The 141,626-nt window shown below is 43.2% G+C and overlaps 5 protein-coding genes across 15 annotated transcripts; 3 read left to right on the forward strand and 2 right to left on the reverse strand.

Moving 5' to 3' along the window:
- Window positions 1–774: 774 nt before the first annotated feature.
- MFSD5 (major facilitator superfamily domain containing 5) lies at window positions 775–4,931 on the reverse strand. Of its 2 annotated transcripts, none has more exons than XM_052000870.1 (2): window positions 4,830–4,931; window positions 775–4,028 (listed from the first exon to the last, which is right to left on the reverse strand). In XM_052000870.1, the coding sequence occupies exon 2, from the start codon at window positions 4,008–4,010 to the stop codon at window positions 2,658–2,660; it is 1,353 nt and encodes a 450-aa protein (XP_051856830.1). In that variant the 5' UTR covers window positions 4,011–4,028; window positions 4,830–4,931; the 3' UTR covers window positions 775–2,657. The 2 variants fall into 2 exon arrangements, with proteins under 2 accessions (XP_051856830.1, XP_051856831.1); XM_052000871.1 differs by lacking the exon at window positions 4,830–4,931 and adding an exon at window positions 4,471–4,564.
- A 13,530-nt stretch (window positions 4,932–18,461) lies between these two features.
- Window positions 18,462–41,570, forward strand: RARG (retinoic acid receptor gamma). 5 transcript variants are annotated; one of them, XM_052000252.1, is made up of 11 exons: window positions 18,462–18,716; window positions 19,505–19,570; window positions 22,241–22,572; window positions 33,253–33,387; window positions 35,170–35,318; window positions 35,683–35,824; window positions 36,505–36,665; window positions 37,032–37,208; window positions 38,163–38,367; window positions 38,659–38,817; window positions 40,177–41,570. In XM_052000252.1, exons 3-11 carry the CDS (start codon window positions 22,386–22,388, stop codon window positions 40,374–40,376), a joined length of 1,515 nt encoding a protein of 504 aa, XP_051856212.1. In that variant the 5' UTR covers window positions 18,462–18,716; window positions 19,505–19,570; window positions 22,241–22,385; the 3' UTR covers window positions 40,377–41,570. The 5 variants fall into 5 exon arrangements, with proteins under 5 accessions (XP_051856212.1, XP_051856214.1, XP_051856216.1 ...); XM_052000254.1 differs by having other exon boundaries at window positions 19,508–19,570; XM_052000256.1 differs by lacking the exon at window positions 33,253–33,387 and having other exon boundaries at window positions 18,463–18,716.
- A 1,408-nt stretch (window positions 41,571–42,978) lies between these two features.
- On the forward strand, window positions 42,979–64,834 carry ITGB7 (integrin subunit beta 7). 3 transcript variants are annotated; one of them, XM_051963623.1, is made up of 15 exons: window positions 42,979–43,043; window positions 45,142–45,360; window positions 45,636–45,837; window positions 45,989–46,159; window positions 50,085–50,326; window positions 50,639–50,797; window positions 51,811–51,906; window positions 52,021–52,110; window positions 53,388–53,531; window positions 53,778–53,971; window positions 62,752–62,975; window positions 63,072–63,288; window positions 63,420–63,628; window positions 63,735–63,895; window positions 64,287–64,834. In XM_051963623.1, the coding sequence occupies exons 2-15, from the start codon at window positions 45,145–45,147 to the stop codon at window positions 64,359–64,361; spliced, it is 2,400 nt and encodes a 799-aa protein (XP_051819583.1). In that variant the 5' UTR covers window positions 42,979–43,043; window positions 45,142–45,144; the 3' UTR covers window positions 64,362–64,834. The 3 variants fall into 3 exon arrangements, with proteins under 3 accessions (XP_051819583.1, XP_051819584.1, XP_051819582.1); XM_051963624.1 differs by lacking the exon at window positions 42,979–43,043 and adding an exon at window positions 43,394–44,336 and having other exon boundaries at window positions 64,290–64,834; XM_051963622.1 differs by lacking the exon at window positions 42,979–43,043 and adding an exon at window positions 43,407–44,336.
- Window positions 64,835–65,135: 301 nt separating this feature from the next.
- On the reverse strand, window positions 65,136–84,737 carry ZNF740 (zinc finger protein 740). 2 transcript variants are annotated; one of them, XM_051963626.1, is made up of 7 exons: window positions 84,363–84,737; window positions 81,379–81,705; window positions 70,838–70,987; window positions 70,338–70,424; window positions 69,296–69,419; window positions 68,752–68,870; window positions 65,136–68,266 (listed from the first exon to the last, which is right to left on the reverse strand). In XM_051963626.1, the coding sequence occupies exons 2-7, from the start codon at window positions 81,385–81,387 to the stop codon at window positions 68,177–68,179; spliced, it is 579 nt and encodes a 192-aa protein (XP_051819586.1). In that variant the 5' UTR covers window positions 81,388–81,705; window positions 84,363–84,737; the 3' UTR covers window positions 65,136–68,176. The 2 variants fall into 2 exon arrangements, with proteins under 2 accessions (XP_051819586.1, XP_051819585.1); XM_051963625.1 differs by lacking the exon at window positions 84,363–84,737 and adding an exon at window positions 81,832–83,265.
- Window positions 84,738–110,873: 26,136 nt separating this feature from the next.
- CSAD (cysteine sulfinic acid decarboxylase) lies at window positions 110,874–124,859 on the forward strand. Of its 3 annotated transcripts, XM_052000699.1 has the most exons (14): window positions 110,876–111,030; window positions 111,566–111,692; window positions 111,783–111,873; window positions 112,360–112,466; window positions 112,762–112,877; window positions 113,097–113,176; window positions 113,848–113,902; window positions 114,536–114,652; window positions 114,758–114,822; window positions 116,606–116,687; window positions 117,223–117,422; window positions 118,351–118,402; window positions 118,521–118,610; window positions 122,333–124,859. In XM_052000699.1, exons 1-14 carry the CDS (start codon window positions 110,902–110,904, stop codon window positions 122,504–122,506), a joined length of 1,485 nt encoding a protein of 494 aa, XP_051856659.1. In that variant the 5' UTR covers window positions 110,876–110,901; the 3' UTR covers window positions 122,507–124,859. The 3 variants fall into 3 exon arrangements, 2 of the variants coding, with proteins under 2 accessions (XP_051856659.1, XP_051856660.1); XR_007954220.1 differs by lacking the exon at window positions 118,351–118,402 and having other exon boundaries at window positions 110,874–111,030; window positions 122,333–122,431; XM_052000700.1 differs by lacking the exons at window positions 110,876–111,030; window positions 111,566–111,692 and adding an exon at window positions 112,097–112,255 and having other exon boundaries at window positions 111,788–111,873.
- The last annotated feature ends 16,767 nt before the right edge of the window (window positions 124,860–141,626 follow it).

Here is a 141,626-nt window from a genome sequence, read left to right on the forward strand (position 1 = left end):
TAGGATAACTCTCTTAAATCATTATTCTGGACTTGAAGTCAGGGGTCCTTCTAGCCCATTTCCTCTTAATCCAGGTCTGTTTCATAGTAGAGAAAAAGGACAAGGTACCAATCTATTGTGGTATATTCTGATTTAGCATCAGAGAGACTCATTATTACTTGGCTCTCTCCTGAGCAAATAGGGTTGGGGGGCAAGTGTTCCCTCCTGCTCTAAGGGAAGACCATTAGCCCCCAGCCCCACCCTCTGGAAGTCCTACATTCCTTTGACACCATCTGATGCTATCTCTATTCACAAGCTAAGACTTGCAGGACTGGAAGCCTGGAATGCCATGGATCTCCTTGTCTAGGCAGTAGACTGGTACCTAGGAATAGTCTAGTCTTCCATTTCCAGGAAATTTAGCTCTCTTACTCACCCAACCCCCTATTCCCCAGTCTCTAAAAAAGCACACAGGCAGAAGACCCTCCAGCTACCTTCCCCTCTCCCCACTCCCTAGGAGGCCAGCTCAATCCCCACCCTCGCTTTGGTGGGAGAGTAGCTTCTAGCAGATAAGATCACAGGTGGGGCAGGGAGTGGCTCCACTGGGACTTGAAGAGCTGGCATTCCCACCACTGCCTTCCTGGTGGCTCACTCAGGATGGGTGGGGAAGAGTCAGGTACAGACAGGAGGACACTCCTCCTCTTAGCCTCCATTCAAAGTCTTTTTATTCTGATCACAAACTGGGATGAACTGGGTAAATGAAGCAACTCCTTGAAGGGGGCCACAAAGTTGGCAGGGTTCAATCAATCAATCAATCCATATTTATTAAGCACCTACAAAGAGCCAGGCACTGGGCTAAGAACTGTAGATACTGAAAAAGGCAAAAGACAATCCCTACCCTCAAGGAGCTTACAATCTTAAGGGAGATAACATGTAAACAAATATTTACAATGCAAGCTGTATGCAGGATAAATGGGAAATAATTAAAAGAAGCCTGAAGAATAGAGGAATCAAGGATTAAAAATGATGTATTTAGGAGGGTTGGGAGAGACTTCTTATGGAAAGTGAGATTTAAAAGTCAGTGATCAGACAAGAAGAGGGCTGGCCTCTTGGATGTATATGGGGAAGATGACAATTTCATTAGAAAGGACAGTTTGTCATAGTGGCCTACTGTTAAAATTGTTTGCCTCTACTTCCATTCTCTCTTCTAAATACTTTGCAATCTGGTTCTCTCAACTGAAACTGTTCTCCCTCAATGTTATCAAAGATCTCTTAATTGCCGAATCTAATAGTCTCTTCTCAAATCTTATTCTTCTTGACCTCTGTGAAGCTTTGCCACCCATGACTGCCCTCTTCTATATACTATGTTCTAGAGAGATCAGACCAATTTATAGCTCCCAAAATATTCACTGTCCATTTTGATCACTTTTGCTAATTTACTTGAGATCAAATCTCAGTTATTTAAATTTGCATTTATTTTATCACTTTTCACCCAGACTATTATATTAGTCTTCCTGCTTCAAGTCTTTCTCTACTCCAATCCCTTCACCAATTGCAAAAAAAATTTTCCTAAATTGAAGATTTGATCATGTCATTCCTGTACTCAATAAACTGTATTGGATAAATCAGAATAGGATAAAATAAAAACTGACATTGAAAGCCCTTCACCCCTTCCTACCTTTCTGGTCTTATATATGTTTGTTCCCCTCTACAAGGTCTCCTGTTCGGCCATACTTGACTATTTGGGATCCTTCAAATGCTCCCTCTCTTATTTCTGTGCTTTTCTTCGTACTAGCTGTCCCCCAACCACAGAAAGCTCTTCCTTCTCTCCTCTACCTCTTGAAATCTCTAAGTCAGTTCATTCTGCAAGGAGCCTTTTCCGATCCCCTCAGTCACTAATGCCCTTCATTCCCAAACTACCTGTTTATTCTGTATGGGCTTTATAAACATCCATTGTCTCCTTTGTTTCACTTTTGCCTCTGCATCTCTCATACATAACACAGTGCCTAGCACATAGTAAGAGTTTAATCAATGCTTAATAACTGAATTGCCAGGTTTTTAATAGTACAATAGAGCTCCCAGTCTCAGAACAACATTGCCTAGTTAGTCTAGGCTGGGCATTTATCTAGCTTTGCCTTGATCCCCTATCTACAGCAACACAGGGCATGGGGGCTTGACCTGATAGCCAGGGAGATTAACTTAAAGCAGATGGAGAGGTGAAGGACCCAGGGCTATTCCGGACCCCACTGATTTGTTCCTTTCAGATCATTAAGCAGTGTTTCTCCCCTTCAGCTCCTAAGGAGATTCTTCTACCTTCCCCATCTCTGATTATGTACTATCATAGCCATGCCTCCTTCAAGAAAAGTCTATACTTATTAACCACTATTTAGGTTGGACCAACTAGAAGGGAGGGTAAGAAAAATCAAATCAACATTCAACTCAAAGAGTTTATTTTAAAACAGGTTCTTTTGTCTTGATGAGAAGTAACATGGAGACCCTTTTCAGCACCTTGATTTTCAAGTCCATTTCACCCCTCTGCTCTTCCCTGCCTAGAGCACTTGGCAGGGGAAGTGGTCCCAATACAACCCACGTGGCCAAGAAGATGACAATTCAGGGGCAAAAAAAATACGTACACCTCGTGCGAGTGGGATTCAAGAGTTCAGGTTGTGGCCAGGTCTGGGTCAGAGCTCAGGGGCATAGGGCTCCCCAGCAGGCGGGGGCACCCTCAGCTCGGCATCGTGCCTCACAACGGTGAAGAGCCCCACCACAGCCAGCAGGGCCATGACCATGACGGCCGAGCAGATGCTGAACATGTTCCGAGTGCCTGTTTTTCTGTCACTGTCATGGAGAACAAGGAGCCCTAAGCAGGCCAGCAGGTGCAAGGGGACCCGGAACCAATTAAGCACTCCAGCCTGTTCCATCTCAGGGATTACTTTTCTTCGCAGGAAGCTCATACTAGGAAAGTACAAACCACAGGCCAACTCTATGAGCAGGAAGGCAACAAATGACTCCACTGGGCTCTCTTGGCCTGGACTAGTGGAAAAAGTCAACATGAAGAGGGAGAAGACAACGATGAGGACAGCAAGGGAGAGCAGATGCATGGGCTGGAGGTGGTACCTCTTGGAGGTCGCTATTCTATAGAGGGAAGAGCCTAGCAGACTGGCGGACATGAAACTGGAGAAGACGATGCCCAGGGGGGCTCCGTGGGGATCTAGGACAGGGGTCCAGAGGAAGATAAAGATGAACACAACACTTTCAAACAGGGCTTGGATGGTACCTAGCAGCAGCACCCGTCGGTCTGACAGGAGGCAGCGAAGACCCCCTCCACAGGTCCTCAAGAATGCTCGCTGCCGGTCATAGTTCTCTCCCCAGTTACACAGGGCCAAGATGCCAGCCAGAGCTAGGAGGGGGATGGCAGCCACAAAAGGAGCCACGGGCCCGAGCCCTAGCCAGCTGGCCACCACCTCAGCTGCCACGCCAGCGACCACGGCCAGCGCATGGTTCCAGAAAGCGGCCCGGGCAAAGGTGGCGGGGATCCACTCGGGAGGAAAATCATGACGCGCGACATGTTCATGGATGTACCACGACTCAAAAGCTGAAAAGAGCAGGGCTGTAGACAGCCCCCCTAAAGCTCGGCCCACGAGTAGTATGAAGTAGTCCTGGGAGAGCTTGGTCATGCAGCAAAGCGAGTAGGTGAGGGAGAAGAGCACGCAAGACTTCTTTCTGCCCAGCCAGTCCACAAGGGAGGAGGCCACCAGGCCAAAAAGGACGGTGGAGGCCAAGCCGCAGACATAAAGGATGGCGATCTGGCCCTCCAAGAAGTGGTAATGTTGGTAGAGCTTATACAGATAAGGAGCCTGCAACCAGTCCGCGGCCAGGGCCAGGAAATAGACCTGGTAGAAGTCTAGCTGGAAACGCAGGAAAGAAGGGTTGCAGCAGGCCCTGCTGAGGGGTTTGGCCCTGCATCCTGACAGCTCCAGCCCCAGGCAGGCTGCCAGCAGGAGGGCCAAGGCGAGGTAGGCCGTCACCAGCATGGCGGGCCCCGGGCTGACCTGGGGGAGAAGAAAGAAGGTGAGCACAAGGGACGCCGGGTTCGGAGCCACTGCCCGGCTGGCACTGCCAGAGCCTGGGTGGCTAACCAGCAGGCAGCTCCACACCCTGTCCTGACAGCTCTCCCTTCCGTCTCCAGGAGTCTGGACAGGAGGAAAGTCAGGTGGCGACACCTGGAGCCCAAGCATCTGCGGCACCCCCCGACCCTGGCCTTTGGGGGCCCGAGGCACCTAGGCTGCTGCTTCTCCCCACGTGCCCCCCGCCTCGCCAGCCTGGCCTCCCCACACTCCCACCCCATTCCGGGCTCTCCTCCGGGGTCCCCATCTCCAGCTTCCCTCCTTCGCCTCCCCCGCCCTGCCCCCCACGCGCGCGTGTCCCCTCCATGCCGGTCTCGCTCTTCCCGGGGCACTCCCGGGCTCCTCCTGCTCTCCCCCCGGCTCTTACCTGCTGCCCCGGTCTGCGGGGACGCTCCGGTCGCGTCCGGCTCCCGCCCGCCCCACTCTGGCTTCAGCTGAAGCCCCCGCCCCTCGCTCCGCTTCCGGGATCCCGGCTGGCCTGAGGCCGCCGTGGGCCCCGCCATGACAGCCCTGTCACGTGAAGAGGTCCCAGTTCCCCGGAGGGAGGGGCGGCGGACGAGGGAGGAGACGGGGCGGGGCCTCCTCTCCTCTCCTCCCTCCCTTCCCCATCCCCCTCTCTCCGCTCTCTTCCCTCCGGTTTCCTTCCTGCCTCCGGAGCTTCGGGTTCCTACCCCTGGCACGCACCAGGGCACCCGACCTGGCAGGGCAGGAGCAGCCTGGGCTCACCTCTGTCGGACCGGGCGGTTCCGTGTGCTCGCTTCGGGCCCCAAGGTGGACTGGCCGGCGCGCTGCATCCTCGAGTCAGGAGACCTGGGTGGGAGAAAGCCCGGGCAGCCGTCACCGCCTCCTCCTTCCCCACCCCTTTTCCCTCCTCCTCTTCCTTCTCCTTCCTTCCCTTTTCCCTCCTTCTTCCTGTTCCTTTTCCCTTCTTTTCCTCTCTTCTCCCCTGCTCTTTCCTCTTCTCTTTTTCCATCTTCCTCTCCCCTCCCCCTTCCTCTTGCTTGACTCCTCTTTCCCCTCCCCTTTCCCCACTTTTCTGCTCCCTCTCTTTCCCTTCCTTCTCCTCCCTTTTTCTTCTCCTCCCTTTTTTGCCTTCCTCCTGCTCTGGTTTCTTTCCTTTCCCCTTCTTCTTCCTCTCCCCCCCCCTTTTCTCCATTCCCTTTCCTCCCCTTCCTCTCCCTTTTTCCTTCTTTTCCTTCTCTTTCCCCACCTTTCTCCCCTCTCCCCTATCTCTTCCTCCTCACTTCTCTCTTTCCTCTCTCCTTTCTTTGCCTTCCTCCTCCTCTTGCTCTTTTCCCTTTCCCTCTCACCTTTCGGCCCCTTTTTCTTCCCCAGCTCTTCCTCCCCATCCTTGCACTTGCCCCTTCCTCCTCCTGTTTCTCTTTCAGTCTCCCCCTCTCCCCTTCCCTTCAGTTACCTGCATGAAGATAACCCTTTAAACTTTGCAAAGTGCTTTACCTTTACCTTCGATCCAGGACAGAATGCAGAGGCTAGAATACTGGTGCTGGACTTGAAGGTAGAATAGCTGTGTGATCCTGGGCAAATTGCTCCCAACCTCAGTGTCCTCCTCTGTAAAATGGGAATAATAGCAACTGCCTCGTAAGGCTGTTTTGAGGATCAGGTGTTAAATAATAATTGTTGGCTCTTATATATGGCTAACTTCCAAAGGCCCCACAATTCTGGGAGGTAGATGCAGCTGACACCCTCAAAATCCTATGCAGTCCGGACTTCTTACCAGATCCACAAAAAAATAGCTGAGAGCTAGCATTTATATTGTGCCTTAAGGTTTGCAAATTTCATTTTTCTCACCAGCCTGGGATGTTCATTACTGTTTGCAGCTGAATTTGAATAAGGGTCTTTCTTAGCCCAGCCATTCTACACACTCCAACACCTAGGTTTTGCCTGTATAGCCATAGCCTTGGGAGAATGAGGACCTTTCCACTATCTGGACCTCAGTTTCCTTGTGTGTAAATGAGGATTTAGGCTTAGAAGAGCTCTAAATGAACTCTGAAAATCGTGATATAGAATAGCAGTGAGAGGGAACAGCTTCTAACAGGAAATATAGCAATAATTCTAAGGTCCCCTGGCCTTTAGACTGCTATTATTCTAACAATCTATCAATGATTCTAAAGTCTTGTGATCTTAAAATAGTCCTACAAACATTGCTGACTATGAGATACATTATCTGCTGGTCTGGGATAACCGAATTCTTGAGCCCACTCCTCAATTCTACTTCTGGGCCATAAAATTAGCATATCAATGACATGAATTACAGGATAAATATGTTTCCCTAGCTCCAGTTTCTTTGCTTCAATTGGTGTTACAATTCAATAAACTTTGCGCTTTGACTTGGAGATGGGTTTAAGACTACAGATTCTTTTAAGATTCCCCAGGACACCAGTCTGCAGCCCCCAGCCTTTTTAAGGTTCCTTCTGTACCACAATAGCACCCGAAAGGGCTGCTTTTAATCTCTTCCCTAAGGTGAGAAGAATACAAGACCATGCTGGGCCTGCCTGCAATTCATGAATTTCAGGGAGGGGTTTATATGAATTGAATGGCGTTGGGAAGGGACATTAGAGATCCACTAATACACCCTTTTTCTAATTTTGCCTAAATTGAAGTTCTGGTGAAAGAACAGTACCTTGGATTCAAATCTCATTTCATACTATCTGCGTGACTTTAGATACACTGTTTACATTCCCTCTCTAAAATGAAGGGATTGGGATCAGACTGTCTCTAAGGCTATGTAATCTTATGATTCTAAGCGAGTTGCCCAAAGTCAACTTGGAATTTGAATTGAGCTATGCTAACTAAATCCACAGTGCCTGCCCTGCCCCCTTTCACGTGTACCACAGTATTATGCCACAATTGGAAAAAGCAATGGTCCAGGCTTGTGAATGGAATGGAACCATTCTTGCCTTTATAATCCAATCATGTATACTACGATTCCTTTTGAACGGACTTCTAATTTAGTGCTGAAGCTGCATATGGGGAGCCTGGGGGAAGAGGGTAAGTTTTTGGGAAAAAAACCCACAACACTAGACCAGGTGTCAGGAGAGACCCCCTCTTTATTGTACCCTACCCTATCAGTAAATCACATAATCCACCTCAACCTCAGTTTTCTCATCTATAAAATAGGAGCAATATGACATATCTTATATACCAACTGAAATAGTGCCTTAAAACACTTTGCAAACCATAACACTTTATCTTAAATATTTCCGTGGGATTTCCCTAATACAACAGTAAAAATTAGAATTTCTATCCCAAGGCGCTATACATCAAATCTACTGTCTTACTGGTCTTTTCTTCATTTGGATTGACCTCCCCTTGACTCAATGAAACTTTTCTTTCTCACCTTCCCTCCATTAAAAATTTTTTAAAACCTTTCTTTTGAGCTATTTTCTTCATTATGAAATCATGCTGTGAATGTTTTATTCTTTATTTTGGATAGTGTAATAAACTACCTGTTAAGAGGACAAAATCACCTCTGTCATAATTATAAGGGCAACTAGGTGGCGCAGTGGATGGAGCACTGGGCAGGAAGAGCGCTGTTCAAATATAACCTCAAATACTTAGCTGTGTGATCCTGAGCAAGTCATTTAACCCTGTTTGTCTCAGGTTTCTCATTTATAAAATGAGCTAGAGTTGGAATGGCAAACCAATATCTTTGGCAAGAAAACCCCAACTGAGGCCACAAAAACTTAGACACTATTGAACAAAATAAATTGTTATCTGTATTTTTAAAAAATTATTATTATTGACCCATTCAGAACGAAACCATTTCTTGGGAATCTTGCTGGCTTCTTAAAGCTGTGATTGAACCATAGTTAGGAAGAAATCCCAGTGTTTTACAAATTAACTAGCTTAATCAAAGGGATCTGGAGGGAATAAAACCCTGAGAATCTCACACTTCCAAATTAACCTCACCATGACCATTATTCATCTCTTTGTTATGTATCTGAGTTAAAAAAAAAAAAAAAAAAAGTTCTGTTCCTTTGTGACATTCCCGGAACTTCTTTCTTGCATCTCCATAAAGAGGGGCTTTCTCTCTCAACCATTCAGAATTTCTTTTCTACATCTCAATAAAGAGGGACTTTCTCATCCTTTGGGGGTCTTTATCCTTTGCTGAGATGACTGGAGTGATTCACTTTAGTTTATGAGTCACTGTTAATAAACTGTTATATTGCCTAGAAAAAAAACGTGTTCCACCTCGTAGAGAATAAGAACTTGGAAGAAGACTCAGGTGTCCTGGCTCCTCAGCTAAGACACGAATTCTGGTAACTGTTTTGACCATTCCTCTTTCCTCTCTTCAGTGGAAGATTTCAGTTGTGAGCATGGCACAAACAGATGAGACCTGAGGGTACTGGTAGAATGGGAGACAATCATGATATCCAAGTGAGATGCTGGACCCAAGGAGAAATAGAAAAGGGTAAAGACAGAGATAAAAGATGGATGTAGGATTATAGAGATAAACAAAAAATCAGAAGGGAAAATAGAAAGAGGAATGGAAGTAAATCAAAATTGCAAATGAAAGTTGATTGTTAGATAGAAATCAGTTTACCCAGAGACTGACTTTTATAGTGGCAGATATATGGAAAATGGAGTTTTGCACTGAGAATGCAGTTCTTACATCTAGGGGAGGGGGTGGGGGGAGGAAGGAGGGGAAAAATTGGAACAAAAGGTTTGGCAATTGTCAATGCTGTAAAATTACCCATACATATAACTTGTAAAAAAAAAAAAAAACTATTTAAAAAAAGAGAGAGAGAATGCAGTTCTTAGTGGACAGAAGATCCTGGCAGCAAAGAGTTTAGTTGATGGACCCTTATTATATTGGTTGTCTTAGTGGGAGCTTGGATAACCAGAGCAGATCAGAACCAGTGGGGGCTGGGAGAGCCCAAGTTGGCTTAGACCCAGTGGGAGCTGGGACAAGCCAGGGTCTCCTATTGGAATTCAAAGGGATGCTTTTTGACCAGGAGAGTTTTTGTGGCCTCAGTTGGGGTTTTCTTGCCAAAGATATTGGTTTGCCATTCCAACTCTAGCTCATTTTATAAATGAGAAACCTGAGACAAATAGGGTTAAATGACTTGCTCAGAATCACACAGCTAAGTATTTGAGGTTATATTTGAACTGCGCTCTTCCTGCCTCCTGGGGAGGATATGCCTCAGCCAGGAGGGGCTGGGAATGTGAAAGGAATCACAGATCAATAGGAAATAGTTTGTTAAAGGGAACCCGGTTCATTAGGATCGAGGATTCTTATCTATTGATTAGAGAATACACGATCTTAACTCTAACTTCTTTAGGGGAAGGTGTCTTATTTTCCCCTAGGACCAAGACTACGATTAGAGACAGGTGATTGGAAGCAAGAAAATTGGGGAAAATGAGGTGAAAAGGAGTGTTGCAAATCTGAGTCAAGTGGGCTCTCCTCTACTGGACTTTCACCCCCGGCTTAGGCCCGCTGGGCAAGAACATCACTTATGAGATTACCCAGAGTGGGAGGGAAGAGACTAAGGAATTGAGGTCATGGAATTTGTGAGATCCCCCGAGATACCTAAATACAGAAGTATCTAGATTAATATTAAGGATGCAAACCTTAGCCCTCCTCTGTTAGCTTCCCCCTTCTAGAATGTAAACTCCTTGGGAGCAGGAACTATGGAATGAGGAGTGGAGAGTCATGTCTTGTAACTTCTGTAATATCTCATTAATGGGGAGGGACTTGTGTTTCAGGATAGAAAATAAAATGCTGCCTTTGGAGTTTCAAAGGTGTGTCTACTCATCTAGCACCCATTCTTGCAAAAATATAAAATAAATTTTTCCTGCATTAAAAAAAGGAAGATGCAAAGATAGTGGTAGACACATAGAACACCACAGACAAGTGAATCTTAGGAAAGGGAGTGAGAACTAATGGGAGGGGGTTGAAGATCACTGTGTAAGCCTCTTTTTCCAGGCCAGGTCTAGACAAAGAGAATCAGGATTCTAGGCCCTTTTTGAGGGCTCTCGAAGATATGGGTAGGAGTAAGAGTGGGGTGATTCCCATCCTCCAACTTGCTTAAATGAAAAAGTTTCTCTTACCTGTATTGACTGAAGAGAAGACTCTTCAATGAGAGTCATAAGGAAGATTCTCACCCCAAAACTTGTACTGTTGAGAAAGCTCATTCACTTAAGGAAAAAGAATGTTTCAAGTCCCAGGAAGTTGCAGATGATAAAGTTCTCATGACAATGAGAATGAGGATGGGGTCCGCTCTTCCACTGAGACTAACATCAGAAGGGACAAATCTCTCACTCCCAGGAACCCATAGTAGTTCCCAGGTAGTTCCCAGTGTCCCTCTGTCTCTCCATGTGGGAGCTGTTGCCTAGACCATCCTAGGTTGAGGGGATTCCAGGAAAGGAGCCTTAAGGAGACAGAAGCAGCAGTAGCACTGGGAAAAATTTGGGGACAAAGTCCACCAGGAAACAAAAGCTAACCTAAGCCATTGAACAACGACCCCCAGAGGACTGGGGACCCTTGTAACAACAGCCACAGAAGCTAGGAGGGGGATTGGGACCCGGAGTATAACAGCTGTTGCTGTTGCCATAGCAACAATGGGAGTAAGGACAGGTTCCCTGGCCTTTGGAGGAGGGACAAGTGGGGCCAGAGGTGGTATGGAAACAGGTAGAAAGGTGACTGGGGCAGGGAGGATGGGGACAGGCAGGGCAAAGACTGCAGGGGTCAGAGCAAGTGAAGGGTGAACAAGCAGGGCAGGGAATGTGGGAACAGGCTACAGATACACAGGCACAGGATGGGCAAGGAAGATGGGGGCAGGCAGGACAGAGGCAGGTAGGACAGGAAGGGCAGGGACAGAGAGAGAGAGAGAAGGGAGAACAAGGACAATTAGGAGGAGGACAATAGTTACAGGGATAGGAAGAAGGGACACAATGAGCAGGAGAAGTGGGGTTCTGTTTGGGGAGAGCCTTCTTGCCCTGAGGCCCCAAGCGCAGGCCCAGAGAGAAGTCCATCCAGCAGTAAAAGCAGCAGAATGGGGGTCCTGCATGGGGAGGGGAGTGACAGCTGAAGAGAAGGATGGGAAAGGATTAGTCCTAAACCATGCTGAGCTGAGCTGATCCTGAGTGAAATAACTCCACCCATCTCTTCATCCCCAACTAGTCCTTCCCTCTGACCCCTAATCTATCTCTAAGGTTAATCTTGCTTCTCGCTCCCATTTCATCCCTGACTCTAGACAGATGGAAGTTGCAGAAGGAGCCTGGATAGAGAAAAGCTAAGCACTCGTTCCCCACAAAATCCTCAGACACCTGGGGTTCCTGTAAGAACACCCCTTCAGATTCCCTTCCTTTCTACTACAAGGCTTGGGATAGATAGGGTTACTAATATGGGACTCCCTTGGTGACTTTGAGAAGGAGCTAAGTTTGAAAGGGAAAATTGAGAATTGGAAAGTGGATGCCCATAGATATGTTGGAGATTGAGGAAGACCTCATTAAAGGCAAAAAAGGTTCAGGGAATGGGGGGAAGGGGAAAGGGGAGCAAGATGGCCGAGCTCTGGGAGTTTCCATAGTGGGGAAGTCCCAGGGTGTGGGGGTGAAGGCTTTAAGATGGCCTCACCCAGCACTCTGGCCTTGAGGGATTTAGGGCATAGGGAAGAAAATGGGTCAAAGCCATGTTGGAAGTTAACCCCATTCTTCCCACGGCTTTCTCAAATTCTACAGCAATGGAGTTAGCAGAAAGCCTATTTTAGGATGAAGCATGTTATAATGAGAAAATCACTGGAGCAGGAGTTAAAAGACTTGAGATCAAGTATTGCCACCTAATTCTTAAGATCTTGAATAATACTTTGTTGCATGACCTTAGGCAAGCTACTGCTTTGGCCCATAAGGGAGGTAGGGGCTAGATAATCTCTATGGTCTCTTCCATTTCTAACATTTTGGAGCATTTAGTAATTCCCCCTGAAAAACTCTTCAACTAAGCACCCTAATGTTCTGAAACTGAAGGTACTGCTCTCTGGTGGAGAGATAGACTGATATTCACTCCACCCCCCACTTCTCCCTTGGTTTCCAAACTTCCTTACTTGTGGAGGAAAGAAGGAAAAGAAATAAGCAAAGGCAGTGAGGTGGTACAGTGGCTAGGGCACCAGTCCTGAAGTCAGGAGGCCCTGAGTTCAAATATGATCTCAGACATTTAACACGTCCTAGTTTGTGTGACCCTGGGCAAGTGACTTAACCCCAATTGACTCAGAAAAAAAAAGAAAGAAAGAAAAAAAGAAAAGAAAAGAAAAGAAATAAGGATTTATTTAGTACCTACTATGCACCAGGCACTTTGTTGAGTGATTTTTTACAAATCTCTTATTTGATCTCACAACTCTTCAAGGTAGGTATGATGAGGTTTAGAGTGGTCTAGAGATTAGTGGCTATAAGAGAGTTATTAAGAATCCCCTTTAAATCGGCAGCAGATTTTAGGAGTGAAAGAATTCACCCATTCCCAAATTATTAGTTGCAAAATGAAAGTTTATTGTTTAGACAGAAATCAGTTTACCCAGAGACTGACTTCTATAGTGGCAGATCTATGGAAAATGAAGTTTTGCACTGAGAATGCAGTTCTCAGTGGATAGAAAGTCCTGGCAGCAAAGGGAGCTGCCAAGGTCCATCTGCAAAGACTTTAGTTGATGGAAGTTTATTATATTGGGGTATCTTAGTGGGGGTTGGGAAGCCCGAGTAGATCAGAACCAGTGGGACTGGGCAGCCCAAGCAAGTCAGAATCGGGGCTGGGACAAGCCCGGATCTCCTATTGGAATTCAAAAGGATGCTTTTTGACCAGGATTTGTAAATCAAAGGCTCTGGCATCCTGGAAAGACAACTTGTCTAGGGAGGATATGCTTCAGCCAGGAAGAGCTGGGAATCTGAAAGGAATCACAGATCAATGGGAAATAGTTTCTTAAAGGGACCCCAACCCGCTTCAAGTACTGTGTGGAGTAATGGAGACCTCTGCAATCCAGATTAAGAAATGTTTCAGTCGACTATGGGGGACTTGAACCTTTTCTCCTACTGAAGAAGGGCTTAGATGTGATTAGCAGAAGATACACACATACTCAAGAGGACATCTAAAACACAAACTTTCTTTATTTTATTTTATAATAACTTTATATTGACAGAATCCATGCCAGGGTAATTTTTTTTTTTTACAATATTATCCCTTGCACTCGCTTCTGTTCCGATTTTCCTCCTCCCTCCCTCCACCCCTTCCCCTAGATGGCAATCAGTCCTATATATATTAGATATGTTGCAGTATATCCTAGATACAATATATGTTTGCAGAACCAAACAGTTCTCTTGTTGTACAGGGAGAATTGGATTCAGAAGGTAAAAATAACCCGGGAAGAAAAACAAAAATGCAAACAGTTCACATTCGTTTCCCAGTGTTCTTTCTTTGGGTGTAGCTGCTTCTGTCCATCATTTATCAATTGAAACTCGGGTCTCTTTGTCAAAGAAATCCACTTCCATCAGAATACATCCTCATACAATATTGTTGTCGAAGTGTATAATGATCTCCTGGTTCTGCTCATTTCACTTAGCATTAGTTCATATAAGTCTCTCCAGTCCTCTCTGTATTCATCCTGCTGGTCATTTCTTACAGAATAATAATATTCCATAACATTCATATACCACAATTTACCCAGCCATTCTCCAATTGATGGGCATCCATTCAATTTCCAGCTTCTAGCCACTACAAACAGGGCTGCTACAAACATTTTGGCACATACAGGTCCCTTTTCCTTCTTTAGTATTTCTTTGGGGTATAAGCCCCATAGTAGCACTGCTGGATCAAAGGGTATGCACAGTTTGATAACTTTTTGGGCATAATTCCAGATTGCTCTCCAGAATGGTTGGATTCATTCACAACTCCACCAACAATGCATCAGTGTCTCAGTTTTTTCGCATCCCCTCCAACATTCATCATTATTTTTTCCTGTCATCTTAGCCAATCTGACAGGTGTGTAGTGATATCTCAGAGTTGTCTTAATTTGCATTTCTCTGATCAATAGTGATTTGGAACACTCTTTCATATGAATGGAAATAGTTTCCATTTCATCATCTGAAAATTGTCTGTAAAACACAAACTTTCAAAGAGTCATAAATTGTTAAAGACAAGGCTGTGCACCTTCACTGAAGGTGCAGCGTCTAAAAGACAGGTTGGGACTCGTCTAATTTTAGGTGAGGCAGGCTGTGAGAGAAGAGAAGACTTCTTAACAGGAGCTCCAGGTGGACAGGAGATGACCTGACCCAGAATGGGCTTGCAGGCTGGGAGTTAGTGACCCTGTGGATTAATTTTCTTCTAGGGGACTTCATAGTTTTCCCTTCTGAACCCCTATTTTCCTTTTCTGTGTCTCTAGAAGTGGAGATCAGGAAGAAAAGGTTTATACCACGACAAGATCAAGGACAGGACCCAGGCATCCAAGTCTCCCAACCTCTTGCTCTGGCCACCAGAGGGTGCTCACTACCCCCTTTGGAGATGAAATTCAGACATGGGGAACTCAGAATAAGTAGCTACCCCCCTCCACCAGATATGAAGGATCCTTCCTGAGGTCAAGGCCAGCTGTCCCTATGGTAACCAGATGAAGAAAGATGCTCTAAGGATAGTATGGGAAGGAATCTGGGGTGGAGGAACTGGGCCAACAAATATTCAAAGCACCTACTATGTGCTAGGTACCACCAGACTAAGTGCTAAGGATACAAAGAAAGCCACAGGACAATTCCTGGTTTCAAGAAGTCTGGTGAATTTTGAAGGGAGTAAAAGTGACTAAGTGATGTGATCACAAGGTATCCCGAGGGATTGTGACTTTTCTCCTCTCATATACATTTCCCTTCTGATTGTGGGGAGAACTGGCATGAAGATCAGCAAACTGGCAAAGTGATTAAATAGGGGGAGTAAGTCTGACACGGCCTTGGTCCTTAGAGGAGTCCAGGGAGGTTGGGCTATGTTGTACAAAACATGTTTTCCTCTATCACTTCCCTGGTGTTCTCTTCCCTATGGGCATTCCTGTGCCCTAATGATTCCCTCAGAGGCCCTGGCACAGTTCCAGCCTTATGTGCATCTCCCCATTCCCCCAAGCTGTCAACTGCCTTCTTCTCTACCAAGGGAGCACTGAAAAGGTCCTGAATGGAGGGTGTTTCAGTAATACCAGTCAAATGGTTGAGGAACTGAGGTGTTCTTGGGGGAGTGAGGGGATAGTACTCTAAGGAGTCTCAAGCACATTGTTTCCCTGGTGGACATTTATTTTCCCTTTCTCTCAAGCTTCCCAGCCCAACCCCTTTCTCCTTTTATTCTCTGTCCAAGTTCTGGGGTTCCCTTTTTTGTCCTTGAGATAAAAGGCACATTTTTTGCTTATATGCTAAAGGAAAATTTCAAGAGTTGAACACCTAGACTCTGGCCCTTTCTCTGCATCACAGAATGGGAGCTGCTTAATTCTGGGGAGCAGGAGTAGAAAGCTAAACTGAGGGAGCAGGAGGAGTCCCCATGACGTCTTTATAGCAGACTTGCATCATTAGCCAAGGAGTTTACTATGACTTCATGTTAAAAAGGGTAGCCTGAAAGGAGTGTTGGAGGAAGACAGAAAGGGAAAGGGAGGCAGAGAACTGTCCCTTATTAACTCTCTGCTGAATAACCGAGCTGGTGGACCAGGAATTCTGGCTTCCAGTCTCCTGGGACCTGGTGAAAGGCAGTTCTAAGTTTTGTGCCTCATTTCCCTCTTCCCCCTCTTCCCCCCCTCCCCACCCAGCTCCGTCTCTTCCAACCCCCAACTGGTTGTTTGCTTTGACTCCAGGCCAGCGCTACACAGACCCCCGTTGTTGGGCACTCCCGGGCAGAGTGGGAGTGGTACGTGTGTATGTATCCCTAGAGAAGGAGTTTAGATAGGGCAGGGTTTTTTAAGTCAGGGGCCTCTCCGACTGATTAGGGATGGAGGGGACCCTTAGGAAGTAATTAAATCTAGAAAGTCCGAATGGTGACACACACTCTCTTACTGCCTCTCCCTCGCCTTTATTTTATTTTTTCAAATTCGAAGTTATTTCACATTTTGGCAAGAATGGGTGCTTGGTTAGCAGACACCTTCCTCCTCTCCTTTTGCTTGCTCCCTTCCCCGCCCCCACCCCAGTCGTTTGTCCCTTTCCTTGCTCTCCATCGTGGTCTTCCCCATCCTGCTCCCCTCCTCTTGGAACAAGGCTTATTCTGCCCCAAAATTCCTCCTGGTAAAGAGAAAGGAGGGCTTGTGGCTCTCCGGTGGTGAGCTGGCCCGAAGGTGATGCCTAGGGAGGGGATCCTGGGATGTGGTGCCTGGGTTTGTGTGGGGATGCCCGGGAAAAGGAGGGGAGAGGTAACGGTGTCCCCGCCCGACTCAGAACAGGAGACTCATTCACTGCAAACCAAGTACAGATGTGCCAGGGAAGCGGATCTAGACCGCTTTTCCAAACCGCAGCTGGGTCCCGCCCTTCTGTTCTCCGCCTCCCCCTCCCCAAACTGTGCCGGACAGAAAGAGTTAATTGTGTAGAGAATTCCCTCTCCCCCAACGCCACACACGGGGGCTCCAGCATCTCCTAGCCAGGACGCCTGGGTCCAACTCCCCGCCAGGACTCCCGAGTCCAGCTCCCCGCCAGGACTCCCGAGTCCAACTCCCCGCCAGGACTCCCGAGTCCAACTTCTCTGACAGCCCCTCCCCGCTCCAGCGTGGCTCCCAGAGTAACCGAGTAATGTCAACAGCAGCCGTGGCCGCTCCGGGGACTGGGCCCCAGAAGTACTGCTTCCTAGCTCCTCCCCGCCCCGTGGACCGAGAGAAGACCTAGTTAGCCCAGCTTCTCTGGGGACGGAGAATGAGTCCCTTTCCTTCGCGTTACTTCAACCTTCACTAGCAACCCAAGGACCGAGAATCCAGGAGTGGATCCGAAATGGAAAATGTAATGGTACCCGGGAGTCCTAGTCCCCGGCTCTCCAAAGTCTCCTACCGAGCACATATAGGACCCTAGAGAGTAATTAGTGGAAGAGGGAATAAATTCCTTTGGGCAGCGTCCCCCAGTCCAGTCTCCACAACCATCCAGAGGAGCCTTCCCTTTCCCATCCCGCCGCCTCTTTTCTTAGCGCTCCCCCTTCAAGAGGTGGGTGATTGGAGAGAGGGAACCCGGGGCGGGGCCTAAGCTCCCAGAATCCCACCCCTCCCTTAGGCTCCTCCCCCTATGTTTTCCCCGTACCTTCCCCTTCCCCCAAATCCAACAACTGGGTCTGAAATGGGGCAAACGTCCTTTGTCATACTGCTGGAAATTTCGTGTGTAGTTGTGATGGCGTTAGACACAGACACACTCACAAATGCCACCAGACGGTGACAGACACACCCACCTCCAGTCAGTAACATTTATGGAGCACACAGTGTGTGCCGACTCACACACACGGAGACACAACGCTCTCGGGCTCTGGCCCGGCTTTCTCACACCCAGCACTCCTCCTCCATCCCACCCACCAGCCCAGTACCCTGGCGCTTCCCGTGACCTCCGCCCCCACTTCTTTCTCTCTTTCCAGGCCCAACATTGGGGGGGGGGGGAATGGAACACAAGGGACCCAGACACTGCGTCTTATGAGAGGACAGGAAAGGGGTCTTCATACTGAGCCTCCAATATCCCCATCAGTCAAACCAGTTTGCTCTAAAGTCAAAAGATCTGACCGGGACGTTTGTTTGCCTGTGGTCTTCCCCCATTAGATTATAAGCTCCTTGAGGACAGGGACTGTCTTTTGCCTCTTTTTGTATAACCAGCTCTTAGAACACTGCCCGGTACACAGTAGGTGCTTAAGAAATGTTTATTGAACTGAATGGAATTGAAAAAGGGCAGGAATTCTGAAGTAGTTGAAGACGCCACTCCCCCAATGTTTGAGAGTGAGTAGTAGCCACCCCCCACACACATCAGGGACACACAGTGAGCCAAAGAGTCGGCAGGGTGGATAACCGGACAGTGATCGGCCGAGCTAAGCTACCCCCGCTGCACCCCACTCCCCAACATCGGAGGAATAGGATAAAGCAAAACTGGGAGAGGGGGCTGGCACCCTGGCACCCCAGACTCTGACCTCTTCTGCCCCCAAGCCATGCCTATTCTCCCCGAGACCGAGCAACAAAGGCCAAGCTAAAGGGAGGGGCAGAGACAGGCGTCCCCGGCTGCCCCGCCCCCCCTTCTCCCTCAACCCCCCCTCTTCTCCCCAGCCTCAGGGCACCAGGGAGGGAGCCGGGCCCGGGCAGCCGTCCTGGGAGGGAGGAGCGAGAGCAGGAGGGGGAGAGGGGGGCAGGGCAAGGAAGGGAGGGAGGTGAGGGGGGAGGGAGGGAGGGAGAAAAAGAAAGAAAATATTTTCCGTGTCCCCGCCTGCGGAGTCAGTGTGCGGTTTGGGAGAAAATGTGTCGGATATTTTGGGGCGGTCACGTGGGCGGGCAGGCTCCAAGAGGCCCCAGGACAGTCCTAGTTTAGAGCCCGTGAGCCCCCCCAAGGGTCCCCCCCGTGACCGCGAACCCCTATTCTAGCGCCTGCCCATCACCAAGACCGTTCAATTCTGGGACCTCCGGCCTTCGAGGATTCCCTTTCCCCCTCCCCTTCCAGGTGAGTCAGAAGGAAAAGGGGGCTGGGATGCTTGGGTCCTACGGTGGGAAGAGGGGATCACCTCGGGGAGCAGTGGTCTGGGAAGGCTGCCTTTTGGGTGCTTGAGGGAGAAAGTTCTTCTGGTTTCTGGGGGCTCCAATCGACCCAGGAGGGCATCTCAGTGCCCTGAGACGGTGAACTTTGGGGTGAGAGGAGAATCTGTGGGGTTGGGGAATTTTCATGGTGAGGAAAGCTTTATCTCATCCTCTCCCAGAGCTTGGAGCTTCTGAGGCCACCGGTAGAACTTGGGACAGATTTTTAGCTTTTCCCTTTCCCCAGGGGGTCCTGGAGGCAGGGAGTTATTTGGAAGCGGGATTGTATGGAGAAGGATCCTGGGCTTTGTTCTCTCCCCCTAAAAACCGGGGAAGAGACTACTGAGCTGCAGCCCTGGAGCAGCTAGGGAAATCATTTTGGTCCGGGAGGTTCCCTCCCCTTTGACACTAGATGAAGGGATATGAAAAGCAGAGATTTAAACGACTAAAGGGCTTCCTGAAGGGGGGTGGGAGTTGGTGGGAAGTGGGGGAGCTTGGGTATTAAGGGATCAGGACCCCTAGGTCTCCCCGCTTCCATCAGAGGGTCTAAGCTTGTGCTCCCCTTTCCCCTCTCCCCACTGGCTAGGTCAGAAGTTTCCTCTGGGTCACTGGCTGCAAGCCCAGGTGAGACAGAGGAAGGCTGGAAGACTGAGGTAAAGGACCCCCAAGCCCTATTCCTCCAGCCCTACTTACTGACTTTGGCTTCTTTCTTCCCAGCAGTCACAGCCTAGTTTCCTCAGCTTTGCCCAGTATGTAGGAGGGAGTGTTTCAGGCAGCCAGAGGGTAAGTGTGTGCTGTCTGTCTGAATTGGGAGGAGGATCAGGGGCTAAGAATGGGATAAAGAGGGGGAGGTCAGAAAATCGGGATGGGTCTGATGTCTGGGGAAGCTGGAGTCTCACTTCCCGAGCCCAGGCTTGCCTTTCTTCAGCCATGGACTAACTTCTGGGGAGATGACGTGGGACCTCTGGAGGTGAGAACCCCTTCTCACCTGTGCCCACATTTCAGAGGGCAGTGTTAGGGAAGTGGGTAGCTTGTGCCTCCCCCCCTTCTGGAGAAGGGAGTGGGGATATCCTCCCCAACAACACCCCTTCCCCCATTCATACACCATAGCTCAGGGCCCTGGTAGGGAGCGGTGGGCACGCCCCCTTCTACCCCAACCCTGGCACATTCCCCCCTGGCTCAGAAAGCCACCTAACTGGCACCTCCAGTTTCCCCCCTGCCCCACCCTGCCCGTGCCCTCCGATGCCCACACACATTCCACTGGCATTGCCTGCCTTCTCCCCTGGGCACTACCCTTTCCTGGGGCCAATTTAGTGTAGGGAAGACACCTGGGGATAGGGGCGGGTGGGGATCTAGGGGTCTGGGCTTCTCTGAGTTTGGCACAGGGCCAAAGGAAACACCCCTATGCCCTCTGCAGCAGCCAGGGGGCCTAGGCAGGAGGCCTAAGGATGCCTGAATTCTTCCACTGGGATTGTGGATGGGGTCATGGAAAAAGGTGGTCGTGTTTATTCAGGGGGGGCAAAGAAGGGGGGAGCAGTCACAAGAGCCTCTTTGTTCCACCAGCTTAGCTGGACTGGGCAGAGAGACATGCCCCCCTTTCCATCCACCCTCCATCCCTGCCCACGCCCACCCCCCCTTAGTTATAAGAGAAGCTGCTTTGTAAAGCAGCCCACCCCTCAACTGGGCCCACTCTCTGGGGTGGGATATTGGAGGAGTAGAGGGGTGAGAAACATTTCTTTCCAGACAGCTCCCTAGGGAAACCCAGGTGTCTCATAACCAACTCAATGCTTCTCTTTACTCCTTGTACCACCCCTTTCTTCCAAATTCAAAGTTCCCCCAATCTACCCTGAGCTTGAGCTTCCCATCTACAACGAACGAAACTCCAGAGATGAGACACAGGCCTTTCCTAACCCTGTCCCCCAGTCCCATTTCATTCTCTAGGGAAATGAGAGTAGGTGGCTCCTGTTCATCCACAACTCCATTCCCTGGGGAGATCCAAGTCTTTGAGCATCAGTTTCTGGATTTCTGTCTTCCTGTCCCCCATTCCAGGGGTCCCTTCTCTTTAGACTCCAGTCGAGAATCTTAAAATAGAAACCAATGTAGGAGAGACCTTGGACATCCTGGGCTAGGGCCAGGGAAGGGTAAAGTGGGGAAAGCCTCTTGCTTCTCAACCTTGGCATCAAAGGGGTTAATACAGTTGGAATGTGGCCCAGCCTGTTGGGCTGTGGCCCAGGGGCCTCTGGGAGCCAGGACTCCTGGCTCCACCTGGGATAAGGACTCCAAGAAGAAGGGGAAACTAAGAAAGATGGGGCCCCGAGGTTGGAAGGTCAGACTTTTTGGGATATGGGTGTAGTGCAAGGTAAATGTGGTAGGGGGTGATTCTTGACCAAGGTTGAGGACCAGAATGGAAAGATACATCATGAGGGGCTGGAGACCCTGACAAATGGAAGACACAGACAGATAGGTACACACTGAAGCAGAGGTAGAAGGTAGGTAAACTAAGGGCTGTAAAATACATGCCCAAAGATGAGAGTTGGTAAGAGAAGCAAATAGAAAATGATAAATATAAAGATCATCATGATCCCATGAATAGAAGCTAAAATAAAAAGGGAGAGATAAAGAAACCCTTTCCACCTCTGTCCTTTCTTTCTGCATTCTCTCCATCCTCTTCCCCCCGAGAGTTCTAGGAGGGGATACCCTGGGCCCAATGCAGAGGCCTCCCATCCCCAAACCCAGCTGCCATAATGCAGACTGGAATCAGAATGAGCCGGAGGTGCAGGAAGAGAGACGGAGCCTGGGAGGCAGAAATGGAAGCAAAGGGGGAAGGAAGGAAGGAAGGAGATGAAAGGAGGCATTGAGGGGAAAGGGAGAGAGAGATCTGGGAAGAAGATGAGAGATGGGAAGGAAGTTGAGGAATTTGGAGGAGAAGGGAAAAAGGAGAGAATTAAAAGAAGGGGGGGGGATTGGGAGAATCAGAATTTCAGAAAAGGGGATTTGGGTAAGTGTGCCAGAAGAGTAGCTGGGGAGGATTTGAGTGTGAAATGTACACAGATTAATAAAGAGATAAGGAACACAAAGGGGTCTGAGAAACTGAGACAGGTCAGGCTACAAAATAGAGATAGAAACTTATCCTCCCCCTTTGTTATCCCAAACTCCTATGTCCTGGGGCTTGACCCTTCACCTCCCTCCTCCCCCTTCCCCTCACCTCTTTCACCTACTTAAGACAGACAATAGCCCCGGGGCCTCAGTCTGTTCTTCCCGGGAGTGGATCTGGAGGGTTTCTCTAAGGCCCAGCACAAGTACCCTTCTGTGTTTCCCCTAAATTTCCAAGGGCCCTTTATTAGCGGCTGCAGATCGAAGGTCGCTGCCTTAGGAGTGAGGCACAAGAGGGGTGTCTGCTTTCTAAAGGTGACCCCCCCTTCATCTGACGGTTTTTCTTTTTTTCCCCTCCAGGACCCTTGGAACCCTGGTGGTTGGGCTGGACGGGGTGGGCACGGAGCCTCCCGGGCCTAGGCGTCGGGCATGGGCGGGGGGTGTAGCTGAGGGTCCCCCCCGCCCATTGCAGACCCTAGAAGGCTCAGCCACCCATGCCACCGCCATGGCTGCCAACAAGGATCGTCTGTTTGTCCCCAGTGCCCTGGCACCTGGGGCTGGTTTCCCTGGGACGACAAGCTTCCCCTTCGCCTTCTCCGGGGGACTCCGGGGATCCCCCCCCTTTGAGATGCTGAGTCCCGGCTTCCGGGGCCTGGGCCAGCCTGATCTTCCCAAGGAGATGGCCTCTCTGTGTGAGTCTCGGGGACTGTGAGGGAGGGGGGGGGGAGACCACCGGGGGCGGGGTGGGGTGGGGTTAGAGGAAGGCTCTCCCATATAGACTGACTCTTAGACGGAGCGGGAGATAGTCAGCAAGGCTCTTGGGCCCCCAGGTGGGAGAATTAATTCTGAGAGCCCGGGCTACTGGAAAACTGTTCTGATGGAGTCTTTGTTGGGGAGTGGGGGGAGGCAGTGATGCAGATCTGGGCCATGTGGAAGTAGTTAAAATGAAGAGGGCTTTTGCATGCAAATAATGTTGGGGAAAGCAGAAGAGGAAGAACTGGGGGGGGGGTTTAGAGACTGTTGTCTGGAACCTGAGAATTCTAGTTATTTGTCGCCGAATAATAATACCTGACACGTTTCTATGCTAAATGAAGGTTTGCAAATTGTTCTCTCTCATTCGCTCCTCCCAAAGTGCTCGCTTGGTAGGTACTGTTATTACTGCCATTTTACAGATGAGGGAAATTGAGGTTTGTGGACTTGCCCCTAGCTAGTGTCTGGGTGGACAAGGAACCCACATGTTCCTGTCTTCAGGGCTAGCATCCTATCACCATAAAGTCTGGGAGTCCTGGGAGGCCGAGGAGTCTAGGAAGCCAGTCTGGGGAGTGGTAGTCATTTTCTGGGTGAGTGGGTGCAGTCTGTTTCAGAAGAGTCCCCAAAGCCAAAATAGAAAGGAGGAGATCCGGCTTGAGACTCTGAAGGTGCATGAGTTGAGAGTTCCCAGCAAGGGGGTGTAGGCAGCCCTCCTATAGGGGAGAACCTTATATCTTAAACAGGGGAGGTGGGGCCCCCGAGAGGGGGGTGGGGCCCTAAGATTATCTTCCCTCCCTTCTTTGTGCATCTGGTGCCCCTCCCCTCCTCTGGGGCCTGGCACAGGACCTGTGCACATGCAGATCCCAACATGCCCCCCTACCCTACCCACTTCGAATGAAATCCCTGGGTGCTGACAGGCCCAGGTCCTCCCCCATTCCCCCCACTGACCCCAAACACACACACTCTTCCTGCAGGGCATCCTGCCCCTTCTCCCTGGGGCTTCTTCCTCTCACCAGCCCTGTGCCAGGGGTCCGAGGGGCTGGGTCAGAGGGGGATGGAGTTGTAGAGAGGAAGCCTGAGCAGGGAAGGTGAGAGGGAGGCCCCCAACCCAAACCAGAAAGGCGAGAGAGAAGCAGAGAAACAAAGACGGGGACTAGGGCAGAGATAGTCGGGGGGCCTTGGTAGAGAAATGGAGTGGGAGCGGGGGGCACAGAGGGGAGGCTGATATTTGAGGAGGGGCCACTGAGAGGAGCGTGTATGTGTGTGTGGTGGGGGGAAGGAGGGAAGGGGGTGACTAGGCTGGGCTGGCAACTGTACTGGAAAGAGTGAGCTCATCTGGAGACAGACTGTGTGTGTGTGAGAGTGAGTGTGTGCCCATGGGTAGTTACATGCGTGTGTGTGCACACATATATATCCATACGGACTGTTCATACACAGAAGGACAGGCAAGGGTGGAGGGTGACAGCCTGGGAGGCTGCGGGAGAGCCAGTGGCTGTGTATGGCTCCCAATGGATTTGCTGTAGCCAGTCGTGGTCAGTGGGCTGAAAATATGGGGGAAAGATGGGGATGGCATGCAGGTGCATGGGGAGAAAGTCTCTTCTTTCTCTAAGAGCGGCCGCCCTCCCTGTGTTCCTGCTCTATCTAAACAAGTTTTTAGGGCTCTGGATTGTGAAGAGCAAGACCCCTGCCCTGTCACCATATTATTGCAAAATCACGAGGACTTTGAACCCCATTCTTCTTTGAATAAGGTGTCTGTGTCTTAGGAGAAGCAGTTGTGGATCTTGAAAGCTAGAAAATGAACTTTCTGGTAGAGAGGAGTGGGATGACATAGAAAAATAAGGGGGACAGCTACTTGTGAGGGGGGAGATTCTAGAGCAGAGATTGTTATGGACCCTCCGGACAGCCTGGTGAAGTCTACAGACTATTTAAAATGAAGTTTTAAAATATAGAAATATTAAAATAAAAATGTAAATATTAAATATGTAAAAAAAGAAACCATTATATCTAAATAGTTACCAAAGTATGTTAAATAATGTATAAATGTATAAAATAAAATAGATGGTATTATAAAAGAAAACCATTACATCAAAAATAGTTTTCAAAATATATTAAGAAAAAAATAGATTCTGAATCTTTTTTTAGGGAGACAGTCCAGAGACCTGAGAGCTAGGAATCCTGGAGTTACAACTCAAGTCACAGTCCATGACCCTCTGACCCAGTCTCTACTCCTAATACTGTTAAAAATCATTCGAGGCAGGTTAAGGTTGGACAAAGGGTCAGGGACCAGCCATGGCTCCCTTTCCAAGGCTGCCTTAAAGGCAGTGGCAGAGAAGTAGGCTCTGGAGGAGGAACAGGAATTAGGACTGAGATCTGGGGAGGATTGGGGAGGGTTGGGGAGGGTGCGGCTGCTGGGGACAGGCCTGGGCAGAGCTGTGGTGGTTGGGGGTGGGAAAGCCTGGGCCTCAGACTTGGGTGGGGGAGATGCATGGGAAAGCTGGTGGTGGGAGCAGGGGGAAACAAAAGGAGAGAATAAGAACCATGTGCTGTCCCAGGGGAGCTCTGGTTAGTGGCAAGGGTTCCCTCTTCTCTTTAGACCCTAAATCTTTTAACCTCCCCTCATTTCCTTCCATATTTTTACCCCACAAAGCAATCTCTGGCTTCTCTTTTCTCTATTCCAAGTCCTTTTGAGTGAAAAAGATAAGAGATTGTTGTGGAAGAGTCAATGAAGAGCATTATCTTAGAGCTGCCCAGGTGTGAGCGAATTCATACTTTTTTAGAAATTCACTATAGGCCCCTAGCCCCTTTTGTAATCCCCTTTTTAGTACTTGAGGTTCTGCTGTATTTGCTAGGGACCCACCCTCACGTTTAAATGGATGAGATGAGTATAAGGGAGCCAAGCTGGGGGGAGATTGGGGGAGCATGTGCTAAGCTGAGCAAGTAGAGGCTTGTGTGCAAGTAAAGGCGGGGAGGGCTTCGTGTATATGTGTGTCTCCACAGACAATGTATTTTGCTTTGAGAATCTAGGGGGTCTTTCTTTTTTGTCTGAGGGTGAGTGAATTTCTGAATATTGAGACTGTATCAATATTGCACTCATGCTAACCCAGAGCAGGGAGCAGTGGTGGGCAAGGTTCTCCAAAGGTCTTTTCTCCTGTGGGGGCTGGGGAGTCTCAGAATTTCATGTAGGGATGAGTAGAATCTAGGGGGTCTTTCTTTTTTGTCTGAGGTGAGTGAATTTCTGAATATTGAGACTGTATCAATATTGCACTCATGCTAACCCGCCAGGGAGTAGTGGTGGGCAAGGTTCTCCAAAGGTCTTTTCTCCTGTTGGAGCTGGGGAAAGAGTCAGAATTTCATGTAGGGATGAGTAGAATCGAGGGGGTCTTTCCTTTTTGTCCGAGGTGAGTGAATTTCTGAATATTGAGACTGTATCATTATTGCACTCATGCTAACCCAGAGCAGGGAGCAGTGGTGGGCAAGGTTCTCCAAAGGTCTCTTCTCCTGTGGGGGCTGGGGAAAGAGTCTCAGAATTTCATGTAGGGATGAGTAGAATCGAGGGGGTCTTTCTTTTTTGTCTGAGGGTGAGTGAATTTCTGAATATTGAGATTGTATCATTATTGCACTCATGCTAACCCGCCAGGGAGTAGTGGTGGGCAAGGTTCTCCAAAGGGGGCCGGGGGAAGCTGAGGACTTAGATTCTCCGGATTTCATCTAGGGATGGATAGATGTCCTGCCTGGCTCTTCGGGGTCAGGTGAAAGGACACATAGAAACACACAGAAAATAGATGGGAGAAATTAATGAGATGAGAAGCAATCAGAGGGATGGGTAGAGGAACATAAACAAAGGGAAATCCTGAGGCAGAGAGACAACCAGGAAGATACAGTCAGGACAGACAGAGACACAAATAGAGAGGCAGAGAGTGAACAGGCGGGTGAGGGCACTGGGCAGGCGGCCTCAAGGAAAAAACCCCAGACTACCGCCTCCTTTCCTTCCCTCCCCTTCCCTGCTCTCTCTCCTCCGGCTCCAGCTCCAGGCCGACACAAACGGGGCTTTGATTGCAACAGGAAACCTCTCCGGCGGGGGGAGCTGGGCAAGCCGCCTCCTTTGGGGCCCAGTCTGCACCCCCCTGCCTCTCCCTGGCCCCCCTCTATCCAATCCTTACGATGGAAGGCCCCTATCCCGGTCCAAGGCTCCCCACCCCTTAGTCCCACCTACCCGAGCTCCGGAGACCCCTCCCATTGCCCTGGGCCATCCTTCCATCAGGGGCTGCTCCCAAACCCAGGTCTTCTTCCCTGAGGCCGTCCCTGCTTTGCCCTGTAAACCCCCCACCCCCCACAATAGATTGGAAAGGAGAAACAGTTGATGGGGGTGAGGAATACAGTTGTCTCCCCCCTTTCCTCTTGCCTGCATGTCAGCTAGAATCTATCTGTGCCAGGGGTGGTGTTGGGGGAAGGGTAACAATGAGGGTAAGACCATTCAAGACCCATAGAATTTAGGGCCTGGATGGTCACTTTCCTTAGTGGGGGGGAGGAGATGCCCTGTTTCCCCTTCCGTGAGTGTTGTATTTGTGCCATTGAGTGGCTTGTGGAGAGGAGGGGGCATAAGAAGAGGGGTGAGTCAGGCAGTGTGCCCCCATCCCCCCCCAGGCTGGTGGAGAACATCTGGTTTTCATGAAATGCTAGAAGAGTAATGGGCCTAATTGCTGCAATAAGGGCAGGGGGAACATTGGGGTAAGGAGGGAGTTGAGCGGCTCTACCCCCCCCTCCCTGTCACACCTTTCCCCAAGGCTGTGGGGGGGCGGGGTGTGAGGCTGATGGGAGAGGTTAGGCAGGGTGCCCTAATGCTCCTCCCCTCCTGGGACCCCCTTTCTTAGGAAGGCAGGGAAAGAACTCCAAAAGGGTGATGTGGAATGGGGAGCATCTGGTGTTGGGAAGAGGGGGGCTGGTGAGGGTTTAGGGCTTTCTGGAACCCTCCTCCCCCACTCCTCTTGTGCCCTCCTCCCAGTCCCCCTCCCTGTGGCCTGGCCACTTCTGGTTCTAATTACCAACCAGGCGGGCCTGACTTAATTGGGACCTTTCAGGAGAGGAAGGGTGGAGGGGGAAGGGTGGGGGGGCTGACAGCCTGCGTTGAAGAACTGGGATCCCTTTATGCCTTCTACCTGGGTTTGGGGGAGTTGGTGTCAATCCCATTTTGGTCCCCACATATAAATTTCTTTTATAAGAGTATTCATTTGACTGCTGTGACTCTAGTCCCGTTCCAAACTCTGCCTCTGGCTCAATTCCCCTATTTGTTAGGATGCCCCCCCCTTCAGGAATAGAGGGTTAGGAAATTGAGGGGAGAGCTTACCCTAGACCCTTCCGCATTACACTGACAACCCTCTAATCCAGTCAGCCCCCTCGGCATTTTCTGATCTACCTTCCCTGTCCCCTCAATACCTACATCTCTGCCCCTTATTTGCCTATCTAACCCCCGAACCCCACTTCTGGATCCCCTTTCCAGCCCTCACCTTCCAGCATACTGTGGCACCCCATGCTTTGCCTTATCTGTCTAACCAATCCTGCCCCCAATATTTGTCCCCTCAAGTCCCTTGTACCCCTGAACTACCCTCCCCCCCAATTGCATCAGAGATTCTTAGAAAAGCGGCGCCCCGCCCCGCCCTGCCGCCGCCGCCGCCGCCGCTGCCTAGGCTGGGGGGGAGGGCCGGCAGCGTGCGTGCGTGCGTGCGTGTGTGTGTGTGTGTGTGTGTGTGTTGGGGGGGCGGGCCAGGACGGGCGGCGCTCCCACTCCCTCCCCAGCTCCCCGTGTGAGCCAGGCTGACCGAGCCGGCTGGGCAGGCCGAGCGGCCGGGCAGCGGGCGGGGCACTGGGGATGGATGGGTGGGGGAGGGACAAGGGGGGGGCGGTTTCCGGGAGTAGCAGCCGCTGGCGCTGTCCCGGGGCCATTCCCCCCCCCCCCTCGACTCCGCCCGGGCAAACTCTTGACGTGGACCAGCTTCCCTCTACCCTCTCTGCCCCGGCCCCCAGGCCCCCCTCCCCCGCAGCTCCTAGTTTCTCCTCTCTAGTCCCGGGCCCCCAGCAGCTCCTGGGCTCCCTTCGGTCCCGGGTCTCCCCATATCCCTACACCGAAAGGGTGACTGATGCTGGGAGGAGGGGGAAGGAAGCAGTGGGGGTCACCGCAAAGGGGGCTGCCTGTGTACGTGGGTTGCAAGCCTACGTGCTGGAAGGAGGGCTCTGAAAACTTTCGAGGGGGCATTTATGATCCTGGGGACAGATAGTGTCTTCAGGAATTCATGATCCTGGGGACAGGTGATGATTCTTGGGGGTAGGGAGCGTTTGATGATCCTGATGGACATTTGAGTCTGGCTAAAATTAGGGCTCCTGAGGGGCATTTGATGTTCCTGAAAGGCAGTTTATTCTGGGAGGGGCGGCAGTTATTGATTCAGGGAAATACAATGATGTTAGGGGGTTGTTGGCAATACTGGGGGCAACTGGTTATCCTAGGGGGGCATTTGATCATCCTTGCGGAGCATCTGGTCATCTTAGAGGAGTATTTGGAGGAAGTTTATTCTGGGGGGTAGTAAATCTGGGTTGGGCACTTGGAAATCCCTGAGAGGCACTTATGTTGGAGGAGCAATTATGAAGCTTTCCAGGGGTGCTGTCAGGGCCCCTAAAAGCGGGGGATTGAAAGCCGGGAGGGCGGTGGGAGTCACCAGCGGGCAGGAGCCGAGTGGGTGGGTTGGGGGAGTAGGACTGGAGGCGTTAAGCAAACGTTCAGGGACCCCGAAGCTTGGAAGAGGGTGCCCCGAGGCTGCCTTGCTCATGGGGGGTGGGGGGCCGGAGAAGGACGCTTGCCGGCAGGGCCGGCGGCCGGCTGGGCGGGGCTGGGCGGGGCCGGGTCAGGGGGAGGTGAGCGCGCCCGGCCGCCAGCCCTAAGGGGGGTTCCCGGAGAGTTCACGTTGGGCGCGCGCTTCGGCCCCGGGACAAGGAGTTGGGGGGGAGGGCGGCAAGGAGAAGAGGCGGAGCTAGAGGAGGAGGCCGAGCCCGAGCCGCAGGAATGTGCCGCGAGCGAGCGCGGAGCGGGAGCGCGCTAAGGGGGTGGAGTCTCCAGAACAAGCGCGGGGGGAGGGGGGTGAGGGAGAGCGAAGGGGGAGGGGAGCAAGTTTGGGACCCGGAGCAGTGCGCGTTGGGGGCGGGAGGACTCTTCTATTCCTGCTCTGCTCTAACTTTAGGCCTAGGATTCTTTCTTTCCTTGGGTTGCTAGAAAGAAAAGTGTGGCTGTTGGAGAAGGGGAAGACTCCGTATGCCCCCTCACTTTTCTTGCCTCCGCCTCCACTCTAAGCACGCGCGTGGGTGCAAATTACGGGCTTCCGTACAGTGCACTGGGATTTAAGGGGTGTCCTAGCACGCGTGTATATTTGCATATGCGTGCGGGCATGTGCGTGCATTGTTGACTATGAGCATATGCGTGAGTTTGAAGATGTGTGCATACATAGATCAATGCCTCCATGCACGCGCGCTCGTGAGAGCGTGTCTCTGAGTATATATGTCTCTGTGTGCGCGCTTGACTCTTCATTCGGCTCCAGCTCGGTGCCCGGCCCCCTCCGCTCTCCAAGCCCCACCCCCCTCCACCCCTCCGGGCTTCGCTTTTACAAAAGGTCTCCCCAGTGAGAGCAGCTTCGGCGCCCGCCCGGAGTGAGCGGGACCGCAGCTGCCGCGGCTTCCAGCCCCGCCCGTCCCCCTCCCCCTACTGGGGATCACCCCCCCCACACCCATCCACGCCTCCCCCCCATGCTGCCCGGCGACCGGCACTAGCACTCCCCCGCCTCCCTCCAGTAGCGGGGCGCTGCCGGGGGAGGAGGGGGATTGCCCGCGGGTCCCCAGCGCCCAGCCTTCCCCTCCACCTCCTCCACACCCTCCACCCCGGGCCGCGATGTACGATTGCATGGAAGCGTTTGCCGGGAGCCCCAGACGGCTGTACGGGGCAGTGGGGCCCGGGGCTGGCTTGCTGCGCAAAGCCACCGGCAGCCCCTGCTTCGCCGGACTTGAGTCCTTTGCTTGGTCGCAGTCCGCCAGTCTACAATGTAGGTACCATCTGGGACCGAGACGTGGGTGCAGGAAAGAGGTGGATATTGGTCCTTTAAATGTTGGGTTTATTTTGGGGGAGGGAGGAGAGGGTGGACGTAAAATAGACGACTTGACGAGGGCCCTTTAAATCCTTGGATGTTGGGGGGGTGCTGGCCCTTTAAATGCGGGGGCCCCGGAGATTTCTTTGGAGGTGTGCGGTTGGTGGATAGTAGGTGATTTCCATAGTGGGTGTATAGCTGGAGTGTGTGGTTAGCGTCACTTGAGGTTTCTGGGGTGGGGGGGAGTCCCTGGTGTTTATTTGTGTAGATTTTACAAACCAGTCGCCCCTGCCCCCTGGAGAACCCGGGAACTCCGCTCTGCCCGGGAGTGTCTAAAGTTTTAAGGTCCTCAGTGGACTTTGTGTCCGAGCAGTTGACGCTGGAAATGGGGGTGACAGTTATTTTCCGCGGGCGTGTTTGTGCCTCGGAGGGATGTGCGGTTGCTGCGGCTCGGGGTGTCTGGGTGACTTTACCCCGCGTCCGCGCGTCCCCCTGCGGACCGCCTCCGGTGGCCCTGGGTGTGTAGGGTGTGCAGTTCGCCTGGGTGGATGTTTGTGGCATGAGTCTGACGGAGTGTGTGACCCGCGGTGGATGAGGGGGTGGGTGGTTTTGGAAAGTGATATGTGTGAGAGTGCATCCTGTCCCCCTCCCCTGCATGTTGTGTAGTGCGGAGAGGGGGGAGGGGGCCGCGCCTGCTCCCTCCCGCGGTTTCGGGAGGAAGGACCCTGCACGGGTCGGGTGGGGTGCTGGGATGATGGGCATAGGGAGGGCAGTTTCCCTCTGGGTCTTTTCCATATACAAGTTTGAAGGAAGCAGAGTCAGAAATTAGAATGTGTGTGTTGGGGGTGGGAAGGAAGGCTGGTCAGGGAGAGGGGAAATTTCTTCCTCAGTGGGGCCCCAAAATATCTATCCTGCCCTCCTCTGGTGAGGGGTGGGATAGAGAAGTCCTGGCTGGGGAGGGAAGACTGGGGCCCTGGAGTCCCCTTCTCCAGAGCAGTAATAAAAAGCCGGGACTGGGAGGCAGTAAAAATGAAGTCCAGATGAGAGGCAGCTTTGAAGAGTGGGCTGCAGAGCCTGGAGGAGGGGGTGGGCCCATTGGAAGGGGGGGCAGGGAGAGCCCGAGGTGGTGACCTGCCTCCCCCCCCCCAGTCGCTATTCACAGTTTCCACCGGGCAGGAGCCCCCTCAGGGACTGGGGGTGAGGGTGGTTGGGGATAGGGAATGGTGAGGATGGGGGCAGGAAGAGAGAAGGGAAAAGGGCAGGGCGGACTGGGGGCGCTGTGGGAGTGTGTGAGCCCGGTCACCGAGCCCAGAGCCCCCGCCAACGCTCCTCACTCCTTGGCACTCAGCAGTGCTGTTTACAAGTTCAGCCGTTTTTGGTTCCAGAGCAGAACAGCTCAGATCTAATGACTCGACTGAGGGGGTTGGGGGGTAGGGGTGGAAATTAGGGGAATTAAATGGGGAAGGATGAGGGGTCTTGGCATTTCAGGGACGGACAGGGGGAGGAGGACGGAGGTCCCAACCCTTCCTGGATTCCCAGCTTCCCCATCCCTGCCTGGGCGAAGGGGATGGATGTACTTTGAGGCTGGGGTGGGGAGGTGAGGAGGGATATTCCAGGAACTGGAGTTTTGTGGGGCTAGGTAGGGCCTTTCTGCCATTTCGAGCAGGCACCAAACTGCCTCTTGGGATTGACTGACCACTTCCTCTCTTTGCCATTGCCACTGGGAGGGGGGGTACTGGGACGTTGCTGTTTACCCCTGGCAGCCCGAGGTCTCTGGCAGTGGGTGCCAGGGAGCTAAGGAGGGCCAAGGAAAGCTGGTTGGACAGCTAGGAAAAAGCCTGAGTAAAAATGTGTTCCAGGACTTACTGGGTCTTTGGAGGGTACTGGTTGGATGGCTTAGGAATGGGTGTGTGTTTTGTTCCTGTGCCACTGTGTTGTTGGGTGTTTGGGCTGTGTTCTGAGGCTCTTTGTGGGGCTGAGGGGGGGGTATGAGGAGAGAGAGTGTGTGTGTGTGTTTGAGAGAGAGACAACACATACAGAGAGACAGAGAGACTGGGAGGAGGTTGTGGGTCTGCTCCAGAGCCTAGGGCTTCAGAGTGCCCTGGGCCTCGCAGCTGGGAGCATTTACAGCGGGTTATAAAGAGTTTGTTTGAAGCTCTCTACTGGCTGGCCAGGAATTTCCTCAATTTCAGCAATTTGGACTTTAAAAGGAGAAAAACCCAGAGCCCACCACCTCCTCTTTCCCAAAAGAGCCCCCCCTCCCCATTCTGCCCCAGCCAAGCATGTTGTGCCTAGGGGCCCCCAGTTGGGGACAGGGCCGGGTCCAACAGTGGTCAGGGTCTCTGGAGCAACTTCCCCTCTCCAGACGGGGTTCTGAAATCACTAGCTTGTACTTTAGGCTTTGGAGATTGGGGTGGTGGGGTGGGGAGTAAGGGGGGGGCTGTACGAGGGTGCCTGGGCAGGGGTGATGACATCACCCAAAGTAGAAAAACTGCCCCCTAGGCCTGTCTCCTCGAACCCCCCTGCTTTGTGGATTGGCTGGCACTGCCCCGTGCCGGCTTGGCCCCACCCGGGGCCCTTTCGCAAGAGAGGAAATGAGGCAGCTCTCTGAGGGCAAGGAAGGCGTCAATGCCCGAGGTGAGCACCCACCCTTGTTCGTTGCCCAGTGGGCACGTTCATCCAGACTAAAGTGTGGTGGGGGAAAAACGGGTCTGGGGAAAGGAAAGAAGTGGGCAGTTCTTTTCTCTGCAGGATTCTTAGGAGCAGCCCCAACCCCCAGACCTCAGTTTTGAATAGAATTCACACATCCTACTTCTCCCCATCTGAATTCTTATGTAAAAAGGGGGGGGGTCAGGCCTCCCTGCCCCCATCCCACCCTCAAGGTGGGCGGCGCCAGACTGTAACCCAGTAATCTGGCTCTTGGATGTTCTTTCCATGCTTACCCTTTGTTGGATTAGAGATCAATCCTAGGTAGGCCCCACTGGGCTGGGGAGAATATTCAGAGAACTGATGCATTGTGGAGTCCTTCCTTCTGCAGAAGCAGCATTTTGGGAAACTCTTGTTCTAAGAGAGAGACCCCCTCCCCCCTCAGATGGGCCTGACTTACCTAATGCTTGAGAACGGGGACCCACACACAGAGCTGCAGTCTTGTCTCCGCTCAGATTAATTACTAAGGCATTAAGCGAAGTGGGTTTGCCCCCCTTTGGGAGCTGTGTTGGGTGTTTTGGAGTTCAGCAGCTTTGTAATATAATCAGGAATGGAGACAAACTGTTCAAAGTCCCTCATTACCCTTCCTTGCATGCTGCTGCATGCCTTCCCAGGCATGTATGCCCCACAGACTCCCAAACATGCTTCTGCATACATGCCCCCCTTGTCTCTCCCCTCCCTGGGCCCCACTTGCAGAGTCCCACCTTTTCTGTCTTCTCCTCCTTAAAACTCGAGTCCCTGCAGTAGAACAGTGTCTAGAGTCCAGGTGCATGGCCATGCTTGGTGGGGACTGAAGGAGACTGCATTTATTGTCTCCCTGTGTGTTGTGGAGCCAGCCTTTTCCTTTACTTGGGCCTCAGTTTCCTCATCTGTAAAGTAGTAGCATTTTTGAGTTTATATTGCAACTGAGAAATTAAGAAATCGGGTAGCAGGATTTTTCAGTTTATTTTGCTATGATGAGGTGATTTTGGGGGGGAGAGGGATGGAGCCAGGAGCTCAGCCTGGGCCCTTGAGTTCCGTTTGCCCAGGATGACCTCTCTGTCTCTCTTAACCCCAGAGAGATTTAGGGCAAAGACACTGAGAAATTAAGGAATAGGGGCATGTTATTAAAGCATTTCCTGAGGGGAAAAGGGTAACTTCCTACCCTATTATGTTTTGGAAAAAAGGAGGCCCAGCATTCCAGGCTCTCTATGACTCCAGCTCCCCATTTACCCATTGCTCTCCGGCCCCAAGGAGAGGCCCATTGTGAGAGATGGGTATGCACGAATCCTGGGTGGGGGAGAAGGTCGGAGAGCCTCGGTGAGTCTCAAAGTTTGACTCCCAGAACCCCGCTTTTTTGGTTGACTCCTAGAACATTCCGCTTTTTAGATAATCCTGTCCAAATGGATTACTTACTTATTTTTACAGATGAGGAAACTGAGGGGTTAACCTCCTGGGGTGTTTGAGTGAGTTTATATTGGGGGGGGTTAGGCTTTGTTTTTGAAGAGCCGAAGGTGAGGCTGGCTGTTGGGGGGTGGGCGTTTGTATGCATGTGGGGAAATGGGAGGAGGGGGCCTGTTTACAGTAAAGTTGTATATGTGTCAGGGGAGGGGGTCTGAACTTTGTTAACTGGAAGATGGATTGCATGGCTGTTATTGTCGGCTTGTTGCTGCTAGAGAGGGTGTTGTGGGGAGGCTGCCTCGGTTAATTCCACGTTGCTCCTTCCTCTCCCAGCTGTAGAGACCCAGAGCACAAGCTCCGAGGAAATGGTGCCCAGCTCACCCTCACCCCCGCCGCCACCCCGGGTCTATAAGCCTTGCTTCGTCTGCAATGACAAGTCCTCTGGCTATCACTATGGGGTCAGCTCCTGTGAGGGTTGCAAGGTGTGTGGTAGGAAAGCCTAGGCCCACTGGGCCGGAGGCCCCTCCGAGGTCTGATGGAAACAGTGGGGGACACGATTAAGGGGGTCGGGCAGCCAAGCATTTAGTGAGCACCTACTGTGTGCATGGGCTGTACTAAGTGCTGAGGAGACAAAAAAAGGCAGAAGGGGCTTGGGGGTGAGGTCAGAGGGGAAATCTGGGAAGGGGTCGGGCAAAGAGGTGTTTGGGAATGATACACTCTGTTCTAGGCGGGGGTTGGGAGAAAAGGGGAGAGGCTCTGGGTGGGTCACAGTGATTGTGGGAGCCTGCGGCTCTAGAAGGGTTGTCTTGATTCCCCCCCCCAGAACACTTCTTTTTCCTCCATCAGGGCTTCTTTCGACGAAGCATCCAGAAGAACATGGTCTACACTTGTCACCGAGATAAGAATTGCATCATCAACAAGGTGACCCGAAACAGGTGCCAGTACTGCCGACTGCAGAAGTGTTTTGAAGTTGGGATGTCCAAGGAAGGTAGGCCCCCTGCCTGCTTCCGCGTTTCCCCTTCCAGGACCCCTCTTGGACTCTTTCAGCATATCTCTGGGATTTGCCTCTGAAGCCTCGCTCCCTTTTACCCCACTTTTGTAGGACTTCCCATCCTTATTAACCAATGAAGGCTACTCCGGAGGACCCCCACCCACCCATTCTCAGCCCTCTCCCTTCCCCCAGTTGAGACCATTTCATGGGCCTTAACCCTTTGGTTTCCCACAAATAGGAATGGAGATTAAGGATCGAATGCCCCCGGGAAAAGCTGCTGCATCCTAGCCCAGGCTTTAGAACAGATTTGGGGTGCTGGCTCCCTCCCCTCCCCCACCATTGTGCTGCCAGGGCTATAAGTGGATATCCTGCCGGCCTTGTATCCTGCCACCCCCACCCCCACCCCCCTCGCTGGCTCCCTCGGTAGCTCCCGCAGGGTGACAGGAAGGGCAGGATGGAGTCCTGCTGCCTGGAGAGAGAGGGAGCGGGACTCCAGGCCCCGGGCCCGGGAAGGGATACTGTGAGACACTGAAGGTGGGGAAGTAAAGGGGACTGGGAGGTGGGTGCTGGGAGGAGGTCGGAACCACTTTAAGACACGGGAGAAAGGGCAGGGTTTGGACCTGGGCGCCCTGACCTCCCTCCGTGTACTTCTCTCCGGCCCGCTGCTTTGCCCCAAGCTGTCCGGAATGACCGAAACAAGAAGAAGAAAGAAGTTAAGGAAGAGGGTCCTCCTGACAGCTATGAGCTGAGTCCCCAGCTGGAAGAACTTATTGCTAAGGTCAGCAAGGCCCATCAAGAGACCTTCCCCTCCTTGTGCCAGCTGGGCAAGTACACAACGGTGAGTGGGCGCGGCGAGACCCCGGAGTGGGCACTGGAGAAGGGGCCCAGAGTGCTGAGAAGGAAGGGGAGCTGTGAAGTCAGCTGGAGAGTTTGGGAAGAAGATAACACGGAAGTGGGGTCCTGGGGGGCCTCTTTAAGGAGGAGAATAGTCGGTCGCACAATAGAGGCAGTTGGAGTTAAGTGACTAGCGAGCAAGCGTCTGAGCCTGGGTTTGAACTGAGGTCCTCCTAACTTCAGGAACGTTATTGTGTCTGCTGTCCCTCAACGAACATTTAAGCACCTACTGTGGGCCATGCTGGAAGAGGAATTGGAGAGTAGGTCACAACGACCCTTGACCCTGTAACTCCCCAATTCTCATCCCTAGAACTCGAGTGCAGATCACCGGGTACAGCTAGACCTGGGCCTGTGGGACAAATTCAGTGAGCTGGCCACCAAGTGTATCATCAAGATTGTGGAATTTGCCAAGCGGCTACCGGGGTTCACCGGACTCAGCATCGCTGACCAGATCACCCTCCTCAAGGCAGCCTGCTTGGACATCCTGGTGAGAGCGGGGGAGCCCTGTTAGCCCCTCGGATCATACCTATATTCTGTCTTCCCTTAGCTCCCCTCCCCCACCTTCTCAAAACTCCCTACATCTCAAGAACGTTTCATATCCTAGAAATTACTTTCCCGTGGGGAGATCCTGAATCTGCGCCCAGCCCCAAAATCCCATCTTATCTGAAGCCTGTGTCCTCCTTCCTTAGCTCAAGGCTCCTAAGAGTCTTTTGTTGGAATTTTTGGGGTCTCTTTTCCAACATTCCCTGGGACTTTTCCTGTCACTGTCGGCCTAAGCAGGCCACTATGTGTGGGTTGGGGGCAGGAGAATTCTGGTCTCTGTGATCCTCGGTTTCAGTGAAATAATACTAATACCCCGCAACCTATCTCACCTAAAAGTAACCTTCAGAGTGCTTTATATACTGTGTTCTGATTGAATCCTTGAACTCAGGTTTCTGAACTCTCCTCACTGCCTTCCCACTGTTTAGACTGACCCCAAGGATATTTTCTTTCCTGTTCTAGCACCTTGAAACCCAATACTGTCAGAATCCTTTGAAAGGTCATCCCTTTCCCCAGGACTGATTACTGACCAACAGCAAGTCTTTTCACCTCAGGCCTTCTTTGAAATGACTTTCTGTCTTCTGTCCTTCCTCTCATACCTTCCTTCTCTTCCTCCATAATTATCCCACTCTTGGGACATACTCTGGAAGTTGGTATGTTGTTTGGGGTGCATCCGTGTCTCCTGACCGACCCTCCCCCCTGCCCTTTGCCCCGTTCTGGAAGGCAGGCCTCCGGGAGCCCTTGTGACTTTTGACAGGTCGCAGATTGTTCCCATTCCTGCTGTTCCTGAGCCCCACCCCCAGCTCCAGGTCCCCTCCTTGTGCACCATGTAGAGCCACCCCCATTCTCCCCCCGACCCCTCCCCAGCTTGTCTCCTTCCTCACTCCTCCCCTCCCCCCAGATGCTTCGGATCTGCACCCGATACACCCCGGAACAGGACACCATGACTTTTTCCGACGGGCTGACCCTAAATCGGACGCAGATGCACAACGCTGGCTTCGGGCCTCTCACGGACTTGGTCTTTGCCTTTGCTGGGCAGCTGCTGCCTCTCGAGATGGATGACACGGAGACGGGGCTGCTCAGCGCCATTTGCCTCATCTGTGGAGGTACTCCCTGTCCCTGGTATCTCCGCACCCTCCCCTTCGCCGTTTTCTTCCTGATTCTCCAGTCTGTCCAGACCCTGTGGCTCCAGTTTTTCTTTAAAACAGCTGCTTCTGGCCGAGACTGCCTTAGTCCTTTTCTTCTTATCTCTCTCAGGCTGGGTGGCTGAGTGGGGACAATCTGGGAAATTGCTGGGTTTGCTCTAGGAGGCCCCCTAGCGGGAGCCCCTTCTTTGTGTCCCCATTCCTGCGGCTTTTCTCCCATCCCCTCCTGCAATCTCGCCTCTTCCTCCCCAGACCGAATGGACCTGGAGGAACCAGAGAAAGTGGACAAATTGCAAGAACCACTCTTGGAGGCTCTGCGGTTGTATGCCAGGCGTCGCCGGCCCAGCCAGCCCTACATGTTCCCAAGAATGCTCATGAAGATCACTGACCTTCGAGGCATCAGTACCAAGGGTCAGCCCGGAAGGGGGAGGGTGCGATAACTAGGGGAGAGGACCTGGGTCCTACATACCCAGCCTGGGACTCTGCCCTTGGTGGGGGGAGCAGTGGGAGAGAAGGAACTCCAGAGGAGGCCTGAAGTGCCCAGGTTAATGGAGGGCGGGAATGGTCCAGACTTCAGACACATCCTAGCTGTGTGATCCTGGGTAAATAAATCACTTAGCTTTTTGCCTGCCTCAATTTACTCATCCACAAAATGGGCATTATCATCGCACTTGCCTTCCAGGGTCATCATAAGGATCAAATGAGATAACATTTGTAAAGTCTGTTGCAAACCTTAGAGTACTATATAAATGCTAGCTGCTATTACAGGTATAATAAAAACTCACTTTAAACAAAAATTGTTGCTCATAAGCAACCCTGTAAAGGAGGTGATAGAAGTATTGTCCCATTTTGCAGAAGAGAAAACTGAGTCTCAAAAGTTGTGACTTACCTAAGGTTACATATGTATGTAGTACATGTTAATGCTTGCATTTGATCCCAGATCTTATTCCTGAGAGATTTTTTTTCCCACTTATATACCCCACTGCCTGAGCACAGCTGGGTTGACTTTTCTCATCAATGTTATTATGGATCCCTGTGGATCAAAGTTATGACTGGGGACAGTTTCTTTGGAAAGGCTTCCAGGAAGAAGGAAATAGGCATTTATTAAGTACCTACTGTGTGCTTTATAAGTATTCTTATATCGAATCCTCACAACAATCCTGGAAAGTAGGGGTGAATCCCTGTGGATCAAGGTTATGACTGGGGACAGTTTCTTTGGAAAGGGTACCACCAGGAAGGAGATAGGCATTTATTAAGTACCTACTGTGTGCCAAAACCTAGCTAGGTGCTTTACAATTATTCTCTTATTGAATCTTTACAATTCTGGAAGGTAGGGGCTGTTAACCCCCCCCCCTTTTTTTTAATAGCTTTTTATTGACAGAACCCATGCCAGGGTAATTTTTTACAGCGTTATCCCTTGCACTCGCTTCTGTTCCGATTTTTCCCCTCCTTCCCTCCACCCCCTCCCCCAGATGGCAAGCAGTTCTTTACATGTGTTAAACCCATTTTACAGTTGAGAAAACCAAGATGAAAAGATTTGCTCAGGATGACACTGCTAGTCAGTGTTTGAGCCTGAACTCCAGGCCCAGTGTTCCAGCCCCATCTCCTGCCAGGTGCTTAGATCTCGGGGAATAATTAGGACCACTAGGGACCAAAAGGAAGGAGCAAGAAGGCAAGGTTAAGAAGAGATAGGACTGGGTAGAAGAGGTTGGGAAATAACCAGTTTGAAAGCTTAGAGATCATTTGTTCCATGGGCATTCCTCTTCACAGGAGCCGAACGCGCCATCACCTTAAAAATGGAGATCCCAGGCCCAATGCCCCCTCTGATCCGGGAGATGCTGGAGAACCCCGAAATGTTTGAGGACGACTCCTCGCAAGCTGGGCCCCGACCGGAGCCTCCCAGCGAGGATGAGGGAGTGGGGGGTGGGGGCGATGGGGACCTCAGCCCCCAACCTGACCCAGACCCCTGATCGCCCCCCGTGGTGGCGGCGATGCTGAGGGCTGATCAGACGCTGGGTAGCAGACTGACCATCCCCACCAGTGACTGGGAGAGGACCTTATTGCCCTCTCTTGACTCCCGTTCCCCAAACCAGCACCAGTTCAAGCTCCTTGTTTTTGCCAAAGTTTCTTGGGCTACATGTCCATCCCTTACCCTCACCAAGTCCTAACTGGGCTTCCTCCCCACACTTTTCTGGTTGGGACCTGATTCCTGCGCCTCTCTCCCCACCTTAGGGAGATAGCGGGAGGGGTGAGATGGGGTCTCAGCTGTGAATCTGGGAGCTCTCTCTTGGACATCGAGATCCCTCAGTTCCCAGCGGGGAGAAGGGGGCGAATATTTGTTGGTGCTGAGTAGGTGAGGACCTTGTCTCCCACACCCCGCCTCCCCTGCCAGGTGCTTAGACCTCCAGGAATAATTAGAAACACTAGAGACCAAAGGGAGGAGCAGGGGGGCTGGGCCAGCCGCCTCCACCCCCTTGTGCCTGCTGTGCAATGCCCCCTGCCTGACACACGCTGCCCTCTGCCTCCCTGTGTGCCAGGCTCCGGGGAGGGGGCCGCTGAGCTCCCCCAGGCCTGTGGGGGCAGCGAAGGGGAGCAGATGCAGGCCCGTTCTGCACCTCTTTGTTGATGGCTCCAGCTCGTACTCCCCCTGTCCCCATGCTTCCCCCACAAAAAGGGGAAGTGCCCTCCGTTAAGAATCCCCCAGTCCTATCATGTGCCTTGGGTGTCCCCCGCCCCCCATCTCAGCCATCGGGGCGGAACCCTTCTACACTACAGAGGGGCCTGGGGAGCCCCTCCCACTCCACCCCTAGTGCCTTCCCCCCACAGTACCCCAGAGCAGCTCAGCCCAGGGAGGGGAGGGCTGCTTAGCTGATCCCTTCCCTCCCCAGAGGAAGCCTCTTATTTATTTATTAGCTTTTGTTTACACCCTGGAATTACCCCCCATCCCCCTGGGGGTTCTGGGGGTGGAGCCCAGGGCCCCTTCTGATTCCCAACCCTTGGTTTGTATTTAGCTGCCAAATAAAATTCCCACTGGCCCCCCTTTTTCTCTGGGGGGGCTGGGTGCTGTCCCCTCCCCCCCTTTGTTTACATCCCCCTTCCCTCCCGCTGTATCGCATATTGCTGAGTTTTCTATTTTTGCAAAATAAAGTGATGGAAACTCATGAGATCTGACTCTGTGGTGGTGGTGGGGCTGGGACTGGAAGGAGGCTGCTGAAGATTGGCCTGAGGGCGAAGTGAGACTGGCAGGTGTTCTTTCCCTTCCCCCCCTTTTCCCACTCCGGGGCTTTACCCACCCACTTTCCTGAGAGGCTGGTGAGAATACTGCTGGAGGGAGGAGATCCAGAAACCCGATTGGGAATTTTGGGAAAGGGGAAGAATTGGTGTGTGTGGATCAGGTGAATCTCCCCCGTCCTACCTGGATCTATACCTCCCATGGCCACTAGGGGGTAGCTGCACGTTCTCTTCCTCCAAATGGTTCTTAGCAGAAAACAGGTGGGTGTCGGGACCGAGCCTCGAACAAGATTATCCCTCCAGGAAGCTGCAGAGCTTGGATTAGATCTCCCGATTTCCTCGATCACCTTCCTTACTCCTTCCAAACCCACATACTCCCCACCTGAGAGCCTCTAATTTAGAATCTGTCTGATTTCCTGGATTGAATTGGGGGTGAGGGGTTGACTAGCCACTTCTCAGGTCAGTGCTGGGAGTGGGGATCTAGGGGAGACGAGACCACAGATGGGAAATTAACTATCAGGAGAGAAGGAATTCTGGAGATGACTGGGATGGATACTGGGGGATATCCTTACAAGGGTAGATAATTAGGGAGCAGGGATGTTACCATGGGCCCCATAACTTCTTCAAATAAAAACTTATTTTCCTTCCAGGCTTTCCTTGCTAGTCCTTGCACCTATAGGGGAAGGGAAGGAATCATACCAACACATTTCCCATCCCTAATATTTGCCTCATTGTCCCTAGTTCTTGGATATTGATTTCTACCTCCAACAACAAACAAAACATTTCTACCTCAAACAAAAAAGAATTTAGTTTTTATTTTCGGGGAAAGGGGAGGATGGATTTGAACTCAGATCCTAAATTTAGCTGCCCCTGTGAGATTTCTCTTGATCTTGAATCCTGCTTGACTGTGTACCTAAGGTCAAATTTGACATCCTCATTCAATCTATACTCCTTAGGTACAGATCTTTTCTCTCGTTTTATTCCTCCATCATTGACCTTTCTGATCTCCAGTCTCTACAGCCCTCTTCAGTTTCTACCTCCCTTTATCTTCCATTATGTCCTTTCTAGTTTTATTTTAGATTTTTCCATTTACTTTATTCCATCCCTCCATTCTTCCATCTGCCATCCTCCTCACCTTTTTTACAATAACTCCCAACCAATATTATCCCCCACTTTCTCCTGGGCTTTGCCCCCCTTTTTTCTGTCCTTCCTCCATGGGTTCTCTCTCCTCTGCTATCTTTTAGCTATCTTCCCTTCCCCCCATCCTGCTCACATAAAAACATCTCTCCCCCCCCCCCCAGAAGTTCCCCCTCCAACTCTGGGTGTGTCACTTCCTCCCCAGTAGGCCCCTAGGCAGATGTAAATAGCACAAAGGCAGATACAGCAAGAGGAAGAGCTCTGCACCTGTGAGTAACTGGAGAACCCAATCCCTCTACCTGTAACTCCCTTCCAAGTTCAGACTCTGTCCTCCATAACTATCTCTAACCTAATGAGGCTGGACATCTAGGCTCCCCCGACTATCCAGCATGAAGACTTCTGAGTCCCAAGGCTAGGAAGGAGTGAGAGAGTCTTAGGTTTTAAGTTGACTAACTCATTTCTTGCTACTGAGGGGACGCTTAAACTCTGGCCTTCTAACTACATGTACCCTTTCTGATTTTATTTTCTCTAAGCAAGGAAGTGGGGTGGATAGAGGAAAGGCAGGGAGGAGAGAAAAGAGATAAGGGAAAAGCTTTTCTTTAGCAACCCAAAATTAACTTGCAATTCTTCCTGGGTCCCCAACTTAGCGCTTCTTATTGCTAATAGCTCAAACTCCTATTCTCTAAGGAAAGGAGGCCAAAAGGCATTGGTACCATCATTTCCTAGAATTTCCTCCAAGGTACTAGTCCAATATGATTATGAATGGGGATGTCAGTACTAAATCAGGATCCTGGAGTTAGTACCCACAGAAATCAGAGAAATGGGAAGATATTAGAAGAGAAAGAAAGGAAGACTGAGAGGCATGAAAACAAGAAAAGAAAGCACAAGGAAGAGAGGGGAAGTATATAGAGAGAAATGGGCTGAGCTAATTAGGATGGGAAAAAGACATAATTTGAACTCTGATATCAAGAGTTAAGATTATGAGGAAGGACAAAGAGAAAGGAGCAGTAGAAGGAAGAAAGGAAGAGGTAGGGTTGGTGGAAAGAATGTATTATTACAGAAAGAGACAGAAATGGAAAAGGTGACTTGGAGTAAAAAGAACTGAAGGAAAAAGAGATGAGAGGCAGAGTTGGGTGAAAGAGGAATTGGGGGACAAAACTAAGTGGAAAATCCTTGACCTTCCAAGAGAAGATTAGTGTAAGTAACTGGATGAGGATTACAAATTGTCTCTAAATTTGTCCCACAAAGTTAGGGGTTCTAAAAGGGTGGAGGCCCCTAGCTTTGTAGGAAATGAGTCAGAACCAGGAGAGGTGCTTTCATTTCTCCCCCCACAAACACAAACATCAACCACATAGAATTGAGGTTAGACTGAAGCTGAAATCTAGAGGTTGGGGAAGAAGAGAAAAGGGACATCTCTTTCTGCTTCTCTCTCACCCCTGCCCCATACTCCTGGGCTGTAATTACCTTTGGAAGACTCCTGCACCAATATCTGGTTTGCATTTTTTACAGCAAGACTCTACCTGGTCCTCCAGAAACCAAAACAGTTACCATCTTGCTTTCAGGTCAGATAACCTTAATCTTAGAATCTCCTCTGAGATGGGAGAAAACATCTTCCTACAAACTTTAATCTTTTTCTTCTCCCACCTGAGATCCTTAGAAAGTCTAACCTTGATTTTCAGGCTGTATTCAGTCCTCAGAAGTATTCCCTTCTCTTTTTTTCTTCCAGGCTCTCCCATCTGCCTTCCCCTGTCCCTACCACTAATGTTCTCTTCCCTAATTTCTCTACTTGCTTCCCCCCCCCCATTACTCCTCAAATCACTGAATGTCATAGCTGGAAAGGGATCTTTCACATTAACCCCATCCCCTCATTTTCTATTAGATCATAAGTGGCTAAGTTTGGAAAAGGGTAATTTTCTAGCTTTTCGGGGCTCTGTATACAATGGGTGCTTATTAAATATTTGGCTTATCGATTGATTTGCAATGAGACTAGTAAGGTCCAGAGTAGCAAATTTGCACAATTTCTCACAGACTCCTAATCTAAGGCCCTTTCCCACATTTCCTCCACGAATGCAGAGCTGACTTTTAATTCTCTTACTTTTCTGAAGATGAAAAAGTAATCTAGTCTGACTTTACTGAATAGTTTTGAGTTCAGGTCCTGGTTTCCTTCTCCTTGGAGAACCTGAGGCTGATGTGTGTGACCCTGACCCCTCCTCCCCCAGTCTTGGATAACGACTCACTTTTTATAGGGGGAAGTGAAACTCTCGGGTGTGGAGTTTGAACGGGAGACCACAGGCTAGGCTTAAAGGTTGAGAACAATTGTTTGACCTCCTGAGCCCCTTCAGTCTTTTCACCTGCTTTCTATTGCAGGATATGAGAGCTGGAACTTTTGCAATATTCCTAGGGCTCCTGCTGGCTTTGGGCAGTGGCCAGAGGGAGCCAGATACTGGGGTCCTATCTACAGATGAGAGCCTGGAGAGAGAAGATACAGATCTCCGCCCTAGGACACCCTCTGGGTTCTGTCAGTCAGTTTCCTCCTGCAAGGAATGCATCCTTTCCCACCCCAGATGTGCCTGGTGCAAGCTGCTGGTGAGGGGCCTTTGGGGCCGTGAGACGGGGGCGGGGGAGAGAGGCGGACAGAGAGACACCCATCTTTCCTTTTTTGCGCGGCACCCTAAGTTATCCACAGGAAGTAGGACCTGGACCGCCGGGAGCTGTATTCTGAAGGAAGCAGCTGGCCCTGGAGAGAGAGCTGCTAGGCTTCAGAGGGTGCCCCGGAGGGAGATGGAGGGATGCCGAGGGAGCGGGGTCCGGGCGGCTAGCACTGCGGGTGGGCCCCCGACGGATCTCCTCCCGGCCCACAGAACTTCACCGCCGCGGGGGAGAAGGAGGGGAGGCGGTGCGCCCCGCGAGAGGAGCTGCTGGCCCGGGGCTGCCCGTCCGAGGAGCTGGAGGAGCCCCGAGGGCAGCAGGAGGTGCTACAAGATGAGCCCCTCAGCCAGGGCGCCCAGGGCGACCGCACCACGCAGCTGGCCCCGCAGAGGGTTCGGGTGAAGCTGCGGCTGGGTGAGCCGGGGGGCCGAGGAGGAAGGGGGGGCTGGGCAGCGTGGCCCGCAGGTCCTGGGAAGGGATGACGACTTTTCCCTCCCCCGCCCCTCCCCTACCTCTCCCTTACCCCTCCCCCCTCTCCCCGGTCCGGCGGGGACCCCGCCCACAGGCGAGACCCAGCGGCTCCAGGTACGCTTCCGTCGCGTGGAGGGCTATCCGGTGGACCTGTACTACCTCATGGACCTGAGCTACTCCATGAAAGACGACCTGGAGCGCGTGCGCCAGCTGGGGCACGCGCTCCTGGTCCAGCTGCGGGGGGTCACCAGCTCGGTGCGCATCGGTGAGTGTCTCAGCGGCCCGGCCCGGCCCCCAGAGACCCACGTGTCCGAAGACCCCTCCCCTTTACAGCAGTATTTTATTTTTTCAATTAATGTAAAAACAGTTTTCGACATTAATTTTTGTAAGATTTTGAGTTTCAAATTTTTTCTCCTTCCTTCCCTTATCTCCATCCTCCCAAAGACTTAAGTAAGCAATCCGACATAGGTTGTACGAGTAGAAATCAGACTCTCCCTTTTACCATATACACCTGGATGCTAGAATGGTACAGGTCTGAGCCCTCTCCCAAAATATTCCAGCTCACTGCCAAAGTAGGGCAGGGACTTTGCAGGTAGCTTTGTTCTTTTTGTTTTGGTTTGTTTTAAAATTATTAATAAGCATTCATTTATTTTTATAATAATATTATTTTAAATTATTTATTCATTCATTTTATTTATTTTTATTATTATAAATTATTATTTATTTTATTTTAAAATATTATTTACAATATATTTTATGTTTTTCAAAATACATGCAAAGAGAGTTTTCAACATTTACCCTTGCAAAACGTTGTGTTCCAAATTTTTCTCCCTCCTTCTTCACCTGGCCACTTCCCTTGACAGCAAACAATCTAATATAGGTTAAACATATGCAATTCTTCTTTCTTTATTCCTTTTTATTTATTTTTTTTTAACACACATTGCTTTATGAATCATGTTAGGAAAGAAAATCAGAACAAAAGGGAAAAACCAAGGGAGAGATTTAAAAAAAAAACGGAAAAAAGAAATGAACATAGCATGTATTGATTTATATTCAGTCTCCTTAGTACTTTTTCTGGGTGCAGATGGCATTTTCTATCCAAAGTCAATGGGAATTGCTTTAGAGCAATTGATCACTGAGTAGAACCAATTTTTTTATAGTTGTTATTGTTGTTATTGAGTACAATGTATTTCTGATTATGCTTGTTCACTCAACATCAATTCATGTAAATTTTTCCAGGCCTTTCTAAAATCAGCCTGTTTATCATTTTTAATAGAACATTTTAAATAGAATTTAATATTTCCATTACCTTCATATACCACAACTTGTTCAGCCATTCCCCAATTGTTGGGCATCTACTAATTTTCCAATTCTTTGCTGCTACAAACATTTTTGATGTGTAATTCTTCTTTTTTTAAATATAGCTTTTTATTTATTTATTTATTTATATGCATGGGTAATTTTTCAGCATTGACAGTTGCAAATCCTTTTGTTCCAACTTTTTCCCTCCTTCCCCCCACCCCCTCCCCCAGATGGCAGGTTGACCAATACATGTTAAATATGTTAAAATATAAGTTAAATACAATATATGTATACATGTCCAAACAGTTATTTTGCTGTATAAAAAGAGACGGACTTTGAAGTAGTGTACAGTTAGCCTGTGAAGGAACTAAAAAATGCAGGCGGACAAAAATAGAGGGATTAGGAATTCTATGTAATGGTTCCTAGTCATCTCCCAGAATTCTTTTGCTGGATGAAGCTGGTTCAATTCATTACTGCTCTGTTGGAACTGATTTGGTTCATCTCATTATTGAAGAGGGCCAGATCTATCAGAATTGATCATCATATAGTATTGTTGTTGAAGTATATAATGATCTCCTGGCCCTGCTCATTTCACGCAGCATCAATTCACATAGGTTTCTCCAAGCCTCTCTGTATTCATCCTCCTGGTCATTTCTTACAGAACAATAATATTTCATAACATTCTTATACTACAATTTACCCAGCCATTCTCCAATTGATGGGCATCCATTCGTTTTCCAGTTTCTGGCCACTACAAAGAGGGCTGCCACAAACATTTTGGCACATACAGGTCCCTTTTCCTTCTTTAAGATCTCTTTGGGATATAAGCCCAGTAGTAACACTGCTGGGTCAAAGATGTGCAATTCTTCTAAAAATATTTCCATATTTATCATGTAGAAGAAAAAAATCAGATCAAAAAAGGAAAAAAAAAACCTAGCAAACAAAAAACAACATCAAAAAAGGTGAAAATACTATGCTGTAATCCCCATTCAGTCTCAGTCCTCTCTGGATGCAGATGGTTGTATCCATCACAAGTCTATTGGAATTGCCTTGAATCATCTCATTGTTGAAAAGAGTACATCACAGTTGATTTATCACATAATCTTTTTGCAGTGTACAATGTTCTTTTGGTTCTATTCACTTCACTTAGCATCCAGTTCATGTAAGTCTTTTCAGGCCTTTCTAAAATCAGCCTTGGAGGTAGCTTTGTACAAGACTCACTGTGACCTTCCACCTCAGCCCTAAGCTGAGCTCCACAGTCAGAGCCCTGGTCTCTTTTCTATTCTTTAAACTAGTAGTAGTTTTCCAAATATGATCCAGAGAATCCTGAAACCCTTTCAGAGGGGCTAAAGATTCAAAATTAATTTTTATTTCTGATATGGTAAATGTCTCTAAATATAACCTACATAAACAAAAATTCTTTGAACAGATCCTCGATATTTTTTTTTAAATAATATTTTATGGAGGGGGAGAGGCAGCTATTTGGTACAGTGGATAGAGCACCAGCTCTGAAGTCAGGAAAGCCCTGAGTTCAGATGTGATTCAGGTATTTAATACTTTGTTATTGTGTGACCCTGAGGGAGTCACTTAACCCCAATTGACTCAGCCAAAAAAAATATTAATAATAAAAAAATTTTATTACATCTTAAACAATTTAAACATTTTTTATCATTGGTTAATTTGATTTATTTTTAAAAATTTGATTTACCTTAACTTTTGTAAGTTTAATAGTTTTTAATAGTATAAAGATACTGAGAACAAAAGTTTGAGAACCATTATTAAACAACTTCCATCCCCAAACTCTCTCTCCATGGCCCACTTTCTTCCTTTTAGACCTACTTCCCTAGTCATTTTTTCCCCTTTCTCAAATCTTGTTTATTCCTCAATTTTTATGAATTTCTGACCTTTACAACTTTCTAATTACTTCCTACCCCCTTAGGATCCTCCAATTACCCATTTTATTCATTCCATCCCAAAGTCTGTTCTACAGATTTTGCTCTTAATTCTTTTCCCCCAATATTTGATGCACCTAGTATCTATCCACTATATTCAACTATGTGAAAATCAGAAAGGAAGAGATTTGTTCTAAATGGATATTGTAAAGACAGTTTTATGCCTGATTTGTGGGAGAAAGTTCTTAACAATTCTAATTGTCCAGTTCAAACCAGTTCAGTGATGAAGAAAGCCATATACACCCAGAGAGAGGGCTGTGGGAACTGAGTGTGAACCACAACATAGTATTTTCACGCTTTCTGTTGATGTTTACTTGCATTTTGTTTTCCTTCTCAGGTTTTTTTTGTATAAATATGTATACATATGTTGGATTTAATATATATTTTAACATATTTAACATATGTTGGACTACCTGCCATTTAGGGGGAGGGGGTGGGAGGAAGGAGGGGAAAAGTTGGAACAGAAGGTTTTGCAAGGGTCAGTGCTGAAAAATTATCCATGCATATGTTTTGTAAATGAAAAAGCTTTAATTAAAAAAAAACAATTATAATTGTCTAAAAGTAGAATGGCTTGCCTCAGGAGATAAATGGAGTCCCCTTCCTATCAGTAAGTAGGAATTAGGTGGTGTAATGGAAAGAGCATCAGACCGGGAGTTCAGAGGACCTGAGTCCACCTGCGTGACCCTAAGCAAATCACAGCTCCCTAAAAATGGGAGTTAAATGATAACTTGTCTGGGTATTTAGGTAGATTATCGTTTAACTCCCATCCCTGACACACTGACAAGCCCTTTTTAGTACTGAGATTCTGTGGTTCTGAATGTATCAACTAAAATTTGCCACCCTTATAGTAGTAGGTCTGAATCCCCTTCTTCCAAAGGAGCGACTGTCTCCTCTCCCCTCCATTTCCTAGAGATTCTTTTCTTCTCACTGTTCCAGGCTTTGGATCCTTCGTGGACAAGACAGTATTGCCTTTTGTGAACACGATACCTTCCAAGCTTCAGCATCCATGCCCCTCACGCCTAGAAAAATGCCAGCCACCCTTTAGTTTCAGACACGTGCTGCCCCTCACCGATAACGCCTCTGCCTTTGAGTATAAGGTGGAGCAGCAGAGTGTGTCGGGGAACCTCGACTCACCTGAAGGGGGTTTTGATGCCATCTTGCAGGCTGCCCTCTGCCAGGTGTGTATGTGTGTGTGTGTTGTGAGGGAGAAAAAGGACATGCTGGAAATTGAGGGGAACTAGGGCTTGGGGAGGGGTACTCAAACCTAAAAAGACAAATTGTGAACAATTCACAGAGCCTAGAGGACCACAGGGATGCTGGGGAGAATTTCATGAATAAAGGTTGAGGGGGTTTGGAGGGAAAAAAGGAAACCATAAAGGACAAATGGATCTCTGAAAGAGTCTCAAATTTCAGTAGCTGCCAGAGTGGTGGCCAGTGGCAGGAGATATCTAATTTCCCCCTCATCTCATTATCACACTCTTGTACCCCAGGAGCAGATTGGCTGGAGAAACGTATCCCGGCTGCTGGTATTTACGTCAGATGACATATTCCACACGGCAGGGGATGGAAAGTTGGGTGGTATCTTCATGCCCAGTGATGGACACTGCCACCTGGATGCTAATGGTTTCTATAGCCGAAGCCGAGATTTTGTAAGAGCCCCTTTTCTTCCTTCACACCTTAAGCCCTACCTCTTTTAAAAAAATTTTATTGAAGCTTTTTATTTTCAAAACATATGCAAGGATAATTTTTCACCATTGACTCTTACAAAACCTTGTGTTCCAATTTCTCTCCCCTTCTCCTTCCTCCCCTAGATGACAAGTAATTCAATATTAAACATGATAAAAATATATGTAAATTCAAGATAAGTATACATATTTATACAACTATCTTGCTGCACAAGGAAAATCAGATTGAAAAGGAAAAAAAAATGAGAAAGAAAATAAAATTCAAGCAAACAACAACAAAAGAAGTGAAAATGCTTTGTTGTGATCCACACTCAGTTCCCACAGTTCTCTCTCTGGATGTAGATAAGCCCCAACTTTTTCACCATCTATAGCCCCTTTCAGCCAGGTCCCTTTCATTCTCTGCCTCTCTGTTTCCTGGAACTACCTAGCCACAGGTCAGTCTTCCCCTCCTAGAATAGTAAATCTTCATCTGGGGTCTTTGAATTAAAAAAAAAATGATCTCTATATTTCAGTAGAATTAGTTTTCTTTAAAATCCCATGTGTTTTATTTTATAAATTTAAAAACATTTTTTCTGAGAAGGAATTCATAAATTTTACCAGACACTGACAAAAGGGGTTCAGGACACCCAGAATGGAGGTGACCATGGGTTTATGGGAATAACCTGGTTCCTTTTCCTTTTTTAAAAAATAAGTTTTACAGAACACATTATTTGTATTTTTAAATTTTATTTTATTTTTAATTTATGGAATAAAACAAGCATTTTCATAACATTGTATAATTTTTAAAAAGATGATTGCCTATGGAACTGAAAATCTATTAGGTACAACTTGTTATTCCTTTTTAAAGATATAAGAAACTAATCATGTAAATTTATTTTTTCATTCCCTCTCCCCTACTCCTATGGCTATCATTAGACATACATATGTGTATGTGTATATATGTATATGTAAAATTATTCAATCTTTCTGTTCCTCAGGACTACCCTTCTGTGGGTCAAGTAGCCCATGCTCTATCTGCTGCCAACATCCAGCCCATCTTTGCTGTAACTAGTCCTGCATTGCCAGTCTACAAGGTGAAGCTTTTCTTGACCCCATACTCTTATATCCTCCATTTCCATCCTTCCACTCTTCTCAGCTTCTCTCCCCCTTCCTTTAAAATCTCTCTAATGATTCCTGTCATTCCTTAGGAGTTGAGTAAGCTGATCCCTAAGTCAGCTGTGGGGGAGCTGAGTGAGGACTCCAGTAATGTTGTACAGCTCATCATGGATGCATACAATGTAAGGCTGGAACCCACGTCAGGGGGTGGGGAGAAGAACACAGGGACTGGATGAGCAAAGAAGATGCATGGGGGTGAGGATGGGGATGGAGAAGGGCACCATTCAAGGACCTTGAGGAATATCAAAGAGGAAGAAATCTTTTCTTGAATTCATATAACATTATTGAACCATAATCACTCACTTCATTCCTTTGCCCCTATTACATACAAAATACATAGACAAATAAGATATAGTCCTTAATCTCTAACAATTTACAGTCCAATAGAGCAAATCTAATTTAATTTGCTTATATTTTTTAAAAAAGTATTTAAAAAAATTTTCCCAATTAAACATAAAAACAACTTTTTTTTAGTTATACATGTTCACTTTTTTTTTTTTTTACATATTTCCTTATGAATCTTTATATCTTTTAGTATTTCTATTGTGTGGCGACACACAAAATACATAGACAAGCTATAGTCCTTAATCTCTAACAATTTACAGTCCAGTAGAGCAAATCTAATTTAATTTGCTTATATCTTAAAAGTATTTTAAAAATTTTCCCCAGTTAAACATAAAAACACATCTTTTTTTGGTTATACGTGTGCATTTATTTATTTATTTTTTTTTACATATTTCCTTATGAATCTGCTTATATCTTTTAGTATTTCTATTGTGTAGCAATTCTTTCCCCCAACAAGACTTGTCGGAAAGGACTTCTTTAAAGGTCATCTTCTAGACCAGGAATCAGCAAACTACCCCCGAGGGCCAACCCACACCCTGTTTTCATGCCCCATGATCTAAGAATGGTCTTGATGTGTTTAAATAGGAAAAAAAAAAAAGATTTAAAAATAAATAAAATCTTCTTAGCTTATGGATGGTACAAAAACAGTAAAAGGGCTGTGGATTGTAGAGAACCCCTGATTTCCAGCTCAATCCCCTTGTTTTACAATTGGGAACTTGAAGTCCAGGGGTAGCCAAACTCGTATGAGGAATAGTAGCATCAGTCTCCGGAGCTCTAGACCACTGATTTTTGATTTACACTGTCTTATTTCTTAATTCTGTGAGGGCAGGGACATTGTATTCAAATTCTCTTGTTTTGTAGAACTAATAGAGTTCTGCATGGAGCTTAATACATTTTTATTTTCTTGTGTTGAATAAAAAGGGATTCATAAAATGGGTAAGGAGGTTAGGAACTGGCTGTTGGACTAGTGGGAGTTTTATGTGGGGTCAGGATGAGGGGGAGGAAGGAGAGGTTCATCTCCACGTTGTGATTCTCAATCCTCTCCTCTCTCCAGAGGCTGTCTTCCACTGTGACTCTGGAGCACTCACCACCTCCTCCTGGGATCCACATTTCTTATGAGTCCCAGTGTGGTAATTCTGAGATAAGGGAAGGCAAAGATGATCAAGGCCAATGTAGTCAAGTCCGAATTAACCAAACGGTAAGATGGGAGCAGGGGTGGGAAATAGAACAATGTGGGTTTGGGGGATAAAGGGATAAATGTCAGGAATGGAGGAAAAACAGGGACCCTGCTCCTTGTACTGGGGGGCTTTACTGCATTACTATATAAGAGTGATTTGAGATTTTGGAGGCTATTTATATGTGTGTGTGCGTGTAAAATTTTCAGACCTTCGTGCTCTTCCCTCCCACTTGAATTTTCTGTTCTGACCTTGTCTCCTTCCACCAGGTGAGTTTCTGGGTAAATATCCATGCTACTAGCTGCCTCCCCACACCCCATCTCCTGAAGCTCCGGGTTCTTGGATTCTCCGAGGAGCTGAGCGTGGAGCTGCACACCTTGTGTGACTGTAACTGCGGTGATGTACAGTTACAAGCCCCCCATTGCAGCCATGGCCAAGGCGACCTCCAGTGTGGAGTCTGCAGGTGAGACATTGCCCCTCCCCTCCAGTCATTCCTGCCCTCTTAGAACTGCCTCTGTCCAGACTTTTCTCCCATAATTCATCCAGGAGCTCTTTTCTCACAGATAATGCCTGAATTCTATCCTTGATACTCTCAGCATTCCAGGATTCTCCTCCTGATCTTCTCCTGTTCCTCAGATTGTTTACCTTGTCCCCTTCTGTACCCTGAGAAACTACCAAGGTCTTAGTTTACCATTATTCCTTTTTGGTAAGGTTGGGAAATAGAAGGGTGAGAGGAAGGAGCTGGGGAGCATTGAATGAAAAGGAGCTGGACCTGAAGCAATACTGAGGGGAGAAGAGTAGAAACTAGAGAAACATCGAGGGGTAGAAATTGGGATTGAAGCTGAGGAGGGGTAAAGTGGGGGGGAAGGAATCCCAGAATTGGAAGAAAATTCAGAGGTTGCCTAGTTCAGTCTGTATCCAAACAGGGATCCATTTTATAGCATCCCTGACCGATGATAGAGAACCCACTATCTCGACTAAGACAGATTATACTATTTATGGGAGGTAGCTCTTGAATTGTTACAAAACATTTGAGTTTTATTTTTTCTCAATAATATTTTATTTTTTCCAAATACATATAAAAGATAGTTTTCAACATCCATTTTAAAATTTTATTTATTTATATTAAAGGTTTTTAATTTTTAAAAGATAAGCATGGATAATTTTTCAACATTAACCTTTGCAAAACTTTGTATTCCAATTTCTCCCTTTCCCCCTTCTCCTCCCCTAGATAGCAATCAATCCAATATATGTTAAACATGGTAAGAATATATGTTAAATTCAACATATGCATACACATTTATTTATTTTTTCTTTTCTTTTTTTATTATAGCTTTTTATTGACAGAATATATGCATGGTTGAATGTTGAAATGTTGAAAAATATTGACCCTTGCAAAAACACTTCTGATCCAACTTTTCTTTTCCTTCACTCCTCCCCTTACCTAGATAGTAGGCAGTCTCAAACATGTTAAACATGTTAAAGTATACATTATACTTAAATACAATATATGTATACATATTCTCTTGTTGCACAAGACAAATTGGATTTAGAAAGGTAATGATAACCTGGGAAGAAAAACAAAAATATGCATTCATATTTATACAATTATCTTGCTGCACAAGAAAAAATAAATCAAAAAGGAAAAACATGAGAAAGAAAATAAAATGCAAGCAAATAACAAAAAAAGTGGAAATGCTATGTGTGATCCACACTTAGTTCCTACTTAGTTCTCTCTGGGTGTAGATGGCTCTCTTCATCACAAGATCATTGGAACTGGTCTGAATCATTTCATTTCAACATTCATATTTTTAAGATTTTGTGTCCCTGATTTTTTCTTCTTCCCTACTTCATCTCCCACCTCCCCAAGGTGGCAAGCAATCTGATATAGGTTATAACCTATATCATGTATAATATTTTAAAACATATTTCCACATTTGTCATGTGCAAGAAAAATCAGACCAAAAAGGAAAAAAAACACAACAAAGAAAACACAAACAAAATATTATATGTTGTGATCCACATTCAGTCTCCATAATCCTCTTTCTGGATGCAGATGGTATTTTCCAAGTCTCTTGGAATTGTCTTGAATCACTACATGGTGATCATCATATAATCTTGTTATGTGTACAATGTTCTCTTGGTTCTGTTCACTTTACTTAGATTATAAGTCTTTTCAGACCTTTCTGAAATAAGCCTGTTCATCATTTCTTATAGAACAATAATATTTCGTTACATTAATATACCATAACTTATTCAGCCATTCCCCAACAGAAGAACATCCATTGACTTTTATTTTGAGCTAAAATACTCTAGCATCTGGTATGAAGTATTGATCATGTGCCCCTTTAAATTATTTTCTCCCAGTTTATTTATTTATTTAAAATACAAATTGCTTTATGAATCATGTTGGGAGAGAAAAATAAAAGCAAAAGGTTAGAAAAGCCACGGGAGAGATAAAAAAAATTACAGAAAAAAGAAGTGATAGTAGCATGTGTTGATTTACATTCAGTCTCCTTAATTCTTTTTCTGGATGTAGATGGCATTTTCCGTGCAGTCCATTGGGATTGCTTTGGATCACTGAACCAAATCTTTCATAGTTGATCATGGCACATTCTTGCTGTTATTGTGTACAATGTATTTCTGATTCTGTTTGTTTCGCTCAGCATCAGTTCATATAAATCTTTCCAGGCTTTTCTAAAATCAGTTTGTTCATTTTTTTATCAAACAGTATAGAACATTACCTTCACATACCACAACTTGTTCAGTCATTCCCCAGCTGATGAACATCTACTCATTTTCCAGTTCTTTGCTATCACATAAAGAGCTACTACAAACATTTTTGTACATGTAGGTCCTTTTCTCTCCTTTATCATTTCCTTGGGATACAGACCCATAATGTGTCCCCCTAAATTCTTTTCTTTCCAGACTGATCATGTTTGGTTTCTTTAATCAGTCCTTCTGTGGGCTCCACTACCCTTGACATTCTGGCTGTTCTCCAGTTTATGGAAGTCCTTCCTGAAAGGGGGGTAACTATATTGAACACAAGTAGAGAATACTGGATTTGCCTTCAGGATGGTCTAGCAAAGTGACAGAAGGCAACTTAATTTCCCCGAGTTTTAGTTTTCTCATCAGTGTAATGGGGATAAGGTCAAATAAGCTTCAAATGCTAGTTTAATATGAATTATGATTATATGCCAGATATGATCTGACGAGGATAGAGTACATCTAACTCTTTCTTTGCTTTTCTGGATGCAGCCTAAGATCATATTACCTGTTTTGGTGTCCTTGTCATGCTCTGGGTGCATATCAAGTTTGTTATCCACTAAAACCTTCAGATCTTTTTTGTATTTTTCATATTGTCTAATCTTATCCCCCTTGTCCTATATTTATGCAATTGATTTTTTGGAATTGTAATGTAGGACTTTATATTAATACCTATTGTATCATATTTTAATAGAATCATCCTGTTTAGCTGTCACCATATCTTTGAAAGCCTGACTTTAAGTTCTAAATTGTCAGCTATTCATTTGAACTTGCTGTTGTCTAAACATTTTTAGTGTATTTTATTTTATTCCCTCCAATTACATTTTAAAAGTTTTTGACATTTGTTTTTAAAATTTTTTGAGTTCCAAATTCTCTCTTTCCCTCATTTTCCTTCCTCATTGAGAAAACAAGCAATTTGATATGTTATTACATGTACAGTCATGCAAAACATATTTCCATGTTAGTCATGTTGCAAAAGAAAACATAGACCAAAAAATCCCAAGAAGAATAAGAAAAGAAAAGATATGATTTGATCTGCATTCAGATGCTATCATTTCTTTCTCTGGAGATGGCTAGTATTTTTTTTTCATAAGTCTTTCAGAATTGTCTCATCATTGTATTGCTGAGAATAGCTAAGTCATTCACAGTTGATCATCATATAGTTACTATGCTGTACACTGTTACTGTATACAATATTCTCCTGGTTTTGATCATTTCACTTTGCCTCAGTTCATTTAAGTTTTTTTTTTTTTTTTTCTGAAAGCATCCGGCTCATCAAGCCTCTCTCCCACTTAATAATATTTTATTTTTTCCAATTACATGTAGAGATAGTTTTCAACTTTTATTTTTGTAAGATTTTTGTCTTCCAATTTTTTTTTTCTTCCTCCTCAAGACAGCAAGCAATCTGACATGTTATATATGTGCAATAATGCTAAACATATTTCCACGTTAGTCATGCTGTGAAAGAAGAATCAGAACAAAAGGGAAAAACCATGAGGAAGAAAAAAACAAAAACCAAAAAAAGTTAAAATAGTATGCTTTGCTCGATATTCAGACTCCATAGTTCTTCCTCTGGATGTGATGGCATTTTCTATCAGCAGTCTTTTGGAACTGTCTTGGATCATTGTATTTCTAAGAAGAGCCAACTAAGTCTGTCATAGTTAATTGGCACTTAATGTTGTTGTTACTGTGTACGATGTTCTGGTTCTGTTCACCTCACTCAGCATCAGTTCACATGAGTCTTTCCAGTTTTTTTCCAAAGTCATCCTGCTCATCAGTTCTGATAACACAATAGAATTCTATTACATGTTCAGCCATTTCCCAATTGATAGGCATTCCCTCAGTTTCCAATTCTTTGCCACCACAAAAAGAGCTACTATAGTATGGATCACAACATAGCATTTTCACTCTTTTTGTTGTTGCCTGCTTGCATTTTGTTTTATTTCTCCTTTTCTTCCTTATTGATTTGATTTTTCTTGTACAGCAAGATAACTGTATAAATATATATATATACATATACTTTAACATATTTAACATATATTGGATTACTTGCTATCTAGGGGAGGGGAAGGAGGAAATTTGGAATACAAGGTTTTGCAAGGGTCAGTGTTGAAAAATTATCCATGTATATGTGTGTTGTTTTTTTTTTAATGTTCATTTGGTGTTAAGTGACTTGACCAGGTCACACAGCATGCATATGTTTTGGAAATTAAAAAAAGAGCTGCTTTAAACAGTTTTTTGCACATGTGGGTCTTTTACCCCTTTTTTAATGATCTCTGGGATTCAGATCTAGTTATGGTATTCCTGGATCAAAGAAGTTGATAGCCCTTTGGTAATAGTTCCAAATTGCTCTACAGAATGGTTGAATCAGTACACAACTTTCGTGTCTCAGTTTTCTCATATACCCCCCAAAATTTATCATTTTCCTTTTTTGCCATATTATTCAATCTAATAGGTGTGGAATGATAGCTCTGATTTGTTTTAAGTTGCATTTCCCTAAGCAATTATGATTTAGAGCATATTTTCCCTATGATTATAGATCATTTTGGTTATTTTTCTGAAAACTATCTGTTCATATATTTATCAGTTTATTTCTATAAATTTGACTCCGTTTTCTATTTATTTGAGAAATGAATTCTTTATTAAATTTGCTGTAGAATTTTTTCATAGTTATGATTACCAAATATGTATTTCTCCCTCTCCTATTTTTCCTGTTTATTCTCTTCTTTCTCTTTTCACTTTGTCCCTCCTCAAAAGTCCCTCCCTTCTTCAGTGCTTAACTCTTTTTCTCTTATCTCTTTCCTGTAGGGTAAGATAGTATTCTATACCCAACTGAGTATCCATGTTATTCCCCCTTTTAAGCCACTCTGATGAGAATAAGATTCACTTGCTGTGCTGCATCTTCCCCATCTTCCCCTCCACTGTAAAAACTCTTTCAATCTTCTTTTATGTCAGATAATTTACCTCATTCTATCTTTCCCTTTTACCTTTTCTCAGTGCATTCCTCTTTGTCACCTCCTAATTTTATTTTTTTTAGATAATCAATGCCATAACATTCAACTCATAAGAACTAGGTTGTTGATTTCAAGAGTGGTGGTTCTATTTTGAGGAAAGATAACTTACAGAAAAGGCATGAAATTTGTTCCATTTCACATTTATTTGTTGTCTTGTGTCCTATTTTACTTATAAATGCTCCTGGCTGATTTGGTAAAGTTGGGTCTCATGCCAAGCTTTCTGGAGGTTTGTTTCATGTTTAATAAGTTGCTCAGAATCTTCCATTATCTTCTTCTATAACGTTTGACAAATGTCCCCTAAAACAGGGCTTCTTAAACTTTTTCCACTTGTAACCCCTTTTCACCTGAGAAATTTTTATTTTTACTAGAGGTATATAGGTATATAAAATAAGTATACAAATCAAACATTTACTAATAATAAATCATAATTTCACAACTCCCACATTCAGTTAGAAGACCACATGGGGTTGCAAACCACAGTATAAGAAAGTGGGCCCTAAAACACTGTTGCCTTTGGCAATACACTCCTTGATAAGGAGAAGAATTTTTGCTGAATGAGTTGACTTTTTTGGTACTTTTGGTCTCCTCATTGTGTGGCTATAATTATTAAACTTTTCTAATAGTTTGTTTTTAAATAGATCAGGTTGGAGGTGCTGTAATTGCTTAGAATGATTTATCATTTTAATTCTCTCCTCTAATTTGGAGTTGTTTTGGCTTTTTTTTTTTTTTTCACCAAACAGCTGATTTTGGTATAAATGCATTTTGATAACCAATCATATCCAACATCTCCATCCCACCACCTCATGATATGTAAGTTTGAGGTTTCTACCAGCCTTTTTTTTATGACTGAATCCCAAACCATAATTTCTGCCATACTTTTCACCATCCATTCCTTGCTGTCCACCTTTGTACTGAATCACCAAATTTCAATATTGTATTAACTTAGTTGGGAGGCTTTCAGGACTTTTATAGAATTTTTTTTTCAGTTATTTATTACAACAGATGTTGGCATATAATTTAAAATTCTCTTCTAGTCTGTTTATATTTATCATAAAAACTGAGAGGTAAGGTGATTCTTACCTTGAATGAATCTTGAAATTCTGCATCTTTTTGAGCACACTGAAAAATCTTTGCTTGCCTTTTAAACAAGAACCTGTGAAATATTCTTTCATTGAGCTACAAATTCCCTTTGTCTTCTGGTTTCATTTATAAAGCGAATGTCAGTATGGATTAAGCCACTTTTTAGGTGGGACAGTGGATAGTTCTGGAGTCAGGAAAACCTGAGTTTAAATGTGACCTCAGACACTTACTAGTTGTTGCAACCTGGAAAAAGCATTTAACTTTAACTATACAGATGGGGATAACAATACCATTTACCTCTTAAGATTGTTGTGGGGATCAAGTGAGATTATATTTGTAAAAAGCACTTCACACAGTGCTCAGTACACAGCAGTTACTTAATAAAGTTTATTTCATTCTAACTGCTGGTCATTGGACAAAATATCACTGTTAGAAAGACAGTATTTAAGGTAATGTTATAGATGGTCTAAAAAACAATGTGACTCTTAGGATCTTCTGGCCTGCCTAACAGCATCTGACACATGGTAGGTGTTAATAAACATTTGTTGATTGATTGAAATAGTCAAGTTCACTGTGAGATTGGGCTGCACAGGACTGTATTTTTTTCCTTACCTATTTCAGGATCACCATGGCCAAAGAATTCATAATTTAATGGTCCAACCTGCTGGTGATGAGACTCTGGATTTTGTTAGTCTTCAGACAACAGTACCATATTTGAAGCCTTTTGCACTTGATAGAACCTGCCAAATTGTTCACTTTTTTGAGAATCCACATTTCACATCATAACAAATGATTTCAGTAAAATTTTTATATGTTTTTAAAACTTAATTTGGTCCCTGAGTACCTTTCCTATGCAACCACATTAGACTCTTTAAACAGTGTCTCTTTTTTATAGGAATTTTTCATTTTTTTTTAGAATTTCATTCTTTTGTGCTTCCCATTTACTCTTTAGAATTTTAAGCCCTAATATCCAACTTAATTTTCATTTTGACTTTTTGAAGTTTGTTTTCAATAAATCAAAAGCTGATATTAGACTTTGCCCAACTAATTTTCTTTCATAAATATTTAAGATAAGAACCCTTCTAAAGTTCTTATATTTAATTCAGTAATCAGTTCCTCTTTATTGATCAGAATCAAGCCACAAAGAACAATTCCCCTAGTCACTTTTTTTTTTTTTTATTAGAGAGAGAAGACATATAGAGAGAGTAAGGGAGAGAGAGAGAGAGAGAGAAAGAGAGACTGAGAGTGAGAGAGACAGAGAGAGAGAGAAAAAGAGAGACCGAGAGTGAGAGAGACAGAGACAGAGAGAGAGAGACAGAGAGACAGAGAGAGAAAAAGAGAGACCGAGAGTGAGAGAGACAGAGAGACAGAGAGACAGAGAGAGAGAGACAGAGAGAGAAAAAGAGAGAGACAAAGAGAGATACCGAGAGTGAGACAGAGAGAGAGACAGAGAGACAGAGAGAGAAAAAGAGAGAGACAAAGAGAGAAAAAGAGAGACACACACACAGAGAGACAGAGAGAGACAGAGAGAAAAGGAGAGACACAGAGAGAGAGACAAAGAGAGACAGAGAAACAGAGAGAGACAGAGAAAGAGACAGAGAGAGAAAGAGACAAAGAGAAAGAGAGAGTGAGAGAGACAGAGAGAGAGAAAGAGAGACACACAACACACACAGAGACTGAGAGAGACAGAGAGAAAGAGAGAGAGAGGGAGAGAGCACGAGTGTTCCAGCAGATTCTGGATGGGCAGAAGGTTCCTGTCATTCTTTTCTCATACTTTTGTACCAGGCTTGTGACCTGTTTCCCAATTCCTCCTCTATTTCCTCCTTTTGGCTAGTTGATCAATAGTTTACTTATACAACAATATTGCTTCTCTGGATCTTTTCAATGATTCTCACTCAAATTTCCCCTCTCGGTCACGAGAGTGTATCTTGTAAATACTGCTGCTTCTAACATATTGTTTCAGTTGAGTACAAATAGACTCCTTCTAAAGCCATATTTGAGTTCTGAGTTTCCTGTCACCAAAGTTCAGTGATAGCCATAAAAGTGAATGCACTGTATCATGTTAATTCACTTTGAATATTATGTGTACCTTGGATAGAAACCTGAGACCATAGTTTTTGTCACTGAATCTTTTCTTGGATAATATTCCATGAAATCTTCTCACCATTATACACCTCTGGTATCTGGATTGGTGATATACGTTGGTTTTCTCCCTCTCCCATTTTCATTGTAAGTCTTCCTTGATTAGAAAGGTACACGGAAGGAAGAATAGGAGGGCCTGGAGGATGCTGAGGGAGAAGGCTGCGGGTTAAGGTCCATAAAGGAGGATGAGCAGTCCCTCCAAACCCTTTTCTCTTGCTCTGTCCTCCCATCCCTCCCCCAGCTGTGCTCCAGGCCGCGTGGGTCGCCTGTGTGAGTGTTCCGAGGCCGAGTTGTCGTCCCCGGATTTGGAGACTGGCTGCCGAGCGCCCAACGGGACGGGGCCCCTTTGCAGCGGGAAGGGTCAGTGCTGGTGCGGCCGGTGCAGCTGCAACGGGCAGAGCTCTGGGGACCTCTGCGAGTGTGACAACGCCAGCTGTGAGCGGCACGAAGGCATCCTCTGTGCAGGTGACTGCTGGCTCTAGGAGACACTGGCTGAGCGGGATGGCCCGGGGACCCCCCGGGAGTCTCCGTCTCTGCCCGTTTCCCTTTCTCCCACTGCAGGCTTTGGCCAGTGCCGCTGCGGGGTCTGCCACTGCGACGCCAACCACACGGGCCAAGCCTGTGAGTGCAGCAAGGAGACGAGCAGGTGCGAAAGCCCGCGCGGGCTCTGCAATGGGCACGGCTCTTGTCACTGTAACCAGTGCCAGTGCCTGGAGGGTTACTACGGTGCCACGTGTGATCAGTGCCCAGGCTGCAAGACAGCGTGTGAGAAGCACAGGTGAAGAGGATGGGTGCCAGGGTATTGCTTTCATAAGGGCAAACCCTTAACCAGTGCACACAACTGAGGGCGTTTGGGGAGAAGGGATTCCTGGGGAGTGCAGCGAGTAATTCTTGGCTTCGGTGGGACAGGGACTGTGCTGAGTGTGGGGCCTTCAAGACGGGGCCCCTGGCCAACAACTGCAGTCTGGCCTGTGCCCATGCCAACGTCACAGTGGGCCCAATGTCCGTGCCAGATGACAGTTGGTGCAAGGAGAGGAGTGTGGACAACCAGCTGCTCTTCTTTGTGGTGGAAAGCGAGGCTGAGGGCAAGGTTGTGCTGAGGGTGAAACCTCGAGAGAGTGAGTACAGGTGGAACTGCTATGGGGGGCCTTGGGGAAGGGGGGGCGAATCTTGGGTGTGGGCAGAGCCGAGGCACCCTCTGGAAGCCAATCTTCCCCTTTTCAGGAGGAGCAGACCACACCCAGGCCATTGTGCTGGGCTGTACAGGGGGCATCGTGGCAGTGGGGTTGCTGCTTGTCCTGGCCTATCGACTCACCGTGGAAATCTATGACCGGAGAGAGTACAATCGCTTTGAAAAGGAAAGGAAGCAACTTAACTGGAACCAGGTGAGGAGCTACTCTTGTTCCCTCTGCTACCCTTTTCCTATTTCCTGCCCCCAGAGCTCTCCCCTTCTCTGGGTCACTTTGTAACTCATTGGTCCCCGCAGGAGCAAGGAAACCTCCACAGCCAACCTTAGCTGCTCCCTCACTGCTTCACATCCCTCACTCTGGCTGCTTGCTTACAGCATCCCTCTCACCAGCCCCACAACCTGGGGCCCATCCCATAGTTCTTTCTGTCTTGTCCCACTTCTGTCCCTTTTCACTCCAATTTGTCATGTGTCGGCATCCACAGCAGTCTCAGTTTCATGAGAACCTTAGGACTAGGGAAGACAGAATCAGCCTCCCTTACTAGTTTTTGCCATTCTCATCCCATTGCTATCTTCTCATTTGTACCTAGAAGGACAACCCTCTCTATAGAAGTGCTGTCACTACCACCATCAATCCTCGATTCCAGAACGAGAACCTGCAATAAGGAGCCATGCACAGACAGAAGCTCATCCTTTCACACAACAGCAACAGGGCCCCTCTTAAACCTGACTCGGGGGTCTTCTCAGGACTCGCTTCCCATCCTTGTTCCCCATGCAATGGCCAAGCTGAGGGGTTTCCTAGTCAGAGCTCTCTACCACCTCATCCCTTTGTCCATTTCCTACCCCAAAAATCTGCTTTTAAAAAAAGTGCAAGGGGGAGAGCAGCTAGATGGCAACAGTGGACAGCTGAAGTTAGGATGAGTTCAAATTCAGTCTCAGACATTTACTAGCTGTTTGATTCTAGGTAAGTCACTTAATCCCAATTGCCTCACCAAAAAAAAAACCCCAAAACAACAAAAACCAAAGTTAAAAAAAAAAAAAGTGCAGGGCAGAAACCCTCACTCACCCCACAAAGGCCAGGGCACTTTCTCTACCCAAAAAGAGTCCTTCTCAAATTAAAACTATTGTACTGAAGCCACCAGAGGGTTATCCTAAGTAATCAGCTGCTTTTGCCTGATTCTAGAGTGCAGGTTTCTTGTTTAGATGGTTGTTTATATTCAGGACCTTTGGAGATCTTCCCCTTCTTAAGTATACCACCTATTGTTCCCTGGACAGCTCCTCTGTAGCAAAGGGCAGCATTGTGAACCGCGAGACATAGGTAGGCAAGGAATGATAGGGTGAAAAATGGAGCTGCAGCGAGGATGCCAAATTTTCCTTCCCCAAATTGTGGTGAAGAAAGCAACCTAAAATGGAACCCTCCCCAACAAAGGCAGACAATATAGAAAAACCCCCATTTTATTTAAATATTCTAAATATGTCACAAAGGAACATACACTGCACTTTGAATGGTAAAAAGATACAAGTTTATAACATCTTATAAAAACTACCATTTAAAATTTCTTGTCCATCTGTTACTCCCTTCCCACCCCCCAATAGCAAAATAAGTGTATTAAAAAAAAGGGGGGAAGGGTGAGAGGGTGAAGGGGATGATGAAAATAAAAGCTCCAAGGCCTGTGTAGGATGGTGGGAAGGACTTAGGAACAGGGGGCCAGGGAGACTACCACCCCTCTGGCTACCAAGCCTAGGGGCATTATCAGTAGCTAAACAGCCACAGTGGGCTGGTGAGGGGGTTTCAATGACCCTCCAATGCCAGGGTGGACAAAAAAGGAAGGGCAAAAGCTGGAGGAGATATAGGTATTGGATAAATGCTACATTGGTGTAGCAACTCCCCTATAAACTGGCTCATCTTCCCTTCCTCCCAGCTGTAGTGTCTGCAGCACCAAGGAGGATGGGAAGGATTCAATCCAGGAGTCCTTGAAATCTACTGTGGTTTCTTCCACTAGGTGAGGCTCCTAGGCCTGGCCGGATAGGTGTGCAGCACCCCTTCCTCTCAAGTCTTAGCACCCATCGCAACAGAATTAGCCACAGGCTTCCCCCTATATGCCAGTGATGGCTGTGAGCTGGCCTGGCCTGGTCCCTTATTACACTCATTAGCTCCCTCCCATTCCTTCAGCTGCTCTGGCAAAAGCTGAAGAAGCAGTCTGACTTAGAATAATCAGCACATGACCTATTCACATGATTTCCCACTCTTTACCCCTCCCCCCCATAAAAACCCCCTGATTCCCCCCCAAAAAAATTAGTCTTGCAAGGGGGTGGGAAGAAGCCTTCCCGGTTTTTAAGAGCTGTTTGTGGTTATCTTTCTAAATCCAGCTTTGCTTTTCCTAAGACTCCTTATTGTTGACATTCAAGGAAATCCTAGACCCAGCAACCAGGATTCACCTCCCAAACACCCAGAAAGCTGGCTGAAATTCATTAAGAGTCCCCCTCCAGGGATCATTCACTGCTCAGGGGAGGAAGAATGCATAGAATTCAGACCAAGGGAAATGGGTGTGAAAATAAAACTGGGAGGACTGAGCAAAATCTCAGTTCCTGTCAAGTGCAGAATCCAAGAGCCAAGGATCCCTTTCTGACTTCATTGAGTATTCCCCTTTCAGACAAGCAGGATTGCTTCCTTCTCCCTCTGGCCCCTACTGCCTGTCAATAGGGAATGGCCACAAGTGTGCTGCCCCAGCCCTGCTCTCATTTAGTCCTGCCTCCTACTATCCTACCCTACTCACAAGACACAGGTAACTGACCCAACTTTCCCAGTTTAAGATGGGAGATGGGGAGAGACACTGCCCCACCTTCCCCAAAAAATCCCTTACATCTTTTGCTTTAGAGGAAGGAGTGATTTCTTTCCAAAGTAACATTGTTCAAGAAATCCTAGCTCTCACTCAACTCAGGCCAGAAATACCAGAGTCCTCAGTTTGTTAAATAACAAAATCCTCAATATACAAATCCCCTGAAATCACATAGATGCTAATCAGTTTCCCAAGAACCCTTTGGGTTTGGGACAGAAGAGGCGCCATTACCATCTATTCTGAGACATCCACATAGGTGCTGCACACAGATAAACATAACAGATCAGACCTTGGGGCATGAAACAAGTGAACCTAGAGTACTGAGCAAAGTAAAGTCCACATTAGCTCCATCAGTCATTACAACCAGCTTCCTGTGCTCCCTCCCACATTCAGGGCTATGGAGAAGAGCCTCTCATTCTTTCCTTTATGAGGAACCAACCATCTTCATTTCAATACAGTGATAGGACTTGGGTGGGTAGGTACAGGGGAAAGCTGTTCCCCTCCCCCCTTCAGGAGTAAGATAAGAGGCAGACTCCAGTTTCATTTACTTCTTCAGCAGGTTGTGACCCAACTCAATTGACACAGAGCAGCTAGTTGAACTCCTTAGAGGGCACAGTGCTGATTTGCTTTTTGGCACCCAGAACTTCCAACCCATCCACTTTTATTTGGACATCAGTGGCAATGGGGGAAGGCAATCAGAAAATTAGGCTACATGGAAGCCACCTTCAAGATTTAGGATCCCTAAGAAGAGGGAGGGGGTGATCCCCAGGCCTCCTTCCATAGCTTCCTCCGAAAGGCACTTGAGCCAGCCCCATTAAGTATTTGTGTCACACAAACTGCTTTAACATACATGGGCACAACTCTTGCTACTCCACTGGGGAAAAGGAGGTATCTATCCACTCTTGCTTGTATCCAACTGCCCCTGCCTTCCAGGGACCTTTCCACAGCCCATGGTAAGCTCAGCTGCCGGCCATCTCTGCTCCTCACCTGCCTCAGAGAAGGTGAGGTACAGGGCATGTAAACGCTGAAGGCAAAATGCAACCAGAATGCCATTTGTGGGGGATGAGCAGGACAATCACGGTCCCTGCTTTGCCCTGGGGTACCATGCCTTCATGTTATCTATGTCCACAGTTCATCTGGTGAAATCACTTTTGGATTAAATATATATATGCATACATACATACACATATGCATATATATGTATACACACAAACATACACACAAATGTACATATATACGTCTCTGTATACATATACATACACACACATTCACACACACTGCTTCCCAGTCTTCACTCCCAGGTGGAGTTCATGGCTGTGTGATCCACTGTTCTGTCTTGGTCCTGTATCTTGAGTCCCTTTCCATGGCTTAATCAAGGGTTCAGAGATTGGTCAACCCTCCCAGGAATTGGTGGAGAAAGCCCTCCAGCCACCAAAATCTCAGATTATTTACAGGGCTGTGGCTCTGGTGCCCTGTCCCCTGATGTAGGTTAGGTCTCTGACTCTCCTGCTCCCCTCCTCCGTGAAGAGAAGAAAGAAGAGGCATGTGGAGGTGTGGGAGGTGGTGGCACCATCAGAACCAGAGGGGGCAGCATCTTCAGCAAGCTCTTCTGATCCTTCCCACCACCCTGGGCCCCAGGCCTAGAGGGAAAACTGCCCATCAAGGGTTTTGGAGTGACACCCTTGGCACATCCGTTTGTGTCTGAGCAAACGATCTGTCCGGGAAAAGCTCTGGGAAGAGAAAAAAGGAGAAGGTAAGCTCCTAAGAAGACAATGAAGGACCAAGCTAGTGGGCTCTCTTTTTCAGACCCAGTCCCCTTCCCTTATTCTGTCCTGACCTGACCCCTAAGGTTTGCCTTTAGATGGCACAGCACTTGTTCCTATGCTGTCTAAATTCAGGGCTCTAAATCTCTTACCACACTAGGAGATGCTCAATAATATGCTCCTTCAGACTCCCTCGGTACCCTCCCGAAAGATCTCCCGTAAGACCAGTCAAAAGGATGATGGATACCACAACAATAGACACTATCCCACACTGGTCAGGAAGAGCCAATTTAGCTCACCCTGAGATGCTAACTCCAGGGCAGGTGAGGGAGCTGGGGATATTAGCTTTTGATAACAAGCAGGAGCTCTGCATGGACCTCAATCCTGAGAAAGGGTAGTGGATACTGATGGCAAAGAGGAGCAAGATGAGTGTGGAGAAATCAGCGCAGTACCTGCTGACATCGTTCACACTGGTAGGGTTTCTCCCCACTGTGCACACGTTTGTGGCGCTCCAGATGGTACTTCTGAATGAATCGCATATCACACACATCACATTCAAATGGCTTCTCCCCTAAGCATGGCAGGGAAAAGATGAACAAGGAAAAATCAATATGGTAGACACTCTTATCCCAGGTACCTTCATGAAATCTGTATCACCCTTTAACTCTGCACTGACTGCTTCACTTTTTGCCTAGTCAGTGAAATCTGAGCAGGGGGAGAGGTGGGAGACAATCCTCCAAAGATCATTGGGCTCATGTATGAGCTCACCTCCCTCCATCACATTTCTATATCTAAAAGTATTCTTCCTCTTTGGAGATTGGGAGTACAGAACAGGCTCTGTGCCCTTGTTTGTATTTATCTGTACGGGGATGGTGGGAGTATCTTAACACACACACACACACACACACACACACACACACACACACACACTCTCTCTCTCTCTCTCTCTCTCTCTCTCTCTCTCTCTCTCTCTCCTGATATAGGCAGAAGGCTTACCTGTGTGAATGAGGATGTGCCTCTTGAGGTGATAACTACTTCTAAAGGCTCCAAAACACTGCTCGCAAATAAAGTTTTTTTGACTCTTGACTTGAAAAGAGCCATTCTGCTCCACAACCACCATCTGGGGAATGACAACCAGACATGTTTCTTTAGGGGGAGCCCCTAATATTTCCCTATTCCTTAAAAACCCTATTCTACTGTAGCATTTCCAGTAGTTGCTTAGCTTTAATTTCTTGCTGTTTATACTAAAGAAAGTCCTTTTTCTCCATTACTGGGATTAGGTCAGTCCAAGTTTGGAGAACCTGGAATATGAGAGTCAAGTTCGGTCTTTCCTATAGAATCCTACATACCATTCACCTCCTCTCTGTCTTTATTAACCCAGGTCAGAAACCAAATAATGGCAATCCATATAGTTCAAGGGCCAATTTGAACAAACCCTTTACATTAATTATTTGGTAATTTTATCTTAACTTTAATTAACTTAGCTAACCTCAATAATATTTACCTTAAGGTATGATCTTTAAGATTCATAAAACACCATCTTCACAGCAATCTGTGAAGCATGTTAAGTGTGTTTTTTTGGGAGGGGTTCAGAGGGTTTGTATGGTCTTTGGTGAAAGGAACTCTGTTGTACAATCACCTCCTTCCTATGCCGAAGAGCAACTCTCCTGTGATTAATGGTGCAAGCACCATTACCTCTATTTTACTGATTGGGAAGAAGGCTTACATGACTTGCCTCTTCATGATGCTAAGGGGGTTAGGCCCTAATTTAGGTTTTCTGACTCCAAGAGCAGTGTTCTTCCCACTCTGTTTTGTTACCCTTGGACTTGATTACCTTCATTTTATATAAGAAGACATTAGGGCTCAGAGGGGAGAGTGATTGGGCCACGTGGCCCACCAATACAGGGCAAGTCTTCTTAGTTACCCCCTGCTTACCCACCAAGTTTTTAAATGATCTAGACTTTGGGGCAATGCTCCTAATGAAGCAGAGGAGTGGAAGGGATCCTCCAGCCCCAAGTATGCCTGCCCCATTACCTGCCTTTTTAACTTTTTTTGGTGGAGGAGCTTCAGCTGCAGTACTGTCATCTTTTCGGTTTCGTGACTTTTCTCCATCTTTTCGGTGACCCTTTTAAATACAAGATCATATTTAAAGTTTTAGTCTATTCCACAGAGATAAAAACGGGCAGAGACAGGATAAGAAGAGAGGTTCTCACTATTTTCTGACACATGATAAGCTCAAAAATGAGTCTTATGTGATGGACTCCTCCCTCTTCCCAATTCCAAAGATCAGAGAGTGGGGCCTCGGTGAGAACCTCTGTTCTTATCTTCTCATAGCTCCTCAGGCTGAGGCGTCCAAAGGTTAGAGGCAGGGAAAAGACCCTCCCTCAAAAGTACAAAAATACCTATTTGCCCAACCCCAGTGCAATCAATGGGAGCTGGTGGCACCGAGAAAAGGAAGGGACATCTCCCTATCTGGCTGAACAAAAGCCCAGAGTTTTCTAACGGAAAACCCAGGTCACTCAACTCGCAGTGCTGTACCTGGCCTGAGCACCTCAGCACCTCTGGGTTGCCCGTTCGCTCCCCGTTCTCTGCCTGTTTGCTGGCAATCTGGCTCAGCATCATCTTCTTGCTGGCTGCCGTGGGGACCAAACTCACACCTGCAAGGCCCTCACAGGCTAGGAGACTCGCCTAGATTGGGAGAAGAGAGGTCAGATGACTTGACAGGTTTGACTAATCTTGGTGATGTTCCCTCACCCACACAACTGGTCCCCTGCTCTGTACAAGCCAACCTTTATTCCTGAATAGCCTTCTTCTTTCCCAAATCATCAAATACTATCTTTGTTTTTCTTTAAGCATAGCTATATAAAGCTTACCATTCCTCCTGCCTGAGATGGCTTTTGTTTTTCTTCAAGACATAATTCCTCAACTTTTTCTAATCCTTACTTGACATTCCTCTTTTCCAGGAAGCCCTTTCTGACTATCCTGACACATAAGGCACTCTTATTAAGATGCTTATTGATTAATCTTGACTGATCCTACCAGGAACCAGTCATTCTTTTACTCTGACGTGCTTGTTTCATGCTGATTGCTTTGAAAATTGGTCTTTTATTTTACTTAAAATAAAAAAGGGAAATCTAGGTGCCAAGTGGATGGAGCTCTCTGGATCTGGAGTCAGAAACAGCCCAAATCTAGACTCTGACACTTACTATCTATGTTGATTCTGGGCAAGACCTGTTTCCCTCAATTTCCTCATCTGTAAAATGGGCATAATAATAGAACACAACTCCCAGGGTTGTTATGACAATCAAATGAGATAATTATAAAGTGCTCAGCATAGTGCCTGACACTAGCCAGAGTTATATAAATGGTAGCTGTTATTATTGTGATTTGAGAAGAAACTAAGAATAATAGAACCTGGGTATATAGAATTCTCAGCAGTGACTTATATTTGTCAATAATCTGTATGCTAGAGTTTGGTTTGGTTTCAATTTAGCCACGGGCTTGCTCTGAATCACAAATTAACCCTACTCAGGATAGTCTGGAGAGATATTGCTCAGCTCTTGGGTCATCTCCAGTCTCAAAGATGTTGTGAGTGGGGCCAAGGTTCAGATTTCAGCTGAAATGGAAGGGGAAAGGATTATGGGAGGGGGAAGAGAATTCTGCCCCAGGAAAGTCTCCATGTCACCCTCAGAAGAGACCTGGTATCCCTGAGGATCTTCAGATCATTAATAAGTTAGGACTAGTTATTCCAGAATATAAGGTTCACAATACCTTGGCAATGCAAATATTGCTACCCCCATCTATCATATGAAGTCAGTAAAGTTCCTGGAGGTTAAATCACTTTGCTATGGTCTCCTTATCCCAAATTCTGTGCTTTGTTTCTACTTTTTCACTCTAACCCTAGGAAGAGGACAGACCTTGACCAAATTACTTAAATGTATTTAAGCCTGTTTGTTAAATGAATAGGCTAGAAAAGACTAGTTTTGACTATGGTAGGCACTGTGTGAAGCACCTCAATTTGATCCTCACCCCAATCTTGGAAAGTAGGGGCTGTTATTACTCCCATTTGCGCTGAGGAAATGTGACTTACCCCAAGTGTCACATAATAATAGTCTGTCACATAATAACTGTCTGAGGCCAAGTTGGAATTCAGGTCTTTCTGACACCAAGTTCAGTGCCCTGTCCATTGCATCCCCTCTGCAAAGAGATTTGTCCTATTTCTAATACAGTACAGTTCAGAGGGAATTCTTATCTTTTGCTATTTTCATATCATCTCACAGCCTATTCCTGCTCTGTCCAATCTATATTACTCATTTCTTGACCAAAAGAAATTTCTTTTTGATAAACAGTAATTGATTCCAGCTCATATTTGTCTCATTTTTTCAGGTTCTGTATACATCTCAATGGGTAATCTCAATATGGTAAACATTTTCTCTTCTGCTGCATCTCAAATCTTTTCTAACTTTAGATAATATTTCAGAATTGGGATGGCCAAAAAAAATTCATTACTCTGAAGGTGTTTTTCTGTGAATTTCTCTGAACTGAGATAAATGATATATAACCTATAATTCATCACCAGACTTTTACTTAAAGCCTTTTCTGTTTAGTAGAATCTATTAGAGATTGTACCTATCTCAATATTTAAGAACAGAGGATGACATCTTATTCAAAACAAAATGAGATTCTGGAAGGAACTTTATTAGAGCTAGATTATGCATACATGTATGTCTCTGCGTGAGCATTTACTTCTGCTAGACAATCCTCTCACTTTTAAAATGAGAGTTCCTCAGAGCTAAGATAATTACAAAGTAGGAATCTGAAGATTGGCTATATGAAAATTGTACCTGACTGAATATTTCATAAAGGCAGACATCCAGATATAATTTTCCCACAACTTAGAGGACTAAAAATTCTCAGCTATAAAGTGATGCTAAAGAGAGTTCCTACCTCTTCTCTGCCACACTAACTTCCAAAATGGAAGTCTATGTAATCAATAATAATAGCTAGTATTTATATAGCACTTTAAGGTTTGCAAAGTGCTCTACAAATATCTTATTTTGTCCTCACAACTACTTTGAGAATCAGATACTATTATTAACAACCCCATTTTGCAGAAAAAGAAATCAAGACAGGTGGAGATCCAGTGATATGCCTAGGATCCCACAACTAGTATCTGTGGTTAGATCTGAACTCAGGTCTTGACTCAGTACTTTATCCACTATGTAATCTAGTTAAAATAAATGGCTTATTGGGACATTGTTAAGTACGGAATGAACAAATTCCTTTTTTGAGGACTGAAAATTATGTGAGCCTTCAAAGTCATCTGAGAAGGGGAAACTTAATAAATGGGGATGTGTAGTATAAGAAATAGAAATGGAACTAAGGGTGTTTGTTCTAAGACAGACAAGGAAAAAACTCAGACATGCTGTGGTAAAACTTATGAAACCAGGGCAAGGAGTTTTCCCCAAAGCAAGGAAAGAAAAAGCCTTCCTACTTCTGGGTAACATAGGCATATGGCATTGTCTTCTTGTAAAGAGACCAAAAGCATAATAAAAAGGGAGCAACAAGATTTAACTTGATACTAACAACACTGTAGAGAAATTATAAGCTCCTTGTAACTAGAAGACTTTTGTTTCATCGAAGAGTTAGCTAAAGAGCCTCTGTCTAGACACAAAGACAAAGTACGTCTTCCTCCACTTGCAACAAACAAAATAAAACAGCTCCAAGAAGTTTGTATCCTATTGGAGCAACACATCAATCGGTATGTGTATGTATACACACTCTCAGAGTTATTTGTAGGTCTTGGGGATTTTTCTTAGGGAGTTGATTAATAGTTTGTTCTATTTCTTTTTCTAAAATGGGACTATTTAAGCAATTTATTTCCTCCTCTGTTAATATGGGCAACCTATATTTTTGAAGGTATTCATGCCTTTCATTTAGGTTAGCAAATTTATTGGCATAAAGTTGGGCAAAGTAACTCCTAATTATTGCTCTGAATTTCCTCTTCATTAGTGGAAAGTTCTCCCTTTTCATTTTTAAGACTAACAATTTGATTTTCCTCTTTCCTTTTTCTAATCAAATTTACCAAAAGTTTATCTAATTTGTTGGTTTTTCATAAAACCAACTCTTAGTTTAATTTATTAATTCAATAGTTTTTTTACTTTCAATTTTATTAATCTCTCCTTTTATTTTTTAGAATTTAAAGTTTAATGTTGATTGGGAGTTTTTAATTTGCTCTTTTTCTAGCTTTTTTAATTGCAAGCCTAATTCATTGATCTTCACTTTCTCTATTTTATGCAAGTAGGCCTCTAGAGATATAAAAGTTCCCCTTATTACCGCTTTGGCTGCATCCCACAAATTTTGGTATGTTGTCTCATTATTGTCATTTTCTTGGGTGAAATTATTAATCGTGTCTATGATTTGCTGTTTCACCCATTCATTCTTTAGGATGAGATTATTTAGTTTCCAATTTTGGTCTATTTTCCCCTGGCTTTTTATTGAATGTAGTTTTTATTGTAACATGATCTGCGTTTGATTTTGAAGTCTTTATGTCCTAATATACGGTCAATTTTTGTACAGGTTCCATGAACTGCCAAGAAGAAAGTGTACTCCTTTCTGTCTCCACTCAGTTTTCTTCAGTGTATTTGTAGGAAACATATAGACTGCATGTATATATGTATCATACACAGGTATATACAAATGCATAATATGCATTGTCAGTAAATAGGAGATCCTTTAGGGAGATGGGGAATGAGCATCTGGGGAACCCAGAGGTTTCATGTAAAAGGGGGTATAAGTAACCAGGGATCCAGAGATGAGGAGTGGTGTACAATGTGTGAGGGACAACAAGGAAACATTGAACACATGGAAGCAAGTGATGAACAATAATGCTGAAAAGAGCAGTTAAGATCAAGTTATGAAGGATTTTAAAAGGCCAACAAGACTAGTTACCTAGAAGGTAACTAGAAGGACCATTATCCTAGAGATAATAGACACTGGAGTTCATTGATCAAGGCAGTGACCTCTCTGCTTAAGGAAAACAATTTGGTAACTGTGCCCAAGGTGGACCAGTGTAGAGAGATTCTTGGGGTAGGATCAGAAGGCTCCTGCTATAAGAGGTACTGAGGACCTAAAAGAAATCAGAGGTTGTGTGAACAGTGAGATAGAGATGGATGACAGAAGCAGAAAAGCCCTGAAAATGCCTTCTGCAGATAAGATGTGAGCAGAGTCTTGAAGAAAGAAAGGGGGCAGAGTCAAGAAGGGGGAGTGTTCTAGCCATGGAGGAGAACCAGTGAAAAAGCATGATTCAGGACATTTAATGTTATGTTCAAAAAACATCAAGCAGGCTATTGTCACTATATTGAAGAGAACAACAAGGGAAGCAAAGCCAATCAATAGTCAACAAACATTTAATAAGCACACAGTATGTGTAAGAATGCTAACCCCTCCCCAAACAACCCCTCCCTTAAAGGTGGGAAAGGCAGAAGAAGTTAAGGGTTTTAAAAAGCAAGGAGAAGTAAGAGGGAGCCAATGGAATAGATGGAGTCAGAAGAGCTGAGGTCAGATCACTTTGGTAGCTCTGTGTAGGATGGAGTGGAACAAGAATCACTGTGAGGTAGGCAGCCTTTTCAGAGGGCCAAGGCTAATGAAGGGAAGAGGATTAGATGTACAGTGGGTAAGACTTGATACCAACTTGGATGTGGGGGATGAGTACAAGGCAGGTGTGGATGATGACATCAAGGTTGTAAGGCTGAATGACTGACAGGACAGTGGTACACTCAATAGTAATCGTTACATTTTATTCTTGTCTATTGGGAGGAAAGCTAATGAATTCTGTTCTGGATGTATTAGTTTGAGATGTCTATTGGATATCCAATTCAAGATACACAATGGGCAGCTGCTGTTGATGTGAGACTGGAGGACAAGAGAGAGGTTAGGGTTGGGTAAATAGATCCATAATCATCTGCATGAAAATGACAATTGAATCTATAGGAGCTGGACAGATGAACAAAAGCAATGTTCTAACACTGTGCAACAAAGAAACCTGAAATACATGCCAAATTTTAGAAAATGCAACTTATTAAAATGATAACTGCAGAGGATTTTACTACAGAGACTGTCAAGAAAAAGAGAAAAGGGCTCAGGAAAGAACTTTGGAAAATAACTACTAGTGTATGTAGTGTGACCTGGAAGATCTAGCCAAAAAAAAAAAAATTAAAGAATTAAGATAGGTAGGAGACAAATCAGCAAGGAAAGGATCAATAAGAGTGACTGACACTGTCAAAAGATTTGGAGAAGGTTAAGAAGGATGAGGGTTTGGATGAAGCCATTAAAATTGACAAGTAAGAGATCACTGGTGACTTTGGGGAGCAGTTTCAGTTGAATGAAATCAAAAGCCAGATTGCAGAGGTTTAGAGGTTTACAAGAAAGTGAGAGGAGACAGCTTTTTAAATGTGTTAAGCCAAGAAAGGGAGGCGAGATATAGGAGATAAGTAGCTGGGATAGATTAAAGTAAAAGTTTTATTTTGTTATTTTTTTTAAAGACTAGGGGAGAATTTATAGACCACAGTTAGTAGAGAGGGAGAGACTGGAGAAGAGTTAGAGAGAGTGAGAATAATAGTGCATGGGATGGATTAGGATCCCTCTTACATATAGAAGTGTTTGCCTTGGCAAAGAGAAGGATTCATATTTCTTGATATGAGATATGGTGAAGAAGATAGTAGGGAAAGGCATCTGAGTGATATGATATGAAAAGGAGGGGCAAAGAAGATTTTCTCAATGAGCTAAATTTTTCCTGTGAAGAATGAGACAGGCAACTCAATTGAGGTGGTGAGAGGGGATGCCTCTAGAGATCTATGGAGAGATTTTAGCTCAACAGGAATTCTACATAGATTAAATTTTGTGAAGTATGAACTTGGACAACTTTAAAGCATAATTGGATACAAAATTGTATACTTATAAGATTTTAATTCAACTTTTTCATTTTGTACTATATTTGATTTTCCTGTTTTAGAATGAAGCAGAAGTAATGCTAACCAGTCAGGTGAGACCTGAATTCAAGTTCTAAAGACACAGATTGAGTGTAATCTTGGGCAAATAAGGGAGCCTCAGTTTTTCATTTACAGAAGAAGGAGGTTAGATTTCCCTAGCTGACTGTTATCAGGAAGTGTTCCATTTATCCTAATGTGCCATGAAAATGTTAGCTGTTATTCTCATCATACAGGATTGTTGTTACCATGGAAGGTATCTGGTAGAAAATGGGGTCTAATTTATAGAGGTGCTGAAAAAGGAATTGAATGTTATCTTCACAGAAAGGCTGAAAGAAGCCATGATGTGGCTGTATTTCACCTGCATGAATAAATGTAGATACACACAGAATACAATTATGCTTAAGGACAACCAAAAGATCAATATATAACATTTAAACATTAAAGGGGAGGAGGGAGGTTGTGAGGGTCCAGTGGGTTTATCTGTGGCAAACTCTAAAGTACTATCTGAAAATGTCTATTTTTATCATTAATAAATGAAAAACTATGGACCAAGAGAATCTTAGTCTAATGTTAGTTAGCATGTCAATAATTCCTCAGTAATAACAATAACAATTTATTAAGCACCTACTAACTATAAATTTCATTATATAATTAAAGCTGAAAATTATTGAACTATGGTTGAAGTGGATGGACTTAACTTCTGATAGTACTTATAGGAAACTGATAGATTTATTTAGTATTCTTATTTTTTTTTGTGGCATGAATCCTTCTGGTAGTCTGATGGAATCTACAGATCCCTTTTCAGAATAATATTTTTAAATGCAATATTGAATTTAACATATATTTTTACCATGTTTAACATATAATGGATTACTTGCCATCGAGGGAAGGGGAGGAAAACCTAGAGCACAAGGTTTTGCAAGGGTTAATGTTGAAAATTTATCCATGCATTATCTTTTGAAAATAAAAAGCTTTAACAAAAAATATATTTTTAAGTGCATAAAATATATAGGATTACAAAGAAAACAATGATATTAAAAAAGACATCTAAATTTTAAAAAAGAAACAAAATACAATCATATTCTCAGACCCTAATTTAAAAACTCCTGACCTAGAGAATTACCAATTGTTTAGGAAAGACTTTGCAAGCCATTTCTCAGAAATTCTAAATCATTATGTACACATCAACTTCTGCATAACAGTAAGGAAATATATGTTACCATTCTATTATTTTTTTTCATTTCCAATACTATGCTGCTTGATTAGCATTTTGATTTCTAGACTTGGTATTTGTGACTGTCCAGTGTCCAGTTTGATGTGAGATTTGGTTTACCACTACACATAAATAAGAGATGTTTGATGGATAATATCCATGAAAGGCACGAGTGGGCCAACAGGAGAATAAGAAAATGAACTATAACATCTCCATTTCTGCCTATGTGTTTCTTGTTCTTATTATTGCTGTCTTTATTTTATTCAATTTTTGACATTATTGTTGTTACTGTGAAATTATTGAAGTATGCTACTAATATCTGACAGAGATTCACTTGGTCCATAATTTTTCAATTGTTAATGATAAAAAGAGACATTTTCAGATAGCACTTTAGATTTTGCCACAGATGAAGTTGCTGGACCCTCACAATAACCACCTTTTAAAGGCTAAACACAAGGTTCAGAAAGGGGTCATGACTTGCAATTATATCAGAGATCTACTGTTGTTCCTAGCCTCTGCTGACTTCAAGTTCAGTCCAAGACCAAGACAGCACTGACTAATGTTTATAGAAAGAGACCTATCATCTAAGAGTGGCTTCATTCAAAGTAGACAACAAATGAACACAAATCTTCACAGAGAACACAATGAATTTTAGGACACTAAGAAGCAATGAAAGAATAATTATATATTGGACCTTTACTTGGATTTAGTAATTAGTTTGTTGTTCAAATATTTCTGTCATGTCCAACTCTTGGGGTTTTCTTGGCAAAGATAGAGGAGCACTTTGCCATTTCCTTCTCAAGCTCACTTTACAGATGAGAAAACGAGGCAAAGAGAATTAGCAAAGAGCTCAGGGTCCCATAGAAAGTAAGTATCTGAGGTGGGATTTGAACTCAAAAAATGAGTCTCCCTGATTTTAAGCCCAGAGCACTATCCACTGGAGAGCTAGCCTGTTCAAATTAGTTTAGGAGCAAAGGATAATTATAAGAGAGGTCATTAGAAGCAAAGACAAGACAATTTTGACATTCTCCCCAAATAGTTAACAATGATCACAGTAAAGTTTGGGGTAGGGAGATTAAGAGAGTGGCCTTGAGGGGCAGCTAGGTGTTACAGTGGACAAAGCACCAGCCCTGAAATCAGGAGGACCTGAGTTCAAATATGACCTCAAATACTTAACAACTATATGACTCTTGGCATCCCCTACCTCCCCCTATCTGAAAGAAAGAGTGATCTTGAAAATACTAAGTAGGTAGGTCTAGACCAAGAAGGAAAGGAAACATTAAATTCAACCAGGGCTTCCACATACCAGTGTGCATATTAAGGCTCAGTAAAAGTGGGAGGTAGAAGATTGAGGCCTCCTGGTTTCTTAGAAACTACATAACCAATAATAGTTGTGAAGTAAATGCTAGAAAGATTCAGCACTATAAACCACTTTCTTCTTGAATGTGTGCTTTTAGCAACTTCATCAGAATATTATCATATTCTACAGACCATATGCCTTTCAGGGCAAACTGTTCTGAATATGTAAGAAAAATCTAGAGATAGAAGAAACCTTGTGGTCAGTGACTAAATAACCAGAAATACTTTCACAGGCTAGCAGGGGTATTTATTAATGATTGAATAAGGTATATGATTAGTAAAAGTCTCTGAAGATCCTTATTGCTTGATATTTTTAAACAGTATAAATAGGGTCCAACCACTTCACTAAAGAAGGGGCAAGAAGACACAAGAGATATTATAGCTGCCTGGACAATCGTAAGGATTCTTCTGCTCCATCAAAGGGGACAGGCAAACAGGATGCTAAAATTGTCAGAATCCTTCTTATAGTAAATGGGAAATCCATATTGTTTGAAAGTAAAAAGACAGTAAAGGCAGGGACAGATGACTTAAAGCAAGCTACTCTTTGAGGGCTAAAGCACACACCTCCTTGCACCCTGAGCACACAGCCTGGTGAGAAGAATAGGTTGTATGGACAAGTCAGAGTTTAGCTGATAGTGTAGCCTTTCCCAGAGGCTTTTCCATCTTCAAAATCCTATTTAAAATTGTACTCCCTTCCTGGAAGTTTTTCCTTATTAATGTTATTAGACCGTTACCAATAATAAAAATATTTGACAATCATATAAACTCTTTACATGTTCATCTCATTGCATTTTCACAAAAATCCCAAATGATAGAGACTACAAGTAGTAGTTATGATTATTCTTAATTTACAGATGAAGAAACTAAGGCTTAAAGAGCTTGCCAAAAGTCACATGGTTAGTGTCTGAGGAAGTCTATAAAGTTCTCTTACATCTCTATTTGCTGTTTTTTCCACTATTTGACCATAATTCCCTAATCAGGCTTTTTATTTCCCTTAGTAGGTGAGTACTCAATTTACAATTTATCAGCACTCACCTATGTGTTACTTTCTAAGCCCTACATCTGTTCCTGAGGTATGTGTCTTATTAGTTTTGACTGGGAGCTCAGTGAAGGTAAAGACTATAGATTGCCTCTCTTCCTTTCTCTAGGCCAGCATTTCCCAACGTCTAGCCATAAGTCCATGGCATATTTTTGCTTGTATGGTAGAAAAACTTTGCAAAGTGCTTCATGTTTATAAAGAATCTTAAATGCAAAAATGGATCCCTTTTCTTCACCCTTCCCATCTCCATCCTATAAGGTGCCTACAACCTCATAGTTGAGGTTGCAGAGCTGGACAGTTTTCAGGAGAAAATTTAGACATTTTATATTCAAAAGACAGTTCTGATGGGAAAATATTCTAAGTGCTCGGAATAGCACTTAGGTCATCAATCTAGGATGACTGAGACCACTGCACAGAGTCTATGTCTGGCGTGGCATAGATTCAAGAGTAGACTAGACTACCTTCTAGACTGCCTTACCTGAGCCATGCCGCCCACTTCACTTAATGCGATCCAACAGTTCAAAAGTTTCTTATTCCTTTGGTTAGTGTGTATTCAGAGGCAACTGTCAACATTTCATTGTGGTCTCCTCATTCCATGTCCTCTGTATGCTCTTGCTGCCATACTGAGAGGCCTTGGGCTGCCACTGGACCTCAGCACCCCATAAAGAGAAGATAATGCTGAACTTCAACTGTTGTTTCCTGATAGGCTTCTGGCTGTTCTCAGAATAAAATGAAAATCTGCCCGTCTTCAGTATCCAGCTCAAGTCTCTGGAGGTAGCTTTGAATCTGTCTCAGAAACCTGAAACTAGAAAGTGAGACAGGGGTTACTGAGATCCGGCTACTTAGAAATGGACTACAATAATATGGGGTGGGATTATTTTGTGAGTTGTTCTACAAAGTTCATAGAAAGGAGTCATTAAGCCAGGCATACATAGATCATTAGAGCTGAAAGGGATGTTAGATATCATCTAATCCAATTTCTTCATTTTATAGACCAGGAAACTGAGGCCCCGAGAGGTTACCTGTCCAAGAAACAAATAAATGTTAAAACCAGAAACTGAAATTTAACTCCCAGCAAATCAGTTAACAAATATTTACTAAAACCCTTAACAAGCATCAGGCATTGTTCTGGGGGCTAGGAATATAAAGATTAAAAATGCTGAGAATTATGGGAAATAACATAGAAAGTAAGTAGAAATTAATTTTTAGGGGAGTCAACTACGCTGATGGAAGTATTTATTTAAGGCTTCTAGTATAATATAGCATGTGGGCTTAGTACTGAAAGATGCTAAGTTTTACAAAAAGGAGGTGAAGATGGAGGGAATTCTGGGCCTAGGGGGCAGTCTATGCAAGGACATGAAGACAGGAGATGGATACTATATGTAAGGGACAGCAAATAGAACAGCCTGGCTTGTCTGGAGAGTGCAGCTAGAAAAGGGCTTTAAATGCCAGACAGAGGAAACTATATTTTATCTCAGAAGCAAGAGGAAACCAGTAGAATAGAATTTCTTGACTTGGGATCTATGGAAAGGGCTCAAGGGTATATATGCCTGTGAACTCAGAGGGAAAAGAATTACATCTTTATTTCAATAGTTGGTTCTATGCATTCAATGTTATTTGGAAAAATCAATGAACTTCACCAAAAAGGTCCATAACCCACACAAAAAGGGATTATGAACTACTGTACTGAAGCTTTTTGAGCGAGGATGTGTTAGAAGCAGACTTGTGCTTAGGACCATCATTTTGACAGCAGTTTGAAGGATGGTTGGGAGATGGGAGGGGTCAAACTGCAATCAGGAGGAAGTTATTGGTGATATAGTCTGAATTAGAGTGAAGACCCACATTCATGGAGAGATGGGATCAGATGTAAGAAATGCAGTGGTGGTAGAATTCACAGGACTTGAATGGAGACTCAAGTCATTTAACCTGGGTAACAAATGTGGCAAATTAAGAGGTTCTGGTTGTCAGGGAATTTATTTTGGACATCAGATCATATATCTAGAGATGGAAAGGTCCTCAAAGGCCAGCTTGTCTAGTTCTTCACTTTGCATAAGAAAAAACTATTAGGTCTAGGGAGATTAAGTGATTTGTCTAATTTCACGAGTTTCATTAGAAATGTCCAAAAAATACTCAAAGATTAGAGTAGGAGTGGATGGATATGTAAATTTGGGAGTCACCCGAATAAAGATAAATGAGCTCCAGGTCAGTGAGGACTAGGAAAAAAGCTGTCAAACAGGTAGGGAATATCCCCCCAAACCTAGAGCGTCCAGGAAGAAAGCAGTAAATGCTACAGACAGTGCAAATAGGAAGATTGAAACAAGCCCAAGGATTTGGCAATTTGCTAGTCACAGGTGCCTTTGGAGGGAAGAAGCCATATTGCACGGATTTGAGATAGGGAGTTAAATAGAGATTTGAGTATGCTTCTTGTGGTAAAAAGGAAAAAAAAAGAAATAGGATTTGGCTTAGGAAGACTGTAAGGTCTACATTTATTTTAAAGACTGAGGGGCACTGGCGCTCCTTCCTCTTCCCCTCACTCTATTATCCCTTACTTCATTCTGGAGATTACAGGTAGGAGGCTCGGAATACAATTCAGTTCTACCCTCTCCATCTGACAGATGCCAAGGTGCCCCAGCTAGGTGAGGACGGGCAAGGCTCCAGGGGCTCATCCCCCGAAGCTTCTCCCGGGTCTATGCAGCAGGGACCAAGTTAACCTCTTCCTCCTGGCGACGAACAAAAGCCCCGGCGGCTGGGAGGCCGGTCCCCGGGAAGGGGTGCACGAGTCCGCCGAGTCGCAAACAAAGCGACGGGGGAGGTAGGGGGGAGGGAGCGAACAGACCCGAGGAGGTTAGCAGGGACCTCCCGGCAGCGGCCGCAGAGTCCGAGAAAAGTTTCTGGGAAGTGAAGGCAGGCGGGCAGTCAAGCAGGCAGGCGGAAGTGGGACCCAGCCCCACGTGGGTACAGGCTCCGGGCCGGGCCGCGGGTTCCCCCGGGCAGGCGGGCGGCACGCTGAGGACGGGCGCGAGGCCGCGACAACGCCGAGGGAAGAGGGAGGCCCGGCTGCGTGCTCGCGCCCGAGGCTCCTCGAGCCCCCCGCCCACCCCGGCCCAGAGAAGAGATCGAGCGCGCGCGCGCTCAGGCAGGATTGGCCGGGCCCCGGGCCGGGGGTGTAGGGTGTCGGGAGGGGGGTGGGGAGAGAGGAGAGGAGTGCGCGCGCGCTGCCGTCGGCTGCTGCTGCTAGTGCAGCTACTCCTCCTGCTGCTGCTACTGCTGCTGCTGCTGCTGCTGCTTCTACTGCTACTGGTGCTTCTACAGCTACTGCTGCTGCTGCTGTTGCTGCTCCTGCTCCTCCTCCTCCCCCGCCTGCTTCGCACGCGCCCGCGCTTCTCCCCCGCGGCCTGTGAAGGGGCCTGAGGCACAGTCGTCAGCCCGGGCCGCGGTTTGCTCCCCGGGACGGGCTCTTACCTGCCGGGCGCAGCCTCCAGCAGTGTTCCCGTACGGGAGAACCCCTCCCCCAGTGCTCACTCTCCGGTGCCAGCCCCGCCGCTGCCGTTGCCCCCGCAGGGACCGAGGCAAGTTTACAAACACCAGCCCGGGGCCCGTTTCCCCGGAAGCACTTTCCCCCTCCCCCTCGTCCTCTCCGCCGAGCGGCGGCATCCACTTCCGGGCCCAGTCGACTCGGGTAGGAGAGAGAAAGCGGGAGGGAAAGAAAGCTGTAGGGCTAGAGCTGCAGCCAGGAAGGCGGGACTAATGGAGTCAGGGCGGGAGCGCACATGCGCAGAGGAAAAGAGGACCTATTCCGGCAGCCATCTTGGTAGAGGGCATCGGGGTAGGTCACGTGGACAGCGGAGGAGGCGGGGCCGGACCGGGGGAATTGGCAACATAGTGGTCAACCGAAAGGAGCTGTAAGAGTGGAGAAGTAATTCAAGGATCTGCCTATCCTTCTCTTTGCAAACAAGATACTATTCTCCTAGTTCTTCCTGCTGATAACTCTCTCAGAATCCTTCATTGTTCAATATGACATTTAGCATTTAAACTTGGAGGGGACTTGCCCCCAAGTCTCCAACTCTAGATTGGATGACCACTGGTCTGAAATGTATATTGAGGGAATTTCTGGTTATCCATCGATTAGACTGGATGACCTGCTGTCAGAGCCTTTCGACTCCAACATCCTGAGACCAGTTCTTATTTCCCCTTTTCCCTTGAAGCACAAGACCTGGGGTTGCTTAACTTGGGTCTGTGAACTTGTTTTGTTATAACTATTTCAGTTTAATTGTTTTCCTTTGCAATATTTTATTTTATGACTTTGAAAAAACATTTTTCTGAGCAGGGGTTCATAGGCTTTCTCATCAAACTGGCGAAGAGGCTTGGAGGGAAAGATAGCCAGAAATGGTCATCTTCCGTGTCCTCTGATGTAATTCCTTGCCCCAAGATGATTTGACATGACATTTCTAGGAATCTAGAAAAAGGAAAAGATCTTAACATGTTAAAATATAGTTTGGGCGAACCTTCTGAAACTACTCAATTTCTTCCTGTATATTTCTTCCCCTTAAGTACTTTTAAATTCAAAAGAAGACAGTGTCCTTATGTGGGTCATGACACCAGCACCCCAGCTGGGAAAGTAGGCAATGATCCATTAAGAGGAGAGTCAAGTTTGGTTAGGATCCTTTCTTTATTTGGCAGGAAGACCCTATCCTTTATGCTTTCAACTTTACTAAAGGGAATAGTGTGGAAAGAGTATTCATCTGGAGAAATTTCTCACTATTTCTAGAGAAACTAAAAAAAAAAAAAAAAAAAAGGTTTTTAATATGCTTTCACAAATTCTTCTGAACAACTTGCATTTAAACAATTTGAAACATAGTCTATACTTATTAATATTAGGATTTCAACTTTGTATTTGTTGGCTAGTAGCAAGATACATTATTCTAATACATTAGAAAGATACATTACTCTAGTTGTCCAAAATATGGATCATTATTTCTGTTTTGCTTTTCCAAATGCCAGCAAAGCAGTAAAATTACAAATGCCATACTCAATTTTGTGACTATATACCAAGTGGTATATTAGGATTGCCACATTACTTTGAATTGGATACAGAAAACATTTTACCCAGTGCTATTAAAGACTGGAGATTCTGAGTTCATAATTGTATCTTCCTACTTAACTGTCATTCTCATCATGAGAGTATGTTTATTATATCATCTTATCAAGTATTATAACTTCATCCTCATCTTGGAATTTTGTGTACACTGCAATTGGTTGGTTTTAAAAGTTAGAATGTTCACTAATTCCCTATTCCATACCAAATTTTTTGAGTTATTCGAGAATCACTTACTGCTAGTAACCCTAGAAGGGTATCAAGGTTGAGCCTCTCTTTTCTGGATGAATTAATGTGTAGCCTTCCTTCATGGGGCCTTAAGCACAGAAGGTACATTGTGGTTCTCTTACAAATTTACTTTGCTTCTGCTTTGTGTGTGTTTATTATTCCTTTGTCTTACTTTAAATGTAAGCTCTTTGAGAGTGGGACTGTTTGGCTTTTTAAAAAAATATTCACTTCTGAGCTTTGATACCACAAGTATCTAATTGTTTATCAAAACAAACAAATAAATAAACCCCAAAGTTCTCTCCTACTTATCTTTTTGGAGATGTGGCTCATTGTTCTTCTCTCCAGTGAGCTCCTTTTTATATTTTAGCTCTTGAAGGTTTGTAGAGTATTTTACACAATTGTGCATTTTGCACATTTGATCCTTACCATAACATCGTGAGATAGTTATTATTATTAATTGTTATTAATCTACAATTTACTAGTAAGGAAGCAAGTCTGGATGGATAAATGACTTGCCTTTGGGTCACTGAATGTCCCAGGTAGATTACTGGCCTTCTTAAGTCTAAGTCTAACACTCTATCTAACATTGTGCCATTTAGTATTTTGTATTGCTGTATCATTTTGAATCACCTACATTTCCAGTATAGTCTTTCCTTCTTCCAAAAAGCCAATCCCTATCAAAAAGTCCAAATAAAAATAGTCTATAAACTATTATATGCTACAAAATCTAGATCATTATGATTTCACGGTATTCAATTTAAATTTTATAATTATTCTTTCCACTTACGATGTTGTAGACATTGTGTATATTGTTTTCTTGGTTTTAATTACTTCACTTTATATCTGTCCATATAAGTCTTGTACATATTCATTTTTTTTATATTGACTAAATTTCCCTCAACATTTCTGTACCTCCATCACATCACAGATAACATAAAAGAAAAAAGAAAGTAAAAGGAGAGAAAATATTAAAAAAAATTTTTTTTTAATATTATAGCTTTTTATTTACAAGTTATATGCCTGGGTAATTTTACAGCATTGACAATTGCCAAACCTTTTGTTCCAATTTTTCCCCTCCTTCCCCCCATCCCCTTCCCCTGATGGCAAGTTGACCAATACGTGTTAAGTATGTTAAAATATAAATTAAATACAATATAAGCATACATGTCCTAACAGTTATTTTGCTGTACAAAAAGAATTGGAGTTTGAAATAGTGTACTATTAGCCTGTGAAGGAAATCAAAAATGCAGGCGGACAAAAATATAGGGATTGGGAAGTCTATGTAATGGTTCATAGTCATCTCCCAGAGTTCTTTCGTTGGGTGTAGCTGGTTCAATTCATTACTGCTCTATTGGAGCTGATTTGGTTCATCTCATTGCTGAAGATGGCCACATCCATCAGAATTGATCATCATATAGTGTTGTTGTTGAAGTATATAATGATCTCCTGGTACTGCTCATTTTACTCAACATCAGTTCACATAAGTCTCTCCAGGCCTTTCTGAAATCCAAGGAGAGAAAGTATTTAGCAAAACCAATCCATACATCAAAGTTCGAAAATATATGTAATGTTCCATACAAGGGGCTTTTTCTTTGCAATTTTGCAACATTCACCTTTGACTACGATAATTGTTCTTTACATTTATGTTGTTTCGTAGTTATTGGTTCTGCTTTTTTCATTCTATATTAGTTTATATAAATCTTTCCAGGCTTCTCTGTATTCATGATACTCATGATTTCTTACAGAACAGTGACATTCCATTACATTCATGTTGCTGGATTTGTTTAGCTATTTGAGTATGTACTTTGTTTTCAGTTCTAATAGTGGAGCCTTTTAGGTTACTTTCTTTGCATGATTTCAAATTGCTTTCCTGGGTAAATCTATCAATAATTCTACTTGGGCCCTACATTTATGAGTATGTTTTCTCATAGTCCCTCAAACATGGATTGTTCTTATCTTTTGACATCTTTGTTAATTTGCTGAATGTGAGGCAAACCTTTTGACTGTTTTGATTCCCTTTCTTTTAATGATTTGGAATAGTCTTTCATATATTAATTGTTTGCAATTGTTTTAAGAACTATTTATATTAATACTGTGACTACTTACTATATCAATTGGGGAATTTTGGGAACCTAATCCAGGAAAGAAACCAAGTTTTCTTTACTCTATTCTTTTCTTTAGAAGTCTTTTCTAACACTTTGGATCCCCAGCAGAGAAAGAGTAAAGGACTGGTATTCATAATTAATTGGACTTCTTAATGTGGTTGGGAAGGAAATTCATAAATATTTCTCCCAAAGCTATTTGGTGTTCTTTTTCAACCCTCCCTTTCCCCAAGGGCAATAAGACTGCAGAATAAGCCAGATAGAAGCTCATCATCTTTATTGGTTCTTTATCTGGTTCTGAAGCTGAGAAATTAGGAAAGGACTAAAGGAAGGAGAAGACAAGATGGAAGTCTAATTTAAGGGGATAAATTGGGTGCTAATGCAAGTAGCTGAGGAATTTTAACTTCTCTCCTGTTTGGTGGTGTTATAAATCAAATCAACAAATATTTGGCAAGTGATAAACTATTTTTATATATAAAATTCCTTGGGCTTCCTCCTACTTACTGCTTGTTCTACTTTTCTGTCATACAAAACCAAGCCTTTTATGCGCTAAGGGTGGAAACGAAATAGAGAAGAATCAAAAAAAGAATGTTTCAACAATATCTCTCCAGTTCACCTGAACCTCTTTTTCCCCCTAGTTGTTATACTTCAGGTCCTCATTACAACATATCTGGATTATAGTACAAGTAAACCTTTTCTGGGGGTAAATCAGAATGTAGTTTGGTTCCAGTGCTTCAAAACCTTTCAGGGTCTCTCTAGTCTTTACCAAGGCATTTGATATCTTATGTAGTCTGGCTCTTAAGTTCTTTTATATTCTCCTATCAGTCAGTTAATATTAGATACCTACTGCTGTGCCAGGTACTATTCTAGACCCTGTGGATACAGATAGAAAAGAATGAAATAATCTATCCTCAAGGAACTTTCATTCATATTAGAGAAACAAATACATATTTAAGGATATGTAGAATAAATAGAAGTAAACACAAAATACCTAATTGCAAAATAGTTTGAATTATGAGGAAAGACTTGTAGAAGGTAGTACTTAAGTTTCTTCTTAAAGGAAGAAAGAATTCTAAGAATCAGAAGAGAGAGAAAGAGCATTCCAGCTGTGGAGGATGGTCAGTGCAAGAACACAATGAGGAGTGAGAGTCTGATATGTGAGGAACAGGGAGAAGACAAGTTTTGCAGGACCACAGAATGCAGAGGAGACAGTATCCAATAAAGATCAGAAAGATAGGTTGGCACCAGGAAGTGCATAACTTTACAGCTGAACAGAGGAAACAGATTTCCACATTGGCCAAATACAAAAATGTCTAACTTTGTGTCTTGAGTCTGTCACCTCTCTGTTGGGAATTGGAAAACACATGTTGCCTTCGTTGAAAATATGGTTGGTAGTTGAATTGATAAGTTCTTACTCCTTCAAAGTTATTTCTTTATGCAGTTGTCATTGTATAAATTGCCCTGATTGTGTTCACTTTGCAGTCAATTCTTATAGGTTTTTTAATTTTTGCAGACACCTGTTTTGTCATTTCTTTATATATAAGGATATTATATTACATTGCTAGGCATCTAGATGGCACATGAAATCAGAAAGACCCGGAACTCAAATGTGGCCTGGGCACCAGCCTGAATAGATCTCTTCACTTCTATCTCTCTCAGTTTTCTCATTTGTAAAGTGGAGATAACAGTACTTACCTCCCAGATGTGCCCAAAGGTGAACACAGTCACAGTAAATTGGGGGGACTGAACTTCTGAACAGCCACAATAGAAAGAATGTAAAGGACTAGGCTGCTTGTATTTCAAGCCCGTTTTCCTTCCCTTCCTGGCTGCTTGACTCCATGATACCCTTTTATAACTCAGGTTCCCCTCCTTAAAGTGAATCTTACTCTGATTCTTGCAGAGATCCTCAAACTACTCCGGTGAGCTCAATGCGGCAGCTGAGGACGATTATCCCCCTCAACCAGAGTTATGAAGTTTCTTTATTTAAAGGCCCACAAAACAAAGTTTTTGTTTTTACTATAGTCTGGCCCTCCAACAGTCTGAGAGACAGTGAACCGACCCCCTATTTAAAAAGTTTGAGGACCCTGCTCTGATGAGAGAATCAAATGTAAAAGTGAAAATGGGAGCAGCTAGGTGGTACAGTAGTTAGACTACCAGCCCTGAAGTCAGGAGGACCTGAATTCAAATCTTTTCCTAGCTGTGTGATCCTGGGCAAGTCACTTAACCCCAATTGCCTCCACAGCAAAAAAAAAAAAAAAAAAAAAAAAAAGTGAAGGTGAATAATAATCCCCCTTACAATGTAGAGCAGTTCTGGTTGGGTGACCTTCTTTGTTTCTTGGTTTATGTAAGCTCAGTATAGATGAATTATAATATTATTCAGAATAATGGCTGATTTATTTCATAAACATTGTAATAAAAAATAACCACAAAAACAAAAACCATTGGAATGGAACATACGCATTGTATTCTGTGGAGGACTCTGGTTCTTGGATGAGACCCTAAAATGAGTGACAATTTCTGTTCTCTAGGGGCATATGGTCCAGTGAGGAGAACTGACCCTTTTAGAGTTTCTGGGATAAGAGGCATCATGCCATGTTGCTCCTGCTTATCTGTAGCAACATTATCAATTTGATAATTAGTAAATTGGTAAACTGGGATTTGGATCTCTGTTGAGAAGGGCAAAACATTAGTTTTTTAAAGTTAGACTTAAATCTTAATTTTTCAACAGATGCGCTCCAGATAGGTATTGCCATTGGTGCCTTAAGCTGACTCTCACCTCAATTAAAAGTTAAAAGTCTTTGCTGCCATTTATCTGTAAGTTGGAAAATATCCATTCCTCAATCTTCTCAACTTCCCCTTCTTGTATTTCAGCCTTCTTGATTGGAAAAGTTATTTGATAGGTTTAGCCCAAGTTGCTCCAATCCTTTAGTCTGCTAGCAATTATTAAGTACTCACTGTGTGCCAAGCATTAGGTATGCTAATTTATGGGTATACAAAGACACAGAAGGAAATTGTGTGAAAAGACCTTAAGTTCCAATGGGTAAGTCAACGAGGGCATATGTGGGGATGTAAACAGAGTGAATAAATATAAAGTAGTTAAAACAAGGTACTTGGCAAGATCAGGGAAGGTTTCATGTAGAAGATGGTTCTTGAACTTCATCTTGAAGGAAAAATGGGACCCTGAGGGACAGGGGAGGAGGGAGTTCATTCTAGGCCTGTGTGATGGCCAGCTATAAAGATAGGGTGAATGGAAGAGGTCCCTTGTCTAGACCTCAGGATGCACTGAGATTGGAAATACTGGGGATGAGCCCAAGTCAGGAAGGGATTTACAAGCTAGAGAAAATGTTAAGATGTTTGCTTTTATGTTATTCACAATAGAAATGGAAAGCACCCAGTTTAGTTCCATTGTACTCAATTTCCCTTCACTTAGATTCAGCAAACAAATTTTATGTGGGGGGATGTAGTGAAGAAAAACAATAGAGTGTGTTCCCTTTCAGAAAAAGCAGTCAACTCTTATCTTCTGCAGAGTAATTCTTCGAATTATCTCTCAACTTTTTTCCTCCTTTCAATGAACACTTTTTAAGGATGCTAGGGGGTAGCACATGTTTTGTATCAGGAATAGCTGTTGCAGTCAAAGGTAGCGTCAGAGTGAGGAGGAAGGCCATGGAATCACAGGAGTCGGAATTAGAAGGGGCTCTAGAGCTCATCTCCTTAATTACTTATAGATGATTATTTACTAGCTGGGCTATCTGGGTTAATTATACAAGTCCATTTCTCTGATGTCACAAAAGACTGTGGCATGTACACCGTGGTGTGGACATGTTGTAATCTTCATGAAAGCAGGAGCCTCCTCATGTTTCCTCACAGTAATGGAGAAAGGAAAAAAGAATCATAGGGAATTGATTCAACAAACATTGATTAAGCAAGGTGCTTTGGTGGGCTCTAGCAGTACCATGAGAAAAAAAGAGGAGTGTCTTTGCCTCCAAGGATGGTTGGAACTCATAGGCTTCTTAAGAATCCCAGTGAAGAAAGAATGGACTTTAAAATTTTAAATGGCACTTTAGACATTTACTAGCAGTGTGATCCTGAGCCTCAGATTCCTCATCTCCACATTGGGGATACTAATGACTCAGACAAGAGTCATTGAAAGAGTAAGCCTAAAGTTCATCTTAACTTGTAAAAGTGAATTGTCATTTCTTTTTCCATGCCTGATTCATTTCTGTAATTTTTACTTATCTTTAGATTTTTTCCCCACAATTGCTCTAGGTTATGAGGAATCTCATTTGTCCCCATGGATTTTTTCATATGTGCTATTTTAAAATCTTCCCAAGGGGAGCAGCTAGGTGGCGTAGTGGATAGCGCCCCAGCCCTGAAGCCAGAAAGACCTGAATTCAAATGTAGTCTCAGACACTGAGACTTCCTAGTTGTGTGATCCTGGGAAAATCATTTAACCCCAATTACCTCAGCAAAAAAAAAAAAAAAAAAAAATCTTCCCAAGGCATACCACAAACCATATCATTTCAGTACTTTAAAAACCTTTCGTAGTTCCCTATTTCCTTTAAGACAAAACATAGTCTTCTCAATGATTATTTAATTGCATCATTGATATAGCTTTTTCCCTAGCCTTAACATTACTCGCTTTTAACTGTATTTCAGCCAAATCTGACAAACACTTGCTCCTAAAACTCAGTAAGCTATACCCTGGCACCTGTCTTTTGAGCTTGGAATGGATTGGCTTCTCATCCCTGCTTTTCAGAGTCAGTATTCAGGACTTTTTTTTTTCCCCCCCAATCCAGAGGCCACTCTCTTGTAAGCCTTGCCATATCTCTCAGGATTCCTCTTAGTACTGATACCTTCCTAGAGCACTCCTCTGGTCTATAGTTTCTTTCACTCAATACACCAATACCACTCAATACAGTTTCTTTTCACTCAAAACTCTAGCTAGTTGAGTACATGAACACCCTCCTCCTCTTCATCCTGCCATAATCTAGGAGCTGTATCAGAGCAGGGACAAATATCTTGTATCCCTAGAATCTAGCAAAATGCCTTGCTTAACAAATACTGATTAATTGTATTTTCTAGGACTCACCTGGGGCTGGGGAGGTGAGATTTTTTTTTTTTTTTTTTAATATCGCTATCCTGTGGGGAAGTACAACATAGCTCCTATCTTTTTTCTTGGAGCTGACATTCAAGTAGTGGGATTTTAACAATGGTAATAGCACTGAATCCGATGTCCATGAAGTGAATGGATTTGAAGTTATTCTTGAGGAAAGCCACTTCCCCTCTCTGAAGCCTTGGTTTCCTTATTTATCTCTTGTCCTCTAGGATTCCTTCTATATTTAAATCCTAGGCCTAAGCCCCTTGTCTAGCTCCCATTCCTATTCCTCTTCACTATTCCACTGCCTCTTGTGAAGAGACCACATTGGTTGGATAATAGAAATGATTACCTTTGCAGCTGGGCTGGAATGGACTAGAGACATTCCCTGATTTTCACCACTTTATTTAGTAAAGAAAATATTGCAACATAGAGAAGAGAGGGAAAGCTTATTCAGTTTTCTGTGTAATGGGTTGATGTTTGTAAAGGGGAAAAGAGATAACAGTTTTCTGACTCTTTGAAGATTAACTTTTTAAATTCGGTCAAAGGGAGCAGTCAGCCTACAACTCAAATTTATCCGATCCTTTGGCATTTTATCAAGGCTGAAGTTGAAGCAGTTCTACTATTTGTGATGATAAGCACTCAGTGAGGTAGGGAATTGTACCTTGTCGTGGCTTATTGGGAAAACTATTTATTCATTCCTGAATTCTCATTCCAGATTATCTTTCTATGACTAGTGTAACTGTGAATCTTTTGGAGATCTTGTTAGAGATCAAATTGCCTCTGCTCTGGTGATCTAAGCTGAAGTTTCCTTGAGAAGTTCAGGCTTCCCTTTCCTTCTAAACTCAGTTTCTCAGTCAGTACTTCTAAAGATTGGAATAGGAATTGGACCTGTGATTTCATTGAGATAGGAAGCTCCCAGTTCAGGTTGGTACTTTCTCTTTAATTTATAATTGACCACAACAGTGGTCTTCAAACTTTTTTGACTGTATACTCTTCTCAGCACAAAGAAAAAAAAATTGAGCACACACCTCATGGACAGACAGATACATACACACTTATTTATAAATTACATATATGTATTAAAGACATTATAAAACACAAAAGTAGAAATAAAAATCAGATGAAATAATTATGAAATAATATTTTTGTCTCAGAGTCATTAAGAAATGGTGAAATTTGTTGAGTAGGAGAATAAATAACAATCAGTCCTGTGTTTTAGGAAAATTACTTTTGTTGGCTAGCTGGTAGATGAGGATGCCCTGAGGAAGGAAGACCAATTAAGGAAGCTCTTAGTGTAGTACCAATGAAAAGTGTAAGGGGTTGAACCAGCATGATGGCTTTGATAGAAAAGAGACTGATATGAGAGTAATTGTAGAGATAGAAAGGACATTTGGAAACTGAGTGGATCCTGGGATAAGGACAAATGAGGAGTTGGGATGGCACCAACTTGGATGACTGTAAGGATAATGGTGTCTTCCACAGAAATTGGGAAATTCAGAAAAGGAGTGGGTTTGGAGGAAAAGATAATGTAAGAAGGTCTGAGATCATATTGCAAGCTGTCTATAACTGCTCATCCTGTTTGACTTGCAATGTGCCACTGAAAGAGGAAAAGGGAGGGCTCTTTCAGATCACTGCCTTGGAGAGTGGACCCTATTTCTTAGAGGAGCAAAGGATGGAGTCTAATAGGGTGTAGTGTGCATAAAAGGCTCAGCAACAACTACTGGAGAACGTGCCTCAGTTTCCCAGTTGTCTTGTTGGAGATAGGCCCACAATTGGCTGTTGCAAGGACTGTGGGATTTAACTGATCTTCCCACCCTGTGACTTATGAATTCCACGTCCCTTTGGAGTCAAGATCATAATTCCTGACATCCCCATTCTGGAGATTAAATTATTTGTCTAGGTCCATACAGCCTTTATGTGTCTCAGGTGGGATTTGAAGCCTGGTCTTCCTGCCTCTAAGGCCCCTCCTCATCTTAATGCTTCCTGAATTAAACCTACTGAACTTTCTCATTATGTCCAACATTGGTGTCTGACCTAATTCTCATATTCTCATAAAACGTTCCAAAAGAAATGACCTCCAGAATCAATCTCGGACAGTTTCTTCATTTTCTTCCTTCAGTTCTTTTTCTTTGTTACTGTTTTTTGTATGCATTTCTGTCCCTTATGTATGAGGGACTCTGAAGAGAGCCCATGTCTCCTTTTTCTGCCTTTCCTTTTTTCCTGAAGTGCTCAGAAAGAGCAAAGTCCTTTATTAGAAAGAATAAGATAAATTGAACTCATCTCTTACTTACAATTGAATGTCATTCATACCTCTGAACCCCATGCTCTAGATACACACAGGCCTGTTTACACTTGTCTGGGCTGGTTTGGATTATCAGTGGAGTGCATATGCATGTAAGGGAGTACTCCAGCAACCTACAGAATTTCCTACTTTGGGAAGAAGAAACTTTTTTTTTTAATTTATCTTTTTTTTAATTTAAATTTTATTTTGGTAGTATGTTATCACTTTCACTTTAACATTTGGTTTGTTTGTGATTTAGTCCTGTAAGCATGAGAGATCTGGATCTTCAGAAGGATTGGGATATTTATTATCCTGATCCTGGAATTCCATTCCTTACTTTTGAGTCTTTCTCCAGATTGTCCCCAGTGCCTCTTGTCTTCCTTCTTAGAAATCTTATTGAAATGAGTCATTAGGGAGCAATATAGATGTCACCTTCTCCAGGGAACCTTTCCTGATTCCTTTGGGTTATAGAGCCTTCTTCTCTCCCTAGACCAAACTAAGCTAAGCTAGTTTTTTTCCTATAAAGGTTATTGAGTAGGTTTGACATGCTTAAGCTTGTGATTTAAGAAAATCACTTTGGTGGCTGAATGGAGAATTCTTGGAGTGGGAAAATACTTGAAGCAGGCCTGTTTGGTCTAGGAAGAGACCAAACAGGCTATCTACCAGCAGGCTGTTGCAGTAATTGATGAGAGTCTGCACCTGCATCTTGTGATGGCAGGATCACAAGAGAGAAGGGACCGTATTCAAGCTCTGTTGCAAAAGTGAAATAACAGGCTTTGTCAACAGTTTGGATGTAGGGGTGAGAGATAGTGAAAGGTCCTGGATAACTCTTAGGTTATAGGTGATAGTGTAGAAGATGGTTTTAGGAGATGTATTAAGTTTAAAAGCTACTGGGCATCCATTTGGAGATGTGTGAAAGGCAGCTGGAGGATTAGATTTCAACTGAGAGTTTGGGGCAGGTAGTAAGCTTTGAGAATCATCAGCATAGGGATAGCAATTGAATCCATGGAGGCTAATAAGATCACCAAGTAAAGTAGAGGGAGAAAAGAAGACTCAGGACAGAGTCCTGAAGGACAGTCATGGTTAGTAAGCATGATCTAAAGAGAATCCAGCAAAGAAGACTGAGGAAGGATCCAGGACAGAGTGGGATCCTGAAAACCTAGAGAAGACAGTATCACAGAAGAGAGGGTGATCTGCAGTGTTCAGGGCTATAGGAGAAGGTAAGGAGAATGAGTTTTGAGAAAACACTGGTTTGGCAGCTAAGAGATCACTGGTAATTCTGGAGAAAGCGGCTTCAGTGGAAAGATAAGGTTGAAAGGCAGAATTTAAGGGTGAGGAGGGAAGGTAGATATCCCTCCTATAGAAGACCTTTTCAAGGATTTTAAGTACAAAGTGCATAGTTAGTAGGTAGGGAAGGATAAGGTGAAAGTTTTTTTTTTTTTTTTCAGGTTAGAAGAGACATGTCTACATGTTTGTAGGCAATAGGGAATGAGTCAGTAGAAAAGGAAGATTGAAAAATTGAAATAAATGAAAGACACTTGTAATTGGTATCTTATTGCTTACCTTCTCAGGTAATGAATGTTAAAAATAAATAAATCATACTTTTAAAAAAGTATTTTTTAAAGTAAAAGAGTAGGGATGAGTGAGGGGACAATCTGTTGGAGAAGTTGGATTCTAATGGAATAACTTGAACAAGTTAGATAGTAATTGCAGCTTTTTGTTTGATTTTAAACAATGATGATCATAATGTAGAACTGACTCCCTGGTAGTCTAGTCCTTGCCTGGCTGTTGTAGCATCCCTAATCATGCTTATCTCTTGACAACTGATATGGACATCTCTGTAGAAAGTGTGAATAGAGATACAGGTGAAGAGAGAGTACAAAGTTCAGAGAGCAATCTTTTATCCTGTCACGGGAATCCTGATCCTCTTGCAAAAGGATCATTTTGACCTCAGAAGGGTGAGGGGGCAGTTCTTTTCCTGTGCCAGAATCTCAGAATTTGCTTCATCAGCCTCTCTCTGTGAATCATTTCCTCGGGATCTAAGTATATTTAGAGGCTAAATGATGAGCCAACTTGTTCCAAGAATCATATTTATCTGGATGTTCCCCTATATTTTGTTCCCCTAGCAGAATGTAAGCTTTCTGAGGATAGGGACTTTCATGTTTTATACTTAGTATAGTTGGTGTTTGCACACAATTGGTGTTTGTTAAATGTTTATAAGTAAAGAAGGAACAAAGGTCTTAGGAAAAGTCTTAGGAAGGATATTTTCCAACTTTAGAGATCAAGGAAGATTTCATGAAGAAAACCATCTTTGAATTGAAAATAAGGGAGCCTAGGGAAAAGTGTGAATGGAGGTATGGAAGTGAGCTAACTTAGAATTTGTTAAGGGACAAGTAAGTAGTCCATTTTGGCTGGAGTATGGAGTATATAATAATTGGTAGAGAGCAGACATGAAAGAAAAAGTGGTGCCAAAGGTGGTGACTCCTCAAATTATAGGCTAAGGAATTTGAACTATATTTGGTAAACATTAAATGATTTTAAGTGGAGGAGTGACATAAAAAAGATTACTAAACAAGATTAATTTGTCATTAGTGTGTTAAAGAAGGAATGGATTAGGAAAAGTCATAATGTAGGATGATTTGCTTAGTCTAACTTCCTTTTGGAAAGAATGCCAATAGATTCACAGTCCCCAGTACTAAATCTTCACTATTTTTCTGGGATATTTGCTCCTGTACTTAATGTAGAATGCATTAAGTCATGCTAGCAACTTCAGGCCCCTAAACACACTCTGGATAAATCTTGTCTTCTCAGTTATCAATTTCAATTCAGCTTAATGTTGCATTTATCAAACACTTAATATGCACAAGGCACAGAAGTTTTCAATAATGGTCTACAATGGTTGCCTCTATTTTCTTAATTCCCAGTTATATAATTTCTGCCTTTATCACTCCATCAAGGTCTCCTTTACTGTTAAAGTCTCTAATAATATCTTTGTCAAATAAATGGCCTTTTTTCAGTTCTAATTCTTTGGCCTCTTCAGCTTTTTGCACTATTGAACTTGAAATATTTTTTTCTTGACTATCATGATGCCCTATATATTTAAAAGTTTTCTACCTATCTTTTAAATATCTTTTTTCTATATTCTTTACTGTCTTCTGTTTCCTTCCATTCCAAGTGGTAGGTATTTACCAAAGCATTTTACTTTTCTGTTCTTATTCCCTCCCTTTCCTCTTAGTGATCTGATCCTATATCATAGCTTTTTTTTTTTTTTTTTGAAAATTTAATTTTATTTAATAATAACTTTGTATTGACAGAATCCATGCCAGGATAATTTTTACACAGCATTATCCCTTGCAATCCCTTATGTTTCGTTTTTTCCCCTCCCCCCCCCCCCCAAGATGGCAAGCAGTCCTATATATGTTAAATATGTTGCAGTATATCCTAGATACAATACATATTTGCAGAACCGAACAGTTCTCCCGCTGCACAAGGAGAATTGGATTCAGAAGGTAAAAATAACTCAGGAAGAAAATCAAAAATCAAATAGTTCACATTCATTTCCCAGTGTTCCTTCTTTGGGTGTAGCTGTTTCTGTCCATCATTTATCCAATGAAACTCAGTTAAGTCTCTTTGTCAGAGAAATCCACTTCCATCAGAATACATCCTCATACAATATCGTTGTCGAAGTGTATAATGATCTCCTGGTTCTGCTCATCTCACTTAGCATCAGTCCATGTAGGTCTCTCCAAGCCTCTCTGTATTCATCCTGCTGGTCATTCCTTACAGAGCAATAATATTCCATAACATTCATATACCACAATTTACCCAACCATTCTCCAATTGATGGGCATCCATTCATTTTCCAGTTTCTAGCCACTACAAACAGGGCTGCTACAAACATTTTGGCACATACAGGTCCCTTTCCCTTTTTTAGTATCTCTTTGGGGTATAAGCCCAATAGAAACACTGCTGGATCAAAGGGTATGCACAGTTTGATAACTTTTTGGGCATAATTCCAGATTGCTCTCCAGAATGGCTGGATTCGTTCACAACTCCACCAACAATGCATCAGTGTCCCCGTTTTCCCGTATCCCCTCCAACATTCATCATTATTTTTTCCCTGTCATCTTAGCCAATCTGACAGGTGTGTAGTGATATCTCAGAGTTGTCTTAATTTGCATTTCTCTGATCAATAGTGATTTGGAACACTCTTTCATGTGAGTGGTAATAGTTTCAATTTCTTTATCTGAAAATTGTCTGTTCATATCCTTTGACCATTTATCAATTGGAGAATGGCTTGATTTTTTATAAATTTGAGTCAGTTCTCTACTATATCATAGCTTCATTCTGATACTTGTAACTCTCAAACCCATAACTTGAGTTTCACTGTCTCACTATATACACAAAAGTCCATGCTCCTACTCTATGACTCTTGTCTTCTGGCTATAAAATATTACTTTTCAAACTGACTTTCCTATCTTCTCTTCCAACAAGCTTCCCCTTTTGACCTCTTTATCTCCTCTAATGCTATTACCATATTATAGTCATTCAGATTTAAAATTTGTTATTTGTACATCCTTAGACTCAGGATTTGGATGCCATATTTTACTTTTGAGAATCTTCTGAAGCCTTTGAATGTATTGATATGCTTTTAGCAAGCTATTTTACAAAGAATAGTGAAATTTAGCTGGAGTTAGGGTGAGGAGTGAGATATGAGAGGCTGCCAAAGAATGTGAACAAAGAGTGAAAAGTAATTGGAGGATGGAAAGATCTCAGGAGTGAACTAGGTTGTAGCACACCTAAAAAGCAGGATGTGTAGTCAAATGGAGTGATTGACATATTTCTTTCCCTTCATGCTAGAGAGATTAATTAGGAATAAGACTAAACCTTCCCTCAGAGATATTGTTTAAGGGAATGGGCTATAGCCATTTGGGAATGTGTACCTGGTGAATTAAAGACTTATATTTAATATTATTGCCCGTTATTCTGTTCTGTTAGCCTTGTTTTGAAGTTGGAGTCATTGGGTTTGGCTTAGTAACAAAGTATCAGTAGTTTTTTGGGGGGAATAATGGTTTCAGAGAGATGAGTACTTCAAAAATTTCCAGGTACTTGGGAATTAAATGAGAAGGTACCCTGAAGAGCCAACTATCTTTGATTCTTCCTAGTCTTTATCTTCCATCTTCTCTGCAATCCAGTTTCATTGTTTCTTCCTTTGAAACATTTCTAGAATCAGTCTCTTCCTTTTCATTCCTTGCCTTGGTACTCATGATCCTAGTTTTGAATTACTTTTTTTCTAGCTCCTTATTTGATCAACGTCATGTCTTAATTTTCTTCTTCCACATCCTTCTCCACTTTTTTCTGGCAGGCTAATCATCCTGTGGCACCAGTTCCATTATGTTACTTCTCTGATCAGAAACCTTCATTGGCCCTCAAAATTCTTTCATTTTTTTCAAAAAACATTAAATGTCTACTAAAAGCTTTGCATGCAAGTCCCCCCATAAAGGGACATTTACTGACAGGATATAGCCAGGATAATTGTTATAGAATCTTAACCCATAAATATGGAGATATGGTAGATGGGTGGGAAATATATTCTCCCTTTAAATACAAATAAGCTCTGGGGGGAGAGTAACTCAGATTTAGAGAGATTAGGTGGCTAAGAGTAAACTCAAGCTCTGCAAATCTTTTTTTTCTTTTTGGATCTTCACAGAGAAGTGTATTGAGTTGTACTTAACTTTACTCTGAGATCCCTAGGGTCCATATACTTTTAGAGTAATAAAATTGTCACTCCTTGGGTATGTCTGATTTGTTTTTCATCTTCCACTGCAGATGTTGCTCAGCCACTGCTTTTCTGGGGACAGTGCTACTAAATCCAGTGGGAAATGCAAGTCTAACAACCTTTTTTTTTTTTTAATTATTTTTAATTCACATTGCTTTATGAATCATGTTGGGAGAGAAAAATCAGAATAAAAGGGAAAAACCATGGCAGAGATTAAAAACAAACAAACAAACAAAAAAATGTTCACTTTCCAATTCTTTGTTACTACAAAAAGGGCTGCTACAGGGGCAGATAAATGGTGCAGTGGAAAGAATGCTGACCCTGAATATTGAACCTGAGTTCAAATAAGGTCTCAGACATTTAACACTTCCTAACGATATGACCCTGGGCAAGTCACTTAATTCCAATTGCCTTAGGGAAAAAAAAGGCTGCTAGAAACATTTTTGCATGTGGGTCCTTTTCCTCCTTTATGATGTCCTTGAGATACAGACCCAGTAATGGCACTGCTGGGTCAAAGGGTATGCAGTTTTATAGCCCTTTGGGCATAGTTCCAAATTGTTTTTCAGAATGGTTGGATCATTTAACAACTCTATCAGCAATTCATAAGTGTGTCAGTTTTCCACATCCCTTCCAAAATTTATCATTGTCTTTTCCTGTCATCTTCACCAATTTGAAAGGTGTGTAGTAGTATCTCAGAGTTGTCTAATTTGCATTTCTAACAACCTTTTAAAGGTCATAAGGAGATGCCCAGCAATTGGAGAATGGCTGAATAAATTGTGGTATATGAATGTTATGGAATATTATTATTCTGTAAGAAACAACCAGCAGGATGATTTCAGAGAGGCCTAGAGAGATTTACATGAACTTGTGCTAAGTGAAATCAGCAGAACTAGAATCGGGATCATTATGCACGGCAACCACAAGATTATACGATGATCAATTCTGACAGAAGTGGCTCTTTTTTTTTTAATACATTTTTTTTTATAATTATAACTTTTTATTGACAGAACATATGCTTGGGTAATTTTTTTTTTTTTTTACAACATTATCCCTTGCACTCACTTCTGTTCTGACTTTTCCCCTCCCTCCACCCCCTTCCCTAGATGGCAAGCAGTCTTATACATGTTAAATATGTTATAGTATATCCTAGATACAATATATGTGTTCAGTTCCTATTGTTGCATAGGAAGAATTGGATTCAGAAGGTAAAAATAACCTGGGAAGAAAAACAAAAATGCAAACAGTTTACACTCATTTCCCAGTGTTCTTTCTTTGGGTGTAGCTGCTTCTGTCCATCATTGATCGATTGGAACTGAGTTAGATCTTCTCTTTGTCAAAGAAATCCACTTCTGTCAGAATACATCCTCATACAGTATTGTTGTTGAAATATATAATGATCTCCTGGTTCTGCTCATTTCACTTAGCATCAGTTCATGTAAGTCTCTCCAAGCCTCTCTGTCTTCATCCTGCTGGTCATTTCTTACAGAACAATAATATTCCATAACATTCATATACCGCAATTTACCCAACCATTCTCCAGTTGATGGGCATCCATTCATTTTCCAGTTTCTAGCCACTACAAACAGGGCTGCCACAAACATTTTGGCACATACAGGTCCCTTTCCCTTCTTTAGTATTTCTTTGGGATATAAGCCCAGTAGAAACACTGCTGGATCAAAGGGTATGCACAGATTGATAACTTTTTGGGCATAATTCCAGATTGCTCTCCAGAATGATTGGATTCATTCACAACTCCATCAACAATGCATCAGTGTCCCCGTTTTCCCACATCCCCTCCAACATTAATCATTATTTTTTCCTGTCATCTTAGCCACTCTGACAGGTGTGCAGTGGTATCTCAGAGTTGTCTTAATTTTCATTTCTTTGATCAATAGTGATTTGGAACACTTTCATATGAGTGGTAATAGTTTCAATTTCATCATCTGAAAATTGTTCATATCTTTTGACCATTTATCAATTGGAGAATGGCTTGATTTCTTATAAATTAGAATCAATTCTCTATATATTTTGGAAATGAGGCCTTTATCAGAACCTTTAACTGTGAAAATGTTTTCCCAGTTTGTTGAGAAGTGGCTCTTTTCAACAATGAGATTATTCAAACCAGTTCCAATTCTTCAGTGATAAAGAGAGCCATCTATACCCAGAGAGAGGACTGTGGGAACTAAGTGTGGCCCACATTTTAACGCTTTCTGTTGTTTGCTTGCATTTTGTTTTCTTTCTCAGTTTTTTTTCCCTTCTTGATCCGATGTTTCTTGTGCCGCAAGATAACTGTATAATTATGTATACATATATTGGATTTAACATATATTCTAACATATTTAACATGTATTGGACTACCTGCTATCTAGGGGGGAGGCAGAGGAAGGAGGGGAAAATTTGGAACAGAAGATTTTGCAAGGGTCAGTGTTGAAAAATTACCCATGCATATATTATGTAAATAAAAAGCTTTAATTAAAAAAAGGAGGGGGCATAAGGGTTTCTTCTGGTCAAAGGTTGAATAGAAGGCAAAGACACCCCAGTCCTCCCCAAATTTCAAGGCCTTCTTCCTTCCCACTTTTTTCCTTCATTATTTTCCTTGAGATTCTTAACTTTTATTCCTCTACTTGAGTTTTGTTGTTATTTTTTCCTACTGTTCTATAAAGTAACACTTCAGTGTTTTGATTGGTATGGTACTGATTTATTATGTTAATTTAGGTAGTATTAACTTTTTTTTTTCCCATACTGACATGGTCCAACCATGGGCAATTAATCTCTCTCTAAATTATTTGTATTTAGTTTTGTGCACACATCCTCCCAGGATCTAGACAACTGTCTGAGACTATAAGTTGGTGCCAAGAGGTTACTTCTCCCTGTTTGCTCCCTGTAATATGGAAATCATAGATCCTGTCCCAATTCCTTTAAGGAATGTTTTTTATTTGCATTCTTAATGGTCTATTTTCTTTTCTAAATTTTAAAGAATGTTTCAGCCTTTCCCTTTCTTTTTTTTTTTTTTTTTGAGGGGGGCAGCATTATTAATAATCTCCCTTCATCTCACACTACTCTCCTGAAACTGCTCTTTCAAAGGTCCTAGTCAACCTTTTAATCATGAAATGAACTATCCTAATTCTGGTCCTCATCTTAGTTAATCTTTTATAAAACTTGACACTGTGAAAAAGCTCTTTTTCCTTGGTTTTTGAAATATCATGCTCTGCTGGCCTTCTCCAAAGACTTTATCTCTGTCATCTCTGGTGACTCCTTGTAAATCTCTAGGAGCCTTAAGATGGATGTTATCCAAAACTTAAGTCTTTCTCACTCCTCTTCTCCCTTACTCCCCTTTCCAGTCTTGCCTAACCTTGGTCAAGATAGTTTGTTCCCCTTTCAAGTTCCTCATCTGTAAAGTTAGGAATTTGGAATATATATCCTCTAAGGTCCATCCCAACTCTATATCCCATAACACTCTGAACCTTCCTTTCTCTCTCTCTATACTCTGACAATTTCATTCACTTCTATTCCTGAACACTGAAACCACTTTGTAACACCTGTCTATCAGAATATATTCTGAACACCTCAAATTCAACATGACTCAAACCTGGAGCTGTCTTTGAGAGTCCCCTCATACTCACTTCTTGTATTAAATCACTTATCAAAGCTTTCCACAAGATTTCTGATCCTTTTTTCTCTCCATTCCTATTGCTTCTGGTCTAGAAGAATCCCTTATTGCTCCCCAATCGTTCAGTTCAATAAGTATTTATTGAGACTTTGCTATATGAAAGATCGTATACTGAGTTTTGGAGATAAAAAGACAAAGATGGAAAACAGGCCCTGTCCTCAGGGGCCTTATTTTCTACTGGATCATTCCCATTTGGACTATTGTAATAGCATCTTAACTGATTTTCTTGTCAGTTCTCTTTGCTCCTCTGAACTATCCTTACTACCTCTGTTAAATTTACACTTTTTCCTCTACCTTTTCCCACTTTTCTTTGTTCTAAATGTAACAAATACCAAATAAAATGAACAAAAATGGATTGTATATGAAACAGTGAATTTTTATTATGTACAATTTGCTTCTTAAGTATATAATAAAGTTAACATATAACTTTCAGAGCTGTTCTGCTTGACAAGGCTTTTTCTCGTTTCTCATTTTGCTTGGAGTTTTTTGTTCTTGTCGTTCTTATTGTTGCCCCTGTTTCTTTCTCTTTGTAGCCTATTGCCTAATGAAAAAATAGGAAAGCAAAATCCTTATACCAAATATACATTGTCAAGAAAAATAAATTCCCACATTGGCCATGTCCAGAAATGTTTTTATACCTTGACTCTTTTACCACTTTTTCAGGATGAAGGTAGCATGCTTCATCATAAATACCTTGGAGTCATGATTGGTAATTTCATTGATCAGAGTTCTTATTTTAAATCCTTGTTCATATAATTAATCTTATCATCCCTATGCTTATAATCCTGCCTATTTGTCTTCTGAGTAATGATTAAACTCCTTGTTTGGAATTCAAATCCTTCTGCAGCCACTGAAATCTTTCTCATTCACCTTCTCCAGTATTTTTTTTTTCAGACTACTCCCTTTAATACAGTCCCTTTTAGTTATTCTGTATTTGCAGGCATACTATATTTTCCCTCCTCTCCCTTTGTTTACACTATTCACTATGCCTTGAATAATCATTCCTCACCTGTGGAATTTCTACCTATCCTTTAAAGCCCAACTTAAAATAGCACCTTTTCATGATTGTTTTTGGTTTCCCTTTTTTTTTTTTTTGGAGTAACCCTTTACACAAGTTCTCAGATAACAATTTATATATTCCTTGTGTGTTAATTCAGATATTTTGTATTATAATAACTTTTGTATAGGGCATGTATTCCTATTAGATTTTATGGGCAGAAAGTCATCTCTGAACTTTATATCTCTAGTACCTGTGGTATATACAGGAGTAAAAATGTTTTTTGAATTGAATTGACTCTCTTGAACACTTGTCTTTGTTATAGGAAACATAAATATAGCATTCTTTTGGGCTGGTTAGTCTTAACTCTCATGGAGCTGAGTGCCCTGGAAATTATTCCTACAGGTTGAAGGTGGTCCTGCACTTGTTTTGGGCCAGGACTATCTCAAATCTGTCTAATGGTTCAGGTTTGGGATTAGAACGAAATGAGACAATTATTGACAGTTAACATTTTACAAAAGTAAATTTCAATTGCATGGAAAGGCTATTCAGCAAAGATACAGAATTTATTTGAATGAAGCTCTCATCACTCTGTATAGGGAAATATATACTTTTCCCTGTATAGGGAAAGTGTGATTTACATGGCACCGGAGAGTTTATTAAGTCTGAGGAGCTCTGATTCCTTTTGAGTTGTTTTTTCTTCTCCCTTCCCTTCCCTTCCTTTCCTTTCCCTTACCTTCTCTTGCTTTCCCTTCCCCCTTCCTTTCCCTTCCCTTTCCTTCTCTTCCCTTTCCTTCCCTTTCATTTCCTACCCTTTCCTTTCTTTCCCTTTCCCCTTCCTTCCTTCCTTCCTTCCTTCCTTCCTTCCTTCCTTCTTTTCTTCCTTCCTTCCTTCCTTCCTTCCTCCTTCCTTCCTTCCTTCCTTCCTTCCTTCCTTCCTTCTTTTCTTCCTTCCTTCCTTCCTTCCTTCCTTCCTTCCTTCCTTCCTTCCTTCCTTCCTTCCTTCCTTCTTTCCTTCCTTCCTTCTTCCCTCCATCCCTCCCTCTCTCTTTTCCTCCCTCCCTCAGGAAACTAGCAAACTAAGTCAGTAGGCCAAGTCTTAATTTATTGGGCCACCTAAGAATTGATGACAATTTAATTGTTGTGGTACTTGTTGTTTGAAGAAAAACTAGCTTTGCCTGTGCGGCTTGGTTCATTAGATATAGTAGATCTAGCTAAGTCTAGATGTTCCTCCAAAAAATTTTAGCTCATGAGCCCCCACTGATGTATTTAACTTTAATAGACTGAGCTTGTTTTTTTTTTTTTTTTTTTTTAAAGGAGAGCATAATGCTTTTTACTTGTCATCTTTTCTCTGTTTCCCCATTTCAGAAAAGGATCTCAAAAATATATTTAGTCTAATTCATACCTGGATAAGGATTTCCCATGACAAGTGCTTTGTAGTTTATAGCTTCTTGCAGTCTGGTTTAGGCAGACAGGTCTGTTTTGTTATTCCTTATATATACCACTTCATTTCCCATTTCTCTTCCTTTAAACTGAATTGCCGTACCTCCCTCCAATTCCTGTAATTGTCTCCTTTCTTACCTGTGTCTATTATGATTCTTTGTTTCCTTTTAGATTCAGCTTAACAAATAAATAAAAGACTGCGATCAAGAAGTGTGTTTTACACGAAACTTTCCTGATCTACCCAGCTTCTAGTTTTCTCCATTCAAAAATTACTTGATATTTATTTTGTATATGCATGTTTATGTCTATGTTGTTTCTTTTTATAGACTGTAAGCTCTTTGGGGGCAAGTATTGTTTTGTTTTGTTTTGTTTTTATTTCCAGTGCCTATCATGGTATCTGACTCATGGGACAAACCTGAGAAACACTGTTGATTAATGATTAAGTAGTCAGCCAGAGGACATAGTATTCTCAAGGCAAAGGCACTTAGTGAAATGGCAATAAAATATCTCTTCCATAAACTTGGGATGGAATATGGAAAACAGAATGAGTGGGAAGGATGAGCATACATATATATGCAAAAAGATGCATGTGTAGGAAAAACCCATGACCTGGGAAACTACACTCTAGCACTCTAAATCCTCTACGAATTTGCTTTTCTTATGATGTCTTCACAGTGCTCCTTTTGGGCCCCATGCGTGTGTGTGGGGCAGCTCATCCTACTGGCCTTCCTGGGCCTGCTCCTCTCCATAGCCCAATTCCACTAAGCAGCTGGAATTCTTTAGTCTTCTCTCTGTTGAGTGTAGGCTCTCAAACTATATGAGCAGTTCTGCTCCTTATAAGGAGCCATAACTGAAGAGAGTGGAATGACATTTTGTTGTCCCATTCCCCTCTTCCCACTCCCTAGCTGTGTACTTTAGAAGAACATCAGGGAGAAGGTGAAGAAGGTGCTTCTCTAAGGAGTGGGATTCTTCTTCCAAAGTTGGCTTTATTCTCTACTGCCAGAGAGTATTCTCCCAAATGAATCTCTTTACCTGCTAGAGATGACCCTCTCACTTTACTATAGAGCTATCTAGGTTGATTTTTAAAGGCCAGCAGAGTTGTAGCTTGTCTTTCTCCTGGCCAATGACTAGTTACCCTATAATTATATCATATTGATGGAAGAACTTCTTTCTTTATATCTCTAAAAGTAGTGGATGTCATAAACTTTTTATATTTCCTTTACAAGCTGTGAATGGGCCAATTCCATTTTCTCATCATTTATCATGTGGAAATAAACCTTTCAGAGGATGAATTGATCAAAACTGTGCCCACATGGGTTGTCTAAATATATGGACAGGGAAGTGGGCAGCATGGATAGATGTGATCTGAGGTTTGTTCCATTTCTGCAGAGGACAACTAGGAGAACCAAATAGGAGAAGAGCCAGGGGCTTGCCTGCAGCTTTAGCATTCTAGCTGTGGAAAGGCCCCAGGCCTGCCATCTACTCTAGGCTTTCTTCCCTTTGAGAGGGATATCAGGCTAAAGTTACATCTGTCTACTCCATTACAATATTGATAGTCTAGAGAATGACAGGTTCAGAGCAAGAACTGTTTCCCTAGTTGTTAAAGGAAGAAGAACATCTTCAAACATAACCTTTTTTAGTCCCTTCCCACCAATTGTTGGTTATTCAAGAGACCATTACAGATAGTGGTTAATGAGTCCAGTTATTTAAACAAAACAGAAAACAGATATTGGGTAAATTATACATGGTAGAGGACCCACCCCCCCCACTTCCCCCCCCCCCCCCCCCCCCCGTCCTCCAGTAAATGAGCTGGAAGCAAGGTGAGATCTCAGCCCAGGTTAGGAGAGAGAGCCCAGTCTTTCACAAGGGGGAAGCTTCTCTTTAGTGTCTGCAGAGGCAAACAGGTAATCAGGGTCACTGAGGAGCCAATTTGACTTCTCCTACATGTCCGCCATTTCTTTCTCTACTAATAATCCTTCTCTCTCTAGAAAGAAATCAAGCATTTCTTCCACAGCTTTATAGGGGAGCATATTTTGCTGTTTTCTTTTGTTATTCAGAGGTCACCTATTCCTCTGCAGAGCAACAGCATTAAAAAAAAACAACAACACACACTTGAATGGAGATGCACTTAAAAAAGTATAAATATGATGACTCCTAGTCTAAAAGGAGAAAACCGTAACACTTCAATTAGTCAATCAGCAAGAATTTAATAAGGGCCTGTTGTGTCAGGGACAAGCTGAATGTTGTTGTTATAAGTAGAAGTATGCCTCTTCTGTTCCAAAGTATTCTCAGCAAGTGTACAGAAGTCATCCTCTGATCAACCCTCATTACACAAAAAAAAGTTTAGTATTTATTGGATATAATCTCTGCTTATTCCTGATATGGGGGAAACCAGATCAGTTCTAGAACTTCTCTGGTCACTTGGATCCAGTGTGAGTAGATGCAAGGAAGTCCAGAATTACCATTTCCTCTCAGCTATTTTCTCTGGGGCCCCTGATTTACCTCAGATGCTTTTATACCTCCTTTTTTATGGTTGGGAGATAAGATTCTCTCAAAATCTTCACATTAAAATTAAAATGAAACTACTGTCCTTCTTTGAGTCAAGCTGAGGGAAATCTTCAGCTCAGGGAGATTCCCTGCTGCTCCTGCCTCAAGTTTTAATTATCTACAACCAAATCCCTTTGATTCTATGTGAATTCCCCCTTTCCCTGGCCCTCTCCTCTCCCTTCCACCCCCATAGTAAATAGAGCTTATACATAAGCCTTTAACTTGGACCCTGCTCTTCTCTTTTTCAAGTTATAGCTTTTGGGCTAATGTTTATTCTAAAAGACTTATTATCTCTCACCCTGCAATCCTTCTCTAACTTTCTCCCCTTCCCCCATATCAGACTACTAAATTCTATTTGGCCCAATGGTCATCAGAGGTGATGTCACAACCACATGACTTACCTATACCTCTAGTTTCTCTGTTGTATCTACTGTCCATTGCTCCAAATAAAGATTGGAGACTCTCATTGCTTCTCGTTCTTCAGCTCTGTGAACATTGAACTGACAGCTGACTGGGAAGGTAGAGCTCTCCTTCCCCTAAATCTGATTGAAATTTAGTAAGGAGAGTGCTTTCTATCTTCCTCATTTCTTTTTTTTTTTTTTCCCCTTAAGTCTCACTATTTCTAGGTGTTCTTTAGAACACTTGGGTTTCCCTTGGCTGACTCAGTAGTTTCATAAGGCAAAGGGAGGCTCAGCTCCTTCAGGCCTGTGGAGATTCCCAGACCAGGTGAGGTGTCATTTCTAACTTTCAGATCTCAGCAGATGCAGATGGCTGAATCCAACTGTCTCTCCCCTGATTGGGACCTACCAGCTGGGGAAGCTTTTCTTCAAACTGTCTTTGGCATTATCATGGATGAGGCTATACGAAAAGGAACTGACGCTTCTGAGAAGGTGAGTCCTCTTCCTTTGTCATAAAGTATATTCTTAGAAATATGTTTTGTATGACTTTACATGTAGAATCTTATACTTGACTTCTCAAAGAGGTGGGTTGGGAGGGGAGAATGGGAACATGAAACTAAACTATAAAAAACAAATGTTAAAAATATTTCTACATTTAACTAAGAAAAAATAAGATAAAAGTTTTATTTTTAAAAAGGGATAAAAAAACAAGATATGTTGCTGCCTTTTCTATTCTGTCAAAAAATGTTAATTCTCCCTAATTCTGATAGCTTGCTTGCCCAGCAACCCCTCAACAGTTAAATTTTTATCATGTTCAACTACAGTATTGCTTTTGTAAGAGTGTGTGTGTGTGTGTGTGTGTGTGTGTGTGTGTGTGTGTGTGACTTTTTCTTTTACATATAAATGGGTCTCATTTTCTAGTGTTGTGAAGTTCTTTGGAATTCCTCCATGGTACTTTTTTCTGAACTCTAAACAAAGTATTTTTGACTAATTATTTTCATACCCATCACCAACTTTGCTTGCCTAGGTTTGTGAGTGGAAGGAGCCAGAGGAGCTGAAAAAGTTGCTCGATTTGGAGTTGCGGAGCCACGGAGAGAAGCAGGAACAGATCCTTGATCGGTGTCGGACCATCATCCAGTATAGTGTGAAGACCTGTGAGTCTGGGTCTTGGGGAGGAGGTGGGGAGAGCTAGGCTTGTGAACCCGGTTCAGTCCTGGCCTCCCTGCTCTCTTCTTCGACTGCAGGTCATCCTCGCTTCTTCAACCAGCTCTTCTCAGGGCTGGACCCTCATGCTTTGGCTGGCCGGATCATCACGGAGAGCCTCAACACCAGTCAGTAAGTGCCCTCCCTAACCCCCCACAGAAAAGTGGAGTGGGAATAGGCTGACTGGATGAGAGGACCATGATCTCTCCCTCTCCCACACATCCTTAGAATCCCTGAGGGGAGCCTCTCTTTCTGATTCTCTTCTCTTTCCTGTCTCCCTTCCCAACATGCCCCTCTCCTTCCTTTGTTCTTCACCGGCCTCTCTCCTCCTGCTGCTCCTCCATCCTCCTGGAAGGTGCTGGGTTTTTTCAGAAGCAGCAGATCTGAGCTGTGTTCCTGGCTGAGAGCCTTGCCACGGGTGCCCAGGGCACATCACCTGCGCACTGTGCTTGGGTGCTCTCCTCTGCAGAACAAGCCACTTGATCTACAGAGTCCTCTGGTTGTCAGATTTCAGGTCTCTCCTTGTCCTGCTCTCTTTTCTTTTCACCCCCTGAGTGCTCTGAAGGGAGGGGTGACCAGCACCCCTGTCCTTGCTTCACTCACCCCTCCTCTCTCCAGGTACACTTATGAAATTGCTCCTGTGTTTGTCCTCATGGAGGAAGAGGTGCTGAAGAAACTCCGGGCCCTGGTGGGCTGGAGCAGCGGGGATGGGGTCTTCTGCCCGGGTATGGCCTTGAAGGGTGGGGGAGATGGGGGATGGGGAGTGTTTCTTCACTCTTTTAACCTAGCACATACCCAAGCACCAAGCTGCAGAAAGCTAGGTGTCTGTCCTCATATTCCTCCTTGTTGGGCCCAACATCAGGCAAAGGGAGGATGCAGAGGTCCTTCTTAACTCTTGTCTTGGTAAACCATCCCTTCAGTCTATTAACCATTCTAGGGGCTCTCTCCTGAGGGGGAAGGGAGAAGAGGCAGCAGGGGATCTGCCTATCATCCTTCCCCACACATGTGCTCCCCACACAGGCGGCTCCATTTCCAACATGTATGCACTGAACTTGGCCCGGTATCAGCGGTATCCTGACTGCAAACAAAGGGGACTTCGGGCCCTGCCACCCTTGGCTATCTTTACAACGCAGGAGGTGGGAGGCTGGAGGTCCCCATCCCTGATTTCCTGCCAGCTTGGCTGAGGTCCTCAGCCCTTCTCCATCTCCCTTTAGTTGTCAAGAGCCAAGGCTGGCCAAATCTCAGGCGACCTGGAGGGAAGGGGGTCTCTCTGCCTGGATATGGCCACCCCGGGGCCCTTCTCTCCTCCCTGGCTCTGTATTTGATTCTCTCTTTTGATCTCTCTCCTTCCATAGAGTCACTACTCTATTCAGAAAGGAGCTGCTTTCTTGGGCATGGGCACAGACAGCATCCGACTGGTGAAGGCCGATGACAGGTGAAATCTGTCAAAAGATTGACGTATCTTTTCTTTACTGCCATCAAGCCTAGTCCCCCCCAATTCAAGCAGGACATTCCTCTCTTCCCTCCACGCCAGGCTGGAAGAGCCTTCTCTTCCCAAAGTGTGGTACCTTGAAAAGAGCTCTGGGCTCCATAGTCAAATCTCCTCTGAGGAAGTGACCTGGCTGACCTTGGACAAGGCATCTCAGCCTCCAGGGGCCTCTTGAGAACCTTTTAGCTCTAGATCCCTGGTCCTGTTGCCCTTCAGTCAGCCCTGCAGGAAAGGATGGGAGCTCTGAATGTCTGCCTGCCTTGGCTAGGCTGTAGTCACACCACGTTTAGAGTCTGAGTTTATGTTACTTCAAATGTCTTTATTCTACTCAGTCCCAATGGATAGAGCAATAATAGTGGCTAAAATGTGCAAGGACAGTTTGTGGCTTGTTGGAATGAAATCTTGCTGATAATTAAGCAGTCTGAAAGTGGAAGAGGCCCCTGGGAGAGGGAGCAGTGGTCACTGTGCTCCCCAGGCTGAATGTTTGTGAGGGGGGGAAGGGAACGATTGGGGAGGGGAGGGCTCTGCTCAGGTATGAGCTGGACCCAGGGACAGTCTTGGAATTCCCTCCTGATGCTGGGATTTGGAGCTCCTGTCACCTTGGCCTTCCTTTCTAGGGGAAGGATGATCCCAGAGGACTTGGAAAAACAAATTAATCAAGCTGAGGCAGAGGTAAGTAAGGGGGGTTGGGGTGGGGGAAGGAGGAAGCAGCCTGTTCAGAGGTCTTCATTTCTTTGTCTTTTCTGCTGTGTTGGCTCACTGTGGTACTTCTCAGCTCCTTGCTCACATGTGTACAGAGCTTAGCCTTAAGCTCCTGGATTGTGGGAAGGGGGAGGGAATGTCAGGGGAAGGGGAGCTTCCATGATGGTAGGAGAGACTGAAGGGTGCATATAGTACATACCAGAGAGAACAAAGATTAAGAAACTTCTGGATATGGAAGTTAAAGTCTTATAAAAGTGAATGTGGAAAACCATCTTTATATGTAATTAAAAAAATAAAATGCTATTGAAATATATATTTTAAAAAGAAGAAGCTTCTGGAGAGAGACTTGAAAATCAGCTTTATGTCTAGCTTGTTTTATGACTTTTGAGCAAAGTACTCAATCTTTCTGGGCCTTAATGCCATCGTTTATAAATTAATTACATGATCTCTCAGGTTCTTTCTAGGTCTGTGACTGAGTTCATAGAGTGTGGTGATATGTAGAGCAAATGATGGGGATAGAGGGGAGAACTGGGCTGGGAAGACTTCAGAAATGTTTTAGGAGGAGATCCTCCAATGCTATCCTTCCATCTTCTGCCTCCCCAGGGTGCAGTCCCACTCCTTGTCAGTGCCACCTCAGGTACCACCGTGCTGGGGGCCTTTGACCCCCTGGAGGCTATTGCTGATGTGTGCCAGCAACATGGGCTGTGGCTGCATGTGGATGTGAGTGCTTAGCCTTCTCTTGGGGGCAGTGCCAGCTGGCTGGGGGAAGGGGTGGGCTTCCAAGGAAAGCTTTGCATCCCCTACTTTTATTCCCTTTCCCAACAGGCAGCCTGGGGTGGAAGTGTCCTGCTCTCTCAGACACACCGGCACCTCCTGGATGGCATTAAGAGGTAGGTGTGTATATATGTGTGTGTGTGTGTGTGTGTGTGTGTGTGTGTGTGTGTGTGTGTCCATCCCTTGGCACAGGGTGACTCTCCAGTGCTGGCATAATGCCTGAGAGGGCCCCTGTCCAGGGGAGGCTGGGGTGCTGATGGATCCTTTCTTGGGTGCCCTTTGCCCCTTTTTTCTCAGTATGTGTGTGGGTGTTGGTATTTGTGTGCCACATGGAAGTTTCTGTCCTAAACTTGCTGTGATTCTCCTGTTATCTGCCTCTGTTCTTTGTTTTCTTGTTTCTCCATCATTTGCATTTTTGTCTTTCTTTGTTTATCCAAGTGTCTGTTTCTGCCCTTTCTTTCCTGGTTTTCTTTTTCCTCTTCTCTTCTCTGGGTCCTGCTATAGAGGAGGAAGTGAATCCAGGATTGATTAAAGGCCTTGGGAGAAGTTGGAGGAAAAGGGAAAAGATTTAGAATGACTACATGTAGACTGCAGAAGAAGCAGCTAAGAAAATCTGAACTGCACTCTTCACATTCTGAGTCTAGATAAATCTAACCACATAATAAACAAGAAAGAAGTTAAAGAAGTGGATAGAATTTTAGAAAAGTTAAATCTGATAGACCTCTGGAGAAAATTGAATGGGCATATAGAAAGGAATATACCTTTTTCTCATAGTTACATGGAAATTAGACAAAAATTGATTATATATTAAAGCATAAATACCTCACAATCAAATGCAGAAAGGCAGAAATATTAAATGCACCCTTTTTTAGATCATGATGTAATAAAGTGCCCTGGAAAAATAGGCTAAAAATTAATTGGAAACTAAATAATCTAATCAAACAAAAAATCATAGAAACAATAATTTCATTCAAGAAAATAACAATAATGAGACAATATGCCAAAAACTTAAAGGATGCAGCCAAAAATTCTTAGGGGAAATTTTCTATCTCTAGATGCTTACATTAATAAAATAGAGAAAGAGGAGACCAGTAAGTTGGATGTGCAATTAAAAAAGTTAGAAAAAGAACAAATTTTAAATCCCTAATTAAATATCATATTAGAAATTCTGAAAATCAAAGAACAGATTAGTAAAACTGAAAGTAAGACACTATTGAACTAACATATAAAACTAAGTTTTATGAAAGAAACAACAAAATAGATAAATCTTTGGTTAATTTGATTAGGAAAAGGAAAGAAGAAAACCAAATTACCAGTATTAAAAAGTTATCACTAATAAAGAGGAAATTAAAGAATAATTAGGAGCTATTTGCCCAATTGTATGTTAGTACATCTGCCAATCTAAGTGAAATGGATGAATATTTATGAAAATATAGGTTTCCTATATTAACAGAAGAGGAAATAAAATACTTAAAACATTCTGAGTCTAGAATTAAGAAATGAAGACTAAAGAAATTGTGACACATGTTTAGCATATATTGAATTACTTGCTATCTAGGGGAGGGGGCTGGGGAAAGGGAGAAAATTTTGGAACATAAGTTTTTGCAAAGGTGAATGTTGAAAACTCTTTGCATATATTTTGAAAATAAAAAGCTATTATTTAAAAAAATTGTGAAAGAAGGGAATCAGGTGTGGCAGATGTTAGAGAAAGGAATGTTTGAGGGGTCTTGAGGTAGGAGATAGATATAAGGAAGTACTTTCTAACTGGCAGGATATGGGGTAAGGTTAGAGAGCAAGGGAGCCCCTAGAAATCCTGAAGAGGAAGAAATAATTGGAATGGTTTGGGTAGAGGATTGCCATAGGAGAATCAGACTGATGCTGGCCTTACTTTCCCCACAGGGCTGACTCAGTATCCTGGAATCCCCACAAGCTGCTGGCAACTGGACTGCAGTGCTCAGCTCTCCTCCTGCGGGATACTTCGGTGGGTTCCCTTGAGCCCCACTGCTGTACTCTGTTTCCCTCACCTCCTTGGGGCATTCCCTGTCCTCTTCCATTTCCTTTGATTGGATACCTCTCACTTTCTCTAAGTGTTTCCCATTCTCCTGCTTTTATGCAAAAAAAGCCAAGATTGGGAGAAAAACCAGGATCATAAGATTTAAAGCTATAAGAATCTTAGAGGTCACCCGAAAGAGAGAGAAACTGAATCTTTATCACACATGTAACAGGAACTGGGATTTAAACTCCATTCTCTGGTCCCAGGTCCAGCTCTTGTTCCACAGCACTGACTTGTGTGCTCTAGCTTTGAACCATTTGGGGGTCACCTCTGAAGGCCAAGGTCTAGCTGGAGGGGATCATATTACATAGATAGATGGTCTCCAAGATTTTTTCCAGCTCCAGGGTTCTGCTATTCCAGTGACCAGGATGGGGATGAAGGGGCTGGCCCTGATTATCTCCCAGACCGGGCGGGGAAACTGGTGTTGAGTGTTGGGGACATTCTTTGGCTTTCCTCTCTGTAGAACTTGCTAAAGCACTGTCATGGAGCCCAGGCCACCTACCTGTTTCAGCAAGACAAGTTCTATGATGTGTCTCTGGACACAGGGGACAAGGTTGTGCAGTGTGGCCGCCGTGTGGATTGCCTAAAGCTGTGGCTCATGTGGAAGGCTCTTGGGGGATCCGGCTTGGAGCAACGAGTGGACTGGGCTTTCACCCTCACCCGGTATGGCAGCACACCAAGGCTTTGGCCCTGTAGAGCATCTTTCTCTCTGAATCTTCTTATTCTCCAAGAAGTCTCTCTCTGGCTCTGTGCCCGATCAGGTTCTCTGTATCCTTATTTTTCTTTTTTCTTCCTTGCCTCTTCTATTTCCTTCTCTTCTTCCATTTCACTTTGTTTTTGTTTTTGGCTTTCTTTAAGCCTTTGTTATCTTTGTTTCCCTCTTTATCTGTCTCTCCATGGTCCAGTTCTTCATTCTTTTTCTATTAACCTATTATTTAATTTCAGGTTGAAGTCTGCACCTATGATTTCACTGGTATCAGAAATTCCCAAATGAAGAAACTCCTTTTGCCAGTGCGGGTTAGCATCTTCTCTGCAACTTATAGCCCTAGAGAGTTGCCTAGAAGAACAAAAGTAAATTTCCCTGATTCATTTAATATTTGACATAAGGGAGAATTGAATCTAAGTCTCTGTTTACTGTGCCAAGCTGGACCTAATTATGTAAAATTTAGATATTCAAAGTGTTATTTATACTTTTTCTGTTTTTCATGTCATAGATAACCCAATCCAATAACTCAGTCTCCCCTTCCCTGAACTCTCTCTTATAACAGAGAAAAACATGCAGATCAACAGACATTACACATTCAGTGTTCTGTACCCATATTCCACAACATCTCAATCAAGAGAAAAGAATTGCTTTTCATTAATCCAAGTGACCATTATGGTTTATTTAACTTTTGATGTCTTTTAGTGTTGTTTTCATTTATGTTATGATAATCATTGTGTATATTGTTCTCCTGGTCCTGCTTTCTTTCAGAATTCTCCGAACTTTTCATAGTCACCATTTCTTATATTCTATTACATTTATAGGCCATAGTTTATTCCACCCTTTCTTCCTTTTCCTTACTCTACTGTGGCCCCTGCTCTTTTGTAGGTACCTCGTAGAAAAGATGAAGCTGCGGAAGGGCTTTGAACTGGTCATGGAGGTATAATTCCTCTTCTCCCTCTTTTTGTACTAACTCATTTTCCTGTGGGAGATGTGAATTGGCTTCCCCACAGTCTACCTGTTTCAGTAATCTGTACTTTGCCTTTGTTCCCTTGCAGCCAGAATTTGTAAATGTATGTTTCTGGTACGTGCCCCCCAGCCTTCGTGGACAAAAAGACAGTGCTGATTATTGCATGAAACTGGCCAAGGTGGGTAGAGCTGAGGGTGGTGGTCAGCAATTTCTTCCCTATTTCTTCTCTAGGACTCCAGTTGCGGGGGAAGTATAGGCAGCTCGCTTCTGCCACTGGGTGGTCAGAAATATGTAATACATAGTCGACCATTCATCTTTGGTCCTTGGGAGGGGTAATGGTTTTCAGAAAGAGCCTCAAGCCCCCATTCATTGGTTCTTTGGACTTCTATTTGAAAAAGCCGAAAAGAAAGTAAAAAAGGCTTGTTCCTGGAATACATGAAGATAAAAGAATGAACAGAATTGTATCAGCTTGTTCTGAGCCAAGCCCAGCATGTGGACATGTGCCGTGAGGAGACATACCCCTTAGTGGAAACTAAGGCGAGAAAGGAGACCCAGTTCTTTTAGAGGGGCAGTTTATAGTCTGATGGGGGTGTGGTGAGGTAGGGCAGCAGGGGGATTATTCACCTGAAGAACAAGGAGACAGAGAGGAGGGTCAGATTTGGACTAACAAGTATGCCTGGGAGGAAGGAGACCTAGTTGGGGATCCGCTCTGCTCCCTGCTGGCTGTGAGACTCTGACCAAATCCTGGCTTCATAGGATTTAGAAATTAGTGATCTAATATAACCCCCTCAGTTTACAGTTCAAAATCCCATAGATAACAGATAGCAGAACTAGGGTGCCCTTAGTTCTTCCAACCCCAAGTTTGAGTCCTTTGGGAACCAAATACTCCACAAGTCTTTGCATCTCTCCAAAGCACAATTTCCTCATCTAGAAAAGGAATATAAGAAGACCTGATCTTTTCACCTCCTAGAGGTTTTGTGGTAGTTGTGGGAAGTAAGAGATTCTGTTAGGGAGTTGTAGAATGGTAGAAATGGAAGAGAGTTTAGACATTGTCTTGTATAACCCCTTTATTTGACAAATGAGGACAAGAGCACAAAGAAGTATTTATTAGTAGAATTAACTGAAGATTATAGAACTGAGTAGTTAATTTTTTTTAAAATAACTTTTTATTGGCAGAACCCATGCCAGGGTAATTTTTTACAGCATTATCCCTTGCACTCACTTCTGTTCCGATTTTTCCCCTCCCTTCCTCCACCCCCTCCCCCAGATGGCAAGCAATCCTTTACATGTTGAATAGGTTACAGTATATCCTAGATACAATATATGTGTGCAGAACCGAACAGTTTTCTTGTTGCACAGGGAGAATTGAATTCAGAAGGTATAAATAACTTGGGAAGAAAAACAAAAATGCAAACAGTTTATATTCATTTCCCAGTGTTCTTTCTTTGGGTGTAGCTGCTTCTGTCCATCCTTGATCAATTGAAACTGAATTAGATCTCTTTATCGAAGAGATCCACTGAGTAGTTAATTTGAAAAGAGGTAATAGATTTAGAGTTAGAAGGGACCTTAAAAATCTATCCAACTTCCTTGTTTATGGGCAGGTGACTCAAAGGTCAGAGTGAAGAAGAAAAAATGCCTGAGGTCAGACAGTAAAAAGTAGTGTCAGGATTTGAACCCTAGTCTTTTGGCCCACAGCCTGTGCTCTTTCCATGACACCATACTGTCTCTTTTTATACCAGCTGTTAATATTTCAGGGGCATAGACTCTTTTTTGGTGAGGTATGAAGAAACTTCTGAACCCCTTCTCAGAATGATAGTTTATTTGTGATTGAGGGAAAGAGTAAATTTTAGCTAGAGGTTAATGAAAATTAAGTTGTAGTTTTTTTCCTATCCAAATTCATTGGCCCCCTGAAATCTGTCATTGGAACCTAGATTAAGAAACCCTGCACTAGAAGAAGAAAGAGAAATACTTCCAAGCACTATTATGTGCCCACTATATTTAGAGATGCCCACATGCATTTTGTCAACTGAAGGGCAGCTTAGTTAAATTTGGGGAATTCATCACTAGAATTGAAGCAGACAGAAAGAGGAAAGCAATCTCCACCTCTTTTCCCCTTCAACAATGAATTTTTCAGTAAGAGCAGCTCTCAAAGACCAGCTACTGACTTGTAAGATGGCTTTGAGCTAATTGGGCAGAGGAGGTACCCACACTAGGGGATTTTCAGATTATTGAAATACTCAAATAGATGGGCCTCAAACTGCAGAATGTTACGGAGGATATGATTGTATGACAGCTCGTGCTCTGTAGTGGTTTATAGTCTTTGATAATTTAGGCTAAAAAAAACCAAAACCTATAAAAGACAATTTTATGGTCAAGATTGAGAACTACAGAAATTAAGAAAAAGGAGAAGGAAACATGGACTGGAGGAGTTAGTGAGGGCTTTTTGGAGAAGGTGGGGCTTGACTTGGAAGTGAAAGAATGAGTTGAATTTGGAAAGCCAGAGGTGAAAGGGAGAATGTTCCAGTCAGCATGAGTAGAGTCAGGAAGGAGGGTGGTATATGGTCAAGGGAGAGGGAGTGCCATCTGATGAAGCAAAGCATTTCATGTGTGGAGAGACCATATGTGGTAATGAAAAGCCCATTTTGGAGTCCCAGAAACTGGATTTTAATTTTACACCTGCTGCTCACTGTCCATGTAATCTCTGTCTAGATAGTTAACTTCACTGGGTCTTTAAGATCTGTAAAACAAAGAGGCTGGATTGTAAAGTCTCTTTTCACACTATAGTTTATATTCTTTACTGAATAGTGGGAGATGCATTTAGATACAAGGGAAGGGGAAGAATTTTTATTTCTAGGCTAAGGAGTTTGCAGTTAACCAAATAAGCAGTAAAGTCCATACTAAGTCCTTAAAGAAGAATAGCTTCAGAAATGGCTGAGGGGAGATGTGATTGGAGGAGAGCAATTTGAGTATTATTGCAGTATCCCAAGTACAAAGCAGTGAGGGCCTGAATCAGGGTGTGCTAGAAGAATAGAGAAGAAAGGATGAGTCAAGTAGCTGAAATATTGGAGGCTACTCTCTTTCTGCTCCCAGTTCCTGTAGCACATGGTTCTGGTGCCATAAATTTGTCCTTTTGTTTCATATCTATGTCCTTTTCAATAAGTCAATCAGAAAGCATTTCTTAGGGGCTTACTATGGCACTGACCCTGTTCCAGGTGAAGGGGATATGAGGACTGCCCTTAAGGAGGTTCATTCTGTCATTCTCAACAGTTTTCAAGCTTTGAAGGGGAAAGACTCAGAACTTATTAGTGTATTAATTACACTAATTAGTATATTAACTACTGTGTTAATTGATTGGATATATAGGGGGGGGAATGAGAAGAAGATGTCAGAGACAACAAGGTGTGGTGGGAAGAGTAGAGCTGATGCAAAATTTAGCCAGTGGTGGGAAAGGAGGGGGTATAAAAGAGTCATGCGATCTGGGTTCAAATCCTACCTGTGCTTTTTACTACCGTGATCTAAGACAAGTCATATAACCTTCTGACCTCAGTATCTTTAACTGCAAAAGGCAGAGGTTGAATTAGATGACTCTTTAGTTGTAAATCCTTTGGTCCTATGAGGAAGAAAGGTGAAGTAGTGCCATTGAGGAACAGGTCAGCCTACTTAATGGAAAGCACCCCATCACTTTGGGGAAGAAAAGCAAACCACAGAAGAGCCACAGAGCCCAGATAAATGGCCCAGAATATGACAGTTGGACCCTCCATAGCATTCTGGTGTGTGAAGGAAGGTGGTTGGGTAGGGAGGGGCGGGGTGGGACAGGCAGAATGGGGAGGAGAGAGGCGCCGGGGGGCACCCCTTCTCCCCAGCAGGTTGAATTCTGAGCCCTGCCAACATCTCCTGCAGGTGGCGCCGTTGCTGAAAGAACGCATGGTCAAAAAGGGCTCCATGATGGTGGGCTACCAGCCCCACAGAACCTGGCCCAACTTTTTCCGTCTGATTGTGGCTAACCCAGCCCTGAGCATGGCCGACCTAGACTTCTTCTTGGATGAGCTAGAGCTGTTAGGGCAGGACTTATAACTTCCCTAGGCTGACTAATGAGCTACAATTCTTATAAATGCAAAGTATTCTTTACATTCTCTTTCTACTTGTTTGCCCTGACGTTAATTGGTGATGATGAGAGGGGTAGAAGAAGAGAAGGGAGTCAATTAGTCAATCACCAAGCATTTATTAAGTGCCTAGTGTGTTCTAGGCACTGTATGGAGTGCTGGGAACACAAACACACCAAGTGAAACCATCCCTACTCTCGAGGAACATCCCTTCATATGGAAAAGATAGTAACCACATGCATTAAGTGTATACAGAAAAAATATATAAAGATAAAAACAGAGTAGTTAAATACCAGTTAGATTAGGAGGGAGGGCACTAGTAGTTAGGGGGATCAGGAAAGGCTTCATGTAGATGTAGTGCTTGGGCTGAGTCTTGAAGGAGCCAGGAGAGTCTAGAAGCAGGGGAGGAGGAAGTGCGTTCCAGGCATGAGCGATGCTCAGGAGAAGGAGTGTTGGGGCCAGATCTCAGAGCTAGGACCAGGCCGTGAGGAGCTTTATGTCTTGTCAGGAGGCCGTAGGAAGCCATTGGAGTTTGGTAGGGGAGTGACAGTCAGATGGGTGCTGGAGGAAGATCACTTTGGCAGCTGTTTGGAGCATGGACATTTGTGAGTAGAAAGAAGAGATGAGATGCAAGGGATGATACACAACAGGTTTTGGCAACTAGTTGGATTTGTGAATAGCAGGAGAGTGAGGAGCCGTATTAACCGGTATAACTCTAAGGTTACAAACCTAAGAGATCAGGAGGATTTGGTCAGAAATAGGAAAGTTTGGAAAAGAAATGGATTTTGGAGGTGAATTGGATGTGTTGAGTTGAGGCAATTCCGGGACATCAGGTTCAAATGTCCAGTGAGGACTACTAGGCATCATACATAAGTACATTGATCCTCGGCATGGGAGCAGAGGAGTTCAGCCAGAGAAAGAAGGGAACAAGGCAAGTGTGTGCCCACATCATATGGCTGCTGAGCCAGGAAAGGAGATGGAGAAGTAACAGGGGAGAGAAATGTCACCAAATCCTGGAGAGGAGGAGAGGTTGGTCAGTAGTGTCCTATGCTTCAAAGGGGTGGGGAAGGTTGAAAGCTGAGAAAAGATCATCAGGCTTGGCAAATAAGAGGTCATTGGTAACTTTGGAGAGAGCGATTTCACTTAGGATGAGGAATTAATGAGAGGAGAGGAAGGGGAGGCAATGTGGGTAAGACATTTGGCCAAGAAAGGTAGGTGAGATAGAGGGTGGTTACTGGAGGACATGGTAGCATCTAGGGAAGTTTTGTGTTTTTTTTTGTTTTTTTTTGTTTTTTTTTTAAGGATGATAGAGATCTGGATATGTTTGAAGGGAGGAAATGAGGTTTGTGAGCTGGTTAAGATTGCAAATCTGTTGGAGAATATGGGAGAGAGGATGGGATCAAAGATAACATATAGAGGGTTGGTTTTGGCAAGGACAGTTGTTAGAGAGACTAGGAAAAAAAGATGAGAGAGTAGGGAGTGATGTCAAGTAGGTTTTGAGATGAAGATGAGTGAAAATGAGAGAACCCAGATAAAATGGCCTTAATTTTCTGAGTAAAGTAAGAGGCCCTCAGATGAAATTTTTGAGGGAATGTGATAATGGGGAGGCTTAAAGAAAGGGGAGAAGAATTGGAATAGCTTCTGTGGGGAGGAAGAGAAAGAGACACACAGTTAGAGGAATAAAAGGATTGCTTTGCTGTAAAGAGGACCCACTTGAAGTTGAATAACATGAATTTATGATGTACCTAGTCAGAAAAGTAGCATCACCTCCTCTAGCTTTTATTCTGCAACTGTTTGTTAAGTGGTAGGGATGGATGGTAATGAACAAAAGGGATTGAAAGTAGTAAGCTACATTGCTTTGGGATAGAAGTATATAGGAAGGGTTTCCAACTAAGCCTGGAGCATTTTTCATAAGATTATTCTGCTTGATAGAAAAAATGATTTCTTCCTGTGTGAGGGGTAGAGTTGGTGCAGAAAGTTTTGAAGAGAGGCATTCTTCACTTCCTTCTTTTAAAGATGACAATCATGGTTCTAGACTCTTTTAGGGACCAATTCTAGACAGGAAAAATAACAAGGTTTTCTTGTAGACATATAGGGAAAGCTGGCTTCTCAATATATTCCTGATTCTGAGTCTCCTTTCTTAGAGACGTTGGGGAATTTTTTCTTGGTTTAGGTTGAGGGTTGGTTTAAGCAAGATCTCACCTCACTTCTGTCTAAAGAGCAAGATTGCCTACCTAATTCACTTGTGTATTTCCTGATATATTCTAATCTATAGAATTTCTCTAATCTCTGTTGTCTGTTTATATAAAAAAATTTACTCTTCACTGTTTGTGGTGGTTTTTTGTGTAACCAGCATTTGGTGGAAAGGGAGGGACCAAGCTGGTGGGTATAAACTGGGTCTCCTTCCCTATTAAGAGAGTGCTACCAGGGAAGCTGATAGCTTTTTTATTTTAAAGTAGGCATCCCCATAGACCAACAGTGGGGAGGTAGATAAATAGAATTCTTGTTTATGACCAGTCTCAGGGTCCCTTTTTATCCTTCTCTGTTTCCATGTTCCCCAAAGACAAGAATAGAAGTCTCCTTTGGAGAGGGGTGGGCAAGATTCCTCAGATATCTATCCATGCCTCCCGCCTTGAACATCCTGTCTATATGTTTAGACATTACATGTAGACATATATGTGTTGGTGTATCTTTCACATAGGCCATGAATATCTCACAGATGCATATATGGATTCTAACAAATGGGTGTCCCTTTAAATGAATGGCAATCATAATTCTGAATCTTCTTTCTAGGGAAGTCTGGGAAGTTTAGGATGGTGTGAGGATAGACCCTAAATCTGCCTCTAAGAGGTTAAACTGGAAGAGTGGATTGGATAATAGAGGCAGGTTTTTGATCAGCAAAGGAGCTTTCTTCCCCCAACCTTACATAAAGTTGACAAAGGTAAAACTGCCTAAGCCAGTTTTGAGATCTGGATTGAGTAGGGAAGCTTTATGTAAGCCTATAACAATTCTCAATGGAAATTTTATTTTTTGTGATTTATTGTTGCCCTTTATTTTTTGATAGCACAGGCATTTCCCTTTTTTTTTTTTAAAAGCAAAATATATGCAAAAATAGTTTTCAACATTCACCCTTGCAAAACCTTGTATTCCAAATTTTTTCCCTCCCTTTCTCCCACCTCCTCCCCTAGAAAGCAAGTAATCCAATATATGTTAAATGTATATCCAATATATGTTAAATATACATGTGTACATTTTTATCTCTACCTTGTTTTTTTTTTTTTTTTAATCTCTCCCATGGTTTTTCCCCTTTGCTCTGATTTTTCTCTTCCAGCATCATTCATAAAGCAATGTGTATGAAAAATAAATTAAAAAAAAAAAAGAAAGCATGTACAATTCTTCTAAATATATGTCTACATTTATCTTGCTGCACAGGACAAATCAAATCAAAAAAGGAGAAAAAAAACAAAAAGCAAGCAAATAGCAACCAAAAAAGTGAAAATACTATATTGTGATCCACACTCAGCCCCCATAATCCTCTTTCTAGATGCAGATGGCTCTCTACAAGTCTATTGGAATTGACCTGAATTCCATTTTTGTTGGAAGCTTCTGCTTATAACTTCCCTACGCTGACTTATTGTTGAAAAGAGCCATGTCCATCAGAATTGATCATTGTATAATCATCTTGTTTTGTATGATATTCTCTTGGTTCTACTCACTTTACTTAGCATTAGTTCATGTAAGTTTCTCCAAGTCTCTCTGAAATCATCCTCTGATCATTTGTTACAGAACAATAGTATTCCATAAACATTCATATACTATAACTTATTCAGCCATTCCCCAACTGATGGACTCATTTTCCAGTTCGTAGGCATTACTCTTAAAACATTCTCACCCCCATCCCTACTTGCCACTGAATCCTCTTTTGTAACAAAGCAAAATATTTAAGCAAATTCCACCAACACATTGACTGTGTCTGACTATATGTAGTGCATCCCATTTCCATAGAGTCCAATTCTATTGAGGGGAAAATCTCTTTTCTTATCACTTTTCCAGGATTGATTCAATGAACATTTTATTTTTTTCTAGCGTTTATTATCTTCTATTTTTTTTATTAAAGCTTTTTATTTACAAAACATGCATGGGTAATTTTTCAACATTGACTTTTGCAAAACTTCCTATTCCAAATTTTTCCCTCTTTCCCCCCTCCAGATGTCAGGTAGTCCAATACATGTTAAATATGTTAAAATATATGTTAAGTCCAATATATGTATACATATTTATATAGTTATCTTGTTGCACAAGAAAAATTGAATCTAGAAAGAAAAAACCCTGAAAAGGAAAACAAAAAACAAGTAAACATCAACAGAAAATGTGAAAATGCTATGTTGTGGTCTATACTCAGTTCCCACAGGCCTCTTTCTGGGTGTATATGGCTTTCTTTATCACTGAATAATTGGAACTGGTCTGAATCATCTTATTGTAAAAGAGAGCCACGTCCATCAGAATTGATCATCATATAATCTTCTTGTTGCTATGTATAATGCTCTCCTGGTTCTGCTTATTTCACATTCATGTAGGTCTCTCCAGGCCTCTGCAATCATCCTTTTGGTCATTTCTTATAGAACAATAATATTTCATAACTCAACATTTTAAATGGAAGAATCAACTACTCACATCCCCAATTCTCTTCCTACAGTATCACATCTATATGCATACACCTTTTCATAGACTCTTAAGATATAGTATATGGGATTGAGACTTTCTGCCTGCCTTTCCTTTTAGTTCTCCAAGAAGTCCTGTATCTCCCTCAAAAGACACATTGGGGATTTATGTGCTGGGCACTATAGAATACAGAAGTATGAGACAGTTGAGTTAAAGGAGACAGAAGGAACTTAATGGCGTTATCAAATACGAAATTGTATGACTCATACAGTTATAGAATACAATGAGATAAAGATCCATGTGATCTGAAGTCATCAGGGAAGGCAGAAGCTTCACCTGCTCCTTGAAGGACATGTAAGGTATGAATATAGAGGGGTCTCATAGATAATATGACCACAAACTCAGATCTTAGAAGTCATCAAGTTCAATTCTCATTTTACAGCTGAGGCAACTAAGGTACAAAAAAGTTAAGTGGCTTACCTGGAGTCAGATTTGCATGTAATTCTTTATGGCTGCATGCAGTGCCTTATCTATTCTACCAGACTGCCCCTTTATATACCAGGAGCTGATCAGGGGAACTGCCCATCACCTTGATAATAATGACCTCATAAAGTTTCCAAAACATATGTTATCTGATTTTATACATTATCTCATTTTTATGATCTACAGGGTATTTAAGCCTTTGAAATTTTAATTATACCTTTGTATGGAATATATGGGCATGTTCCTTGACACATCACCCTAAAGCTAATAGAAGTGGTTTGCTGCTGCTATTGTGGGACACACTTTAATAACAAAGAGTCTCTGGTTATACTGGCTTATAAAACAAATTTTGGGGGGACTTTTCCCCCTTCCTTTTGCCTTTTTTCCAAAAAGATCTTAAAAATACAGATCTGAGTTAATATCAGAAGTTGGTTCTAGGGAGATTTACTTCCACCCACTCCCATAATCTGCTAATGGTTGCCTTGGGACAGAAGTATACAGAAAAGAATATTTCCTGCATTCTAAATTCTTGGCTTCAAACTCAAAGGCAGTGGTGTAATCTCTTAGTCCAGGACATAGGAGCCAATAAAGTGAACCACATTGTTAAGTGGTGAAACTTCTTGAGAGTTGCCTCTGATGACTTTAAATTAAAGAAGCCTTGAGCCTTCAACCTCCTGGATAGAAGAGAGAGGATTTCCTGGGCTGTACAATCCTGGAATATGACCTTCAGATGAAAGAAGGAGAATTTCCTCATTAGGATGCTGAGGATCAAAAACATTACTAGGAGAAGCATTGGTAAGAGATTAAAGTCACAAAATAAGGCAGCAAGGGAACTGGAATTTGTCTTCTATTAATACTATGAGTTAATCAGAAAGTGTGGATTCCATAGAAAGGAACATGTTTTGATAGTACATGTATAAACCTATATCAAATTGCTTGCTGTCTTGGGGAGGGAAGAGAGGGATAAAAATTTGAAATCAAAATATCATAAAAAAGGTTTAAAATTATCTTCATGCAATTGGGAAAAAAATAAAATGCTATTTGCAAATATATGTGTGTGTGTGTGTTTGTGTATATAAAAGCCTAGGGAGGGGGGGAATATTTTCTCTTAAAATTCCCAAATCCTTCTAGGGGAGTCTATGTTCTTAGAGTAGTTTTAGAAAGCTGATGATGATAGACATCCCTTGTGAAATCTCCCTTGATTGCCCCTCTTCCCCCTCTTAGTTGAGAACCTTGTCTCATATTTTACTGAAAAAAAAAACTGAGTCTATTCTCTAAGAGCTCCTCCAATCCTCCTCATCTCATGTCACCCAGAAGTTTTCTGCTACCTCCTTCATTCCCACCTTATTTGATAAACTGACATTTCTCTTTGCCAAGACAAACCTCTCTTTATGCACAAGTTATTCTATTCCATCTCTTTCCTTTAGTATCTTGCTCCTCTATTACCCTCATGCCTTCCTTCCTCCTGGCTGCTTCCCTACTGCCTATAAACATGTCCTTCTCTCCTCTACTTCTTTCCCCACCACACTCAAAAACTCCAATCCCAAACTGTCACTTTGATCCATCCATCCTATTCTAGCCCCTCCATATCTGTCCTTTTTTGTGGCTAAACTTTGGGAGAAGGTCATCCACAATAGATATAAAAAATAATTTTTTCTCCTTTATCTTCTTTTATTCTTTATCTACACTCTAACTTTTAATCTTATCGTTCAACCCAAACTACTTTCTCTAAAGTAACCAGTGATTTCTTAATTATCACATCAAATGGCCTTTTTTCAATCCTTACCCTCTGTGTAGGTTTTGACCCCTTTGATCACCTTCTTCTTGATACTCCCTTCTCTCTGAGGTTTCTGTGACACTGTTGTATCCTGACCCTTCCTCTTTATTTATCTGACCACTTCTGTCTCCTTTGGTGGATCTTCATCCTGCTCACTGGGAGTATCTCACTTCCCTAACTTATAGTTATATAGTGACTTTATTTGGTGATTTAAAAAACTTCCATGGATTCAATTATCTCTGTGCTGATCATTCTTCAGTCTTTTGTGCTGATCTTCAGTATTGCACATACCTATTGGACACCTTGAACTTTATGTTCTGTAGATATCAAACTGTAGATAACAAAACTGAACTAATTATTTTTCTTCCCATACCTCTCCCCTTCCAAACTGCCTTTTTATGGTCAAGGACACCATCCCCTTTCCAGGACCCCAGGCTCACAACCTGGGTATCTTTTTGACATCTTAATTTTTTACTTTCGTAACATCTCTTGAGTATATCCCCGCTTTGACACTGCCACTACTTTGGTACAAACCCTTATCATTTCCCATCTAGATTGTTTCAGTAGGCAACTGGTTGTTTCTGTGCCTTCCCCCACTTTGCTGCCAGAATGCTAAAATGCAAGAATGACCATGTTATTCTTTCGATAAATTCCAGTGACGCACTGTCATTTCTTATAGCTAAAATAAAATCCTCTGTTTGACACTCAGTGCTCTTTATTACCTCCCCTTTTTGCTTACCTTTCCTGTCTTCTTTCACCTTATACCATCTTACCTACTCTATGATCCAATAATACTGGTCTTGTTTCTCCCACAAGACATATTCCATCTCTAGACACTTGCTCTTCCCCATACCTGAAAAGTTTTCCCTCCTAATCACCTTTTCTTGGCTTCCTTCAGGTCCTAACTTAAAATCCTGCTTTCTACAGGAAGTCTTTTCCAATTTTTCTTATCTTCCCAATTATCCAGCTTCTTGAAAGAGGTGATTTGGTTCTAAGAATTGTCTCATACAATTCAGACTCATGTGAGACATTTATAAACAACAATGCAACTGTATTCCTTTATAGAGGGGAAACTTATCTCAAGTCTTTTCTCCAAGGTTCTCCCTTCCCATTATCAACATACTTTTTTTGTTGAGTCCTTTCAGACATGTCCAATTGTTCATGATCCCACTTGGGGTTTTCTTAGCAAAGTTACTGGAAGAAACTGGAGCAAAAAGGGTTAAGTAATTTGCCCAGGATCACACAGTTAATGTCTGAGGCTGGATTCAGATTCATGAAGATGAATTTTCCTGATCCTCAGTGTAGAGGGCCAGCACTAATAGGAACTAGTGCTGGCCCACTATACCCCAGCCCATTAAAAAAAAAAGAAAAAGATCCTTATGTTCTTTGTTAATAGATGTTAGAAATAATAACTTTAAAAGATTTTACTACATTGTTTCTGTCAAACTTTTATTTCAACAGAAGCATTCTAACACTGTGAGAAAATTTGGGAACCAATAAATAGAAAAAGCCTGCTTGGTGAACTGGGATCAGAGGAGAGGTATTATAAGATCTTGGATCTGGTACTAGAAAGAGTTCTTAGAAGTCATCTGCTATATAATCATAAAGAAACTCAGGGAGCAAGATGTCCCAAATAAACCCATGGCCTTGCCTGGTCTGGGTTCACATTCATTAGATTCACTCCTGGGTCCTGATACCCAATCCTAACATTGAAGGGAACCTTTAGGGACCTTTGGAACATGTCTAGATTGCCTGACATGCGGGCTTTTTTGTCCCTTAGCCTGCCTGTGTGTTTAAAACTAGTGAGACTTAGCTGTTAGCTCTCTTTTGGCTGTTTTCTTAATAGCTTTAGCCAAAGGGGGAAGATCCTAGTTTACCCAAAGTGAGGATGTCATGAACTGAACCAGTGAGGAAAAAGGATTTTTTTTTTCTTTCTCTCTTTTGTCCTACCTCCATGAAATGGACCTGGATTGTTTGTTTCTATTCTGCTTTGCTTATCCTCCTTCAGTTTCAAGTCATTCCCATGGGTCAAGAATTTGAGCCCCAGTGACCTTGGGTCCAGGTTTGTAAGTGGAGTGGTACATGCAGCCTCCCAGTGCAGCACCCCTAAGAAGTCAGGGTATCTAGGATTCAATTTTGGACTTAGAACTAGGACTGTGTTCTATAAGTACTGGGCTAAACTGTGAACATGATCCCTTTTCTATCCCTAGAGATTGAGGTAGTGTAAAGGAAAAGAAGATTATACCTTTCATGTGCTGGAGGAATAAGTTGGGTTTTTTTTTTTTCCTTCTGTGTCAAAGCTAATGTGTTAGTTGGTGGCTAAATGGAATCAGGGTCCCCTCTTGCACTTGGGGAAATAACTCTGGTGGAGGCTGAAGTCATTGGCAGAGAGCCTGGACATGCTAAACCCACTTAAAGGTATCAGGGAACCCATCCTAGAAAAGGGGGTTCTTTCAGGCAATAGAAGCCTGGGTGACTTTTATTACATCTATTTTGTAATGGCTTCTATCTCTTATTTAGTTAAAAATTCATCTCTTGTCTATACCTGTGATAGATATATTATCTGCTTCTTATCTCATTTTTTAAAATAGAATGACCTCAGTTTGAATTCTGGCTCTATTACTGACTACCTCTGTGACTATCTACAGCCTTTGTGAGCCTCACTTTTCTCATCTGTAAAATTAAGGTTTTAGGCAAGGTCTGTAAAGTCCCTTCTGTCCCTAAATCTATAATCTTGTGCATGTAATACAGATAATAAGTGTCAGAACTGGCACTCCTGTTACCTACAAACATTTCCCTGCCTCTTCTCTTCCTAAAACAAAACAAAACAAAACAAAAAATTGTCCAAGTATCCTTACTAGCTTTTGTTCTATATCTATCTCCCCTTGCAGTTGAAGTAATTAAGTCAGGATTTCTTCCTTCCTGGGTTGTAGCTGGCTCAGTCACCCCACCTATATCCACTTTGACAAGTTGGAATGGTTCCACATGGGTACTGATCACTCTCAGGGTCCTACTGTATGCTACTGTAGTTCTGAGTCCCCACTGGAATGCTTCCCATTTATACAAAAATCAATGACAATGATAACACTATCTTTTTTTTAATAACTTTTTATTGATAGAACCCATGCCAGGGTAATTTTTTACAGCATTATCCCTTGCATTCACTTCTGTTTCGATATTTCCTCTCCTTCCCTCCACCCCTTCCCCCAGATGGCAAGCAGTCCTTTACATGTTGAATAGGTTACAGTATATCCCAGATACAATATATGTGTGTAGAACCAGTTTTCTTGTTGCACAGGGAGAATTGAATTCAGAAGGTATAAATAATCTGAGAAGAAAAACAAAAATGCAAGCAGTTTATATTCATTTCCCAGTGTTCTTTCTTTGGGTGTAGTTGCTTCTGTCCATCTTTGATCAATTAAAGCTCTCTTTATTGAAGAGATCCACTTCTATCAGAATACATCCTCAAACAGTATCATTGTTGAGGTATATAATGATCTCCTGGTTCTGCTCGTTTCACTTAGCATCACTTCATGTAAGTCTCGCCAGTCCTCTCTGTATTCATCCTGCTGGTCATTCCTTACAGAACAATAATATTCCATAACATTCATATACCACAATTTACTTAACCATTCTCCAATTGATGCGCATCCATTCATTTTCCAGCTTCTAGCCACTACAAACAACACTATCTCTTTTTTAAAAATTTATATAATGAAAATGCAAAAATAATCATAACATTTTCTCAGTAGAAGGTAAAAGCAGAAATATTCAAAATGTAACACTCTACCTATACACCCAAATTAGAATCTCCCACTAATAGTGTTAGAACAAAAGTGTTAGGAAGAATGGACATATACCTGCAGAAACTTTATAGTAAAATATACTTGAGTAGTGGAATGCATGTACCTGTGTCAATCCATGACTGAACCACTGGTTTTGATGCCCTTGATGTCAGACAGTCTACACTACTTGTCATCTTCATGGCAAAGGTGGTTCTGTTGCCCTCTGGATACTGAAATAATATCAAATTCTTTTAGCATATAGATATTCTTGACAAGACACTGACAAAAATATTATGCTGGTTTATTAATAAGAAGTACCTCTAGAGAACTGCAAAGTTTCTCAAATCTGTTTTGGGGCGATTTTCCCCTTTCCTTCCATAGATAGTGATAGAATTTTTCCCTGCTGCTTTTCCCTAGCCAGCTCTTCAAATAACATGTTTTTCTCATGTTCTCACATATGTTCTCATGAGAACATATGTTCTCAACAAAGTCAGGCCTTTTCTCCAATCCAGCACGGTTCACAGAAAAACAAATGAAAAGTCTGTCTGCCTTTCCTACTCTACTTCATAAACCACAAAGAATAGTAGTAAAAATAAAGTAGTCTGCAACACAGACAAAAGTTTAACAGGTTTCCCATCTTTCAGACTAAAAATTAATAAATCCAATTGGATCTTTGTATGGGAGAATTCTCCTCTAGCTAGCTCCTGTAGGGAGCTATATCTTTCACAAGGCTGAAAACAGTAATATGTAAATGAGCTGATGGACAACAATATCGTGCAGCCATCCCAACCTTCTGTTTTAGCTGTAATCTCTGAAAGAGATGGTTCTCTCTTTCCACTCAGAACATTTTGTGGGTCTCCTTGAGGATTTTATCTGATGAGCTGTTTCTTTTTAGGCTGATTTTATCAGTGTTCTACATACAAATGTTTTTCTTTCCCTTTTACTGACTAAATGCCCATATAACAAAGGAACAGTACATTACATGTGAAAGACTGCCAGCATGTTGGGTGGACCCCTGTGGCAAAATTATGAGGACAAAAACAAGAAAGGAACAGGTTGAGCAAGTATGAATGTATTATTGGAGGGAACTTCCAAATCCACGAGGTATTTGAATATGTTCAAGGAACTATCTAGGAAAAAACCCAACCCAAAACAAAACAACATTCTCAGTAGAGTTCTGTGATCCATTGTCTATAAAGATTGAGGTAGAGGTTGGAGTATGGAAGAGGAAGTTGGGGAAAGAGTTTAGGAACTTTTCAGCTGTCTTTGAAGAAGTGATATTGGAGCCTTCAACCCAAGTCCTTTGTTCTGAGGTGCCTAAAAAGACCTAATGGCTCACCTAAATCTCTCCCTTCAGTACAGAAGCTCCATTCTCCTTCTTTTTAGTTCTCGTTCTCTCTCTCTCTCTCTCTCTCTCTCTCTCTCTCTCTCTCTCTCTCTCTCTCTCTCTCTCTCTCTCTCTCTTCTCTCTCTCTCTCTCTCTCTCTTTCTCTCTCTCTCTCTCTCTCTCTCTCTCTCTCTCTCTCTCTCTCTCTCTCTCTCTCTCTCTCTCTCTCTCAGGCAATTGGGGTTAAGTGACTTCCCTGGGTCACACAGCTAGGAAGTATTAAGTGTTTGAGATCAAATTTGAACTCAAATCCTCCTGACTTCAGAGCTGGGGCTCTATTCACTGTACCATCTAGCTGCCCCCTTTTAGTTTTTCTTTAAGTTTTCTGTTGCTTGTTGCCAGTGCTTCCTTTTAAATTTTATTTGTTTTTTTTGCTTTTAAACTTTTTAACATTTTTTCAATAAACAAAAAATTATTTTCCCCTCTCATCTCCATTAAACACAAAACAAAGCAAAACAACACATTTGAAACAAATAATGTATAGTGAAACAAAAAATATTCTTGCATTGATTATGTCCAAAAACATGTCTCATTATCTCTATCAGAAGAGCAGCATGCTTCATCATCAGTTTTCTAGAATCATGATTGATCATTATATTGATAAAGGTTTTTTTTAAATACTTTATAATTTGTCCCTCCTACTAGATATCATTCTTCTTCAATGAATAAAAAGTACCAAAAAAATAAATATGCAAAATCCAGCAAAACAATTTCCCTCATTGACCATGCCCCCAAATATGTCTCTCTCTGTACTGTCTACATTTAAGTTCATCATCTCTGGCAGGAGGTGATTAATGTGTTTCAATTTTTAGTCTTTTGGACTTGGGATTTGTCATTCAATTTTTTTTTTGAACTTGTAATTTTGTCATTGTATCAAGAGTTCTAAAGTCTTTTAAAGTTGTCTTTATAATATTATTATATATATTTTACTTTGTATAACTTCATACAAATTTTTTCAGGTTGTTCTGAAACTGTTCTTTTCATCATTTTTTACAATACAATCATATTCATATACTACAATCAAATACTATAATTTGCTGAGCTGTTCACCATTCCGTGGGCACCTCCTCAGTTTCTGATTTTTTGCCACCACAGAAAGAACTGCTATAAATATTTTTATGGGGTCCTTTTCATATTTCTTTGCTCTGGGAAATTAGGTCTAGTAGTGATATCACTTGGTCAAAAGAGTATACATAGATTGGCATAGTTCCAAATTACTTTCCAGAATGGCTGGACCAATATTGCATGAAGAGTGCTAGGGTAGCTAGCAGTAGAAATGGCTATAGCTCTAGTCCTGGAGCCAGGAAGATCCAAATTCAAATTTTACTTCTGACACTTTTGAACTGTATGACCCTGGGCAAATTACTCTGTGGCTCTCAGTTCCTTATCTGTAAAATGAACTAGAGAAGGAAATGGTAAAGCACTTAAGTATCTTTGCTTAGTAAACCCTAACTGGGACCACAAAGAGTGTCTGAAATTTCTCAATATTAAAAACATTAATTAGTCTGTTTTCCCTGAAATTCCTCTAACATTTTTATTTTCCTCTTTTGGCATTTTTGCTGATTTGATGGGTGTGAGCTGGCAGCTCAGACTTGCTTTATTTTGCATTTCTTTATTATTGGTGATTATTTCTCTAATTATTAGTGAAAAAAACAAGACAGAAAACAAAATTACCACTTCCACCACAACTGGGTCTCCGTATCTAGCCCAGGCCACTTATTGGATCCAAAAACAGATTCATTCACCTGCTCCATTTCTGACTTGTACCAGTTCATTCCTCCTTGGGCAGCCTGTAGCCTCCAGGAATCAGGGTACACCATGTTAATGCTATATTCAGATACCTGATCAGTTTAGTGTGCTGGAAATGGGAACTCCCAAATTCAAGAATTCCATGAGCCCCATCCTCTCTAATTTATTGTTGTTTTAGTTGTTGGGTTTTGTTTTTGTTTTTTTCAGTTGTGTCTGATTCTTCGTGACCCCATTTGGGATTTTCTTGGCAAAGATACTGGAGTGGTTTGCCATTTCCTTCTCTAGCTTATTTTATAGTTGAAGAAACTGAGGCAAGTAGGGTTAAGTGATTCTCTCACACAGATAGTATCTTAGGTCAAATATGAACTCAGGAAGTAACAGGAATTAAAGAAGTATACCATCATACCCAGGCAGCTAGGTAGTGAAGTATATGGCGCCATTGCCAGGAAGACTCATCTTCTACAGTTCAAATCTGGCCTCACACTAGCTGTATGACTCCAGGCAAGTAATTTAACCATGTTTGTCTCATTTTCCTCATTTGTAAAATGAGCTGGAGAAGGAAATGGCAACCCCCTGCAATATCTTTGCCAAGGGAAAAAAAAAAAAAGAAACACAACTCAACAACTACATCATATCCAACCTTCGGGCAATTTTTTAGATCAGGCTGGCAGGATTCTCTTATAAATTTAAGTGAATACCTTATATATCTTGGAAATAAGACCTTTACTAGAGTAACTTGTTCCAAACATTTTTTCCCCCTGTTAACTTCCCCCTTCCACTTTTAGCTGTCTTGGTTTTGTTTGCTCAAAACTTTTTAAATTTTGTGTAGTCAAAATTGTCCTGCAAATGCATTCCAGTCTATCTTAGTGGTGGCTGGGGATGCTGTCTTGCTCTCTAGAAGCCTATGTGTCCCATTTAAAAATCCCAGGTATGACATATCCACATTCTAATTTCAATATGGTGGTAATATAAATTGCTTTTGGGGTTATAAGGGAATACTAGCTACTCCCTCTGAATTGACAAATTCTATTTTACCAGTAAGCTCTTAAACTCCAAGTTTAAGTATTCTGTACAATAAATCTCTGTGAAATAAAATAACTTTGGAACCTCAGCTCTCTTGTCAAAAATTAGGTGGGCCAAAAGCTCAAAGTGAGTTAAACAGACTAAGCCAGACATTTACTGGCTGTGGTCTGGTCCACTGGGTTCCCAGAACAAAAGAGCCCTTATAAGCCTGTGGGAAGAAAGGGACTCAGTCTAGAGGAAAGCCAGAGCAGTTTTGAGCTTAAGTCCCTGCCCTGGTATCTGTCAGTGCAATTAAAAGGATAGAAAACCTGCACATCCAGCTAGAATATTCCCCTAATATCCCTTAATATCCATTTAAAGCTCAATTAATAGGTGTGGCAGATTATTAAGTTTAGGCTTAAACTTGGTGGGGTAGATTTACAAAATAGTGATGGGTGTGGTTTAGATTCAATGGTAAAAAGAACCTGGAAGAAACTCTCCCTTCTTCCCATCCCACCTCTCTCTTTTGGGGGCCAGTCTTTCACTTAGGCCTCCAGAGACCCCAAAGGAAAGCCCACCTTTCTTCACATCAATGAGCCAAATAGAATAAGCAAAATTTACAGGACTTCCTCATAAACATATGCATACTCTCCAGATTTGAATTGTAAAAATCTATTAGGTATCTGACTTTTTGAATACACTGTATAATAATAATGTCTTTGAACTTTATGGATCAACCTGTTGTGATGATTTGATTTTCTCTTTAAATAATATTATTTATGGAGATAGTGTAAAATAATGTGCTTTGTTCACTTTTGTCCTGATTTTTCTCTCCCAATATGATTCATAAAGAAATAGGTATTTAAAAAAGATTGTCCATGTAAACCAAGAAAAAAGAAAACAATTTTAAAAAAGGAAAAAAAATATTACTTATTATATGGAGGCTGGCTAGGTGGTGCAGTGAAAGAGTGTAGGACCTATAGTCAGGCAGACTCATCTTCCTAAGTTCAAATGCAGCCTCAGACATTTACTAGCTATGTGACCTATGTGATGAGTTGCCTTATCATTAAAAAATGAGCTGGAGAAGGAAATGGCAAACCAAACCACTATCTGCCAAGAAAACCCCAAAATGAAAAAGGAAAAAAAAAGAAAGGGAAAAAACCCAAAATGGAGTCATAGAGTTGGATACATGTGAAAAATGACTGAATTTATTATAAGAGATGGCTTGGAGGGGAGAAAGAGGAGAGGAGAGATAAATACTGGAGATAGCTATGATGATATAAGAAACAGAAGACATCAGTAAAAACTTATTAAACCTGTATAAACCAGGAGCCATGAGATGTCAAAGTACCAGGACTCATTTTGAGTCAGAACTAGGACCTTTAAAACATTAAAGAATGCTTACATGCCATAAAAACCAGAATAAATTCCTTTAATATCGTTATTATTATTATTTTGATGAGACAATTGGGGTCAAGTGACTTGTCCAGGGTTACATAGTAAATATTAAGTACCTTAGACTAGGTTTGAACTCAACTTCAGGGCCAGTGCACTTGTGGAAAGCACTGTGCCATCTAGCTACCCCATAAGTCCCTTTGAAACGGATCTCTTAGCCTATGTGGGCTTTTGCCTATATTCAAATATTAACTGGAATGGGTCATAGAACCATGGGGCATCTGAGATCTCAGTAGGACCTCCAAAACCGTAACATGTCCTGTAAAAACAGAGCCACATTTTTGGTTTAGCCGGTAAATTGTCCAAGTTTGCTTTTCACATCTGTGCAGTTGGAGGATTCATTTCCTTTCAAAGCAATGGATCCCAATGTGTCAGCAAACATATGCAAGTACTTCCCATCTCTGACTTAGCTTCCTTATGTAACTATAAATGTAAACGGGCCTATGTCTAGCATGTTCTACCTACTACCAGTCTATGGGAAAGAGACTGGAGACCTTATTTCTGGAAAGATGTGATATAATGGAAAGGTCCTGCTCCCAGATTCAGAGAATGTTCAGGTTTTTCTATTCTACTTACATCTTGGCTGATTTACACTTCTGAACATGAAATGAGAGACAGATAAAAGATTGCTAGAAGGAGCCTTTTTTCCTCTCTATGATCGAGAAGACATGCTGTAAACTTCCTAGAGAGGAGAAAGGTCTCAGGATTTAGTCTTTTCCCCTATAGACTAATTTATGAATTTGAAAAGTTTGGAAGAATGAGTCATTATAAAAGTCTGGAGCTCATGCTGATACTGTTACTGCTGATACTGTTGAGATAACACACCAGAATGGGGGCCTTAGGCCAAAAGCTAAGGAAGAACCCACTCCTCAAGAATACCCCAAAACTCTAAGGAAGAGAAATAATGAACCACGAGTTTTCTCGGGGAATCTCATTTATCAATGAGATTGGGAACTGAAACGAGTTTCTAGTCTGTTTTCTTCACGATGAAGAAAGAGATGGCATGGAAGCAGTGACAGATTTTATATTCTTCGATTCAAAGATTAATGCAGAGAATCATAAAATTAAAAGATGTTCCTTGAGAGGAAAACTATGACATATTTGGACAGCATGTTAAAAGGTAGAGACATCATCTTGCCAACAAAGTTCCATGTAGTCAAAACTATGGTTTTTCCAGTAGCTATGTTTAGTTGAGAATTGGAGTATAAGGAGAATGGAACATTACAGAATTGATGCTTTTGAATTGTGGTGCTGAAGAAAACTTTTAAGCTTGGACAGCAAGAAGGTGAAAATTGGTCAACAAGAAATTAATTCAGACTATTTACCAGGAGGTGAAACACTGAAGCTGGAACTTAAATACTTTGACCACATAATGAGAAGAAGGGACTCACTGGAAAAGTCCCTGATGTTGGGAAAGATTGAAAGCAAAAGGAAAAGGGGATGACAAAGGATGAGATGGATAGATAGTGTCATGGAAGCAATAAACCTGAACTTGGACAGGCTGAGAGATAAGGGAGGATAGAAGGGCCTGCCTTGCTATGATTAATGGAGTCACAAAGAGACACACAACAGAGTGACTGCACAACAGTGAGGAGATGACCTTTTTGGTTTATCTGTATACTAAATGTCCCCCGACTCCCACCTCATTTACATTCTGCAGACAGCTAAAAAGGCCTTTCAGAAACAGTCAAAATACCTACACCCCTTCTGAACCTGACCAGCAAGCCCCTTCCATTATATAACATCATTCCTTTTTGGAAACAGGGTCTTTCCTGTGGGCTGGCAAGAGGCAGGGCATGTTCTGAGGATGGGGATCCCACTGGAGGGTCCCCTTGTTACATTTACAGTTACAAACATAAATGAAAGTCAAGGAGCAGAGTCTAATGAGATCATGGGCTAGGAGAGGGAAAGGGTCTTCAAGGACACGTCTTTACTTTCCCTGTGGTACACAATCCCAGGAACTGACACTGAGCAGGAGAAGGGTTAGAGAAGAAATATATACAATTCAGCTGTTCATATGAGATAAAAGAGGATGGGGGAAGGGGAGCAGTTAGTCATTGGCCTATACTCTAGAAGGCAACATAATTTAAGGTTATCCAAGGAAGAGACAGACAGTGACCTTGAGAAAACAGTTCTGCTAATGCTGTAAATTTGTACAGAACAATAGATCTCTTATTATTTCTAACAGGAAAAAAACCTTGTGCCTTAATAATAATAGCTCTAGCATTTATAACAAAATACCATACAAATATTATCTCATTTTATTTAATAGCTTTTATTTTCAAAATACATGGCAAGATAGTTTTCAACATTCATTCTTGCAAAATCTTGTGTTCCAAATTTTTTCTCCCTCCCTTCCTTCACACCTCCTCCCTAGACAATAAGTCATATATGCTAAACATGTGCAATTGTTCTATACATATTTATCATGCTACACAAGAAAAACCAGACCAAAAAGAGGGAAAAAAATCTCACTTTATTTTTTAACTTCAAGAATGTTATCTTCTTCCACCCCTCCTGGAAGATTATTGTCCCTGTTTTACAGATGAACTACCCAAGGCTGAGTGAGGCTCAGGATGAGTAAGTAAGTGTTGGATGTAGTTTCCAACTTGGGTCTTCTCAATTTCAGTTTAAGTACTCTATCCACTGTACAGTCTTATAATTACCATTTAGAACATAAGCAATACACAATAAATGGGAAAGCAAGTAGGGCAGATTTTGACCTATATATTTATAATTTACACTATATATGTATAATTATATTTAATAATATTTAAAGTAAATATTTTTA

This window comes from Antechinus flavipes, chromosome 5 (genome assembly GCF_016432865.1).
Source record: "Antechinus flavipes isolate AdamAnt ecotype Samford, QLD, Australia chromosome 5, AdamAnt_v2, whole genome shotgun sequence".
Classification (NCBI taxonomy): Eukaryota; Metazoa; Chordata; class Mammalia; order Dasyuromorphia; family Dasyuridae; genus Antechinus; species Antechinus flavipes.

Excerpts from the sequence above, each read along its gene's own strand:
- ZNF740 (XM_051963626.1), bottom strand. Across the intron at positions 70,425-70,837 it reads TGCTGAGGTGCTCAGGCCAG|GGTCACCGAAAAGATGGAGA; the intron begins GTACAGCACTGC and ends TGTATTTAAAAG. Across the intron at positions 68,267-68,751 it reads AGTGTGAACGATGTCAGCAG|AGCTTTTCCCGGACAGATCG; the intron begins GTACTGCGCTGA and ends TTCTCTTCCCAG.
- RARG (XM_052000252.1), top strand. The coding sequence starts at position 22,386 with ATGGCTGCCAACAAGGATCGTCTGTTTGTCCCCAGTGCCCTGGCACCT. Across the intron at positions 33,388-35,169 it reads GGAAGGCGTCAATGCCCGAG|CTGTAGAGACCCAGAGCACA; the intron begins GTGAGCACCCAC and ends TTCCTCTCCCAG. Across the intron at positions 38,368-38,658 it reads CATTTGCCTCATCTGTGGAG|ACCGAATGGACCTGGAGGAA; the intron begins GTACTCCCTGTC and ends CTTCCTCCCCAG.
- MFSD5 (XM_052000870.1), bottom strand. The coding sequence starts at position 4,010 with ATGCTGGTGACGGCCTACCTCGCCTTGGCCCTCCTGCTGGCAGCCTGC.
- CSAD (XM_052000699.1), top strand. The coding sequence starts at position 110,902 with ATGCAGATGGCTGAATCCAACTGTCTCTCCCCTGATTGGGACCTACCA. Across the intron at positions 114,823-116,605 it reads CTCCTGGATGGCATTAAGAG|GGCTGACTCAGTATCCTGGA; the intron begins GTAGGTGTGTAT and ends CTTTCCCCACAG. Across the intron at positions 117,423-118,350 it reads TGGGCTTTCACCCTCACCCG|GTACCTCGTAGAAAAGATGA; the intron begins GTATGGCAGCAC and ends GCTCTTTTGTAG.
- ITGB7 (XM_051963623.1), top strand. The coding sequence starts at position 45,145 with ATGAGAGCTGGAACTTTTGCAATATTCCTAGGGCTCCTGCTGGCTTTG. Across the intron at positions 45,838-45,988 it reads TCGGGTGAAGCTGCGGCTGG|GCGAGACCCAGCGGCTCCAG; the intron begins GTGAGCCGGGGG and ends CCCCGCCCACAG. Across the intron at positions 62,976-63,071 it reads CGAAGGCATCCTCTGTGCAG|GCTTTGGCCAGTGCCGCTGC; the intron begins GTGACTGCTGGC and ends CTCCCACTGCAG.